Raw genomic sequence first — 121891 nt, 5'->3', positions numbered from 1 at the left:
ATACAAGTATGCGATGTTCCCAAATCAGTTTACAGTTTGCGTTGTAAAGGCATACAATCATGTTTTACTGTGATGGAGAGAGTATATGACAGAATCAAAATCTAATTAACCAAAATATGCACAAAATTAGTGATATTTGGATCTGGAAACAGAAAAGTAAGGGTAAAAGAAATAGCAGCCAAATTTTGACCCAAAAATGAACTTCGACGACAGATACAGAAGATCAAATTTGAATCAAACCTGGAAATGTTTTATTTGAATTCTGTTTTTGAGGATATATTAACTGCAGCAATGTAACGGTGAGATGCAAATTGTGTTTTGAGTGTTGGATTAGCCATGAGCCAATCTTCGACCTGAAAATGTTTTTCGAATCAAATCTGGAAATGTTTCATTTTTATTTTATTTTCTACCGAAATATTAACTGCAGCAGTGTAGTGTTCATGGTGCAAACTGTTTTCTGGGTGGAGGATTTAATATTAGAAGTACTTCTATCTGAAAATGAATTCTCCTCGAGGGAATAATTCTTCCGAAATTTTAATCAAATGTGAAATTTGGTCACTTGAATTCAAGTTTTGTGAAAATTAATTCTTTTAGTTATTTACATGTAAATTAAAAAGTATTTAATGTATTTGTTTTTGTTTCCCTCTTGAACACATTCCAAAGTTTACCTGTAACTCTCCATTCTGTTTGTTTTAACTGTCCATTCTTTTTGAAAAAAAACTGTCCATTCTTAAAAGAATGGACAATTTTCCAAAAAGAATGGACACTTACAGGTAACTTAAAGGATTGTTTGAGGATTTAGCTCAACATTAAGCTATAGAATGGACAACACAAACAAAATGTTTACGTCACAATCATGTTTTAAATGTGGTAAGATCGAATTATTGTTTGAAGTTAAAGGTACATGTATTAAATTTGGAATTTTCCCTAAATCCTGAGGACTGGAAATGAGAAGATTGTATGGATACAGATGATTCAGCTGGTTGTCAGGGGTGTGTGTCCCCATACCAAACCAGGTTATACAGAAATAATTTGTGTTCCTTTTTGGATTTTAACCAATCAGAGGCTAGAATACAAACAAAATTAAATTATATAAATATAACCTAGAAAGTAAAAAAAGCATAAAAAATATTAAATAATTGGAGGGAATTTACTTTGCGCGTAATAGTGTTCAAAGCAAGAGGAATTATTTTGCAAATAATAGTGATCGGTGTAAGAGGCATTACATTGCAGATAGTAGTGAAAAGAGTAAAAGGAATTACATTGCAAGTAAAAGTGACCAGAGAGAGAGAGAGGTATGACACTGCAAGTAATAGTGATCAAAGTAAGAGGAATTACATTGCAAATAAAAGTTACTAAAGTAAGAGGAAATCACTAGTATATTGCAAGTATTATAGTGATAGAAGAAAAATTACATTGCAAATAATGATAAAGATCAAAGTAAGAGGACTTACCACCATATTTGACATTGACCTTGGAGTTTGACCCAGTTTTGCAAACTTTTACCGAAATTAACATTGGCCATAACTTTTGAACAATTGGTGCTAGGGCTTTCATACTTCACAAGTGTAATCCTTGTGACAAGACCTTCCTTCGGATACCAACAGCTTTGACATTTTGAACTTGACCTAGGAGTTTGACCTACTTTTGAAAAACTTTAACCTTGGCCATAACTTTTGATTTGTTAGTGTTAGGGCTTTCAAACTTCACATGTGTAATCCTTGTGACAAGACCTTCCTTTAGACACAAACAACTTTGACCTTTGACCCTGACTTATAGTTTGACCTACTTTTGGAAAACATTAACCTTGGCCGTAACTTTTGAACGGTTGGTGCTAGGGCTTTCATTTTTCACATATGCAATTCTTAGGACAAGGCCTTCCTTTGGATACCAACAACTTTGACCCTATGACCTTGGCCTTGGAGTTTGATCTACTTTTGGAAAACTTTAACCTTGATCATAACTTTTGAATGGTTGGTGGTAGGGCTTTCATACTTCACATATGTAAACCTTGTGGCAAGACCTTCCTTTGGATACCAACAATTGTAATCCATTGACCTTGACCTTGGAGTTTGACCTACTTTTGAAAAACTTTAACCGTGGTCATAACTTTTGAACGATTGGTGCATCTGCTTTCATATTTCACCAGTGTATTTCTTGGGAGAAGGCCTTTCCTTGGGCACCATTAATTTTGACCAATTGACCTTGATGTTTGACATACTTTTGAATTTTTTTTTAACCTTTTCCATATCTATTCAATGGTTGCTGCTAGGGCTTTCATATTTCACGGTATATTTCTCGAGACAAAACCCTACTTTGGGTACTAATATATTTGATTTGCATTTGAGAAAGTTTAACCTTTGCTATAAGTTGCCATACGGGGGCATCAGTGTTTCACAAACACATCTTTTTTTTTTTTTTTTTTTTTTTTTTAAATGTTTAATAATGTAACTGTCAATACCTAATTAAATGTTAACGCACTGTCACACCAAGTTCTACGTTTTAGACACAAGAAAAAAGTATCAACAAAGCTGGCAAACGAAGAGGATTAAGGTAAAAAAAAATCAAAAAGACACAGCTTTAAACTAAGCTAATGCAACTCATTATAAATGCAGGAATAAATTTCCTCTGGCCTACACATTATCCTTCGGCTTTCATGACTGGTCGTATAAAACGTAGTTCTGACGTGTTTGACTTACTATATGCGTAACGCCTCAAGTTGAGAAAACGTTGCACATAATTTAAAACTACGGACATAAGTTATATGAAGTACACAGTTTCCCAGGGATGTACTTACTGTGACAACGTATGAGAAACTTACATACAAAGTACTTGAATTATACATTGCCTACCTGTTGTGTACGTCCAATTTATGACTAACTTATTTAACATGTGTAGAGAATTTTATCCTTAAACAGATGCACAAAATTTTGATGTGCATTCAGCGTACGCCAACTTTTACCACCATACTTCAGCGTGTTCGTATCGTGCGGAAATCATATCCCTAACGTACGCTTTCAACGCACGCTAGCGTGTTTGTCTTATTTTTCATACGTCGACATACGTTGATACTATACGTCGTAGTGGGACAGCCACTTTGAAACTTTCATGACCAAAGCGAGTTTTTTTTAATGACTGAGATGATTTAAATACCCTGCACGTTAAAGAAGAAAAGATCTTAGATAACATTCTATTCACAGGTTACTGCGTTCGTTGCAACCTACTCATTTATAGACGAGATGTTATTGATTCAGCTTGATATTTCTATGTGCATATGCACAAGAGTACATTAGACAGTGAAAAAATCGACATATACACCGAATGGAAAATCAGAATGAGGAAAAATCAAAACACTCGAAAACTGTGACAGAAAGTAACAAAATAAGTCAAACGAATTCCAAGAATGATTGTGAAAGTGGAAAATGCGAATTAAACAACGAGGATCTCGACAAAACGGATTTGCCACAAAAGGCATTGCGTCAATTGGTTAATCCACCTCCGCGTTTACGGCCACTCACAGATCTGCCAAAGAAAAGGGAAGAGGGGAGGTATTTCGAGAAATTAACTTCCGAAATAGTTGGAATAGGAAAAGATAATCCCTCAATAAGCACGACATTAGGGGATGGAACAATACAGAACCGAAATGAAAAGGATGTATCAAAGAAAGAGAATTCAACAAATACTTTCTTTTATTGTCGATTTATCGTAAAATTTCCTTTACTAGCTTTCTGTAAGTACAGTCTTCATTATATTATTTATTGAAAACAAATACCCTTTTTACAGGAACATAATTATTATTATTGGAAAGAAAAGAATCTAATCAGAACAAGTTGCAGAACACAAAGTTAAAAATGAGAATATTATGGTGCTACGTTTTGTCAGCTTTTAATTAAAGCGTAAATATCTCACTTCTTGAGAATAGATTTTTGTTAGTTTAACAACATCTATAACTTGTTAAACTGTCTTTTGAATTAAATGAGAAATCGTCTGATATAATTTTTAGAAAAATTATTCGTCTTAATTAAAAAAACTAACTTGAACATATAAATCGGAGAGAAATTCATGAGTATATTTTCATTTACTTTTGTATGAAATGTGGAGATAATGAACAGTGATCATGCCCAACGGTCCATTAAAAAAAAAAAAAACAATACAAATTGTGAACAAGGCCAACACAGACCTCTGAAAACAGAGGTAGGATCAGGTGCCATGTAAGAATAAACACCCCCATCGACTGGTCATACCTGCCGTTTACCCCTATCATAATCGGGTAAACGGCAAAATCCTTAAACAATTCAGTGTGAAAATAATGAGCTAACAATTGATATGAAAAACGTCAGTCAACATTCGATCTAACGATAGATTGTGTTTGCAAACAAGGTCTGTGTATCGACCATAGAATTTGCAAAATGTTGATTTTAAACGAGATTGTTGACATCCTTGTATCATCAATTTATATGACAATAACCTGCTCGTTTTAGAAATTGTTCGTACGTCGAACATGCTCTTGCGTATCGAATCAACTAAGAGACATAAACTTCATGTGTATTAAGTTATAATGGTATATATTGCAACACAAATAAGGGAAATTGATTATAAAAAAAAGTTGAAGTCATTACATTTATCATAAACTTAAGTTGTAAGTTTTCTATTAAAGTATTCCGCTAGTAAAGTATCCAAATATGAAACAGATGTGTCAGCCTCTTTGGAGTCTTTTTTTTTTCGAGTTCAATGGGATTATTTAAAATCAACGTAGGACTGAAAATGAATATTGGTAATTGATAATCTGAAATCTAAATGTTGAAGGCAATAGTCTTCTTCTTTTCATGCAAATTGTTAGAATAAATTCTGCTTCATATAAATACAAAAACAGGTCTGCGTATTTAGGTCTGCAATTAGGACCCATGGAAATTCCAAAAGATTGTTGGAAGACCTGGTCTCCAAAAAATACGTAGATAATGTCAAAGAGAAACTAAAGGATTTTTTTTAATTTCACCTCTGCGTACCTGGGTGCAGAATCAGAATATTTTTCACAAAATAAGTTTGCAGGTGACCATCGACAAGGTATGCAAATTTACTAGTTGAATTTTTATTGAAGACGCAGTTGTTTAAGATGTCAAAAGCACACAGCGGTGTGACCCTCGGCACGGAATGCTTACTTCTCCATTGCACCTGATCCCACCTCTGAAGTTCTTGAGGTCCGCGTTTGCTTTGCTCCCGATTTGTATTGTTTCAATGGACTTTTAAGCTTGAATACTGTTTGTTATCTCCATATTTCATTCTGTTGCAGTGTTGTCCTCTACAATACACATATTTGCAATAGTGACTACAGTAGCCCTGCTTGGCGCTGGGAAAAATGTGTTTCCCACGGATTTTAAAAGGTTACCCTTGGTCCTGTACGACGACAGCACTAGAAAGCAGGATCTGGCATGGCGCAGTAGAGACTCCTACTCCTTAAAGATAACGAGGCCTGCACTTGGGTTATACAATCACTATCCTACATGGGCGCGAGGACGGGTTGGGGATATCTTGGAGGTCATTTTACAAGTAGACAATGGCGATATTTTCAGCCAACCCAACCTCATACTTATCCAACAAATAGAAAATCTGATGTTCAATTTCAAGGATTATAAGTCCAGACATTGTCAAATTGACGAGTTTTATGAGTGTGTAAAACCTTGGTCGGTAATTCGCCTTTTTGATGGAACATACAACAGTAATAGTTCATACAACAGTAATACTTCAAAATTTAACAAATTAATCTTTAAAAACTCAAAAGACGTTTTGTGCAATGCAACGAAATCGGATGAAACAAAGGAGTTTGTTGAGTTCATTTTTCCCAAAGGATATAATCCATGTCGGCCCGGAAGTGCGTCATCTGTAACGAGAATACTTCTGCCAATGGGATATCCCCTTTGGGGCGAAAATAATAAGACTCGAATAGAAAATTTCTTAGTCAATGAAATGAAACCAAATATTGAGCATATTCGAGACAATATTCTTGGGGACAGAATGTATTTATACTACACAAGCGAATTAATTTTTGATAATGACGTCACACAGCAGGCCTTTGATGACATGTTATTCGCAATTGGGAGCTTTTTATTTATTTTTCTCGTTATGTGGATTCAAACTAAATCTTTCTTCATAACATTTTTTGGAATATTCAGCATTTTAACAAGCTTTTTACTGGCAAATTTAGTTTATCGATATGTGTTTAATTATGAATATTTTGGATTTTTTCACATCATTTCCATGTTTATCATTCTTGGAATCGGTGCAGACGATGTTTTTGTGTTTTACGATACCTGGCGCCTTACCGGTGATTGGGATTACCCGACAATGGCTCATCGCCTCACTGACTGCTACTACAGAGCCGCCAAGACCACATTTATAACATCTCTGACCACAATGGCAGCTTTCTTAGTTAGTGGTACCTCTCCGCTCCTTCCCGTGGCATCCTTTGGTCTTTTTACAGGTGTTTTAGTGGGTGTCAACTATATATGTGACTTGATATATTTCCCAACTGCTATTATTTTGTATTCAGAGAAAGTTAGACCTCGTAGTAACAGATTCTATTCATGGTTATTTGATACAAAATGTTTTAAATTTATAAAATGTAAAGTTTGTGAACATGAAACAGATATAAATGAAAACCAAGCAGAAACTGCAGGGTCTTCAACAACTTCTATATCTTTTGTGTGCTCCCCCCAACGGACAGTACAAGAGGATATATCGCATCTCTTTCCAGAAATAACCCCTAATCATAGTCAAACGCTTAATCATAGCCAAACAAATTTAAATAACCTACAGGAGTCAAAAAGACGTGAAATACATATAGCAAAAAACCTCAATGACCAAGGAAAAACAATGCAGAAAGAATTTGAAGACAGAATGTTAGTTGTTCGGTTTCTTCGTCATGGATTCTTGTCATTTATGTCTCTCAAAGTGGTCCGTTTTCTGATTCCAGTTATAGTCGTTGGAGTTTCGTCCTTTTTCATATACAGTGCTACTACCCTGGAACCCGACAGCAAACAGGTACGTTTTTTTTGGGGTGGGGGGTTAAAATTCATAAATTCATGCATTTAAAATTGTTTTCTTGCATGTAATATGCACAAATGTCCATATTTCAGGTAGAAATATTCCGATCCACACACAACCACGGAAAAGCTTGGTACCATCGTTACTACACGTTTCAGAGAAATTTTGAGGGAGAGTACACGAGTGTGTTCCTTGTATGGGGAATGCTGGGGAAGGATATGAGTACTTGTAATCGCAAAAAATCAGATTTCTGTGGGGGGACAATGGTGTGGGACGACACGTTTGACCCTTCGTCACCAGAGGCACAGAAGGCAATCTATGTAACTATAACCAATTCTAAGCAAGTACTCCCAATTTACTCATTTACACATTTGACAACAATTTTATATACATGTACTTTTATTTTGTTTGGGTTAGAATCTGTGTCAACGTTTGGAAAATGCAAGCGATTCAGAAATAAATCAACTGAAAATAAGAAGAAACGCCATTACTAACAAACCAGAAGTCAGTTGCTATCTGACAGCCATGGAAAGATTTCTTCGGGTATGAAAAACCAGTTTAAATATGAAAGTATATGAAAACTAGATATTGAAATGGTGACCATCTCAAAGGGTTTCGCTTTTAGGAGAAGGGCTTAGAATGAAAGGGAATTAGAAAGGACAATGTTTGTAGTTTATTGTTGACCTTTGACATAGATCTTTACCCATGGACACTTTTTGGGTGAGAATGAGCCAAATAGGAAAAATGTATGCTCATAAAAAGGATTTTATAAAGAAATCTGCTATGATTTTGACCTATGCTTTGGAAACTTGATTCAATGTCACTGCAAATCCATTCCTCACCAGAACTTCATGGGTGAAGGACGAGTTAGATTTGGCTAAAGAAAAGATAATGTTATATTGACAAGGATTTTTAAGGGATGTTTTTTAACCTTTGGGCAAAATTAGTTCACCATGCACATTCACCAACAAGTACGAAAAAGGTGAAGTATGAAGTATAGGGCAAAGGATTGATTGTTTGTCTGTTTATTGTTGTTTAACATCCCTCTCGAGAATTTTTCACTCATATGGAGACGCCACCACTTGCCGGTGGAGAGCTGCAAATTTTGACCTATACTTGGCATTTAGGGCCATTGAGAAGTGAGGGATCTTTTTCGTGCCAGCACCTACTGCGACACGGGACCTCGGTTTATACGATTTCATCCGAAGGATCGGTCTCCACGTCCCACAGTGGGAGTCGAACCCGCGACGTAAGGATCAACTCCTTACTTCGCGACTCAAGAGCAGACGCTCTAACCACTGCGTCACGCGGGCGACTATAGGACAAAGGAAAAATATGCTCACGACAAGGATTTCACAGCGAGAAATTTAACCCTTAAACTCTGACCAAGGAACTTGGTTCAGGTCATTGGATTTGTACACTCTCTACCCATGATAACTCAGTGGGCGAAGTATGAATCGGACTGGGTAAAAGAGAGTGAAAATAAGCTATGGACAAGAATTTTGCACAGAGATCTGCTCCGACCTTGATCTCTGACTAGAAACTTGATTCAAAGTCACTGCACATCCTTAACCCACAGGCCCTTTAGGAGAAATTTGAGCCTGCTTGGGTCAAGTGAAGAAAAAATGAACGCTGGACAAGGATTTTACATCTATAGATATCTGCTATGACCTTGTCCTTTGATCTAGAAAAATGACTCAAGGTCACTGCACAATTGCAACCTTTTACTTACAGGAACTATAGGTGAAGTTTGAGCAAGATTGGATCATGGAGAGAAAAATGATCCAGACAAGGATGTTAAACAGTGGTGTTTTTTTTAAATTTTTCTTTGATTTATATAATTGGTTCACGGCCACTGTACACCCTCTACCCATGCGTGAAGTATCAGCCAGATTGGGCCTGGGGGGAGAGAATACAGTCCTGGGACAAATGATATCGCATGGCCGTAGGAACCGGGGGGGGGGCGTGCCCCCCCCCCCCCAATAATTTTGCCGATATATAGAATACTACAGAAAACATAGCTCTTTTATATGCCTGTGCCCCCTCAGTAATAACGTCTGATGACCTTCTTTTTTTTTTTTTTTTTTTTTTTTGCTTGTCAAGGAATTTTGGTAGTTGATAGTCCCCCTCCAACTGAAAATGTATGGTTGTGTTCCCTCAAAGTGAAATTGCTTCCTACGGGCCTGTATCGGACGGACAGATGAATGGATAACAGGTTCCAAATTACTGTGTTTTGTGCTTATTTAATTTTGTGTACTTTTGTGTATTTCATTTATACAGGAAGATGTCCAAAAGTCGGAGAAGGCCTACCCTTCTGATCTGAATGTTGGTATTCCATTGGATGAGGTCAACATGACAAAATTCATGACTTCCAACCCTCGCATCTATGGTTCACAACTTACTCTCCCTAAAGACTATAACAGATGGCTGGAGGTAAACGCTCAAATTCACACAGTTTTCAAACAGACAAAAACACATATAGCTTATAGTTATTTACTTAATACTGTCGGAGTCATGCTCAAAGATCCGTGATCCGATCACCTGATTACGCAGTTTGCAAAGTCATCCAAATAGACGTGAATGGATCTATAGCTGGATACACCTTGTTATATTGTAGATTGGACTTGGTTATTGGCTAACCAATAAGTATACAGGCAGGGTGCATCCGGACTATTTTATGTATGATCACCTTATTGGAGAAGAATATGTTGTGGGAGAAACAAATATAGCAGAGAACACGTATTTCTATGGCATGTCAAATGTTGCAATATTCGATCTTTTCCATTTGTATTGTATAATTTTTATTTATTTATTCATTTATTTATAATTTTCCATTGGTTTTGAATAATTTTCCATTTGTATGATTTTTATTTGGATTTTATCATTTTCCATTTGTATTCTATAATTTTCCTTTACATGTATATACATGGCCGTAGGCTTGTCAAGGAATTTTGGTACTTGATAGTGCCCCCCCCCAACTAAAAATGCATGGTTGTGCCCCCTCAAAGTGAAATTGCTTCCTACGGGCCTGTATATACAATACAAATGGATATTTATTCATAAAAGACTGATACCAATAAATTTAGTGTTGCTTTATTCGTCATCTTAATAAAAAAGAAAAACATTTAAAGTACTTGTACCCGAAAAAAGAATCTTTTTTCTTATAATTTAGGACTATTTTACGGTTCAAAGCTTAGATATTTTGGAATTCAAGTCAATTTAACAGTAAGAGTTAACACCCTTGGGTACAGTGAAGGAGGACCGCTCTATCGTGCATGGGAACAGTTTATGAGCGATAAAGTAAGTACAATTAGGATCCGACGACACACTCCTTAAATATCTGTTTTATTTCTCCCTGTAATATATAAGAAATATTCATTATACATTGTATTAACATTATCTTGTGATTCCTAAAATGTTTTCAAAATGTCTTAGAAAATAAATACAACATGAATTGTGATATTGACAATTCAGGTGATTTCAAATAGGATTATATACTAGGAAACACCATCCTCTGGTCCCAAAACCATAAACTGAGAACGGACTTAGGTCAAAATTTCAAATCAGTATAATTTCTGAATGAATTTTGATGATGATTCATTTTATTTCATTATTAATGAAACAAAATTTACAACATGTTTATGAATTTATGTTTTAAACAAACCTGCAAATTTTTATGTACATATGTTAAATAAAACTTAGATATTAAAAGTGAAAATTTTGACTTAAGTCTGTTCTCAGTTTATGGTCTTGGGGCCTGGTATCTAGCACAAATGCTTAGTAAGGTATCTTAAATTTTTGTGAGGAAACTTGTTATTTAAAGTATCAGTGCTTCAATGACAAATTCTTGGGAAAAATTATACATTGTTGAGGAACGTGTCGCCTGACCTTAAAATTGAATAAAATTAAGTAAAAAAAAATTTCATCTTTAAATAATTACGTGAATTTTTATCTTGAACAAAATATTTTCGACTTTTTAGAAAGCAAAAATGCCACCATCTCTAAAGAATGGATTCCAGTGTACAAGAAATACATGGCACTCGATACGAGTTCAGGAGGTATGAAAGACTGAGTGGCTCAGGTGTTTTATACTTTTTAAATCATTTAATTATGACGTATTTGGAATTAAATCGTAAACAATTTTAATATGTAAAATATCTGCACGTCAGGTGATTAGAGGCACAGTGAAAAGTCATAAAGTCTTAAAATTTATCGCAATCCCTACTTGGCAAACAGCATCTGAAGTTAACTAACGATTATAATAAATGTCAGGGAAATGTAATGGAGCTAAACATGTATCCTCTTATTTACATTCAGAGGCAGATAAAAGGTTTTTAAATCACATGAGCAAAAGCTTCATTAGTGAGTTTTCTAATCGAAATTCGTTGTTGTCGTTGCTGTTATAAACTTTTAATTTTTCATATTCTTTTCCAGAACCAAAAGGTCAAATTTTGTTTAACTTGCCACAAAGGTTTCTTGGGTAAAGGAGAATCAAGTTTGTTTGTTTGTTTGATTGAAAGATTGATTGTATGTTGTTTAAAGTCTCATTCGAGAATTTTTCACTCATATAGAGATGTCACCGTATGCCGGTGAAGGGCATCAAGGAGGGTGTTGCAGTTCTTTTGTTATTTTCCCTTAAGCGGTAGCAGTTTAAAAGAAAAATTTTAAGTAACAGAAAACGGTCTTAATTTTCTCCAGATACAACGGTGTATACAGCACAATGTAGAACAATATTTAGAAACTGCATATCGACTTCTAATTTGCCATTGCATGAAGTGTAAATAAGTCACATAGCAAAATAAGTCAAGTTTTCTATTTTTCAAATAAGGAATCCCCATTGTTCTGAAAAACTGCCTCCTTGAAACAGAATGAATTTGATATACGCATAAAGAGACAGGATTTTTCTTCAAATCTGCCATTTCCGATTTTTGTTTCAAAGAGGCATATTTTTGAAAATCACAAAAACCGAAAAAAAAATTATTATCCATCCGAAATGCAAAATGTGCAAATTTAATACCACATCATACTTCACTGTCGTAGCTGGTCTAGTGGTAAAGCGTGTGGACTATATGCAAAGATTCTTTTACCAGAGAATGGGTTCGAATCCTGGAATGGCTGGAATATGTACATATTTTTTTTCTTATAGAATGGAAGTACAATGTAACACCTCTCTTGAGAGAGAGGGAGAGAATGTCAGATAGTTAATGGGTAATATTATATATTATATATATATTATATGTGGGTAATATTTAAATGCATCCAGAATTAAATTGTTTTCCTTGATATTGTGATCTAAAACTAATAAGACACATATTTAATGTTATTATTTAGTGGCGATGTCTTAAAAAATAAAGGTCTATCATTGGAAATGATTAAATTTTTTCATACGCATTTCGTTTCATTATTGTTCTGTTAATTAGTGGCTCAAATTTGACTTGAAACAACTAAATTGAAATGACTTAATGGAATTTCTTGGATATTGCATCAACAGCGTGATTATTGGATTCATTTTTATATATTGAAAAATATTAACGCACGCTGTCTACAGTACATCTTTCAAAATGATGTGCGAGGTGCACTTGCCACTAATTGTGCTTTTTATCGTTTTAACTTTTCTCGTGCAAAATGGCGACAGTGACCATAGATGTGAAAAAAAAAGTTTACTTACAGGTCGCCAGTCTATGTTAGGAAAAAACAATGCATGAGATAAACGTAAAATGTGAAATGTTTTGTTGTAACAAGCTGGACATACCCGTCATCTACGTAGCTCTATCTATATTTAGAGATAAATCTTTAAGCGCCGTGGGGTCGCCCGCGTGGCGAAGTGGTTAGAGCGTCTGCTCTAGAGTCGCGAAGTAAGGGGTTGATCCTTACGTCGCGGGTTCGAATCCCACTGTGGGACGTGGAGACCGGTCCTTCGGATGAGACCGTATAAACCTGTAGCAGTAGGTGCTGGCAAGAAAAAGATCCCTCACTGCTCAATGGCCGTAAGTGCCGAGTATAGGACAAAATTTGCAGCTCTCCACCGGCAAATGGTGGCGTCTCCATATGAGTGAAAAATTCTCGAGAGGGACGTTAAACAACATACAATCAATCAATCAATCATGCGCCGTGGGTATTTAAATGTCCTTTTCGATTTAGGGAATAATCACGAGTTTCTGCAACACCCTCTTTAGACCTATATTCGGCACTTGGCAGTGAGTGCCAACATATACCGTAACACGGGACCTCGGTTTTTAAGGTCTTATCCAAAAGACCCTTGACTTTCACTTCTAGTGCCGGGTGCTTGGCGAAGGAACAGTCACTACCTATGTTTACGCCTTGGTTTGACGCTGCGCGGCAAACGAGAATCGAACCCGGGCCTCCCGATCACGAAGCGAGCGCCCTCCCACTAGGCTACCGTGACCGGTAAAGTTTGTGTGAAAGAAGTGCCATGTCTCCTTTCCAAGGAATGATTATCAAGAAAAGGCAAAATAGTGTAGAATTATTTAAAAATCTTCTTCCAAACGCCGAATGCGTTTATGCATAAAATTATCACACAAGCCAATCGCTTGATCAACATCATAAAACCAAAAAGTCGAACAGTTATTCCTGATATTTACATGAATCCGTAAATTCAAGTGCTCGATCCAAGCCCCGCCCACTTCTCTTTCTCCCAATCCCTCTCAGCACTTTTTTTTAAACCATGCCTATCGATGAACTAAAAGCTTTATGAAGAAATCAAGGTTTTTTTATCATTTGTAGTTTTATCTCAGACAAAGATATATTAAATGTAGATATACAGGAATATAGAAAAAAAATTCTTTGAAATCTTCTCAAAAACAGCAAGGCTATGATTAGCCATTTCAATAAGCAAGTATCTTCAGTATACATGTAGTTTAAATTCAAAACTTTAAAACAATAGTCATAGCACCAGAAGAAGAAAGAGGCCACAGTTAGGGATCAAAGTTTTACACAGGAATACATGTATTTAGGGAACTTTATTCTAAGAACAGTGACCCCAGGGGTTAAGACTTGGCAAAAATTTGGGCTGAATTTTTTTAATAATGCGGAAAGAAACTTAAAAAATCTTAACAAAGGGAGACAGCAGGGTCATGTCGTATGAAGTTTTGTTAAATCGTAACCCCTTGAGGCTAATTTGCGGCCAAAATATGGGGTCATTTCTTTATTGGAATAAAACAAGGAAAACTGATGATGACGAACAACAGGGCCAAAGTGCCTCGGTTGAGCAATGTGGCATATGGGCCTCGTGTTTCTGTTTTTAAAAAGAAAACTTATTGGAATGTTGAGCAAATTGCTTAATATTTCAAGATAATACATCTAGATCACAGTAGATGCTATGTATGATATAGAAAATATTATCAAGAGTAGTGTCCTTTACAGAAAATTAAAATTTTTCCATTATTGTATATGACAATTGTCATATACCAATTTAAATAGAAAATTTCTAATTTTTTATAAGGGGCATTACTAATTATTAGTTTCTTATACCCTAAACCCCTCTTGTAGGTGCTCTCAGAGTCGGCATACTTTGGAATACTTATTGGTTTGTCTCTGGCTCTGCCAGTTCTAGTCCTCACCACCATGAACTTCATCATTGGGTTTTTAGCGTGGGTCATTATTGCACTGGTGACGGTGTGTGTCTTGGGGTCTATACCTCTGCTTGGCTGGAAATTAGGGGTATGTATAAAAGACGCTTCTGATATAAGTTAATCATCAGAATCTCTATTTGCGTCATTTCAAATCGTGAGCTATAGCTTCATATATGCAGACATAATGTCCTAATTTGTGTTCTGATAAGATGTTGAAGTATTTAGTTACCGGGTATTAACTCAGCATTTTCAACTTCAACTAAGTCTGAATGATATAATTCAAAAGTGGTTAGGTGGTTTTTATTTCAGTTATATAAATGAAATACTGACAAAACATTTAAATATAGCCAATACTCTTGAGAATTAGCAAGATTTAGCAAGATTTAAAAAAAATGTTTTGAATGAATTTATCTGTATACACATGTATATGTTACACGCCTTATTTGTATGTTGTAATTTACCAAGAAACTTTTGGTTAATGATGACAAGGTTTTATTATTTTTTGACTAGGTCCTCGAGTCCCTTAACCTGTGTATGGTGGTAGGCCTAGCTGTGGATTATGTTGTACACTTGGCAGAAGCTTACAATGTTTCACCAAATATCACGCGAAAGGACAAAACTCGGAACATGCTGGAAAAGATGGGACTTTCTGTCCTCTCAGGTGCCTTCACAACATTTGGGGCTTCTGTGTTTATGCTGGGTGCTCATATTAAGTTTGTTTATGAATTTGGAATATTTGTCATGATTACTGTATTTACATCCTTGTTTTTCTCTTTGTTTGGTTTCACTTCCTTCCTGTTGATCTTTGGACCTGAGGGAAATACAGGTTCTATAACGGCATTGTTTAAAAAAAAATTTTGTTGCAAACAAAATCGCCAATTTAAACCAAATGGGGGAAAACCCTTGTCCATGCCCTTTCCCCCAGAGCTTGATCCGCCCATGTTTCCTAATAGTCTCAAATCCAATGTGCCAAAATTAGTTCAGCTTGGAGTTCAGTCGTATTTGTAATATAATATATAACTGCATGTTTATTTAAGATATATTTACTTTTTATACTTCCTATATATTGATCTCGATGAAATATTTTTGTTGTTATTTTATTACAGCTTATTTTTATGGTTTTTAATTTATTCACCCTTGTTTACAGCTTGTTGCTGGAAGGTACATTTCATTCCAGGTATTTTTGAAAATCTACACGGCTCCTTTTTTTTAAAAAAAACATTTTATGTCTGGCATTTATTAAATAGTGCTTTTCTGGAAATTAAATTGAACTGACTTCAAATGCAAGTAAACAACTTGACTAGAAAATATCAGGTGTCTACGACAAAAATTGTACTTACTGAAATATAATACAGCATATATAGCCTTGTACAAAAAAAAAAATCTAGACTACAAAAGAGCCAGTGCTTCGGCCATTAATTTGAAATCATGAAAAAAAGTTATCAAGTGCTATGTAAGTTACAGTAATGTTTTGATTCAATTCTGATGAATTTCAAATTCTATAATGCTTCCCAGTACTCTCAGCACTTTGATTTTGTAATTCTTTCTATATCGGGTAAATTTTCCAGGATAACTTTTTGTGCGATATGCATTCATTTGATGTTATCACTACTCCAAGGGAATATTTAATCAACTACGCGTATGGTACTATGCATTCCACAACCTTTCCATGCAATGTAAGATCAAGATGCTTTGTTATAACTGAAGAATAATAAAACAGTCACACATAAATAGCTTTTGTCGTATGATTGAATTTCTAGCTCGAAATCCAACATTGTAGAAAAAATACTACATTATACTGACCTACACATGAACTTCTAGGTCAATATAAGGATTATTTTGTTCTACATTGGACCAAAAATAAATTGAGAACTTCTAAAATGATACAATTACTTCTGAGAGGTTAATTTACCTGCAACCGACTTCAACTTGGGGGGACATAACATCCGGCCATAGAAGTCTTTGTCCCCCCCCCCCAACCACCTCCCCCACGCACTCGAAATTAGAATAGGAGAATTTTGGCTTGTTGAAGTTTTTTTTTTTAAAGTAAGTTGTCATTTTCCCCCCGTAACACCCCCCCCCCCCCGCGTTCAAAATTGAAGTTACTCGTTGCATTTCACCAAAACAGATTAAGAAATTCAAAATTAATACAACGGTTATGTTTAGTTTAACCTCGCTTCTCTCAATGCTTTATACGAAAGACTTTGAGTCAAACTACGGTAAAAAAAATTTAAAAGGCGTAATAACGCTTTTTTAAAAGGAGTATAATAACGCTTTTTTAGAAAGGCGTAATAACGCCTTCTGAAAAGGCATAATAACGCATTTTTAGAAAGGCGTAATAACGCCTTTTGATAAATAGAGAATAATACATGGCAAAATCTGTATCACACCCCATATCAACCCGAGACTCCAATATCAGCCCGAGGGCCGAAGGACAGAGGGCTGATATTGGTCGAGGGTTGATATGGGGTGTGATACAGATTTTGCCATGTATTGTTGTTTTTATTATATATTTGAAAATAGTGTCTTAAAATCATTTATAAACTTGTAAATTAATTACTGAATTTTTAATAATTTGAATGTGTTCTGTTTTTGTTGAATTTCCATTTCTCATTTTTTTTTCCCAAAGGCATTATATTCAGTGATAAGAAATGAAATAATTACAAATTTAAAAAATAATTATTTTGAACAACATTAAATACCCGATGAAATAAGATTACAATTTAAATAAATTCATTAACAATTAAATTAATAGAAAAAGATCCGAGGTACTCCGAATGAAAAATACAGAGATGTTCCGGATATGTGTAATAAAGGGTGTGATAAAGGGTAAAATAAAGGGTGCCGATACAGGGTGTGTATTGCAGGGCGCGTGCCTGTGTTCATATCAGGGATGCAAAAACCCTGTATTATATTACAAATATATAATAAGGCATAATAATGCCTTTTAGAAAGGCGTAACGACGCCTTTTTGCGTTAAAACGCCTTTCGAAAAGGTGTAATAACGCCTTTATTTGCGTTATTAAGCGTTTTCCGCGATATAACCTCTATTGAAAAGGCGTTTTTACGCCTTTTTTCGCGCTATAACGCCTTTGAAAAGGCGCTATAAAACCTTTTAATTTCTTTTATCCTAATAGGCTTTCGTGCAGGGAAAATATATATATTAACTTTTTTCAGCAAGGATTGCAAACGTTACTGACAGTGTAACGTTGAATAATGACCCGGGGTTCTTTTTCAACGTAAAATATTTAACCGGGGGTGTTTTTCTCTCTGTTGAAAATTGAGACCAAAAGTCGTGATTTATACGGGAGTTCGCGTACCTATCAATTTTACCAAAATCTTCAGTAAATATAAAAAATACGTAATACCCATAATAATAACACGTATTTTTTATATTTACTGAAAATTTTGGTAAAAATGATAGGTACGCGAACTTCTGTGTATTTTTCCAGCTTGGTATTTTTTTTTCTCTCTAATCTCTCCTGACCTCAAAAAGTTGAAAATTGACCCTGTTGAGTATTGACTCCAACTATAGAGTTTTGAACTGTCTTTGAATTGGAAGTTGTTTTACGCAATTTATCTGCATCTTTTTATTAATAATTCAGTTTCAAAACGTTTATTTTTCCAGAATAATAAAAATAGGTCTGAGATCATCTCGAATATATAATTATGTGCGTTGTGAAACAGTACACGATTTAACTTATTTTCATCTTTGAGGGCACGGTTGTCCATGAAAACTTACGTAATCTTTGCCTTTAACATGTCGGATCTTTATGTCGACTTGTCCGATAAACATCCTCATGAACTCGACATCCTGTTTTCAAATTGTGTTAATACCACTAAGAGGATGACCATTTGATTCTGAATGGGGATGGGGGTGGGGGAATTTTTCGAGTCAGATTATTTATTTCAATATCCAGGCCTTCTTAGGACAGACTACTTATTTCTAAGGTGACCAGGGACAGATTTTTTTTTTAGTTTCTTCACTGGAAAGGTTCGCAAAAAAGAAAAAAAGGAACTACGAAAAAAGTTTATTGGGGATCGAGGGTTCCGCCCAGCCAATGGTTAACTACAAAACTATTTCACGAAGGGGGTAAGATCCAGTGAAGGTAAGATTTTCTTTCCATAGTAGAGGACATTTTATTTTAAATTTTCAAGGACGGATTCGCAGGGGGTCCAATGTCATATTTTACTACTTTATTATTACGCTGAAAATCAGGGTTGGGTGTTCAAGCCAGAATTTTTTTTAAACGGAAAAAAAAATTAAAAAAAAGGAACGAAGATGAACAAACTAAACACAAACAACAAACCAACAAATCAGAATCATAAACAAACAGAAACTTTTTAGGGGTTGGGTTAGGGGGTTAATGAACACTTCTGAAGCACTAGCTGATCTAATACATAATCTTAAACACTTACAAGGGATCCATGTTACCTTGGATGGTACTATTACATTTACTATAGATATTAAACTCTGAAAATCTCCAAAAGGGGGAGGGGGTGCCGACCCTGCCCCCGCTCGATCCTGTACTGAACAAAATAAGTAAGTATCACAGAGTTCGTTGTTTAACTATTTATTGAAATAAGGCAGTGAAAGTCCTATAGAAAGATCACTTTAAGTTTAAGCTGTTATAAAAAAATTCCGGTTTTCAAGATAAATATAGTTGCTTCTTAGTATGTGCATGAAAAAGTACAGGTATGCGTCATGCTTCAAACCTCCAACATTTCCCAAATGCTAAAATTACGAATTTTAGAAATATTTAGGAAGAATAGTGGTTGCAGTTAGCCTATTGTAAATGTAAACAAACGTATTTCTGAACTAAATAGTATGTTGTGTTAACCATGTATACTAATATTCTCTATTTAGATAATTTTTCCTTTATATAAATATTACCTCAAACATTGCGAGTATACGCGAAACATACACTACAAATAAATTACTAGCATATATATTTTAAGGGTTCTACGAAAAATTTGAGCCTTCCTCTTTAAAGTGTTTCAAGTTTTGAACAGACTGTCCATTTGAAATTGTCCTTTTAAAATTAAAGAAATTAACATGTTCATCTAAAGAATAAAAATGAATTAAGTGTATATTTTTTATTGATTAAATCATAGTTGTGAATATCAATTCATTAATCTATATTTTATGTCGTTGAATTAAGAACCGGTTTCATGATCTAAATTCCACGATGCGGTTCAATTTTCAGAAGACTAGGGTCTAAATTCAACACTTTTGGTTTCAATATTTAACGTTGAAAAATGACCCCCACCCCCTGGGGATCAAATTTCAACCCGGATCACAATTCGACGTTACCCCCGCATTAACAAAGAAATATATTTTATTGTTAAATATTTATTTAATATTTAATACCGTTATTATAGTAACGAAAGCGATATAGCACAGTTTTCTGTAACATGCAATTTGTAGGTACATGATTGTCACAAATCGAACGATTTATATATATATATATATATATATATATATATATATATATATATATATATATATATATATATATATATATATATATATATATATATATATATATATATATATATATAAACCGCAAGACGTTCCGACCGATTAATCGGTTAATCGTAATATTATACACATTTTTTGACATTATATTTTTTCAAGTAACTCTTTCATATACACAAGTAGACTGATATAAAGACGCTAGAAGTTAGGAATATTCTGTTTATTATCTCGATCAGGAAACTTAATATGTACCTATCTTTTATTTCAATTTCAATAGACAAGAAAAATTATAAGAAAAACATGAATTTTGCCTGAGAAAACAGACGCAGATAATTTTCCAGTGCACACACAAGTTCAATCTGCATTGACACCATAATCACAACTATGCCTGAACTTTCACTGTCCAATCTTTTTCTAATACTATAATTTAAAAGATAACGGCAAAAGAAAGGCAAACTAATTAGCTCTACGTTGTTTTATTTAATATCATTAAAGGATTACAGGATAGTCTGGTTAAACGATTTGATGTTTTTAAAATCAGTAATTAACTCACCACAAACTGACCAATTAGCCGCGAAGCCATAATTACGCCCTGACAACCTTAATTATTAGGTGTGTAAAAACCGTAAATGATCAACTCTTATGTGTTGAAGTTTCCTTTCTAAAAATGAATTTTAAGAAAATTGCGTTCAAATTTGAATATATTTTATTTTTTTCCGATTAACCGATTACGGATTTTCTAACTGATTACCATCGTTCCGACCGATTAATCGATTAACCGGTTACAAATTGCCATCCCTAATATATATATATATATATATATATATATATATATATATATATATATATATATATATATATATATATATATATATATATATATATATATATATAATTATTACGCCCTTTTAGAGTATTCAGTAGTTCAAATCATTATTCCAACGAGTTCTTTTTTTAATCCCTTTTAATTTTTAATCTTTTTTTAAAGCTGTAATTATCAATATTGCTTCTCTCTGTCAAATTTTAAAATTAGAGTCAAAAATATAGAACTGAGTTGGTTTGTTAGGCCGTGTCACTTAATTAATCGATTAATGCTCAATTAAGAACTATAATTAAATATTCTGTCTGTAGCACAATTAACTCCTCACGCCTGGTGCTCATATATCTGCATTAATTATAACTATAGGTCGGTGTTCCCAATACGCGTGCTTCCAGACCAGCTGAGAAATAAGAGACTTCAAAACTTCAAAGAAATTTATCATTAGTCTAAATCGTGTATTCCAATTTCAAAATAGGCATTTTTCTAATGTAAATACCACTGATATAATTATCTCTACTATCATCCTCCCAACGTCAGAGGTCCTGAGTCCGCACCTGGACGCTCCACGAGTGGACTCAGGGCCCCTGGCATTGGGAAGATACTATGATATAGCCAAAGAAACAATTAAATTCGTTAGTGATTTTTTTTTTTTTTTTTTTTTTTTTTTTTTTGGTAAATTGATGCTAAGTTTTATATCCTTCCATATCTGTGTTTGTATTTTCGAGATATTGGAGAGCAACGGCGAGGTATTACATGTAGTTATTTTTTTTTAAACAGAGGATACATTGCGGGAAAATAACATTATTTTAGTCATAAAAACAAAACGATTTGGACTAATAAACTCTCATGTTTTTAAATTAAAAGGGTAAATAATCATAAAACATATAAGGCCCCCATTTTTCTGTTGCATCATAACACTTACGTTAGAAATAAAGGAAAAAAAGAGTACATTTTATCAAAATAATAGCAATAAAATAAAAGATGTGTAACTATTTCACTGAAATTTCAGAGAGATAATAAATGAATCGAGGTGCGACGTTTTCTTAGGAAGAACAAAACAAAACTTCTTAATAATATAATTGCCAATACCCAATTAAATGTTACTTTCACGATCAAAGCGAGAGGCTTTAATTACTGTGACGATTTGAACATGTTTCAACGTGCAGCGAAGAGAAAAGAACTAAGCTAACTATACCACAAAACACTGTGTCTATTGAAACCAAGTCATTTAACTATTGATATCGGATTTAGCTTGATATTTCTATGTACAAGGATCGAGACATAGAAGACAGTGAAAAAAAAAAACTCTAATGGAAATTCAAAATGAAGGTACCTCAGAATATTCAGCATATGTGAAAGAAAATGACCAGCTGACAAATTCTAAAAATGATTACGACATTGGAAAATATTGTGAAATAAACGACAAAGACATTCTTGGCAAAACGGATTCATCAAGAACGGTCTTGGGGCAAAAAGTTAAACCTCCTCCGCGCTTAGAGCCCCTCACAAAAGTACCGAAGAAGAGGAAAAAGAGGAGGTATCTAAAGAAGTTATCCTCCCAAGTTGGAATAGGAACTGATCCCCCCTCAGTGGTAACAAGAAGCACTTCATCAGGGGAGGGAGCAATAAAGGACCAACATGAAAAAGACGTATCACAGACGGAAAATTCCTATAAAACATTCTTTTATTGTAGATTTATTGTGAAATTTCCTATACTAGCCTTCTGTAAGTTCAGTCCTTTTTCATTTATCGATAAATACAAAACAAATACCGTCTTTTAATTCAATAGACATGTCCATATTGAAAAGAACTCCGAACAGAACAATGGTACAGAACACGAAGTTTAAAATCATAGTGTAAATATTATCTGATTGCTACGGTTTAATACTTAAAATAGATCTCTCACTTCTACAGTATATCGATCATCAAAGACATTAGAAAAATTAAGATAAGTGTAAGTTTCGCAATGTTATAAAATTGTTTTATTCTTTTACGTGTGAAAGAACTAAAAAAAAAAAAAACAAACATATAAATTGATGACAATAACATTAAATAATAATAATAATAATAATTTTTACGTTTCTGACAATTCTATTTCTGTTGCAGTGTTGTCCTCTACGATACACATATGTGCAATAGTGACTACAGTATCCCTATTTGTTTCTGGGGATAATGTGTTCCCCACGGATTTTAAGAAGCTGCCCCTGGTCCTGTATGATGACAGTACTAGGAAGCAGGACCTGGCCTGGCGAAGTAGAGACTCCTACTCCTTAAGGATAACAAGGCCTGTGTACGGGATATACTATCCTACATGGGTTGGAGGACAAGTCGAGGATATTGTAGAGGTCATCCTACAAGTGGATAATGGAGATATATTCAGCCAATCCAACCTCGTACTTATCCAACAAACAGAAAATTTAATGTACAATTTCAGGGATTATAAGCACACTTACTGTCAAAGAGACGAGTTTTTTGAGTGTGTAAAACCTTGGTCGATAATTCGCCTTTTTGATGGTACATACAACAGTATTAATTCAAAATTAAACAATTTTACTTTTGAAAACTCAAAGGAAGTTTTGTGTAATGCAACGAAATTGGATGAAACAAAGGAGTTTGTTGAGTTCATATTTCCCAAAGGATATGATCCATGTCGGTCTGGAAGTGTGTCATCTGTTACCAGAATACTTCTGCCAATGGGATATCCTCTCTGGGGTGGAAATAGTAAGAGCCGAATAAAAAATTTCTTAGTCAATAAAATGAAACCAAATATTGAGCACATTCGCGACAATATTCTTGGGGACAGAATACATTTGTACTACACAAGCAAAATGATTTTTGATAATGACGTCACAAAACAGGCTTTTGATGACATGTTATTCGCAATCGGGAGTTTTCTATTTATTTTTCTCGTTATGTGGATTCAAACTAAATCTTTCTTCATAACATTTTTCGGAATATTCAGCATTTTAACAAGCTTTTTATTGGCAAATTTAGTGTATCGCTATGTGTTTAATTATGAATATTTTGGATTTTTTCACATAATTTCCATGTTTATTATTCTTGGAATCGGTGCAGACGATGTTTTTGTGTTTTACGATTCTTGGCGTCTTACTGGTGATGAGGAGTACCCGACACTGGCTCATCGCCTCACTGACTGCTACTTCAGAGCCGCCAAGACCACATTTATAACATCTCTGACTACAATGGCAGCTTTTTTAGTTAGTGGTACCTCTCCGCTCCTTCCCGTGGCATCCTTTGGCCTTTTTACAGGTGTTCTAGTGGGTGTCAACTATATATGTGACTTGATATATTTTCCAACCGCTATTATTTTGTATTCAGAGAAAATTAGACCACGAACTAACAAATTCTATTCATGGTTATCTGAAAGATGTTGTTTTAAAGCTTTGAAATGTAAGGTTTGTAAACACGAAACAGACTTGAATGAAAATCAATCAACCACCGGGTCTTCAACAACTTCCATATCATATTTGTGCTCCCCCCGACGAACAGCGAAAGAGGACATATCGCGTCTCTTCCCCCAAAAAACCCATATTCATAGCAGAAAAAAATTAAATAACTTGCAGGAGTCCGAAATACAGAAAAATTCCGAAGAAAAAGAGCCCACAGAACAACGGGAAAAGATTAGGAAAGAATTTGAGGAGCGGATGTTAGTTGTTCGGTTTCTCCGTCATGGATTCTTTTCATTCATGTCCCTCAGAGTGGTCCGTTTTGTCATTCCCATTATATTCCTCGGAGTTTCCTCCTTTTTCATATACAGTGCTACCACTTTAGAGCCCGACAGCAAACAGGTTTGTTATTTTTCAACAAAATTCATAATCCATATTCGAAGCCTTAATTGTTGTCATTGGCGTTCAATGCAAAAATATCCTTATTTCAGGTACAAATATTCCGATCCACACACAACCACGGAAGAGCTTCATACCACCATTATTACACGTTTCAGAGGAATTTTGAGGGAGAGTACACAAGTGTGTTCCTTGCATGGGGAATGTTGGAGAAGGACACGAGTACATGCAGTCGTAAAAAATCCGATTTCTGCAGCGGGACAGTGGTTTGGGACAACACATTTGACGCCTCGTCACCAGAGGCCCAGACGGCAGTCTATGTAACTATAACTATATTTGAATACTAATATCTTCCATTCCATAACTCATTTATTTCAACCATTTTTGGTTTTGTTTTTACATTTGGTCTAGAGATACATTCATTTTTTTTTAACTATAGAATTTGTGTCAACGTTTGGAAAATGCAAGCGATTCAGAAATAAATCAGCTGAAAATAAGAAGAAATGCCATTACTAGCAAACCAGAAGTCAGTTGCTATTTGACAGCCATGGAAACATTTCTTCAGGTATGACTTTAATTTAAGACCATTTAAAAATGTAACTTACTGTAAGATTAGTGATTTATTACTAAATATTAGGATCAGTATTAGTATATTTCAAGAGAAAAAAATGTCTGCTACACACAGGAAGACGTTCAAAAGTCTGGGAGTTTTTACCCTTCTGATCTCAATGTTGATGTCCCATTGGATGAAGTTAACATGACAAAATTCATGTCCTCCAACCCTCGTATCTATGGTAAACAGCTTGCTCTCCCTAAGGACTATAACAGATGGCTGGAGGTAAGCTCCAAATTCACCACGGTTTTCAAACATTCTTAATGTTTTGGACCTCTTATAATTAATACTTCGTCGAAGATTCTTTGATCGCTATTAAAGGTGTACCAATCTACGTGGGCGGATCTAATAAAATGCAAGCTTAAGGCTATACGTCTTGTGTTTTATAGATTGGACTTGGATATTGGATAACCAACAGATATACAGGCAGGCTACACGAAGACTATTTTCTGTATAATCATCTTATTGGAGAGGAATATGTCGCGGGAGAAACAACTATAGCACAGAACACTCATTTAGGTATATAGAATTTAGATGATTTAAGTAATTTATGTAAGAATTTCGTCACAAAACACAATTTACGGGAACTTCATCACAGAACACACATTATAAGTAAAGTTGTACACTATACCTTGTCAAAATTCTCCGCAAGTTCTTACATGTACCCATTTGTCTTTATTTGGTAAACCTGCGAGAAATATCCGCGAAATAGCTTTATATTAAATGGCATAATGGTATTGTGGAAATTTGATAAATACATGATTTTTACAAAGCTGCCCGGCATTTTGCATTTTATGTAACATTTAAAATTACTTTCCAGTAAATGTCTATTCCTGTGAAAGATTTCTTTTTTATTATTTGAATTCAGGACTATATTACGGTTCAAAGCTTAGATATTTTGGGATTCAAGTCAATTTAACAGTAAGTGTTTTCACCCTGGGCTACAGCGAGGGAGGACCACTCTATCGTGCATGGGAACAGCTAATGATCACTGAGGTAAGAGAATTATTTACTATTTACATATTTAAAAAGACATCCTTCTCTTTGCCTAATTACCGGAAGTGTTTTTGAAACAAAATATTGTAATTTTTTTTAGAAAGCAAAAATGCCACCATCTTTAAAGAATGGATTCCAGTGTACAAGAAATACGTGGCACTGGATACGTGTTCAGGAGGTAAGAAGGACCGATCGTTTTTAAGTTTTTGTGTGTGTGTGTTTTTTTTTTTTTTTTTTTTTTTTTTTTCAAGTTACGGTGCTATATTTTACAGAAAGAGTTGCACGCATTATACACTCATTCCTATAATCAATAGCGCCGTAGCATGAAGACAGTAGTCATCTTATACCTCACTGCTAATTAAATTTTAAATATCACCGCATTCCAAACTTTGCGCAAGAGTGCGTGTGTATTTGAACTTCATTGAAGTGTTGGTTTACAGATTTTTATCATTTTAAACATTAAGAGACAAAGAAAAATTTTGCAATGACAATGTCGGTTACAAGACAACTTCGCGGGATGCGTAAAATGGTTATTAATTAACATATTTCATGTAATGTAATGATAAAAGTATCACCGAGCAAATTTAACATTTTTAAATTAAAATAACTTTTTAATATTTTATACTAAATTTGGACGTTTATCTATGAAAATCTTTATCTGTTTTTACTATGTGCTAATATCGAATTAATTGTGTCTTTAACTCTTATTTATCTCATTTCCTTTGAAGCCGGATTAAGACAGTCCAATTGACACTCGGTGACTCTGTCAAAAGAATCTTCTCATTAGGTGTTAATGCCTCGGGATTTGTTAATTCTGTATCAATAACTTTATTTATACAATTACTTTATAACCTCTTTCATGTCCATTCTATTAAAGAAACACAACTGTCCATCAATCAACTCAACTAGTGTCATAAGTCAATCATTGTTTACTCTTAATCTTACAAAAAGCTATGTCCATTATTCCTTCTTCAGTTTGGAGGCCCGATGTTCTACCGGCCACATCCAACTCGGTTAAGACCTAGTTTTGACTCGTTAAACTATTGTTGAAATTCATGTTGATTGTTATTTACCATCGTGTTTAATAAATTTGGAAACCTGATTTTACCAGTTCTTGGACTGTATATTGGAAGACCATAAGGAATACGGCACCTTTCTCGTTTACATTGTATTACGGCCCCACAGCGCCGCTACTTTATTACCCGCCAACATTCCTTCTTCCCCGTTTACGCTAGAACAACGGATATAGACCGAGACTCAGTTTTATAACTTATAACCAAAATCTAACTGGTTATATAAAAGAATGTAAGAATGATAAATTTATAGTAGACAGACTTATATCAGCAAAATAATCATTAATCTAACCCTTTTGTAGGTACTGTCAGATTCAGCATATCTGGGGATAATTATTGGTTTGTCTGTGGCTCTGCCAGTTCTCATCATCACCACCATGAACTTCATCATTGGATTCCTAGCGTGGGTCGTTATTGCGCTGGTGACGGTGTGTGTCTTAGGGTCTATACCTCTGCTAGGCTGGAAATTAGGGGTATGTTTTAATTTTGTTAACATTGAGGATAGTTATGTTTTCAAGAGTCTTCTCAAAACGGTGTGGTTTTACCTCTAAATGAGAAAAAAATGTCCTAATATGGGTGTACAGCAATTAGATATATTCATCATCTAGAATAGTATCTCCTCATTTTCAAAAAATTCTTCTATTTTTAGATGCTTTTTTCAGTATGGAAAAAAATGAAGCGCTAAAAATAATTTTCTTTTAAATGGTGCCATTACTCCTGAATTATTATCATGCTTTTTTATTTAATTTTTGAAAAAGATCCATCTGTTAGGCTTCCTGATGATGTAATGATTTCATATTTTTTGGTCTAGGTCCTTGAGTCCCTTAACCTGTGTATGGTAGTAGGCTTAGCCGTGGATTATGTTGTTCATCTGGCAGAAGCTTACAACATGTCACCAAGTATCAATCGAAAGGACAAAACTCGGAACATGCTGGAAAAGATGGGACTCTCTGTCCTCTCTGGTGCCTTCACAACATTTGGGGCCTCCGTTTTTATGCTGGGTGCTCAAATTCAATTTATCTATCAATTTGGAATATTTGTCATGATAACAGTATTTACATCCTTGTTTTTCTCATTGTTTGGTTTCACTTCCTTTCTGCTGATCCTAGGACCTGAGGGAAATTCAGGTTCTATCACAGCATTGGTCAAAAAAATTTGTTGCTGCATACACAAATTTCAATCGATGCCAAAGGATGGAAAACCCTCTTCAACACCCTTTCCCTCAGATGTCAATCCCATCACAATTCCTAATGATCTCAAAGACAAAGTGCCAAAATAGTTCACCTTGAAGTTCAGCAACATTTGTAAAATAATTTTTTTGGAGGGAGGGAGGAGGATGAGACCCCTTCCTCTTCCTTATTAGCTCACCTGAGCTGAAAGCTCAAGTGAGCTTTTCTGATCACCCGTTGTCCGTCCGTCTGCCCATCCGTATGTAAACTTTTCACATTTTCAACTTCTTCTCAAGAACCACTGGGCCAATTTTAACCAAACTTGGTACAAAGTATCCTTGGGTAAAGGGGAGTGTAAATTATCAAAATAAAGGGCCATATCCCCTTACAAGGGGAGATAATCAAGAAAAGACAAAAATAGGGTGGGGTCATTAAAAAATCTTCTTCTCAAGAATCACTGGGCCAGAAAAGCTGAAACTTATGTGGAAGCATCCTGGGATAGTGTAGATTCTAAATTATTAAAATCATGACCCCCGGGGGTAGGGCGGGGCCACAATAGGGAATCCAAGTTTTACATTGAAATACATAAGAAAAATCTTTAAAAATCTTCTTCTCAAGAACCACTGGGCCAGAAAAGCTGAAACTTATATGGAAGCATCCTGGGGTAGTGTAGATTATAAATTGTTCAAATCATGACCCCCGGGGGTAGGGCGGGGCCACAGTAGGGAGTCCAAGTTTTACATAGAAATATATAGGAAAAATCTTAAAAAATCTTCTTCTCAAGAACCACTGGGCCAGAAATACTGAAACTTATATGGAAGCATCCTGGGATAGTGTAGATTCTAAATTTTTAAAATCATGACCCCCGGGGGTAGGGCGGGGCCACAATAGGGAATCCAAGTTTTACATTGAAATGCATAAGAAAAATCTTTAAAAATCTTCTTCTCAAGAACCACTGGGCCAGAAAAGCTGAAAGTTATATTGAAGCATCCTGGGGTAGTGTAGATTCTAAATTGTTTAAATCATGACCCCCAGGGGTAGGGCGGGGCGACAATAGGGAATCCAAGTTTTACATTGAAATATATAGGAAAAATCTTTAAAAATCTTCTTCTCAAGAACCACTGGGCCAGAAATACTGAAACTTATATGGAAGCATCCTGGGGGTAGAGTAGATTCTAAATTGTTCAAATCTTGACCCCCAGGGGTAGGGCGGGGCCACAATAGGGAATCCAAGTTTTACATTGAAATATATAAGAAAAATCTTTAAAAATCTTCTTTTCAAGAACCACTGGACCAATAAAGCTGAGACATATTTGGAAGCATTCTGAGGTAGTGTAGATTCTAAATTGTTAAAATCATGACCCCCAGGGGTAGGGCGGGGCCACAATAGGTATATTAAAAGGGGGGAAATCTGATAAAGAACAGCATGACCAAAGTTACTCAGGTGAGCAATGTGGCCCATGGGCCTCTTGTTTTTATATTTTCTGTTGATCTTGAAGATGTATTTTTGTTGTTATTTTTTTACTTGATTTTTTTTTTTTTTAGTTTTTATGTATTCATCCTTTTTTACAATTTGCTGTTGGTATGAAAAAGAAATCTTGCTCAACATCATGTCCATTTGTCTTTCAAACTACCAGGTAATAAATCCTAATAATATACGACTCTTTGGAATTCTTTTAATGTAAACTTTCTATACTGGGTAAAAATATGGTGATCTTGCACACAGCTTGATGCAATGTGCACATGTATGCACTTGGCATTCTTGCTATTCTCAAGTCCTAGGGAATATTTGGTTAACTACATGTGCATGCATTTCAAGAATATGCTTCCACAACCTTTCCAAAGTACTGTAAGATATACTTCCTTGTTACTGAAGAAAAAAACCAAAACACACAAAAAATAGCTTTTATTGACATCTCATACAGAAAGCAGGAAACTGTCCATCAATTATTTTATATTTTGGAGAAGAAAAGAAAAACGAATACGAAAATAATACATCAGATCTGATTTAGTAAATCTAGTTTTGATTCTAATCACATTTTCCAAAAAACTTAAAATTTATATCTTAAATAAACTGTAAAAATATGAGAAAAAAATTATATTATTCTCTTCATAATTTAAGATTTTGATATTTTGAATTAAAGAATTGATTTGGCATATGAAATTCTTAATATTCAAAATAACAAAAGAAAAAAAGAAGAAGCTATTTTTGTGACACTTTTCCATCATATTTTCTGAAAGCATTAAAAATTCTTGAATTCTGAAATTAAAAGGAAACCTCCCACATATAATCCATTTCATTTCGCTTCTGAACAAATTAAAAAAAAAAATGTTTGATTAAATGTGAACATCAATTTAAAATTTCTCAAGTCAGAAATGTTCAAATGTGAAAATTTTAATTGAAAGAAAAATAAAGAGCTTCAAATTAAGAAATCCAACACAAACATGATTGACATAAACAATGAAAGCTTGTAGAGAAGCACACATACATGATAGTAGCAACAATATGGCTAGCAGTTCAACATCTACTCAACCTAATTTGTGACAAAACTACAAATATATTTGATTATCGAATGCCATGTTCTGGTAAACATTAGCTGATCAAAAAAAGAGAATGAGTTGTCATGAGAATTTGAAAACTCCGAGACTATATTATTGGCAAGTTTGAGAAAAACTTTCTGTAACTCATCACAAGGACGAGTATATGACCATACGACTGGGTAAAGCAACAAATTTAACAGGTTTGACTTTATGATTCCTTCTGTGTTCTTCTTATTTTTTTTTGTTGAAACTTTAGGTTGAATAGAAGAAGCATTGCACAACCATACAATTATAATATAATCCTATTATTTACAAAATGCAATTGAAACATCTCCATATGAAAAAAAATATATATGGTATTTGCACAATAGCTATGGGCAATGGAATGTCTTTTAATCACTATATTTTACTAAGTTTCTATTAGAGACAAAAGAGGAATGCTATAAAAATATCTACTCAGTAGAAATTGCTAAAATTATGAATGAACAGTTATTTCCTAAGTCAGAATAACAATGAAACTGACAAAGCATTATGGGTCATTTATATTGACCTTAAATTCTAGACTTTTCTTCCTTTTACATATATCCTTTATTTACGAAGTAAGAAATGTAGGGTCTGTTTACCTAAAACAGAATGATTGAATATCCATCATAAAGATGTTCTGACAGACAGATGGACAATTAAGGCACTTTTCTTAAACAGGGCCCCTATGAACAACACAAATTGATAATTTATCAGAGTGTGTTTTGCAATGTTCATTCATATGGAATGTCACTTTATATCATTTTCTATAATTATGATAACTATAGAGAAAATGTTTGATAAACACAACACTAACATGAATTATGCTCTTCTACCCACAGGGGCCAGTAACATACTTTGCTTGATTTTACGTCATCACTATATATACCAAAAGGAATTCCTTTCTGTATAATTATATACTGATGATGTAAAATCAAGCAAAGTATGTTACTGTCCCCTGTGCTTCTACCTTTTTCAATAGAGAGCTTGCAAAAAACATCAACAATGTTCGAACAATCAAGGACATGATTTACATATGGAATTCTAGCTGCACAGAAGCTGTATGAAAAGTTCTGATCAACAGTAGCTGTGCCACTTGCTCCATTCAGAATCCACATCAATTTGTAAAATTTTGTCAAAATTTGTCAAAATTTCATGCATGTTTAAAGATATCTTAATAACTTATATTAAACTTTCATGATTACACATACAATTATGTACAAAAGATGTTGCCCACTGACCAAAAATTTACTTTATAAAACCTTCCCCCATAAGAAAATCACAAGTAAAATAATTTGAAATCTTTCAATTTGATGTAGATTTAAAAAGACAAAATATGAAATATTTCAATGACAAACATTTTTTAAGTAATTTTAGCCTAAAAAAAACACAATAATGAAAACTTCAAATATGAAAAAAAATTATATGCATATGAACTATCAATTTAATCTCCCAAAACATTGATTAAATCTTTTTAAAAAATCAGAAAGATTTTTCTTAAATATTCTGCAATATTATATTAATTATATATCTATATTTTTGAATTTGCAATAAACAATTGAACTTTGGTATCTTGAACGTAGATACACTGAATACCAAGGATGTGTTGAAATGATTTGAATGTCCCTGCTACCACTTTTTTTTAATATGTATTTTAACCACAATATCTCAAACCTTAGGATATATCTCAAAGTTTTTTTTTTTGGTTTCTTGAGTTTGAGATAATGAGATTTGACTATTGAACTTAAATATTAAAAATGAAAATGTAAACTGTAAGCACATTTTGAAGGTGTTGATAACATACCTTATTAAAATATTTCGTAAAAAAAAATATTTTCAAATTGAGATACAAGCAAAAATTTAGAGGAAGTGCACTTTATTCAAGTACACCAAACAGACCATATTCATAGAGGTCTGGAATTATTTCATATCAACTTGTTTTATCATTCAAATTAAACAGGTATAATCGTTAATATATAAAGGGCTTATTAATCTAGTTGTAGTGCTAATTGTTTTCTTGTTTTTTTCCATTTCCTTTGTTTTTATGACTTTCTAATCTTTTCTTTGTCCTGAAAAAGAAACGGGTGTACCAAAATTTGACAGTTTTTATTGTTCGTGTCATTGGTCATTTTAAGTAATATGTGTATGTGTGTGTGTGTGTGTATAGAGAGAGAGAGGGAGAGAAAAAGACATAACCCAAATCCTCATTCATGCACACAACAATATGCCAATTGATGTACTGGGCCAAGTACAGTTGCAATTTACAGACTGTAATTTGTGATACATCAAAGAGCAATTTGTATACAAATATACTTCACAATTCAACTGTGTTGGTCCACAGACATCAATTTTGTAATGTAATTCAAGTTTTGTCTAAAATTAATTCAGCATACATCAACAAAATCACATATATAATAAATTAAAAATAATAATAATAACGTTTGTATATATATTTAAAAAAAAAAAAAAATAAAAAAAAAAAAAAACTTGGTTTAATTTACATGTTTGCACTTGCAACCTACAGGGAATCTAAAATATGTGTTTAACAAAAATAGACTTCTTGGCATTTTCCAAAAAGAAAATGTTTCCATTAAAATTAAAAAAAAAAAAAAAATGTAAAATTAGTAAATCGTGTATTTCTTTCACCTCCCATCTGGGTGATGAGTCTAATTGCACAGTGACTGTTAGTAATTTCAAAAAAGTTCACTTCAATTATATCTCAATTTTGGCAAACAATGAAACATCATATTATGCAAAACCTTTCGAAAAAAAAAATCTTCAAAAACATATAAATCAACCCCCTTTCAGAATTGAATCATGGGATTGAGAATTTCAACTGTTTTCAACACATAAATTTTTACACTAAAATAAAGCTAACTTAAAATTAAAAGCATAAAAAATGATATAATATGGCTTATCAGTTCCAAAGGAACCTTGTCAAAAATGAAGTGATTTTTATGCTAACTATATTCCTCTCTGACCCACACAACATGTCACTCCATTGACAGCTTGTTCATATATTACTTTCTAAAATATATTCATGTCCAAAGTTTGGACAATTGTCGAGTTTCATATGTTAAGCTGTGAATAGAGTAATATGTTAAATGTATTTCAACAAAATCACCAGGATTTTAAGTCATACATGTACAGAAGAACAAAAACAAGTCATTAATGTTTGGAATGGTGAAGGCACATGTCTAATGAATTTCCAGGTCCAATTTGTCAAAGAGCTGGTGAACCTCCTGAATCTCCATGTTGATCTTCATCTTCCTCATGAGCTGTTTGTGCCACATGGAACAATGGCGGCATTCTGGCATGACACTGAACAGTTCCTGGATACGCTTAATGGGGTCCACTCCTTGTGCTAAAATATGCAAACACACTTTCAATTTAGGTATCAATGGAAATACAATGTACAGTCAAACCTAATTATTTCAAACTTGATTGGGCCATTAAAAAGCTTTGAGACAGATATATCAAGGTTAAAATACATGAAGGAAAAGTGGTTAATTAGTGCTTCCTTCTCATTTCAACATATAAATGGTATTTGAGATACCAAAGTTTGAGATACTGAAGTTCAACTGTAGGCTGTGTTAAATCAGAGGTTAAATTCCGCTCTTTTCTCATCATTGAATCATAGTACAAAAAACAAGATGTCCAAGGGCTTATGCTATATTCAAAAATGGAGTAAAGGAATGGCTGACTTTCCTAACAAAAGCTGAAAATTTTTTTTTGCCTGATGGTCCAAAGAAACTTCACTGTTCACTTATGATAGATATATCACTTTAATAACTGGTTTTCCTGTGACTGAAAACTGTGTCATTTGGTGTTCCAGGGACAGTTTTCCCTATACAGTTCAATATGGTAGAGAACACTTCCCATACTTATTCATTTGTATTTATTCTATTTATTTCTATTCTTATTCATATGTATTTACTGTAGTACTGAACATTAATGCAAAAAAAGTGGATACTTTGTTGAACAATTAGAATTTACAGTACCTAATATGTTGAGAAGGACATTTATGTCATAAGCCATGGTTAGGTTCATATGCAATCGCAAAGCCTCAACAGTGTTTTTGAAACAATATACAGTAAAACTCTCTTTTAACAAAGTGCTAGCGACTAAAAATTTGATTAAAAATTATAACTAAAACTAACAAGAGGCTCATGGGCCACATCACTCACCTGAGCAATTTGGCTAGGAAAAAGCAGAAATCAGTATTGAAAAGCTTAAATATAAATGTGGTTCCCACATTTCTTCTATTGAGGCCTTGCCCTACTTCTAGGGACATGATTGGAACACATTTCAAACTACTCTATCTGAGGATGCTTCTGAATTAATGAAATTGGATTTGATGTTCTTGAGAAGAAAATTTTTATTGATATATCCCTTAAATTCTTAATTATAACTTTGATATCCCCTGCTGTGGCCCCACCCAACCCCCAGGGGTCATGATTTGAACAAACCTGAAGGATGCTTCCATAATACATGTATGACTAATCATAACTTTGCTGTTCTTGAGAAGAAGATTTTTTGAGACTTTTTCTATATAATTCCTATGTAAAACTTTGATCCCCAATTGTGGCCCATCCCTACCCCTGGGGGTCATGATTTGAACAAACCTAAATCTACAATACCTGAGGATGCTTCCATATTAATATGACATAACAAAACTCTGCTAGTCTTGAGAGGAAGAATTTTCATGATTTTTCCCTATATATTCCTTTGTAAAACTTTGATCCCCCATTGTGGCCCTACCCTACCCATGGGGGTCATGATTTGAACAAACTTGAATCTACTCTTCCATATAAATATGACTAAACATGGCTTTGGTGTTCTTGAGAAGATTTTCAAAGATTTTTCCTGTCTTCTTACAAAAAACTTTGATCCCCAATTGTGGACCCATTCTACCCCAGGGGTCATGATTTGAAAAAAAAAATTTGAATTTACTCTATGTAAAAAAGGTCTCACATAAGTTAAAACTTTTTTGGCCCAGTGGTTCTTGAGAAGAAGATTTTTAAAAGATATATTGTACCACCAAATTTTCTCTATTTCTTAATTGTCTCCCCTTGGAACAGGAAGTTCCCTTCACTTGAACAAATTTGAATTTTATTTACCCAAGGATACTCTGTGCCAAGTTTGGTTGAAATTGACCTAGTGGTTCTGGAGAAGAAGATGAAAATGTGAAAAGTTTATGACAATGACGACGATGACAGACAACGGACTTTCAATTAGAAAAGCTCACTTGAGCCTTTGGCTCAGGGGAGCGAAAAATTATAATCATAATGCGTTACATCTCTACAGTATTTCAAATGGTTTAGGAAAACAAGGAATGAAAATCACTTTGCTGTAAGCCTGAATTCTTTAGAAGTATGTTCACTATAACCATGTTGTACAGTACTACCTCCTCAAAGAGTTACTGTTTCTGTCCCTGTGGCTTATATAATTACACAGACAGTATACTTACCAAGCAACTGTGCCTGGAAAATGTGAATCATATTTTGCCTCAGTGACTCCAGAGTGGCTGGATCTCTTAAGTTTAACAAATCTAGAAAAAAAAAAATTACAACATTCTACAATGCAGCAATGGATGCATTAAAAGAATGGTAAGAATTTTAGCCTAAATGAATGTCTTGATTACATGTTCTATGTAGGAAGAAAGGACTGTAAACACTAAATGACAAATTTGCTCCAGTAATTTATCACTTTTACTCCTTTACAAAGTGGATATCCGTCATATGATACTGTTTTCATATCACAATTGTGATGTATGTGAAAGTTATGAAGTCAAATAAAGTGGATTCATATATAAAAAACAGTGTAAAACATGCGATAACTATGTGCAAAACAGTGATAAAAAGAATCTCCCATGATTTGTGCTTGGATACGATTCCAAGAGAAAACTTCCAGATATCTGAGGATTCGAGATATCAAGGGTAAAATACTTAAAGAATAAGGGGTTGGGACTTCCAAATCACTTTGACATATCTATGTTATTCGAGATATCAGTATTCAAGATACCAAAGTTCAACTGTAAATTATATTAAAGTAACTGGTGTTTAGCTTCCACAACTTAGTTGCAGAACTCTAGCTCTCTGGGACAGAAAATTCAGCCAGACATACTAGAGTAGAGAACAGATAGAGAACTAGGAGCTAAAATATATTAAAAGAAATAAACTTAGATAATTCTACGTTAAAGAATTGGTGTACGGCATGTTCCTTAGATAATAGTGGGTTTTGTATGTTGGGGGTGCCACATTCCTTATATCTTAAACCTACACAAAAACTTTTATAAAAACACTTAAAGGAAAGTAAATTATTTTTCTTACATAAAACTTTATCTAAAAGCTGTTGAGTTACCTGTGCTCAAGAACAAGATAATGGAGAGAAATGTTTCTTCCATCAGAGTCATGTTCAGTTGGCTTAGCTGTTCTCCGCACTGGAGCAGACGCAGCTTGAAGAAGTACATCGGGTTGTTTGGAGAGAGCGTCCAGTTCCAGAAATATTTGAATCTTTTGGACTCTTTATCATAATAATTGTTGGCAGCCACAATGAGGCCAATATGGAAGCAGTTCAACATACAGAGCTCAGCAGCATCCTCAGTATTGATGTTCTCAAATCCTACACAAAAAAAAAATGACACCATCTTAACTCAGCTTCCACATGCATTTTAAATACTTGTTTACGCATGTGAGTTAAGGTTAGGTATAGGCGTTTCTATGCAAATGAGGTAATAAAATGCATAAAAGGTATATTTTTTACTCAGAGAAAGTTTTGATTTATTTTCTTATACATACTTAGTACCCATGAGATATTATAACCATGTACACATTATGACATCATATTATGATGTCATTGTTCTTATCTACTGGAGGGAATAAAACACATCAACAAAACAGTTTCGGCGCAAGGGATTATCCTATTTAATTTTACATAAAAATTGTTCATGTATAATGCTAAGGAGAATATTCTATAGATTAATAAAACTGCTGGACAAATCTTAGTCATTTTCTCATTTGATCAGAATTTTAGGAAACTTATACCAAACTGTACATTTTTACCTTGTTTCAACTTAAATCTTTACAAAAAGTAATTAAACAACTGAGCTGTTGATATATGTGCATCAATACCATCAATTCTTGAAATATTTTACTTCTAAATATACCTTGGTTCAGTCACATAAAATAGAGCATGCCCTTGTGCCGAAGTTTTTTTGTTGATGCCCATTGTAATCTTGTGTAGTAAAGAACAATGACATCATAATATGATGTCATAATGAGTACTGGCTATATCATGTTGTGGGTACCAAGTAAGTATTAGACATTAAGTTTAAACTTACTCTATATAATAGGTATAGTCCTTAGGCACATTAAATTAGTGTATTTGCATAGAAATGCCTATACCTAGCCTTAACTCACTTGTGTAATTAACAGAACTCAACACTGCATCAAATTAAAGAGTTCTCAGAGAAAAATACAAGAGGCCATTATTTGTATACCTGGAACAGTTCTAATGAAGTTCATGAAGGAGACGATATTTCTGATCACTCTTCTCTGCACATGATTCCAGTGACTTTCTTCTTTTCCAAAAGCAGGCCACTGACTCTGAAATTAATATCAGGTATATTACTTTCCATTAAATTGATCATTGACTCGTAAAAAACTTTCCAGTCACACTGGAATTGTTTATAATTCTTACCTTCAGTATGTCATCATATGAATGCTTTTTGCTTTCATCACAGGAAGCCACAAATTTGGAGTACCCTGCCACAATGTGGTTGGTAAAGGCTATCATGTCTTCTGATGGTGGACCTTGAGCTGACAGTCTTAGTGGCTCGTTCCAATATGCTTGAGATTTCATCATGCTGTAGTTCTCACACTGAAAGTCTTTCTCATTTTCAGCATAAAACCCATTATTTGCCATGCTTCCATAGTGTAGCCCCATAGGACTGCAGGCTTTACGCTTCTGGCCACAGCTGTTTGTGTAAAAGGCTTCGTTTGAGTCATCACTGTTGTCATGGTAACTGTGAGGAGAGGATTCTGGGCTTGAGCAATACTCAGGTCCAGTTCCTCTGTAGTTCTGCAATGTCTTCAAAATGAGATGTCTATCGAAATCAGTTCTAGAAAAAAACCCACTAGCAGATTCTTCTGGGTAGTTCTGTACATTATCATCACAATTCATAAACATTTGATTGATTTTCATCTGAGCTTTCATGTCAGCATAGGGAAGTTCTTTGCTGTGGTTATCTCCCATCATGCCTCCTGCTGGAGGCCCCTGAGCATATGTGTTTTGGGGGTAGGGCATCATAGGGCTGAACCTATTGTTGGACGGAGAAGAGGGATAGCCAGGACTGGCCACCGGGGGTGAGTTAGCATGGTAGTGGTTGGCTTCGGATGGAGAGTTCTGGTATTGGCATGGAGAGTATGGAGATGATTGCTGTTGATACTGAGGAGAGGGAGGCATGCAAGGAGGGGAGTGGGGTCCATAGGAGTGTTCAGGGGATGTCTGGCCACTGTAGTGGTGTGGGGATCCATTCCCATACTGATAGGTTGGACTTGGATAGCTGACAGTGTTAGAACAGCTGGAATGGGCTGGTGAAGTATCCACATTCAACTGACCATACCCATCATTCTGAAGCATTTGGTTGTTAAAATCATTTATCTGTTGTTTAAACTGCTTTGGTGAAGGGATGGGAAAGTTGGGCACAGAAGACTGGGTATTCATCATGCACGCCTGATGTTGCATCCCACTCTCTGAAGAGAAATTCTGATTGGGCACTTGTTCTGGAATGCCCTGCATGCAACTTTTCTTTGGCCCCATTGGATTCTGCTCTTGAGAGAGGTATGCCAAAATATCATCCATGTCATCCTCTTCATATACTACATTATTGCTTTGAATAGCAGAATTTTGGACAGGCATGGTGTTGCTAACAGACATGGCAGCGGTCTGGGAAGTTGTTACACTGGATACCATTTGCTGTTGAGCAACAGAGTGGGCAATTTCCTGATGCCAGTTAATGTTGGGGGTCCTCTGATTCTGAGACCAGTGCATGTCATGTTGAGCTGAAGTTGACCAGCTCTCTGTGTAAGGGATGGAGAATGACTGAGCTGGGCTGCTGTATGTTGCCTTTGGCAAGTTTACCTCTGCAGTGGAGTTGTTAAGAGATGTAGCGGATAGGTTTGTAAGGTCACAGTTGGAAGGTTCAGCCTTGACCTTGGAGAGATCGAACATGTTGTCGTTGACCTGGTGTCTGGAGGGAGAGGATCCTGGTGAGAAGTTGAGGGTGGGGGATGGAATAGGGGAAATGGAGGGAGATTCTGTAGCATCTGCAACATTTGCAGAATTGTTAGTTTCTGTGGTTTCTGCTTTCTTGGGACGACCCATCTTTATAGCTAAAATAAAACGAACAGAAGTACTTAATGAATTAAAACATAAACTTTAAAAACAGTTTATAAAAATGAGATCAAACTTTCATTATGCACATAAATTCTGGTTCAGGCAAATCAATACAATATCTTATAAACTATTGCCCTGTTCACACAGAGAGTTTAATTTGAATTAAATGTAAGTAACTTCATCCGCGTTCACACTGAGAATTTAATGCGAATTAGTTTAATTCAAATTAGTTCACTGTGCATTAAATTACTTTGCATTAGCTCTGTGTGAACGCTAAGCGAAGCTAATTCGAATTAAATTTCGACGCATGCGTAAGGGCAGAATTAAGTCACAGGCCACATGTCGAAGGTCAAATATAGGTACTTGTGCTATTTTTGCGTGGAAAACAAAGGAAAATTATGTTAATCACTAAAATGTGTACAGACACTATGACATTATATGTCAAATGTATATCAACTCTGCACAACATGACGTGATTTGAAAATGACGTCATAATAGCCTCACCGTAGGCCTTGTAGAAATAAAATTACACTTCGCATAAATTAACTTCGCATTAGTTGTCATGTGAATGCAATTTAATTCGCATTAGTTTAATCCGCATCATTTTACTTCACATTAATTTACTGCGAATTAAACTCTCCGTGTGAACAGGGCATATGTCAAAGCATCAAAATGGTTTGATCTTAACTCTAAAATCAATAAAGTCACGTACATGGAATCTTACACTGGATTACTTTTTTAAAAGAGATACACTGAAATGAATCTGGAAAAACAAAAGTCTACTGCCCTACCTTCTCTGGACATGCCAACACTGATGCATTTTTGGTAACGGCAGTATCGGCAATTGTTGCGATTTCGTGGGTTGATTGTACATTTCTTCTCACTTTTGCACAGGTAACTTTGGTTTTCCACTAACCCACGGCGAAAAAATTTCTGCAAATTTATCAATAGAATTGATTTTGAAAATGAACCCTTAATACTGTAATACACAATGTTGTAAAAACAATGATTAATTCTGAAACATATTTACCACTTTTAGGTAAAATTTTATAATGAATACATTCTACTAAATTTAAAAATGTCAACTTATTTCTTCAAAATTATAGAAATGCTTACCATCAAAAAATAAAAATTTGTAGCAATTAATTTACCGTATATACTCGCCTATAAGTCGGTTTTTTGGGAGTTAAACTTTGATCCAAAACTCTTTATCCGAATTATATACGAGTTACAAGAAGACTGATATTTTAGTGGGTCAATCCCTCTAATTTAAGCTTAAAAATACAACCGACTTATAGGCGGACCGACTTATAGGCGAGTATATATGGTAGTACAATTGCAGCAGCAGATGATCATTAAACTGAAACTGTTTTTTAGGCTTTTATGAAAATTTCACTTTGATTAGAATATTTGTTACATGAATACAGTCAAAATGATCTGGGTAGTTTTCTTAAGGGGTGAGATAAAAGGTTCAATGGCTGATGAAAATCTAAATACAAAAATTTAGAGGGAGGCAGTAAAAAAAAAAAAAAAAAAAAAACACCTAAGTTTCTGTTGTCAGACATTGAAATTAAACAGAAACTGCATACTGTACATGGGACTTCATGCAATTCATATTTGAAATGCTTCTTCTTCTTATGCTTTCAAAGTAATAGATTACTAGTACAGCTTCATTATTGCATTTTGATCAACATTCATTTCATTTTGATTAAAGGGGGGAGGGGGGTCTTGATAAAAACTATAGTCTGTATGTGAATTTAATTTTTTTGGCAGACACTGAACTTTTGATCTTACCCCTTACTATACAAGCAAACTCCAGTGGGTATTGCTTTCTTTAGAGCACTATAAGTATTAACAGGATCATTACCTTACACCCTTCACATGTATTCACTCCAAAATGAATTCCATTGGCTATGTCCCCGCATACTTTACACAAAACTTGGCCATCTGCTGGCTGGACTGTTTCAGGTTTTTCTACAAATATAGAAGTTTTATTTCCACTGTCTGACATCAAAATTCAATCACCAACTTCTACCATTGTATACAATGTATTACTAGACAACAATATCGAATCTTATAGTCTCCTTTGAGGATAAAGACTAACTTCAAGATTAAAACACAATTTAACACAAAGGGTGAGGTTTTTAGTTTCCAAACAAAATTTTGTAACAGATGGATATAATCAAAACAATCAAAAAAGTTTTTTAGTTTGAACTTCTTGGCAAATGTTTACCTCTGTAGAAGGACAATTAGGTTGAAGTATTTACATGTAGTAGGAATATGTATTGTAATGCTACAGGTATAGTATTATAGTAGCACAACGTTATGATGAGCTTGGATAAAACTATTGATTCTGGAAACATCAACGTCATAATAAAATTTATATGGAAGACCCCTTATGCCTTTTTTCTCTAATTAAAAATAACTACCAAATCTGGCAATTTTCAAAAACTTGAAAATGAATCACCTTTTCTGCACATGCCCGCCATAAGACAGCGCTGGTAACGACAATATTGGCAGCGAATACGGCCTTGTTTGGCGATGTCGCAGTTGCCATTACATTGACAGGTGAAAGTGGGCTCACCATCTTTTGTGCATCTTATGTAAAAACTCTGAAAATAAAGCAGAAAAAAATTAAACAAGAGGTCTTTTGACAACGTAATGCATATGAAATAGCATATAATACAATTAATTATAATACTTTTATACATGTACTCCTTAAGTTATGCTCATGGCCATAATGTATGATTACATCTATTTTTTTTTTTTTTAAATTAAAGTTATGTCTTGTAAATCACAATATTTTCATGAGACTTTAGTGGGACAGCAACATTATATTTGTCATACTCATACATGATATCATTTAAGTCAAAGTGAATTTTTCAAATGATGAATTACTGGAGTTTTCTCATTAATACTGGCAGGAGCTTAAGTTTTGCATATAAAGTAAAACCTACAAAATTTAAGAATTTTTTTGAGGAAAAAAAATTAAGATTTCCTAATAGTATTTTAGAAACATGGCTTACAATTTTTACAAATGAGTGAAATGAATACTTTGATGACTCATGCATTGTTTTTTTTTATATGAGATGACAAAAAGCTTAACTGGCATAAGAGTAACATTTATCTTTTTTTTTAATTTCACTGCAGTCTTCAGTTGAAGAATATATGTCAAAAGACCAATTTTCACTTTACCCAGGATTCTCAATTTATAATTCTCTTAGTTCATGTTTAATATAAAGTTTACACTGACAGCAGCCATTTTGAACGGTGACAAAATAACCCCTAGATGCTATTATCAATTGTTTTCTATAAAATATGGAGGGGGTGCATTGAAACAAAGAAAAATATGAGAGATAAAAGTTACTACTTCATATGAAAAAAATATTCCAGAAAGGCAGTGAAATGAGCTCTTTGAATGTCAATTTTCTTTAAATATTCCATGTTCAAGTTTTGTGAATATTAAATTTAATGCTTTTCATTAAAAATACTGGATAAAAGATTCCTATGAAGATTTAATAATGCTAAATAATTGCATTATGTATAATAGGGAAAAAATGTAATTGGCCAGACAAGGATTCAAACCCTTAACACTGGTCAGGTGCTCTACCAACTGAGCTATCTGGCCACCATTAATTGACTACCACAATCCTCCCTCCAAAAAAATCTTCACCCCCAAAACACTAACCCAGGTTCATCTCTAGCAGGTCTTTCACCTGTCACTTCCTGGGTATAGCACAGTACGAAATGTAACAAGAAGGGAGAAAATGTGTCCTACCATGAACTAGGCCACCTTTCAAATCCTAGCCCCCTGAACTTTATAGACAGATACTTTATCAACTGAGTTATCTCGCCCGGGGCAATCAAGCCTACCTGCATCTTTAAAACTATCAACATTTTGTTACTACTTATAGAAGCAAGATTGTTCAGAATGTTAAGCCCTTTCATATCAAGAAAAATGGACTTTCTTAGCTGACCTCACAATATCAATAAATGCTGTTCAAGTTTTTTTTTTTTTTTAATTGATCCACCAGTTTTATAATGCATGTTTATATACAATGCACTAAAACCTGCCTCTTTGGGTCATACCCCCAGGACACAAATGATAAAAGCAGAGGGCGTAGCTAGAAAATTTTTCCAGACACCATTTTCCCCAGAAAATTGAACAAAATGGAAATATACTAGAAAATTTTTCAGACACCATTTTCCCAGAAATTTGAACAAAAAAGAAATGTTCTAAATTTTCTCTAAAAAACCAATCCTTATTGTGGTACTCCACCAGAGAAGAATGATTGACCTTGATCTGGGTACAGAAGTTATTCAGGATAACATTAGTAAACTTATAGATACAAATATTTTGACCTTTTATCACTTTCTTTGAATACCAATGAAAGAGGCATTTAATAGGTTCTCTGAACCACAGTGCAATGAGCTAAAAACAGCTACTTCTTGTTTGGTTATTTTATCCATTTAAATTACCTGCTCTTTAATGAGAACAGTTAGGGATTTTAAAAAAAGTTTGAAGGATAAATACTAGTACATGTATGTCTTTTTAAAGCCAAAGAAATCGGTCAAATTTAAATGAAGAAATATAAGCATGTGAAGACATGTAGGCTACTTGTTTATCTGACAGCTATGGAGAATTTCTGTGTTGATGTGAATTTTTTTGTTCCGTTCTTTGAATATTGATGTTTGCAGACTCACTGATGCATGGCATTAGAATCTATAGTTACCACACTCCTAATGTGTGCAAGCCAACAAAGTAATTGTCATAATGGCTATATAATCAGTGAATACTGCAGCTTCAAATGGAAACCCTCATAATGCAAAAAACAACATTTATCGATTTTTTCAAAGCAAAAGCTACTTTTTTTCAGCGTTGTTAATTGTTGGAATAGTTAAAGACAAACATTTGCATTGGTACTGAGAAGTCAGGAACAGTGCAGCTAGTGTACCTGTAATTCAACTCGATGTTAAATTACGAAATCCTCAAAAGAGCTAGAATTTTAAATATTCCCTATTTAATCTAATAATTGCAATCTAAAAGAAATAAGTCTCCATCTAAACCCTTTAAGTAACTGTTGTCATAAGACAAGAGTCAACTACCAGGAAAAGCTCATCTTTCAGCAAGGAAAGTTCAAGATTTATCACGTAAAGACATCAAAACCGAATTCAATTTAAAAGTCTTGAATTATTTCTGAATGTCTGCTATCTTCTTGATCCTTGATTAAGTGAGCTAGATAGGAAGGTGTGCCAGTTAAAAAAAATGAATTAAAGTTTTCACTTAAAAAAACATGAAAGTTCTAAAAAAAAAATTTTAATTTAATGTTGAAACTGTACTGGTATAAACTTTATGGTAACTTAAGGTCAAGCTCCTCTGAAGGGGTACGGAATCTAGTACAAAAGTTAATCAAAAGTTCAAAGGCTTTATGAGGAGATCTTTTAAGCAAAATTTTAATTAAGCTAACATGCTCTCAATACAAGTAGCTAAACTACCTCCTTAGATAATTTTCTAAGATACAAATTGAATAAATTTTTATGAATATATTGTTTTGTTATTGCATGAATGCATCAGATTATAATCAATATATTATAGGGATGGCAATCAAATACAGAATTGCTAATCGGTTTACCGAAAGACGTTCCAACCGATTAATGGTTAATCGTATCAAAATACACATTTTCTTAGTTTTTTAATTCCCCGGTAGCTCTAGGAAAAAAAAAAACAAAAAAAAAATAAATATATATAATTTTCATATAAACATAAGAAGACTAAAAAAAGATTTTAGAAGTTAGAAACATTCTTTTTACTTTGATGAGGAAACTACAGTTGACAAGAAAAAATTAAGAAGACCCATGAAACATGCCTGAGAAACAGATATCACACAAATTCCTTCTGCATCGTACATCGTTACCATGTTTAAACTGTAATTAACACTTCACAAACTGACCAAATCTCCCCCCCCCCCCCCCAATCTCGATCCAAAGAGCTATCGTTACCACCAAATCAGCTTAAATAGATACCAAATCAAAAAACACTAAATTATCAACGTTTATACAAAAATTTCTTTTCTAAAGATAAATTTAAAGAAAATTGCGTACAAATTTACAAATATTTTAATTTTTCCAACTAACCAATAACAGATTTTCTGACTGATTACCATCGTTTCGACAGAGTATTCAGTTAACCAGTTACAAATTCCCATCCTTAATATACAATCATTCTTTTTCAATAGTATTAGCAGTAAAACAATTTTACATTGTATACTAGCTGGTACCTCATAATATTATCTTATTTTCTTTAGCATAAAAAAAGTTATTCTATATTCTTACTTTAACTTTTCATCAATTGCTATTCATAAACCTAACAAGGAACTAACGTTTTAGTGGCAAATTATTTTCCATGCTTGCTTCGTTTAGTTTGAAGTTTTTTTTTTTAAAAAGGAAGTCTTATTTACCTCCTAAATTGGAGAGTCTCATTGTATTGCGGTATTGGAATACATGAAAGCTTGTACTATATGTAAATCACCATATTTTTGTGACACCTTATTTTCACAAGATGGTAATACACGAATTGCATTTATAACCGAGACAAAATTTTCATGAATTCGTGTTATTGTTCTACATATTGTGATTAAAACAATTATACGTGAGAATGAAATTTTCGCAGCAGACTTCCTAGAATAATTAAGCAAAAATAAAGTTCTTATGATTTAAAAGTGATTAACAGTATACACTGCCTTAAACAATAAGCGCAGCAAATACTAGCTTGCATTACTATAAGTGAAAAAACTGGTATACAGTTGAACTTTGATATCTTGATCAAACACCGATATCTAGAATACCAGGGATAAGTGAGTTTGCAGTCCCAACTATTTTTTCTTTATGCTTTTTACCCTCAATATCTTGAATCCTTGGATATCTTGAAGTTTAATCTTAGTCCAGTTAAGGTAATGAGATAACGAGGTTTGACTGTTACATATTTTAATTCATTTTGGGCACCTATCTAGTGCAGGGATTCCAGGTTCGAACCTTGGTCCAGCCATACATTTTCTTCCTTCCTGTTCCAACGATTTAACCCATTTACTATAAAATATTAAATTAAATATTTATCACCTAAAACTTATTCATGATAATCATATTTTTGGAAGAAATTTTTCTTAAATTATATCACTGCATGAGCTGAGCTCTTGTGATCTCCCTAAAAAGGTACATCCATCACATCTGAATTTCGTCTTTTCAGACAAATTTTCACGCCAAGTTGCAGTTAAATAATTAATTGTCATAAATGTCATTGCAAGAATACAGCTGCACCATTCAAAGAGAACATTTTGACATATTTTAAAGGTCAGTGTGATTAATGACTGGAAAATAGCCAAGCACCCCTGCCTGGAATTATTTATGGATTTGATAATCTTGCATGAAAAAAATATTGAAGAAAAAACCCAACAAGCCATGAAGAAAAAGCTCATAAAATTCTATCTATCTTTCAAAAGAAATGAATATGAAGTAAAATAGTTTCTTAAAATAAATTACGCTGATCGAATATTTAAGAGCTGATGACCTCAAGTTCATTGCAATAAAAAATAGGAAATGAGTGATTTTTGTTGTTGAATAACAGGGTAATATTGACACAGAAAAAGGACATTTTTCCATTGCCTGGGTGTTGAAAATATACAAACACACAAAAATGAAATATGCTGTAAGACTGATCCCCGATTAAATATCGCAAGAGTAAAATCAACATCTGATTAAAAAATCCTGCTAAAACACATAGAAACAGAGAAATCTGTTTAGTCAAGAACACATGTGACACAATGTCTTGTAGAATACAGACTGTATTATAGATACATTACCTTGCAAGGTAGACAGACAAGAGCTCCGAAGTAGTAGCCACTAGCCCGCTCCCCGCACACCACGCAGATTTTGAAATCCTTGTCATCCTCAGGGGTACAGTCGTCTGGTCTCTCTAATTTAATATCAGTGGGAAAAGCCACATCGTCATCTAATCTAGAGGGCAGACCATAAGGACCTGTAGAAAATACAAGAGGCCCTTAGAACGTGGTGCACATTTTTTACACTTTCATAAATATGTACAATGTCATGAAAGTTTATTAGTGACCATAAAACAATGATTTTTGTTCACTTAGTAATTAGAGCTGAAGAGCAAAATGCCTAAAATGTACACAAAAAATGATGGACTACATAAAAATCTGTTCTAAACTTGTCAGTTTGCAATCTCTGTTGCTTACACTTTTATAAAAGACTGTTCTCTGAATCAACTGTAACTACATGCACCTCACACATTGGATACATATCTAATGAAAAGTCTGTGAAAGTCTTATAAAAGAAAAGAATGCACATAATTTACTGTAAACCAACTTTTATTCGCATGCGAAAAATATTCGCAAGTTTCGCGACCTACTTTAACTCATAAATATTAATAGCCGCGAACATTTTATTTTGCTTTGTATTTGCAGAGAATGTTTCCTCAGTCACAAAACTTAATCGCCACGAATTGATTTCAAACTGACGAATTGTGAAATAAAAGATGACGCGAAAAATAGTTGGTTTACGGTATTATTTAAATATCCTTTCAATATCAGTCTTGGTAGCCTAGTGTAGAAAGTACCTGACTTACATCATGCGAGGGTACCAGGTTTGATACCTAGAAATGCCACACTTTTTTCCTCTTAAAATATAACTTAATAACATTTTCTAAGTCATGCACCAAGAGGAATGGGAGGGAGATCTTGTACATAAAATAAAAACTTGAATTCTCAAAGTGATTTGAAACTTTTCATTCCCGAAAAATAATGGTGCACTCAAACAAAAGAATGATGTCACAAGTCGATTTTAAGAGGCTGCATGCACATGCAATTTCTTTGCTTTCAGATGTGATAAAACTGAGCATTGCTGCACAATCGATAAGGGCTGATTACAATAAAACCAAATCCAAATTGAACAAATGCAAGGCAAGACTGCAGATTTGATTTCTTGGATGAGAATCATTTTGGTATCTTTAATTTGAAAAAAAAAATGTTTTCACTCAAAATCGAAGTGAAACCTCCTTTTTGATTTTTTTCCCCCTCCATTTTATACAATCAAATTCTGTACTTTGAACACGAAGGTAAAACAATTTTGATCTCATATTAAATGGTATGTTTATATTGGTAATTGCCATCTTAGAATAATACTCAATTCATAATTTATTAATATATGAGTCATTCCAAAAATATACAATGTATAGAGACGTTTGTCATAACTCTTTTATTAAGGTATATCATAACCAAATTGGTAGACATATTTTAACAATAAATTCAAATTTAGTGTTATTTTTATTATTTCAGATGCCAAATTGTTTTGTATTGACAGGCGCAGATCATCAGATCAAACTCCACGCTTCGCATCTCGTTTGATCCAATGATCCGCACCTGTCAACTTGACGTGATCCAGCTCTTCGCATCGTTACTGTTATAATAATGTATGTATTGCACTCAGGAAAACTCTAAAACAAACAACAGTATGAGTAAGCCGTGCATTTGTGTATAAATGGCAAAGACAGTTTCTTAGTGGTAAAGACTTTGAATCTGGTGATGGGCAGCCTGAGAGGAAATAGATTATGGGTATAAATCTTATCAAAAGTTAGTTACATCAAGGAAAGTGATGGCACAGTGAAAATACTGACAAACTAACTTATGCTATTTGAACATTTGTTAGCAAACTAAGTGTCAAATGTTACAGAGATGTTTTTAATGAGCGGGTAAGGCGCTATAGACTGGATGAGAAACGTAGATGGAAAGTATTTTGGAAAAATTTTCATGACATTTTTTGACATTAAAATGTTGTTAAGAGTGCTCCATGGTGATAAAGAAATGTTCATTTTAAATTGAGTAACTTGAGTTCCATTTATTCAAATGGAATGAAACTTCACACATCAACAAAATAAAATTAAATAACAAAATTATGAAAATAATTATGTAGATCTTAAATTTTGTGAAAAGAATATGGTGAAGAGTCGCATCGTCTAGGTATTTTTTTGAATGACCCTCATACAATATTTTTATTCTTTTCTGGTGAGAAAAAAACCTCTAATACATTGTATATATATATATATATGCATCTACAATGATCTTTTCTGTCCACATATTCATCTTTAACTATAAAATGTTCCAAATTAGAGCATTATGTTTGGAACTGCAAATCATTAAAAAATTGCCATAGTTTAATTGAACTCCATGAATTTCTCATGTCATAGTTAAATGACGTTTAATAATTTTGGTCCTCTATTATAGAGGTCCCCTGGCACGTGACATCATGTACACAAAAATATAATCAGCTTTAAAATTTAAAAATTTGACACTTCCACACTCATTGTATACATTTGTGTAATTTTGATCGACTTAAAAAAAAAACAACTAGTGAGGCAGACAAACTCATTACTGCATTTAGTCCTTTTAAATAAAAATTTTTTTTTTCTCTAATTCGCTTGTTTGTAAGCGACATTGTATACTCCTACAACTTACTTATTATGTATTTACTTGAAGGTGTGTAAAATTTCCTCTGACTCACTATTTATTATTCGTTTGTGTCATTTTTTTTTATCCGCGGCATATTTCAAGGCTGTGGTCTAGCTGCCTCACTTTATTTTTTTGTCAATAGTTTAATTCATATTCAAGATAAATATTATTATCATGTATTTTTTTCTGCTATTCTAATTTTATTTCATTGAGCAGTAGGACTTATGATATACATACATTGTGAACAGATTTTGAACTCAGACTGGAATTTCCAGCAGACTATTGAAATGTAAGCGTTAGTTTTCATGATAAGAATCTGGCTATCCTGCCTCAAAATAGAAACTTCCAATGACAACATACAAGGAATATTGTATGGGGTCGTTCCTCTGTTAGACACACAAATTAAAAACCCCCAGTCTCAACATGAATACAAACCCTGAGCATTACACCCTTAACATGATATTCTATACCAAACTTCAATTTACTTTGACCCTGCCATTTAATCAAATACGGAAAATCCTATCACCAAAGCATTAATCAATAAAATTCATGAAACTATTGATACTTTATCTAGCAGTTGTATGAGAGAGTTTTACACTCGCTGTTCCACCATATTGATTCATATCTTATCTATTGCTAATAAATTTAATTATTTTAATGGTTACCTGTGAAATTTTTTTTTCTAGTTTTGAAACCTGAAGAAACTTGCCATTGAAATAATCTATAACCTGAAGTTCTTTCCATTTCCCATTCCCCATCAATCTCTACATATTCATACACATAAGGCATAATTTAAAATATATAGCACATCAAAAATTTATGAAGAATTTCACTTTCCCACCTTTGCTTTATTTGTGCTTTCCTCTAGCTTAATTTATCTATGAGAAATGTTTTATTTTTCAAATTTTCTGTATAACAGGAAAGGGGAAAATTTATGGCTGGCCCAGGAATTGAACCATTGACCCCTGCATCAATAGTCCAACCACTGAGCTACCCAGGCCAATATCCACAGTCCATAGAGCCAAATCACCACATTCCTCCCTCCTTAAATCACACATTCAATGATCTTTAGTGCCTTGCAAAACTTTCACCTGCGAGTCAATGGTACCAAATGTAACCAGAAAGAAATTTTTTGGGGGCTGGCCTAGGAATCGAACCCGTGAGCCATTCATTACTAGTCAGGTGGTCTAACCACTGAGCTATCTAAACCACTAACCATCTGCAATCTCTACATTTTGAAGTTGTAGTCTGAAAATGAATTTACTGCTTTAGTCCATGTGACTTTTAACCAAATAACCACGGTTCAATTTAAGGCCACATACCTTATCATCTGGATATTAACAATTTCTTCTCAAGTACATGTATATATTAATGCTTTATAGCACCAAATATATTATGAACAAGTGATCAAGAAGTTCTTTAAGAGTTTATCTGTATTCCAAACGATATGATGTGAACCCAAAGCATTGATGTTTTCTGCATTTATTATCATATTTTATGAATAAGGACAGAATCTAATTATTCAATTTAAACACATAGTGGACAAGAGCCTCTAGAGTTAAATAACTTTCCACAACTTCAGAAACCTATCATAAAACCTATATATATTTTAAAAATAACATGGTTGAAATATTTTAAAGAGTGTTTTTAAGTTTTTTTCTTCTATTGATGATAGAGAGACTTTGGATTTATATATATTTATAAATAAATTTTCTTCAACTGTTTAAAGAAATTAAATCTCAACATTTCATTGGCAATTACATTGACCAGTGATCAAAAAAACCTTCAGCTCAAGGAAGACAATGTTATCAAGGTCTGATGAGGGATTTAGGGAGAGGGCTACAATAGACTGAACCTGCTGCCCGATCCCATTCACTTATGTGAATTTTTTTTGTTTAAATTAAGGTCTGATGAAATGTTCCTCATCCCTAAGAATTTGTGACTGAAGTATTCCTAATTCAACAAGAATTTCTCACAAACAATTAGGGGTACATTACCAGACATTTCTGAAAGATTCCAGAAAATAGTACTTCCTAAAATATAGGCAGATTAGAAATCACTTGGATGGCTGAAATCACAATTTCTCATGTTTATTCTTTGGTCACCATGACCAAAAAAGATGTGAAAGTAACATGTCATCAGACCTTACATTATTTCATTCCACTGAGAAGTTTCTGAATTTATTTTTAGCATTTGATTGCTGATTGACCTTGACCTTTCACAGATGTCCTTGAGAGAATCAGTTTTATTAAAATTAGATCTTCCATCCACTCCCCATTTTTTTTTATACGTCGCAACATATAAAAAAAACCAGGGAGGGGATAGAAGATCTAATTTTAATTAGATTGTGAGAGAATATGATGAGATACATTTGAGGTCTTGGAAAACAATGTTTTGAGATATATACGCATTGTATTACAAACGTGTTTGCACCAGGGTTTGGAAAGTCATGACCAACATATTTTATTGAGATGTTCTGTTGTGTAATATTGTGCTCTATTTGGCACTTCCATTGAGTAGGCGGGTAGACCACAACTAATGAACCTGTAGCTATTTACGGCCCAAATGGCAGGAAATATATGCTTTGATGTCAGATCAATATAAAGAAAATTACGACTGTTTCAGATCTGTTCAACTTAAAATTAAAGTAATCTGCGTATCAATGTTGAACTTCTACTAAAACTTGCAATTACGTAAAACTTTTAAAGATACATAATTTTAAATAAAAAATTGATCAAAACTGAATGCTTACGTTGAATTTAGACACTGTAAAATTTATTAATCACAGGATGTTGATTATTGTTTTTACACTTAAAACACTGAAAAATTACTGTAGCTAGATCCCGAAATTTTTGAGACACCTTTTTTTTTTGCAAAATAGTTAATTGGTATTAAGCAAGAAAAATTTTATCATTAATTTTGGTTTTTATTACATATATTCATAAATGAGAATGAAATTTTCCAGAGCTGATAGTCTCCTGACTAATAACGCAAATATTAAGTTAATTCTCACAAATAAAAAGTGATTTACGTTATGTAGATGAAGTCTTTGACAACAGTGTAGCTCATTATACTGACCTACATTAGATATACTGTGAGAAATAAACCGATGCTTGGGTTAAAATATTTTAATGAAACTTAAAATTACATTTTATTTAAGAACTTCGTTATATTGTTATACAGTTAAACTTTGTTATTTTGAACTTCGATATCTTGAATACCATGGATATGCCAAAGTGAGTTTATATAAAGTCCCAATCACATTCTCTTTATGTATATTTTAACCTTGATATCTGCATGGAATCATCAGATATCTCACATTTTTTTTCTTGGTCCCATTGGGTTCGAGATATAGAGGTTTTGACTGTACATATAGTAGAATTATCAATAAAATGACACATAAAAACATTTTTCTTTTTCACTAGCAAATCTTAATAACTTATCACATATGTAGCTCACAAAAATAATTTACAGATCCACTGATTATTGTGATCTTTTATATTACAGTCAAACCTCAGTAGCTCAAACTTAATGGGACTGAGAAAAAGCTTCAAGATATCAAAGGATTTGAGATAGTGAGGGTAAAATACTTGAGGAATAAATGGTTGGGCCTTCCAAATCAATTTGACATATCCATGGTTACCGTTTTGGTGTTCAAGATACCAAAGTTAAACTGTAGTTCATTTTGAAACTACATGTCTCATATAGGTAAAAAAAATGTTTGCTACATGTACATGTAATTAATTAATTAATAAATAACATATATATTTTGTAAAGTGCATACATACTAAGTTTTTAGAACTTTTGCCCAATGCAATTTATAAAAATTCATAGACAATAAAATATAATATTCAAACTTTGAATGAAAGAATTATGAATCACGGCTTGTTTCATCAGCCACTTGCCAATATTGATTAAGGTAATTTAATACATCCATTACACAACAACACAACAATTCATAATTGTAGATCATTATTCTTTGTAATTGATCCTCATTTGATAAAGAAAGAAGTTTATATTTTGTGTGACAATTTCATTGCTATTTTATAATTATAAGCACCTATGTTACAATTTTATCAGAAATCTGAATTAATTGTGACAAAACCTAGCTCTGTTGTGTAAAAACTGTAAAGCCAGAAACTAAGGGGAAAAAACTAATACCGGTATATGAGAAATTTTATTTTTGAACACTAGGTCAATGTATTACAGAGGTCATGTTGGCACATAATGCATTCTGATAAAGTGCTTAAAATACAGTTCAACTTTCGTATCTTGAACATTGATATCTTAAATACCATGGATATATCGAAGAAATTTGGAAGCCCCAACCACTTTTTGTCTATGTATTTTACCCTCATTATCTCAAACCCATGGATATTTTGGAGTTTTTCCTCCATCCCATCAAGTTCAAGATAACAAAGTTTGACTGTAGAATAAAGATTCAATGAGAAAAAAGTTCTAGCCCAGACTATAGTGTCCCTGCCAAGAAAGCAAATAATTTGGCTTAGAAGTCAACAGTCAAATTAATATATGGATACATGTGTATGCAAAGGTTAAAAGAAAAAAAATCTATACCCAAGACAGACTTATTTGCGTAAAATACAGTATTTTGATACCAAGAGCAATGTAATTTGTGGGTCATGATGAGACCTAATTAGCAAATTGTCATAAGATGATGTACCACCATACAAAACATCAAAAACTATAAAGGTATAATGAAGTTATAAACAGGACTGCATAAAATTAAAAACAAGATTGAGAACTTAAGATTCCAGAGTACAATACGTTTTCCTAATTGTAAAAGGGTTTAGATTAAGAAACCTTCATTGTTTATCCCAATTTAGTATACATTTGTACAATTTTTTTTTTGGTGTCTTTCTGTTTTGTGTTCTTTTTTTAAATTTTTATTTTGGTTTTAATTTTTATAAAGATGGCCACTTCTTCAAGTGTGAAAGCATCGAGTATTTTTTCTTTTTAGATTTTTTTTTTTCAATATGGATGAAATCGGAATTATTTAAAAAAAAAAATGAACAAAGCTAGAAAGATAGAATGAATGAATGTTCTTGAATACTCAACATTATAAGTACTAAATAAACCTGAGCAACGAGTTCTCCTGATGATGACATAACTCAGTTGGGTTATTTAGGTACTCTTGACTGAAATATGTTTCTCCTTCATTTTGTATATAAATTTTTTTTAGAGAATCCTGCCTAATTTATCAAAAAATTATCTTTGTTGCATTTCAGTTTTATATATATTTAAAAAAATACGAAAGGAGATGTGACATTATCTAATAAAATGTCATGTGTCATTGATATTCAAAATACCGGTCTATAACATTTACATTTAGACAAAAAAGTCTAAACAGACACATAGAAAATATTCAGTAAAATATCTAATAAGAAATAGAAGTTTTTTTTGTGCTGAACAAATTCTGAAAAAAGCTTGAGTCATGTAAAAATATCTACTAGGCGAAATCAGATATCATTAAATTAATTAAAATTATATATATCTTATCTAACTTAGGTTAACACATACTGTCACAAACCAAAAATATAATGAAACAACCTTTTTCACAGTTTAGACATGTTTTTTCTAGCAATTGATTACCCTGCCCTTCCTTTTGATATTGACTGAATGGTGAATATCCAATAAACAAACACTAATCAAACAACGAAAATACCTGAGAAGTAGGAACAGGAGAAGGAACTGCGTTTCCTGGGGAAGTAGTACGGAGCGAAGTAATGAGAGTGAAGAGAGGCAAGGCCACCATGATGGTAGCCTCCTGTCCAAATAGGTTGCTGTACTAAACAGTCCATTGTCATGATTTCAGTTTTTGTCCAGCCAGCTAAAATACTTAATGTTGCATGGCCGTCGTCCCGCGTTTAACTCTTTCAACTACAACGTCAATATTAAATGGCTCTACCTGGCTACCTATACATTCTATCTACCCGAGTTCTCAGTGTGAGGGGCCCAAAGAGGGGGGAATTTTACTGATTATATTTAAATGTTTAATATTTAAAACTTGTTCAAATCTGTTGTGTTGTTAGCATAGCTTCACACCAATTACAGTTTTATTCTGAAATTCTTGATTTATTTTCTTTTCTACAACACCATAACTTATTGATGGAAAATAATTTTTTTTACCCCTTTTCAGTGTATTGTGTATAGAATGAAGTCATTACATTGGGTTTAGGTTGTAAAGGGTCACGTGATCAAAATTAAAAATGTAGATTACAGTACACAATGAAGGCATTTAGCCACCACAGTGTGTCCCCTCTAACGGCAGTGTATTGGACGAAACAATAGACTCTATGTCCTCTCCATACCCAGGCAAAAAGATCAGCTATATGATAATGATTTAGAACTGGCACCCAGTCAAGTCTTTTAAAATTCTGTCTTATATGAAGCAGAAAAAAAATCTATTATGACTGAGAACAAACACAGTGGATATTATTAGTTCTAATACGGAAATATTATGAATAGAAGGCATTGCTTTGACTATGAGCAACAGAAAAACATTTATCTTTGCGGATTAGTTGTACATCAGGATTTTAAAGCATGTCACACCCATTATAACTACATGCAGTTTCATGTTGACTTTCCAAGACTTAAATTAGAAGCAAAATTTTGTGATTAAAGGCATAAATTTAACACTCTGCATATATAACAATATATCTATAGAAATGTTGCTTTCATTCCTTCATTTAGAACATCTTCACTCTAGTTGTATAGGCCTATAATCCCAAATCCAGAAAATCATAATTTTGTAAGGAAAGTCTTTTTAATATTTCATTAAATTTATATTCAGTTAATCCCTAATAGATGAGCTAGACCTCAAACAAACTTGGAATCTTGAAAAATTTTGATTTTTTTTTTCAATCAAAACTGAAATAAAGTGAATGTTTTGATGGTTAATCATAGAAGTTATCAATGTTCTAATAGATTTAATAAGCTCTGACAAAGAAGGCATCGATATACATGTACAGCAGAACTTTGGAATCTTGAACATGGATATCTCGAATACCATGCATGGATAAGTTGAAGTGATTGGGAAGTCCTTACCATATATCTTTTAGTATTTTACCCTTGATATCTCAAACCCTTGGATATCTCAAAGTTTTTTCTCGATCCCATTGAGTTCATGAAAATGAGGTTTGACTGTACTTTGAAATACAGCATATTTATACAAAGCATCCATATATGTACTATAAAAAACTTTGTCGTACCATTTTGCAAAGAATCTGCGATAACAGGAAATAAAACAACATTTCCTATTTCTTAATATACATAACTTTGACCCTCTATTGCAACACCATTATCGCCGGAGGGTGGGTAAAAATCTGAACAAACTTAAATCTTACAAACTGATTTGATCTACACAATATGGAGATGTTTGAAAAATAACAAATGACTTAAATTGAAACCCCACTGTTCTTGAGAAAAAAATTTTAAAATCTTTTTTAAGTATGTTACTATCTAAATCTGACTCTCTATTGGTCCAGTAGTTCTTGAGAAGAATATTTTTAAATAACCCCAAACTATTTTATGTATTTCGATCTTTATCATTTCCATTAAAAAGGGCAGGGTCCTTAAACTAACCAAAAATACTTTGTGCTAATGGTTGAAATTGGCCTAGTGGTTCTGGAGAAGTTGACCATGTGAAAAATGACAAATGACAGACAGGCACCAGACACTTTTTGACCAGAAAAGTTCACTTTCAACAACCTTTGGGTCAGGCCATCCTTAAAAATTTGTTTGTTTGCCCTCTCCCGACCAACTGACTAAAAATGGCATGACTCAAAACTTTTTTAGCCTCCAGGAACATTTTTTTTTTTTTATGCATTCCAAAGGTTTCTCATCCCATTATTAACTATTTCAACTGCATATTCACAAGTGTTCTTTAGAAACAAAAAATTTTCCCCCTACCTACCTACCCAATTTTTACCCTGAGTCGGAAGAGGGCAAGCAAACATTGTTTTAAAGATGGCTTCATTGCTAAGCTAAAGATAATGTATGCTCTGAGTAACCAAGTAAACATACTAGGTCAGTTGCAACATCTATACAAGGGGCATAAGCTTACAGAATATATAAAAATAGTAGCGATACAAGTGATACAGCAGACTTTCAAAATTGGCAGTTAATGTAGTCCATCTTATTAATGATATATATACAGTTGAACTTCAGTAACTCGAACACTGATATCTCGAATACCATGGATATGTCAAAATGATCTGGAAGTCCCAACCACATATTCTTTAGGTATTTTACCCTCGATATCTCAAATTCTTAGATATCTCGAAGTTTTTTCTCTGTCCCATCGAGTTCAAGATAATGAGGTTTGACTGTATACATATATACATTAGTTCTCTGATACTGTAAACCAACTTTTATTCGCGACGACTTTATTTTGCGATTTACCATGGATAAACTAGTTTGTGGCAATTAATTTTCGCGATCAAGCCTTTTTTTGATCTGTTGTTAATAGAAAGAGAGACTTTAAGAACCGGTTCGCGGCGAGAAATATTTGCGATGACGAGGCTCTTGCGAACCTCACGAAAATTTCTTGCACGCGAATAAAAGTTGGTCTACAGTACATGTACTTCTTGTGACTAGAAAGAAATAGGCCTAAAAATGATGTCTTGAACCTTAAATTTAAAGATATACAGGTGGTCGAATCATGGACAGGTTGATACCAGTATATGTTGAACTGCTGTTAAGTCATATATAGTCTTTTTTTTCTTTGTTATTTTACTGTGTTTATACCATGCAATAAACTTTCCTCTGCAGAAAATCTGTTTTCAAAAGTTGAGTATTTCCAAGAGCCCAGGCCAATTTCTTTAAATCAAATAAACTCAGATAATTTTCAAAGTTTCATCAAAATACATTATAATTGTTTCAGTTCATAATTCTGATTTTTTTTTTCAAGTTGATGCAATTTAATTCTCTTGATTAATGATCACACACATTCTTCCATTCTGTATCATAACTGTTCACATCAAAATATGATCAAGCTATCTATAGAATATCAAAAGAATTTAAATCCTGGTCCTTCTGATAACTGGCACCTGCTGTATTTAAGGCATCATACTTGTGCCAAATACTGTCTTTGTCCGCTGTCATAAACCTCTGAGAATTCTGATATACATTCACTTAACATGTGCCACTACAATCATGTGCAAAAGAAGTACTGTAATAGGAGTTTTAGTAACTGGGATCTAGTCAACACTAAGTAAACTAAAAAAAATGAAATGAAAGATAAATTAACAAACAATCATTTACCTTCAGTAGATGAAGATGTGGGTTGTTCCTCTTTTCCTCCCATGCCTGGACTATCATCGGGGAGTACTATTGGCTTTTCTTTACTGGTACCATCAGCTTCTACAACACACAACAAATAATGCTACATTAATAATGAGAAAGAAGCACTTGAAAACACATTAATCAATTTTAGTGTCTGCAAGTTCTAATTCTAATATCATAAATCACTTTTTCAGTTTTCAATAAGGCTAAGTTTGTCAATGGAAAATTAAATACTCTCTATAAAAGTCATCTAGCTGATCAGTGCAAATTGGTTTATTATTATATCAAGATTCTTCGCTATTATGCTTGGACTGCTTAATCTCAAATATGATCACAACAAGGGAATGAAGCTTATGAGCTAGTTTTAGAAAGAATTGTAGACAAATTGTACATTTTGCTATATGTAATACAAGACGTGTTTGTGAAACAGTGATGTCCCAAATAGCAGCTCATGGCAAAGGTTAAAGTTTCTTCAATGCAAGTCAAACTCCAAGGTCAAGAGATTAAAAATGTTGGTACCCAAAGGAAGGTCTCTATCACAAGGAATACACCTGTAAAATATGAAAGCCCTAGCACCAACCATTCAAAAGTTATGGTCAAGGTTAAAGTTTTTCATAAGTAGGTCAAACATCAAGGTCAAACGATCAAAATTTTGGTACCCAAGAGAAGGCCTTGTCAAAAGAAATACATCTGTGAAATATGAAATCCCTACCACCAAGTGTTGAAAAGTTATGGCCAAGGTTAAAGTTTTTCAAATGTGATTTTTCAAAATGGGTCAAACTCTAAGGTCAAGGACAAAGGATCAAAATTGTTGGTATATCTAAAGGAAGGCCTTGTTATATCACTAGAACCAACCATTAGAAAGTTATGGGCAACGTTAGAGTTTGCTAAAATTTTGCCAAAGTGGATCAAATTCCAAGGTCAAATATGGTGGTACCCAAAGAAACGTCTTGTCACAAGGAATACACCTGTGAACTATGAAAGTCCTAGCTCTAACCAATCAAAATTTATGGGTAATGTTAAATTAAAGTTTCTGCAGACAAACAGACAAAAAAATGGATGGACAGAGTAAAAAAATACTTTAAATGTCTTTAATTCTATGTGTTCAGTATTTCACGATTTCCTTTACTTGTACATTTCACGGTGGTTTTAATTTCATGGACATTAAAATTTTCTTTTTAAGATATTTGTAATTTTGAAAAAAAAAATTCTGGAAAACAAAGAAAGTTTTGTGGACTACATATAATACTTTAAGTAGGTTACTGTAAACAACCAATAATTTGTCATTATAAACTCGCAATTCCAAACTATTAGCAAATGGTTTACGCTTTTATTAATAGGGAAACTTGGTTTAGGTAGAGTATTTGTATTTAATAAATGAATACCAAATTGATATGTTAGACAATATTCACAATGGCTTAATATGTTCACGGAAAATTGTTTGATCACAAAAAATGGTGATATTAAAACCGTCGCAATGTATTCCACTTTTACAGAATGCCCCCAAATCTTTGTTTACAGGACCAAGTCACTAGAAACACTTGATCTTTATGAATCCCTCTCATAGACATTCTATAACACTATCTGCCATAAAATATCTAAAATTTTGTTGAAATATCTAAAATATTGAGACTGAGAAAGAACAAGTCCTCATCTATAGGAATTTTCAGAAGTAAAAATTCTCTTCCCAACCGTATTAAATTCTGAAAATTACTTAATAAGCCAAAAAAAAAAAAAAAAAGCAAATTCCACTTCCAAAATGTGAAAAAAACATCTTTTTCGTGGTGGTGAAGGGGTGGGGTCCACATTTTTTAGGGGGGGGGGGTCCATAGTCATTTCTTATTTGCTTCAGTATATACTTTTTATAACTCTACAAATTCCCAAGGGGGGGGGGGGGTGGACCCCCCACCCCACCCCCTCTAGAAACGTGCATGGTATACACAACTCTATATGGTTCAGTTAATAGATAAGAGTTTTAAAGGTAGAATAAATATGACCAATTTTCCCTACCCTTGAGCCTGAATCCTGAACCTACAGAATATGAATTTTACAAACTTGCTAAAGAGCTAAATGCTCATGAATAACAATAATTTTAACAATTTGCTGCTAGAAGTCCATGAGTCAAGAAGTTGTGAAATTGTGAAATGCATATTACATCCTCTGAGGCCAGGGTTCAGATCCAAGGATGGGGCTGAGTTGATCATAAACATGTACTGAAGAGATGTAATGTATTTTCAATATATTATGATCAACTTTAAAGCCTCATCCTTGGACCTGACCCCTGGAATCAGATAGGGGATATGATTTTAACAATTTTGGTAAAGAACAAAACAATGGAAAACTGGAGGCCAACACCATAAGGTTGAAAATGCAGAAGATTCCCATGTGTGGATACTGAACGTTATTCAATAGGATCTGTACCTGGTGTTGCATATTCTAAAAATGAATGACCAACTTAGATTGAACTGATGACAGACAAAAACAGGAAGGTACATGTACTTAAATCATAACCTCAGTAGAAACTAGTGAAAAACAAGTGACTCAGGGTGAGACACAAGCAAAACCAATGGTATACCTTAATTTGGTTTATAAAAGCTATACACTTATGATTTTAAGTCAATATAAGTCAAATAGATGGTCTACCTCTAAAAAGAAAATAAATTTGATTGACAGAATTACAAATGTTACATCACTTATACTGAATAATAGTATGTATCATGGACATTCACGAAATACAACTAGCCATCAATGTTTGCTTGCTTGTACTAAGAAAGATAATCCAAAAAAAAAAAAAATTAAAATTACTGGCTAGATGAATTTAGGGTACAATGTTTTGTAATACACCTGCTTATATATATATATATATATATATATATATATATATATATATATATATATATATATATATATATATATATATATATATATATATATATATATACATATATATATATATATATATAAATGACAGACAACAGAAAAAAAGAATATAATTTTAACATAATTACATGCAGTTCAATTTTACACAATTCCTCATAGTCCCTGGATTTGTTTTCTCTGCAGCATTTATCTAAGTAAATACATAAACGTTTTGTAGTACTATATTCACATGGGTTAACAATTTCTTTAATGGGATCAGTACCTCAGTATAATTTATCCTCAAAAATACTACAATATAGAAATCAAAGATTGTCATACACAGGACAGTAAAGTACAAAATGTTTTTCATTTTCAACCAATAATTTACAAGCATCGCATAAACGTTTTTCCTTAGGGATTATTGGTTTATAGTATCTACCTGTTCAATGAATAGTGAATGTGTACTGATTCTTAATTTTGTTAGCTGTGATCTTTCATGCTTTTTCAAGGGAAACTTTAAGTAAATCCTGCAATTTATTATCAGTACAGTTTCAGATTTTACTATAGAAATAAAGTTTTCCTGAGTTAATAAGAAGATGAGATTTTGCTCAATTGTTCAAACGTCACATCAACAAAAGTTTCAGTTAACTTAAAACCTCAAATCCTTATGGGAAATATTTAAAGAGGTCAAGTTCAGTTTTTGTTGAAGATTGAAAATCTTGCTTTGCCATGAAGTATGACCCTTTATCAGAGCTAACTCTTTGTCCTCTTTGAAAGCTGATACTAAAACTGCATTATTATATGTGGTTTTTGATTTTATATTTTTTAATCTGATATAATATTTAAACATGTTTTCATAACAAAAATAGGAAAGTGGATAAGAACCTAGTTCAGCATTGACTGCTAAATTTGATGCTTTTCTATGTACACCTACAATATCTTTGAGAATATGATATTGATTTTTTTTTTCAAATGGAAAACTTTCTGAAGATTTAATTATCTCAAGTAAAACTTGAACTGAAGGATTGTTATTTCCAGGTATACCGGGTACTTGATTTCGGTGCATATTAAATATGCCTTTTCAGCACGTTCTGAAAGTTGCTCAGAAGCAAACTTTAGTTTTCCATTTGATGTAAACATAAGTCCTAAATATTAATATTGATCTGTTGTAGGTACAATATGTTATGCTTACCCAAAATAAAATCAATACATATCATTCACTGATGCTTTTCTAGAGAAAATCATTGCATTGGTTTTTTCCATATTAACTTGTAACTACCAATCTGTACAATATTTTTCCATAGCATTCAGACAATGATGAAGCCCAGATGGAGATTCAGAAATTAATACATGTACTAAGATAATAATATTTTACACAAGTCTATTAATTAATCTCCTCTCTCTTAGAGACCCAACTTTCTTACCATATTACCTGAGGTGTGCGGAGTAGTCCACATTAATTTTTATTTGTAGTATTTGAAGTTTAAGAAATTTCTTATTGCTAAACATTGACGCATACAAATTCATTCAATAATAGCAGAAAAAAAATTGAAGATTTTTTTAAAAAGTACATTAATTACAATTATAGAAATTGCAAAAAATGTTGTCAAACAACGGCATCTTAGCATCCAAGCATGCTTTATTAATATATAAATAAAAATGCAAAAAGTGAAGTTATGTTTTCACACTATATTTGTTAGAAAAGTCATAGAAATTAATTTAAAATCATAGTAAAAATATGTGTAAAAATATTATGATATTATCGTGATATTTTTTGGAAAAATTGTGATATATCGTGATACAAAATATTTGGCGATACCCATCCCTAATATAAATGTTACAATTTTTTAATGGTAACCCATAATTTCAGTTGTATCTACATGCCACAGATTCAAGAAATCCTCCACAAGTGTTCACAAAACCATGCTTGTTTTACATGTATAATTCTTTACTCACAGTAGAAGAGTTTTGTCCTCATTGCAGAAACAAAGACCATTTTTCTCTGCTTGGTTATGGCTACAGAGGTCCATTATAGCTAATGGAAAAACTACAGTTTTTGTTTTTTTGTAATCTTCTGTATATTTTCTTGTCTTACATCCTATAAATAGTATTTAATGTACTGATACAGCTTAATATACTGCATAGGATTGATCAACATAAACAAGAGGCCCATGGGCCACAACGCTCACGTGATTAACTTTGGTCTTGCTGTTTTTCACCTGATTTCCCCCCTTGTAATACCTATTGTGCCCCCCCCTACCCCCAGGGATCATGATTTGAACAATTTAGAATCTACACTACCCCAGGATGCTTCCACATAAGTTTCAGCTTTTCTGGACCAGTGGTTCTTGAGAAGAAGGTTTTTAAAGATTTTATCTACATATTTCAATGTCAAACTAGGATTCCCCAGGGATCATGATTTGAACAATTTAGAATCTATACTACCCCAGGATGCTTCCACATAAGTTTCAGCTTTTCTTGCCCAGTAGTTCTTGACAAGAAGATTTTTAAAGATTTTTTCTACATAATTCAATGATAAACTTGGATTCCCTATTGTGGCCCTGCCCTACCCTCAAGGGTCATGATTTGAACAATTTAGAATCTACACTACCCCAGGATGCTTTTATAATTAATTAAAAGCTTTAATTTCAGCAGGAAAAAAATCAAATAAATACTACCATGAAATTTTACCTGGTTTCTGTAAATTGCCCTGCAAAGTCATATCAGTCAGGCATTTTTCTACAGTAGTTGTATCAACTGCTTGGTCTTTGTCCATGGTAGATAATGGCCAATATTTTCTCCACTGTTCACTGCCTTCTGAAACAACAATGACAAGATTGTTTGTGTACATAACCGAGTGTTCACTGAAGACTCACTCCTGTCCACTAAAAATAAAAGTTGTAGGCATGGATTGAACTTGCAGATCCCCCCTCTCTCTCTCTCTGTCTGTCTGTCTGTCTCTCTCTCTCTATATATACACATACACATATATATATATATATATAGAGAGAGAGAGAGAGAGAGAGAGAGAGATAAAATATATATATATATATATGTATCAATCAAAAAGATAAACAATTGTACTGCAGTATTTCCAACATTGATAACCCGAAAACCATGGATATGTCGAACTGAGTTTGAAGTCCCTACCACCTTTTCTTTAGATATTTTAACCTCAACATCCTCGAAATCCTGTGATGTCTCTAAGTTTCTTTGCTTGGTTCCATCGAGTTTGAGTTTTAAACAAAGTTTGACTGTATACAACTTTTGGTTGATTGAATATATTAATTCAATTTATAAATTAAGACAAAGGGATGGGCACAACTTTTAACATCTTATTAATCCCTCTCTCCAATGATGTTTGGTAAAGATCAAAAACAGACATTATAGTTAAGTGCTTCAAAAATTATAACTTTTTGATGATGGACTTTGAATCTTTCCATTACTTTCAGTACTTTGATTAGTGCATGCAGAATGATTTCATAACACGCATAGTAGTGAGAAAATTGAACTGTCTAGTGTATGTCATTGCACCTATTTTCAGGGTAGACAACTCTGTCTGTGTCCCTAATTGATTTCTTTTTCGGCTCTGGAAAAGCAAATACAGCAGACTAGTGTTTTGTTCACTTAGCTCCACTGAATAGCAATTATCGATTTCCAAAGATTGGTGTATTCTTTATGCTCTTTAGAATTTTTTTTTAAAAACATCTCAACATTTTCCCAAGATTTAACATTTCTTTTAAACACAACCTTGACTGTAATGATATATATGGCTATGACTTGGCTGTGTGTTAAAAGGGTGATTTTATGCTTGAATATATCAATGCAGACATGATATTAAAAAAAAAATTCTTGCGGGGCTGTAATTTAATTTCATGCTTTCTGTTCAAAAAGAGCACATTTGACCAAAATTTTACTGTATTTGTCCTGGTATAGTAAAAATGTACCTCAGTCAAAAGCAATTAAATTTCTGTAACCAGTGAATAAATTCCACTGACAACATGGACAATGGTATATCATTTTGGATATTGAAAACTGTCTTAAATATTAGGAGAATATGTTTCTTTTGCATTTTTAATTTTTGACAAGAAGTTGTACATTATGTCTAGTACATGGTCAAATAAAAAAACCCAGAAGTGTCTGATGAGCTCTACTGGTTTTTACTTAATTAACAAATGTATAGAAAGGTAGAACTTAGACTTGAAACTATGGCAACAGCAGAAAATAAAACATAGGTAATCAAAGATTAAAAAGCTCACCTCGACAAATGTTATTTATAAGTAAGGCAAATCTCGCATCATATTTTTTTTCTAGTTAGTGTATATCCCAAGATCAATATCCATGCAAGTTTGGTTTAAGTAGGACTTATAGTTACTTGTAAATAGACCTGGTCAAAAAACTTTTAACCTGTTTACTAATCAAGAAAATTTTGGTCAGTTCCAACATCCACAGCAAGTCTGGAAGTTTTCACCCTTAGATGCACATCTATGCAAGTTTAATAACAGATATATATCATAAGCTCATCTTGACTTCGTCAAGGTGAGCTAATAAAATATGATCCTTGGTTTAATCGAGTCAATTTTAATTGCAATTGGGCAAAAACTATTAACAGTAGGAGTAGCATTTTGAAAAAATTTCACTTTTCAATTTCACTTTACAACTTCACAATTTTAATTTTTAGTAAACATGGCAACACCGTTGATTAAAATAAAAAAAAACAACTGATAAAATGAATTATGTATCTTAGTGTAATCTACTTTTTACCAATTAAGTTATATAGAAATCAGACTGAAATCATGGGAGGAGTAGCATTTTGAAAGAATTTCACAGAAATTTCTATTTTTAGTGACAAAGGCAACACTGTTCATTGAAATCAAAAACAGATAGACAGAATTATGTTATTAAGTGTAGTCTACTTATGTACCAAGTTAATACATGTATACTGAAATTGGACCAAAATGCAGGAGGAGTAGCATTTTGAAAATTGTTTGCAGACAAACAGACAGCTAGACAGCTAGACTGACAGAAGACGGACACCTTACTAATCACTTAAGCTCTTCTGGTCTCTGACCAGTAGAGCTAAAAATAACCCATCCACCAATAATTTTAATTTTTTTTATGTATCAAAATAAAAAATATATATTTCTAATGCAGATATGTGTTTTCACTAATTCAAATAAATATATGTAAAATTAATAATCTACATAAAAATATAATTTAATAAATTTGATAAATATATAATTCTATACATTGCTGAAAATTGGTATGCATGTCCTTTATATCAGCTGATTATTTCGTGAAATGTTTCCTCCAATATCTGTGTTTTATAGATAAATGATGACAATGACCTCTTTGCACTAAGCTAGTTAAACAGCTGTTGAAATGTACACACAGTCATTTACTGAGGAGTAACTTATTATCAGAATAACATCACAAATGCAGAATTAAAGATAATATCATATTAAGTATTTCTTTAAGTACATGTACTTCTATCTGAGTGACTCAGTGGTGTCTTCATTCAATAACTCTAATTTGTAGGTTGATTACACTGGCAGAATGTTTAAATCTATTTCATGATTTAAACATAAATATCTTTTTTTTTCACCTATACATTTTATTTTAAAATTTATATTATTAAGATATATCTGATACTTTCCAGAGAAATTTGTGTGTGTGTGTGTTACATCTCTTCAAGTGAATAATTTAATAAAATTAATTTAAAAGTTAATTATCATTAACAAATATTTAAGATAAAAGCATGCAGAGAGTTTGGGGAATCAGACAGTTTTACCTAGAAATATATTTCTTTCCATGCTGATATTAATATAATTTTTATTGAATTTTTTCACATAAAATTAAAATTCATTGCTGTTGTAATAATTAAAGCATTTAATATTAACCCAAGGCTAAATCGATACCTTATCATTATTACGTTTATGATTGTATAATTTATGTTCATGTTATGCGCATATATATTCTAAATTTTATTTATATACAAGTATGTACATGTATTATATTGGTTCATTGGGCTAGGTGTTTTTATAATTAATCACATCAGTATAATAAATGATTTACATGCACTTAACTTACTAAATGATTAATTTTTAAATAATTTTTGTTCTTGTTTTTATTTTTTTTAATTTTTAAATACATGTATTTTATTTCTTGTTATTTTAAGTGCTTTTAATCAGAATTCTTTGATATTTGTCATGAAAATTTGAAGTTGCCACTAAAAGTTGTTATAATATATAAATTATTAATTCACTTCTTAATCCAGCTGGATCCAAAATATCTAATAAAACCCCAGATATCAGAGACTTGCATTATCAGCCTGAGCAACACTACATCTTGTGAGCATGGCTGTGATGCACCATCCAGTGTTAATTTCCAGTTCATTTTTGCAAATCTCTTCTGATTCTTAATGTCAAAGAAAAAAGGGCTTTCTTAATTATTTAAATTGTAAGTGTTTTCAGGACTCAAGATCTTGGTTGTAAAGAAAATATTCTCTTTTCTCTTAATTAAGAAGGACACATTAAAGTAATGTGCAACTTATTTCATGCTAAAAAATTGAAATAGTTAAGAAATACAGTAACTTCCTTGATTAGGTTCATGTTCACTGTTTGATTAGTAAAATTCTCTGATATTGTTACATAGTGCTTATAAATTACACAGATTCTTAAAGAAAAAATAATCAATCAAAAAAGGTCTCCTGTCATGAATATGTAATAGTGACTTTATGTTGAAATTGTCTGCAGTATCAAGATTTAAATGAATTTATCAATTAATTATACAAATTTTACACTAAGGTAATGATGCTCCAGTTTCAAGCATAGGTCCTGATATGTGTAAAAAAAAAAATATTACTATGACATTTTGTAAAAATGTATAATATTATTTGTAAATTACATCTCATTAAAAAACAACGAATACTTCAAGTTCTTGAACACATTATTTCCGAAGTATCTGATTACCACTACAAATACATACATATATATTATATCTACATTTCACTTTTTTCAAGTTATGGTTTCACTTGACAACTACGGCATGGTAAAGAAAATGAGCGAGCGGTTATGGTTCTGAACAACTGAAAAAAAGAGGCCATAGAACTTACCTCCGTGTTCTCCGGTCTACTTTTCATATGACAAGGCAACAGAACACGGCAATATCTCGCATCGTCAATAACGTGACCCATTTCCCCTTCTTTTCCATATATAAATAAAGCGGGCTTTTTAAAAAGATTGAATAATAAATACTGTACACATGATGCAACGATTTTACCAGTTCAAACAGACAATTACTAGATTTAAATATATTTGACCAGGGCTACATTCAACCCATTTAAAAAACGTGTTTTACCCACATTTGTTGAGTCAGTGACTCATTAATCTTTTGACGTTGTATATAAGATATTGATGTTATACTAGTGTTTTTATTTCGTTTTGTTTCAGACTGGGAAATGAACATGAACATCAATTTTCGAAAAATGAAATATCAGATATCCCCACGGGCTTACTTTAAAAGAAAGTTCCATGTAAACGTCGCGCGGCGAGCCTGAGGGTTGATTTCACCTAAATTGCAACAGAGTTGGTTCTCTCTGAGAAATATTTTAATCGATATCACTTGTCTACATACTAGAAAGTTGATAAAATGAAAGCGACAAGCAATAAATTTGTTTAGAACATGATTTTGCTATGAAGTTACAAAGTGAAAGTAGCATTCATGCAGACACGAGACTATTCGGGGTTTCCTCGAAAGACAGAAATCCAATTTTCCAATCACAGTTAATCGATTTGAAATTATATCTAGGGCCTAATGATAAACGAAATTTAATATTTCGATTGTAATCAAACACTTGAAACAGTTATATTCATAATCAAAAGAAAGAATATACGTATACAGCATTGTCAAAAAAATTCTACTTTCATTTTCATTTCAACTTTAAACATGCGACCAGATGAACATAAAAAGAAGAAAAATGCACAGTACAAAAAGAAACATGGGATAAAAGAAGAAAGAAAAGGGGAAACTAGCAAAGATAAAAAAGGTTCTTCTGAAGAAATATTGGTGAACACAGTGAAAAGTGATATTAGCGACAGCTCGGTAAGATTTAAAGCTGTTAACATAATTAGGCCCTACATGTACAAAACTTGCGTTTATTAAAATAAATAGAGGATATTCAATGTTTTGTAGATGAATATGGAATTTATTTCACGAGTGGGACAGGATTTTTTGATATTTTCACGAGTGCGAAGCACGAGTGAAAATATCAAAAAATCCTGTCTCATCGACGGGTGGATGATTTAACCTTGTTGTAGATGGAGATTGATCCTAATTTATTTCAGGGGTCTTAAAATCTCAGTTAAACTAGATACACATTCAGGCGATACAGACAGTTTTTCGATGGACTTTGATGTTATGGATTTTTATTTTTTATTGAAATGCGACATAAAAAACGAAGTGAAAGAGATGTGCGGCAGTCGTCAGCGATAAGGATTTAAGATGAGATTAAAAAATACCCCTGAAAAATGGGCTTGAGTTTGCACGAGAAGAGTGGAAAATGAGGGGAGGGGGAGTGCGAATTTCACGTAATGTATGCTGCATCCGCGAACCCATTGGCTTTACTATTTTGAAGAGGACACAAAAAGCAGGGAAAGCAAACAGGTTTTCAGGAATTTATCCAACATAGGATGTTTTCCATAATTGCGAATTTTCCTTTTCGTTTGGATCGAAATAACATGTAGATTCTGTGTGGAATAATTTTTTAAAAGTGATTGAGAAATTTTGACATTTTACATTCCTAAGGAAATACTTCTTCAAAATTTATAAAAGGAAAAAAAATCAGCATTTACTATTTGTACGTGCTTTTGATAAATTGAATCAGATTTATTTTTAGACCGTGCTGTATTTTAGATACAGAACAGTTGGCTAATACAAGACAGTTATACAGGGCTAATACAGAATGGAAAGTAGCTCCGCCCACTGTTGTCTCATTCTGTATTGCTAATACAGAACAGCAAACTTCAAAGAAAAACACCGCTATCGTGTCACAATTATATTATATTAATATTATTATTATTGTTGATTTATCACGATATATTGTGATACATATTTATCTCAAATATAGTGATCCATTAATATTTAATATGATATCGTGATACAATTTTCACTTATAATACACAACTGTTTCCGTACTAATTGCTTGCTCCTAGTTTTGAGAGCTATTCTCAAATGTCTGACATTTTGATTAACAAGGGAATCTAAAATCTAAATCCTCTTCTTGATCAAAGCTATTAATTAAGCTAAAAGCAATGATGGCAAATTTCAAATAAAGTATATAATGATTGTTGTATATTGATTGGCTAATTTTATAGTCTTGTTGAGAAAGGTTATTTCATTAAACAGTTGACAAATTTTGGAACCCTTAAATGGCTTTTGTGGCATCACCCTTACCTTGGGGGAACAATTTAAAGTTGCAAACCAATTAACCTTAGCATTAATTCCTGTTGCTTGATTTATCATTCTACATTTAAACCACAAAATGAGTTTACGGGCAAATAAACTACACGAAGGCAATTCTGACCAAAACTTATCTATATCCTTAAGTTTCCTCTCTTGAACTGTTAGTAGTCCCATACCAGTGAAACTGGAGGGGGTAACAGGATTCCTCCTCGTCTGTCTGTCAGTCTGTCCCACATGGTTTTCCAATTACTTTTTCACTACACACAGATATTTAGCTCATTTTTGATGTAAGTCTTGATGAGTTACAGAGTTTGCATTTTATTTTGTTTTGATTAATTTTGACAAGAATTACAGGCTTTAAATTTTAAAGGGAACCAGATTACACTTAAGAGACTAGTATTGTTTATGCAAAACTCTATGAATGCTTGTTAAACAAGGTGCAAAAAAGGTATTTTAAAGATGCTATTTCTGTTCCAAAGTATTAAAACCAACTTCTCCTGAACTTTTAGATATTCTGGTATGGTAGATATCATTAAGTAGTAATTGAAAGGGAAAAAAATTGTATTTTAATGAAAATTGAAACAATTAAGATTGGTTATGTATCGTCAGTCCTGAAATAAAGTGCTAACTGATGGAGTTGTCACTAAGAAATGAGACATAAATGAGCTTTCATGATAAGTATAGAGTTTTCTGAAATACAATCTACAATTTTAGGATAGCAGCCATAACTCAAATGTAGCCAGATTTTCTCGACGGATAGTGAAAAGTAACTGGGAAAAATATGAATTACCCCCTGAGGAAGATCCTTACATCGGACCTACGCAAAAAGGAGAAAGCTTTGAAAAACTTTTGAGATCTGAAGGTAATTAGACTCATATTTGCAGCAGGTAGATCATTATTGACTGTTTATTCCAGAATACTTGAGAGTAAACCAACAGGAGAATAATCAAGAAAAGGTTTTCTGCCTGTTAGTTGTTAATAAAAAATGTCACAGAAACTGAAGCAGTACTTTTTTCTGTGTGGTATTAATTTACGCTATGTGTGGAGTCAAAATTTTCCGCAGAAATTTGTCCTAGCATACTTAAAGTACATTTAAGGCATACAGTGGATCTAAGAAGTCCATGTAATTTTCTATCTGTGGATTAAATAGATATTGTGATTCCATGGAATTGTGATCCTATGGAAAAATGTATGTTTACAGTTATTTATTACATTTTCAACACTGAAATACTGTAATTTATTTACTGAATAAAAGTGATAATCTGACACAGTATGAAAGGATATCAAAATGGTATTCTCACAGTGTGAGAATATCAAAAGTGTGGCAAAACTCTCGATTTTCCTTCCCACCACGAAGAGTGTTAAAAAAAACACTGTTATTAGATTGAGGAAGTAAAAGAACCATTCTGACAGAGACTAAAACTGCCAAAGTTTCTCCAAATATGTTGTTAAAAATCCATGTTTACGATGTTTTTTCAATCTCGCAATTGCTTAGCTATGGTGTCTCAACGCTCAACTATGACGTCACAGCCTATGACACCCTGTTACGTAAAAACAGAGTCAAAGGGAAAATCAAAGAAAATGTAATAAACAGAAAATTCAATGTTTTGTAGATGAATATGGAATTTATTTCATTCGTGAGACAGGATTTTTTTATATTTTCACGAGTGCAAAGCACTCGTGAAAATGTAAAAAAAATCATGTCCCACTCGTGAAATAAATTCCATATTCATCTACAAAACATTGAATATCCTCTATTTATATGCGGTTTGTATTATCCATTGGCAAATACACGTCCAGTCAAATCTCAGTAATCCAGAGACATTTATCTGGACTCTTCACCTTCCAGATGAAAAAGAAGATACATTTACATCTGCCAGTTATCAAAAGAACTTTTCAGTAATTTGGATAAATTAGGCTGTACTGTTGTTGCTTTAAATGAGAAGTTTGGGGGAAAAAATGGTTGATTTTTGTCTCCACAGGGGCATCAGCTGCTCAGTTCCGATTTAAGGATGAGGCATTCTGGGAGGAGGAGGCTGCGGGTCCACACTACGATCAGATGTCTATAGATCTCATGACTCTGGCTGACAGTCTGCAGTCTCTACCCCTGTATCAAAAGCTGGGTATCAGCAAAGAACATTTTACAGTAAGGACATTAAAATATCCACTTTAATATATTCAATAAGGTTAACCAACCTGCAGATCTGTAGCTCACTGGTCTGGAAAAAAATTATCTGTGGTTGTCCATACCAATTTTTATCAGAGCAATGAGCTAGAGATCCTTAGCTCAAGGTTATAACCATGAAACAACTGATGGGAGTAAGTGAACATAGATTTGGACCTGCTCATTAGGATGCTGATTGAGTCACTGTTGTTTTGCAACTCATGGTTCTATAATTCAGTTGAACTGAGTGATGAGTAATACTGTGCATCATGAAAATCTATACATATAGTCTTTAATTGTGTTAGTTATACAGCATAACTGGGAAATAATAATCATATTTAAAATTCTTTTTCCATTTAGTTCTTTAAATGTTAATTGCAAAATATTGCAGTTTGGGGAAAGAGTGTGGAAGTTATATATTATAAGTGGGTTTCCAAGAATTTTTAGAGTTTTGTACACCTTAATATTGGTTTGATGTGTCCATACCAAAATTTTTTCTATATGAGGCATCCATGCCCACCTAAATTGGGTTTGGATACCCCAAGCTTAAAAAGAACAAACATATTCAGAAGAAAAATAAATGAACTTCTATTTTGTTTATGGCAATTTGAACTTCATAGTTAATTTCCATATCTCTCCAAAATTGAATTCAGTAATTTTTGCAGAAGGAACAACTACAAGTAATGGAGACCCAGTCAATGCAAAACTCGTTTGTAAAAGACAATATTCCTAAAGAAAATAACCAACACTGTCCACCTCAAAGAAACCTCACTAATGACACAAAAGAGAACCCCAATTCTCAAAAGGACTTGTGCAAAAATGGCAAGACTCAACCAAAAACTGACTTTGCTTGTGTGGAAACTGACCGAGGGAATTCTATTGTTCAAAATTCAGAAACAGAAATGAAATACAAACCTTCCACTATTGAGGACCAGGAACTTGATGCACTGTTGTCCATGGAAACAACTGAAAAAACACAAAATCCAAAGAATGTACACACTACAGGTGACACAGGTAATGTATTTGGATGTTTTGTAACTTTCTCAGATTTAATTAGTTTGATTTAATCTTGTAATGAATGTACTCCTTCTTTTTCCTATCAGCTGATGATCTGGAGGACTGGCTAGACAGTATTTTAGATTAAGAGGAGAAATTTCAGTGTTGAAATTCTACACAGCTTTAAGTTGTCATCAGGTGTGCAAGCTCCATAATGCACTAATTAAAGATATTTAATTAAAAGTGTTAACTTGTAATGTTATTGCAATTTTAAAAATGTTGTACAATATAGCAACATCTCCCTTGTCTGAGTGGTCAGGGGATTTGATTTGTAAATTTAGTGACCATTTTCTGTATACTTTCCTGTATTTCAAGTTTGTGAGTTTCTTTTATCTGAAATACCATGATGAAAAAATCTGTGCTTTCATGTTTCTTATCTATGGGATACAATATTAAAAATGACTTGCAAATTTCATATTCATCCATTTTATGCCCCCTCCATTGATGACCACAGCGCTGATTGTGATAAATTCCATTCTGACATTTTAGCAACTTTCAGACTACATCACTTGTCAGGTTTATCTTAAATTTATGTGTAAATGAAGGTAATGTTTGAGGTTTGGAGACAATTTTTTTTTTCAATTTAGGTTTATAATGTATGTAGTCTTTTTCTTGAAGAAATCTAAATTTTAATTGAAATGCGAACAATTTTAGCAATTAATAATTACATGTATAGTCATTAATGAAAGTTATCTTTCTTATCAGAGGGTTGTTGAACCTTAAAACTCTTTATTTTCTTGAGGCAAAATCTGACACACTACATCAAAATGTATTTAATAAGAAAAATATTCTTTGACTTGATTAATTTTTATGTATAGTATAACAGCTTTTGAATATAATTTTTTTCATTAATTAGCTGGATCTGTGTGTCATACCATCTGCTTTGAGCACTGGCGGATTTAAGGGGGGGCGTGGGGGCGCACGCCCCCCCTAAAATTTTCAAAGTATGATATGACTAATATCAATAATGCCATACTTTGGTATATAACAAACCAATACCGCTATTTTTGTGCCTGGTTTTACTCTTAAAATACACGAAAACCCAGGAGCTTCTGGGGGCTTCGCCCCCTGGGCCCCCTCTATTCAAAGTATGATATGACTAGTATTAATAATGCCAAACTTTGGTACATATAAACTAACCAATACCCCTATTATTGTGCCTGGTTTTACTCTTAAAATACACGAAAACCCAGGAGCTTCCGGGGGCTTCGCCCACTGGGCCCCTACCGGGGCTTCGCCCTGGACCCACTGGGGGCCTTAAGGCGGCCCCCAGACCCCCTGCCTGAACAAAGTTATCCACGCCCCCCCTAATCACAAATCCTGTATCCGCCCATGTTGAGGACAGAAATTTGTCTCTTGATATTTGACATCATTTTCCTGCTTTCAGTACCTTGAATTTAAAAAAAAAATGCACGAAATTACTGCCTAAAATTAATCATGAAATTTGAATTATGCCATAATTGAATCATTAAATAACAGATAAGTGAATAAATCAATACTTAATGACACTTTGTATAGTCCTTTGGCGAACTATCATAAAATATTTCATTAAATGTTGTGAATCTGACTTTGTAGCATCTGAGATTCTGAGTCCACTCATGGACTTTGGACCCCACGTCCACCAATGACTTAGGACCCTTGACATTATGAGGATGAATTTGTATTACTAGTAATGTTGTAATATCACAAGTTTTTGTGATTCTTTAATCATTTATTGTGAATCAACGTTGAATTGTAGAACTGAACACAGAAAAATAAATTAATATCTAAGCAATTGTATTTGTTATCTTATTAAAAAATCACATTTTATGCATTAAAGTAACCTTGTTAGGTTGGAAAGGTGAAATGGGCAAAGAGAGATAACTCCTACCAAAAATAAAATTAAGCAATCTAAACATTGAAGAAAGAGGGTGTACAAAGCAAGGACAGTCCCCCGCTCTGGGACAATATATTTCTCAATTTTCAAAACTCACGGAAAAGTTAAATTTTTCTAAAATAATGTTTTCAGTAATGTCATCTTCAACACATTTAATTCAATTATTCTATTGAATGACTTTTTGAATGATAATTTGTTTTTAAAATTGACAGTAAAGGGTATTTAATGGAAAATGGGTTTATTAGAGCCATAAAAAATGATTTTTGAATATGGATGGGTCAAGTTTCTATTATTCATTAACATTTAAATGATGGAAAAATAAATGAACAAGATGTGTTTGTGAAACACTGATGAATAGATATGGAAAAGGTTAAAGTTCTTCAAAAGTAAGTCAAACATCAAGGTCAAGTGGTCAAAATTAATGGTGCCCAAGGAAAGGCCTTCTTACAAGAAATACACTTGTGAAATATGAAAGGTTAAAGTTTTTCAAAAGGAGGTCAAACCCCAAGGTCAAGGTCAATGCATTACAATTGTTGGTATCCAAAGGAAGGTCTTGTCACAAGGAATGGGCATGTTAAATTTGAAAGCCCTAGCACCATCTGTTCAAAAGTAATGGCCAAGGTTAAAGTTTTCCAAAAGTAGGTCAAACTCCAATTTCAAAGGGTCAAAGTTGTTGGTATCCAAAGGAAGGTCTTGTCACAACCACTACGTAAGTAAAGTATGAAAGCTCTAGCACCAACCGTTCAAAAGTTAAGGCCAGTGTTAAAGTTTTTGCAAAACTGGGTCAAACTCCAAGGTCAAAGGGTCAAAGTTGTTGGTATTCAAAGGAAGGCCTTATCACAAGGAATAGACATGTTAAATTTGAAAGCCTTAGCACCAACTGTTCAAAAGTTACCGCCAATGTTAAAGTTTTTGCAAAACTGGGTCAAACTCCAAGGTCAAGGTCAAAGGGTCAAAATTGTTGGTATCCAAAGGAAGGTCTTGTCAGAAGGATTACATATGTAAAGTATGAAAGCCCTAGCACCAACCGTTCAAAAGTTATGGCCAAGGTCAATGTTCGGTAAAATTTTGCAAAACTGGGTCAAACTCCAAGGTCAAGGTCAAATATGATGGTACCCAAAGAAAGGTCTTGTCACAAGGAATACACATATGAAATATGAAAGCCATAGCTTCAACCAATCAAAAGTTATGGGCAATGTTAAAGTTTTTGCGGACAAACTGACAGACATAGTCGCAAACCACGGCTAAATTATACGATCCTCTCCCATCCTGTAGGAAAGAGCTATATGCGGACTCCGGACCGTGGCTTGAGACGATGACAGACAGACGGACAGGGCAAAAACTATATACCCCCGAATCTTCGATACGGGGCATAAAAATCTATTTCATGTTATTTGTCAATAATTGATTCAACAAAATGTAGGAAGCAAATGTGTAAAAGATTATATTGACAATATAATTTTTGAAAAAAATATAATTTTTCTTGAACGTTTATATTTGAAAAATGTCTTTTCTCAGAGCGGGGGATCGTCCGCGCCTTGCACGCCTTGATTCTTTTTTCGTTTTTATTTTTCAAACAAAATCTTTTTAATTCTAGTGAATGAGAAAGTCTATCAGGATCCTTGGTTTGTAAAGATGTCAATCTGTATCCAATTCATAGTAAGCAATGAGCATCAAAGTCCCCCAACTGTATATCCAATGTTAATGAACATTTAGCAGCGATATAAATGCTAAAGTCCAGCTCCCCATCTAGATCTACATATTCAAAACAGTAAATACTGACATCATGGCAATGAACATAGAAATTATTCTATCATGATCTGTATCCAGTAAGGTTAATAGACACATAACAGTAATCAGCACCAAGCATGGCCATAGGAACCGGGGGGGGGGATACTATATGCGCGTGCTCCCTCAGTAAAAACGTCTAATGCCCCCCCCCTTTTTTTTTGCTTGTCAAGGAATTTTTGGAAGTTGATAGTGCTCCCTCAACTGAAAATGTATGGCTGTGCCCCCCCCCCCCCCAACTGAAATTGCTTCCTACGGGCCTGCCAAGTAAACGGGTAAAGGACTTTTAAATGTAGAAGTGGGAGTTATTTAACTACACTTAATATCTTTTAATGTATCTTAATAAAAATAAATTTATGGGGAAAATTCTTTCTTTAAAGGGGTCCATAGTAATTTTAACAATAGAACAATCTTTAATGGGTTTCCGTCAGCTATTTATTTGATACTTGACGGAGGCGAGCATTGTAGTCTGTGGGCCTCTTGTTTACAATGCACCGGAAGTTGCACGTGAAGAAGCAGTCGAAGGCTGACGAAGAATCAGAGGTATATTTTGTCCAAAAAAACACAAGTAAGCTTTAGAAAACAGCTTTGATCCATAGGCACTCCCCAGCTTAATTGTTAAAAAATATATATCTACTATACTATAGGTATGTTTATAGTATAGTAGATATATATTTTTTAACAATTAAGCTGGGGAGTGCCTATGGTTACTTTTTTCTCCTACGTTTGAGCTAGTATCTTTTTACTTGGGACTAGTGATTTTATTGCTGCCTATAGTCCGTGGGCTAGTGCTTGATTGTTTAAATTGCATACCCCTAAAAAAGAAAAAAAACAAGGTGTGTTTGTGAAACACTGATGCCCCCGTACCCATTCAGATTTTGAAGCTTACGCTAATTTCGTCATGTGCAAAACCTCTTTCATAAAACGACCTGAATGCTCTCAAGGTGTATATTAGTTTTGTATGAAATTATTCAAATAATTTCTATGTTAATTACTTTGAGAAGAAAAAATGCTAGTGAAAGGCCAATATTGCTTAAGTAAAAAAAAGGGAAGGTATAATGTCCTGATAGTATAATGCCCTGATTGACCTGATCACATTTAATTCTAAAATATGAAGTAGTAAAGTGCCAAAACAAGTTTCTTTTAACTGATTAAAATTAGGATACTAAATGTCAATAAGATTCATGAAAGAAAAAATTAAAAAATATATTTTTTATTTTGTTTATTTGACAGATAAAATTGACAGGGGTATAACGCCCTGATTTTGGGGTATAATGACCTGATGACATGATAATATGAAAACCTATAAAAAAAGCAAGTTTTCATTATATTTGTTTCACTTTTCAGTCTGATTTATTTTCATTAGGATAAATAAAAGTTTTACAAAAAAGATTTTGGGAAAATATCTATTTTCTATTGCTCAAAAGCCGCTCTGGAAGTTAGCAGGGGTATAATGTCCTGATTTTTGAATGCCCTGATTTTCAATAATGACCTGATTTAAATACTTATGTATATACTCATTCATTGAAACTAATGAAAATGTGAATAATTCCTTTATACTTTGATTTTCATTCTAATTTAATTCTTTTATTTTTTTAAATTCTGTATATTAACATTTTTTAAGTTTATACAATATGCATAATATACATGCATTTTATTGTAGAATTCTTAGCCATTCATTTTATTATATTGTGCTATATGATTTATCAAAACAATCCAAAATCTTAGTAGTAAACTTTGATAGTTTTAGAGAGATTGATTAGAAATGTTTTTAAATGAACAAAATATTGATACACAGGCTGTGGTAGCCAAAACATTTAAAAAAAAAAAGTCTAAAAATAATGCAGATATTTTAAATATGGCCTGAGGTAACTTAACATTTTAAAACTGTGGGAAAAGATATAATTTATAATTTTTTTTGTTTATTTTCATTTGTTTTTTGTTTTAAAAGTTACGAGCACTTATGTGATGATGGAAAATTTACTAAGTAAAAATATATATCTTCAGTTTTTTTGATCAGATGTGATTCTATTAAAAATGTAAAATGAATGAAGTCTCTTGTGGAAATGATTTTAAGTAAGGATTAAAAAAAATGAACATGTATATATATATATATATATATGCCAATATTTAACTTTAATTCTTACTGCAAGGTACAGACAGTACAACAAAATAAATGGATCAATTGAAAAACAAACAAACAATATACTGTTTGGATAATCATACACTGCTTGTTTATTATGTCTGATAGTGTCAAAGGGACATAGACCATACGTATCCTGTGTACTATATCCCGTACATGGCTTCTGTAATTATCACCTGTGTAACCCCAGTCAACCATGCTCTGCTGACCGCATATTTCATAAACAAACCTGATAGAATCTAATTTTTCTGATTTAATTATTGCACATTATATAAAAAGACAAAATTATTTATTAATTATATTTATATACATTTGAATTTATATACTTTATATAATGAAGTTTTTAAATCTGTCTTAAAACTATTAGGTGCTAAACAGCCTAATAAACTTTTTGAAAATGTTTCTCTAATTTAAGGCATATTTAAATATTGTTTTAACTTGTTTGTGAAAAAAGGAAAATATTTGAGGTAAATCTGTAAGTGAGCAGGTGTAATCATGCATTTACAAATATCAGTTCTTATTTAAACAATATGACGTTTCCTATGTTGAATGCTATATATATCACATAAAAATTTATTTCTGTAAAATATGTTGTTAAACTATAATCTTATTATTTATGAGAAAATTTCTCAGACACATTAACTTTTGTTTCATTCATGTAAAACAAAGTATAAAAATATATACCGGGTCATTTGAAAGACCCGGCCGTTAAAAAAAGTCAAATTCTTTTACAATATCAGATCCTCAATAATAAACAAGCTACATTGTATCAGGCCAATTCTAAATGACTGCATGTCATATAATATTCAAATTTGTTTTATAGCAGTAAATTTTTTTTAAATATCTCAGGTCACTTAAAATCATCAGATCGACCGAATATAAAGTATGGTAAAACTTTAATTAGTCGAAATATCAGGTCATTTCAAAATAAATTTCTTCTTGGATTGTTGCAAATTTTTATGGGTATTAAATTGCATGCAATTGTTAAGGTTGTGTTATGGGGGGAAATAGAAATAATGTTGTGAAAACATATGAGATCATTTGAAAACATTTTTTTTGAAATATCAGGTTTTTGGATGTGTGGAAAATGAGATCAGGTTATTTTAAAATGCATTTTTTCTTTAATTGTTGCCAATAATGATTTTTAGATATTCAGATATGCTTTATTTATATAAATATGAACTTAAATTGTTTTAAAAGATATTAAACAATCAAGTCAATCCAAAATATCAAGTCATCAGATTAGGTATCTGGTCATTTCAAAATATCAGCTAGGTCATCAATTTTTTTATTATTATAATAAAAATTCTAAGAAATCATATCCTCTAAAAGCTAAAAGTTTACATGTATGTAAGTACTAGTATAGAATCATCAAAATTAATATACATTATCAATAATTCCCCAAATAAAATATACTGCTTAAGTTATAATATGTGATTTTTATCATCATGTTTTTAAAGATTGTTCTGTATATTTAATTTATTATCATATGCATGCATTGTTTTACTTGATATCAATATGCTTCTTTGTATAGGTCAACATTTTCTCAGAAATATATTGTTTTTAATAATATCTACAGTAAGGTTATATAACTTGAGCTTTTCATTGAAGCAAGTAATTCAATCATGCATTCGCACACATTTACACGTAAATCAGGTCAATCAGGGCATTCATAAATCAGGACATTATACCCTTTGTAAACTTCAGAAGTGATTTTGAACAAAATATGATAGATATTTTCTCCCACACTTAATTAAACTACTTTCATATATAATCCTTAAAAAATATTTAATCAAATTGTAATATGAAAATTATGCTGAATTGGGTTTATTAGCAGTTTTTATACAATCAGGTCATCAGGTCATTATACCCCAAAATCAGGACATTATACCCCTGTCAATTTTCTCTATCAAATAAAACATAATAAAAGTACTTTTATTTTGCATTTTCTTCATGATTCTTATAGAAAATGATAATATTCATCGTTTCCAATAAAAATAATATTGTTTATGCACATAAAAACTCTTTATTTCATTATTTATATGTAATCAGGTCAATCAGGGCATTATACTATCAGGGCTTTATACCTTCCCTAAAAAAAATTCCACTAGCTAAAATTTGCTAGTGGTCAAAAAAGTTAATTTCGATCCCTGCTTGTGAGACAGAATTTTTGAAAAAAAAATCAATCGAAAATATATTTATAATCTGTCCCACTCGTAAATTCTATATTCAACTACAAAACATTGAATATTCTCTAGGCCTATATATTATACGCCTGTAGGAAGCAAATTCATTTGGGTGGAGGGGAGTTCTACCAACCAAACAAAAAATCCTTGACATTTGGGAGTAAAAAGTCTTCAGACATAGTTATTGAGCTCCCCTTCCATCGGTTCGTACAGGGCCTGTACTTACTATTGTACCAGGAAAGAAGAAAAATGTGATGTACCTGACCACGATTCAATCTCCGGTGGTCTGATTCAGGAGGCCTGGGTTTGAATCCTGGTCTAGTCCATTGCATTTTTTCTCCTTTCTTGTTACATGCTGTGTCTTGCTCTGAAAGTGACAGGTGAAAGACCTGCCAGGGAAGAACATGGGATGGTGTCTTTTGGGGTGAAGACCTTTTATTAAGGAAGGAGGAATGTGGCGGTCAGATGGGTGGAAAGATAGCTCAGTTGGTAGAGCACCTGACTGCATGGAGATTCAGGGGGACCTGGTTCAAATTCTGGTCTGGTCACTGTTCGTCACATTTTTTTCCTTTCCTGTACATTATTATGTATTAACAGTGGGAAAAGTTATATATATGCATGGAAAAAACAATCATGATTTTCTCAGTGAATTTAAATATTTAAATATTTCGTTTCAGATTACAAGATGGACTGGCTTTCTGTAATTTTTATAATCTTTGTGATGGGTGTGATCATTCAGTGTGTGCGATTATTTCTCTCAGACTGTGACTTGGAACTCCAATGGGCAGAGAAGTTTGGATACGCGACAGGTATAAGGAATTATTTTCAAAATATATACGAGGAACAAAAGTGCTTAGCTTGGCTTGTAGATTTTCACTGACAGGCATGGGCTACATGTACATGTACTAAATTTACTATTATGTTTACAAGAATCAAACTTGTTAAGTACAAATCATATTCAAGGGGCATATTATCTATCATTCTATCGAAGAAGGGAGGGCAGATTGTTTTGCTGCTGTCGAGCAATTTTGACAGAGTTATGCCCCTTGGAAAAATTCCAATTATTTGCAGTTTCCGTTCATTTTCTTCGCAGAGGTTGCACATACTGAAGGGGCATATTATCTATCATTCTATCTAAGAAGGGAGGGCATATTGCTTTGCTGCTGTCTGTCAGTTGGTCCACCAACAGTTTCCATTCGTTTTCTTCACAGAGGTTGCACATACTGAAATAAAATTTGGTATACAGATTTATCATAAGAATATTTAGGTGGTCAAGTTCTGTTTTGGGTACAGTCGAGCAATTATTGACAGAGTTATGCCCCTCGGACTTAGAAAAATTCCAATTATTTGCAGTTTCTGTTCATTTTCTTTGCAGAAGTTGCACATACTGAAAAGAAATTAGGTATACAGATTTATCATAAGAATATCTAGGTTAATTTCTGTTTTGGGTACGATTGAGCAATTTTTGACAGAGTTATGCCCCTTGGACTTAGAAAAATTCCAATTATTTGCAGTTTCTGTTCATTTTCTTTGCAGAGGTTGCACATACTGAAATGAAATTTTGTATACAGATTTATCATAAGAATATCTATGTCAAGTTTTGTTTTGGGCACGATCGAGCAATTTTGGACAGAGTTATGCCCCTCGGACTTTGGAAAATTCCAATTATTTGCAGTTTCCGTTCATTTTCTTCCCAGAGGTTGCACATACTGAAATGAAATTTGGTATACAGATTTATCATAAAAATATCTAGGTCAAGTTCTGTTTTGGGTACAATCAACTTTGAATCAAGCAATTTTTGACAGAGTTATGCCCCTTGGACTTAGAAAAATTCCAATTATTGAGTGGTGGGGGAGCAATCAGTGTTTCACAAACATCTCTTGTTAAATTATAATATATCTCCAGTATATGCAACGTACAATAACATTGCAATGAAAGTGAAATAATCCTGTGTCAAAAATGATTGACATTCAGGGGCATACATACTGTTTTTTTCTTTTTTAAGTAAACCTTTTCAGTTACTTTTTTACCCTAGTTATTAAACATCAACAAATGCTCAATGATCTGTGCAGTATTAAAGTATAACTTCATTTGCTGTTTAATCCCAGGAGAGTTGCCTCAGACTTCATACTTTGTCTTTATTACGTAATAATGGATTGGAAGTTGCCTAAGAATTCATACTCCATCTTGATTAAATAATGCACTGGAGCTTCAAAAATGATGAGAAGTTTAGTAAAAGAAAATAGCTTTCCTTGGATTTCTTTTCTTAATACATTGCAGTCCTTTATAGTTATTTCACATACAATCATATTTTTCTGCTAAAAATTAGTTAATCTTTGAATCCAATTAAATTATAATCCAAGAGGAGAACACATTTATGAAATGGCCATGGCTTGCAAGATTTTAAGAAAAATTAGTTTGAATTGGTTATTTTTCGTAAAATAAAAACAAAAATAAATGAATATTGTTATCTTTTTCAATGGTTAAGTGACACAGTCCAATAAACTGAATTTAATTTCAGAATAATAACTGGATTTAGTTATGTCCCTAACTGATTGATTGAATAGTGGATTTTGAATTCTATTGTGATGAATCAGAGACACATTATATTTTCAATAGTGAAATAACGTAATTTTTGGACTATACGTCGATGGGGTGTATAGGTTGAAAGGCTCATTTTTAGCCTTAATTTTTAAAAAATCCTTAGATAGGGCAAATTCGGAACATGGGACGAGGCGTTTTTTATCAATTTTCTAGAAAACCTTACGTAGATACTACATATCAGAACATGTAAATTTCTTGTAAACCGTGATATTATCATATTGAGAAAATAAAGTGATATTTTTATGTACAGTAAAACAATATATAGGTACCGTGATATTATTGTATTGAGAAAATAAAGTGATATTTTTATTACAGTAAAACAATATGTACGTACTAGAATTTTTTTATTGAATAAAAGTGATGTTTTGTCATGCAAGTGTGAAAGGATATCAAAGTGATATTCTGTCACAGTGTGAGAAAATATCAGAAATGTGGCAAAACTCTTGATTTTCCTCCCCCTCACAAAGAATGTTGTAAAATAATATGCCCTGACCTGTTATAAGATAGTGAGAGTCAGTAAACCATCCTGCCAGAAACTAAAACTGCCAAAGTTTCTCCAAATATGTTGGATATCCATGTTTACAATGTATTCAATCTCACAATTACTAAGCTATGACGTTTCAACCGCTCAACTATGATGTCACAGCCTATGCCTGTGTTACGAAAAGATGGAGACAAAGGGAAAAACAAAGAAATTGTAATAAACAGAAAATTCAATGTTTTGTAGTTGGATATGGAATTTATTTCACTCTTGAGACAGGATTTTTGATATTTTCACTCATGCTTCACATTCTTGAAAATATGAAAAAAATCCTGTCCCACTCGTGAAATAAATTTCAAATCCAGTTATTAAACATTGAATACCTCAATAAATATACCACTGATATAAATTCTCATTTAATTTTTTTTTTTATAATTCTTAAGGTACATTGAAAGATAAAGTAGTTTGGATTACTGGAGCCTCTAGTGGTATAGGGGAATCTCTGGCTTACAAACTAGCTACTGATGGCTGCACTCTGGTGCTGTCTGCCAGGAGAGAAGAAAGGTTACAGCAAGTCAAGCAGAACATCGTAGGTAATTAAAACAGGTCAAGCAGAACATCATAGGTAACTGAAACAAGTCATGCAGAACATTGTAGGTACATGTAACTTAAACAGGTCAATCAGAACATCATAGGTAACTAAAACAGATCAATCAGAACATCATAGGTACATGTAACTTAAACAGGTCAAGCAGAACATCATAGGTAACTTAAACAGGTCAAGCAGAACATTGTAGGTAACTAAAACAAGTCACACAAAACATCATAGGTAACTATAACAAGTCATAGGTACTATACAGCAAGTCAAACAGAACATCAAAGGTTATTAAAGCAAATAAAACTGAACATCAAAAGTAACTAAAACAAGTCAAACAGAACACCTAAGGCTACTAAAGCATGTCAAAAAGAACATCAAAGGTAACTAAAACAAATCATACATGTAGGTACTACAGCAAGTCAAACAGAACTTCAAAGGTATCAAAAACAAGTCAAACAGAACATCATAAATAACTAAAACAAGTCAAACAGAACATCATAGGTAACTAAAACAAGTCAAACAGAACATCATAAGAAACTAAAACAAGTCACACAGAACATCATAAATAACTAAAACAAGTTACACAGAACATCAGAGGTAACTAAAACAAGCCACACAGAACATCAGAGGTAACTATACAAGTTCAAACAAATAATCAGAGGAAACTAAAAAAAATATCAAACAAACATCATAGGTAACTATAACAAGTCAAACAGAACATCATAGGTAACTATAACAAGTCAAACAGAACATTATAGGTAACTATACAAGTTCAAACAAATAATCAGAGGAAACTAAAAAAAATATCAAACAAACATCATAGGTAACTATAACAAGTCACACAGAACATTATAGGTAACTATAACAAGTCACACAGAACATCATAGGTAATTAAAACAAGTCACACAGAACTTCAAAGGTAACTATAACAAGTTACACAGAACATCATAGGTAACTAAAACAAGTCACACAGAACTTCATAGGTAACTACAACAAGTCACACAGAACATCATAGGTAACTAAAACAAGTCACACAGAACATCATAGGTAACTATAACAAGTCACACAGAACATCATAGGTAACTATAACAAGTCACACAGAACTTCATAGGTAACTATAACAAGTCACACAGAACATCATAGGTAACTAAAACAAGTCACACAGAACATCATAGGTAACTAAAAGCAAGTCACACAGAACATCATAGGTAACTAAAACAAGTCACACAGAACATCATAGGTAACTAAAACAAGTCACACAGAACATCATAGGTAACTATAACAAGTTACACAGAACATTATAGGTAACTAAAACAAGTCACACAGAACTTCATAGGTAACTAAAACAAGTCACACAGAACTTCATAGGTAACTAAAAAAAGTCACACAGAACATCATAGATAACTAAAACAAGTCACACAGAACATCATAGGTAATTAAAACAAGCCAAGCAGAACATCATAGGTAACTAAAACAAATCACACAGAATATCATTGGTAACTAAAACAAGTCACACAGAACTTCATAGGTAACTACAACAAGTCACACAGAACATCATAGGTAACTAAAACAAGTCACACAGAACATCATAGGTAATTAAAACAAGCCAAGCAGAACATCATAGGTAACTATAACAAGTCACACAGAACATCATAGGTAATTAAAACAAGTCACACAGAACTTCATAGGTAACTATAACAAGTCACACAGAACATCATAGGTAACTAAAAGCAAGTCACACAGAACATCATAGGTAACTAAAACAAGTCATACAGAACATCATAGGTAACTAAAACAAGTCACACAGAACATCATAGGTAACTTAAAGCAAGTCACACAGAACATCATAGGTAACTAAAACAAGTCACACAGAACATCATAGGAAAGTAAAAAAAATCAAACAGAACATCATAGGTAACTATAACAAGTTACACAGAACATTATAGGTAACTATAACAAGTTACACAGAACATTATAGGTAACTATAACAAGTCACACAGAACATCATAGGTAACTATAACAAGTCACACAGAACATCATAGGTAACTAAAACAAGTCACACAGAACATCATAGGTAATTAAAACAAGTCACACAGAACATCATAGGTAACTAAAACAAATCACACAGAATATCATTGGTAACTAAAACATGTCACACAGAATGTCAAAAAAGAGACAAGCAAATTCATTATATTAGAATTTGTAAGTTTTAAAACTTTTTAACCATTATAAACACACCTATGTTATTTTTAGTAACTCAAGTCAATATTGTAAAATATAATTTTGCATGTGTTTATGAAACAACCCAATCAGATTTATTGAATAACACAGTAAAAACAATATTATTATATATCATCAGATTTTTTTTTTGATGTACAGAACGTGGATATTTGAAAAAAGAAAATATACTGATAGTCCCACTGGATTTGCTCGATTTAAAGTCTCATTCAGATGCAGTGGAAACAGTGCTGAAGTACTTTAAAAAGGTAAACATCACTTGATATCAATATCCGATTATGTCTCAAACTTGTCAGCTATATTATGAGTGTCAGTCATAAATATCTGATGGTGAAAGTTAACAGGTCAAAATAGGTTTAGCAATTCAATTGAACTGTTGAATCTAGGGATGTGTGTGTCACAACTCAGAAGTAGGTTGCAGAGACCTAATTTCGGAATTATATAGCTATACATAGTCAAATCTTGTCTGATGTATCTTAAATCTTATTTAGTCATCAAACTTTGTTAGTTGATGCATTTTGGGGTAAAGGTAGGTCACAACCCCAAAATAGGTCATTCTGACTTCACTTTGGAATTTTATGGTTATACATAGTCAAATCATGTCATACTTAAGTAACTTCTTTCCTGATGGGTAAATCATGTGGCCTCTTGGTGCACTTGATTCAATATTTTGTGGTAGATTGACATATTGGTTAACAATGCTGGCCGGTCACAGAGGTCCCTGATTGAGAGATGCCCAATCGAAGTGGACAGACAAGTTTTGGAGATTAATACACTCAGTCCTATATCACTGACAAAAGCTGTCCTTCCACACTTCATGGAGAGAAAAGCTGGACATGTTGTTTTTACAAGTAGCATAGCAGGAAAAATTGGTAAAATTGAATTTCTTTAGTATTGTACTTTTACATGTATTTTGTAATGACAGAAAGAGGAGAACTTGAAAATTGAAATACTCAGGCCTCCTATAAAAATCTATGCATTAAATGATTCTTTGATGATAGTATAGCAAAACTCCAATATACATTGTGTACTGATTTTTAAAATTGAACTATATCAATTTATTTGTTCAACACACAACCCTAAATATGAATCATACATAAGTATTTGACTAATTTATAAAATTGCTTGATACATACAGGGTCACCTGGATTGGGATCATATGCCTGTTCTAAACATGCACTTCAGGTAAAGTAATTTGTCTCGGTAAAATTTCACAACCTCCAATTTCCCATCTCATATGCAGTTTCAGAGTCCATGATCTATCTCATACAGTTTGTTTTGTAGGGTTGGCTGGATGCCCTGAGGACTGAGATGTACCCCTACAATATACACGTGACCTCAGTGTGCCCAGGTCCCGTGTTCTCAGAAGCCCTGATTCATGCATTTACAGATAAAATAGATACAGTAAATATACCTTATACTCTTATCCTAGTGCAATACACTTCAAAAAATTGTTCATTAAATATACTTTATTATACTGTTCATTGAGAATTTATTATTTTTATGCAAAAATTAAAGGTTATATGATCACATTATGAGATTCTTATAATTATTCTTTCTCCTAATTGGAACCTTAGGAATCTATCTTCAAACAAGAGGCCCAAGGGCCTTAACGGTCACCTGAGTACAATACAACAATTTAGAGGATCCATAGAGTATTAAAATGAAATGAAAGGTGAAGCTTTGTTGCCCAAAAGCAAGAAAAATAGGGTGACCAGGATCAACAAAATAATTAGTCTACTATTCATTAACAGTTCATAAATTAGGTTCTAATCTGTTCCCCATTTATCACTATCACCATACAGTATATTACCAAACTATCAGTGCTTTTGTACTATTTTAATTCCTTGTTGTAATCTCTTACATTGGCCTCTCTTGGTCTTTGATGAACATTTAATAAGACAAGTTATTTTTGTCTCATTTTTATTTATCTATTACTTAAAACTCCACATGATCATTAAAACTATGAAAATACTTTTTGTATTATACAATAAAAATTCTTGCATAATTCTCTTATTCTATTAATTTTTCATGAACATTATTTACAATGATTAATTATCAAAAGTAAATGGCAAAGGGGAATAACTCCTCTCAGTAGAATGCAAATTAATTGAGCCCTGGCTAGGACCAGAACACTTGACCAAATGGTCCAGGTGTTCAAAAATCTGGTAAAAATACCCTTCCTTATTACAACTTTTACACTTTTTGCCTCTGATATGCCCAAGTGCAGAGAAGATTTTTAAAGAAATAATGCATTTTCACTACAGATTCACTGTATTATCAATAGAGCCCCTCCCCCCCCCCCCCCCCTCCCCTTCACCACCGAGAAACACCAGAACCTCTCACCCTGGGACCAGAAGTTTCAAGTTTGCTCATCATAAGTAATCACTTTGTTTAACTGCTTAACATTAAGGAGCAGACAGGATCATTTAATAGAATTAATGCATTTTCACTACATTATCAACAGCCCCACCCTTATACCAGCACATCTGACCCAGGGGTCATGCAATTCACTACTCTGGAAGAAGCACTCTTGCTCATCATAACTATATACTTAGCTTCTTTGCTTTTTAACCAGAAGCAGAAAAGAATATTTTCAAAGAAATTTTGATTTTTCACTATATAATCAATAGAGCCCCCCCCCCCTTTTGACCAGGACCCTTGACCCTGGGGCCATGAAATTCACAATTTTAGAAGAGGCATTCTTGCATATCATAACAATGTACTTAGTTTGTTTAAATAGTACCCAGGGGCAGAGAAGAAGATTTTCAAAGAAATAATTCACCTTCACTGTAGGAGCTATATAGCCCCACCCTAGCACAAGAACCCCTGTCCCTGGGGCCATGAATTTCACAATTTTGGAAGAGGTGTCCTTGCTTATCATAATAATGTACTTAGTTTGTTTAAATAATACCCAGAAGCAGAGAAGAAGATTTTTAAAGCATTAATGCATTTTCACTATATAATAAATAGAGCCCCGCCCTAACATCAGAACCCCTGACCCAGGGGCCATGAAATTCACAATTTTAGTAGAGTTACTCTTGCTTATCATAACTATGTATTTAATTTGTTTAAATAATACCCAGGAGTAGAGAAGAAGATTTTCAAAGAAATAATGCACTTTCACTATATGATCTATATACCCCCCCCCCCCCAGCACCAGAACCCCTTACCCTGGGGCTATGAATTTCACAATTTTGGTAGAGTCACTCTTGCTTATCATAACTATGTATTTAATTTGTTTCAACAATACCAAGGAGTAGAGAAGAAGATTTTCAAAGAAATAATGCACTTTCACTATACGATCTATATAGCCCCACCCTAGCACCAGAACCCCTGACCCTGGGGCCATGAATTTCACAATTTTGGTAGAGTCACCCTTGCTTATCATAACTATGTATTCAATTTGTTTTAATAATCCCCAGGAGTAGAGAAGAAGATTTTCAAAGAAATAATGCACTTTCACTATATGATCTATATAGCCCCGCCCTAGCACCAGAACCCCTGACCCTGGGGCCATGAATTTCACAATTTTGGTAGAGGGCTCAATGCTTATTACAATCATGTCAACAGTTTGACTGCTTGATGTCCAGGAGTAAAGAAGAAGATTTTTAAAGATTGCATTAATTTTGATGGTTTTAGCCCCACCCCTCAGGCCCCAGAGGGGCAGGGACCATGAAATTCACAAATTTTGTTCCCCTTCACACATAGATGCCATATGCAAAAATTGGCTGAAATTGGTTCAGCGGTTTCAGAGAAGAAGCTGAAAATGTTCAAATGTTAACACACGACGCACGACGGACGACGACGGACGAAAACAGATAGCAATAGGTCACCTGAGTGACTCAGGTGACCTAAAAAGGTACAAATTTAATTTGATGACACAAAGGACTTTCACTCTGTAAGTATAGTCAGGTTGGGTTGTAACTTATTGACTACTATAGACTCCATATACATGTATATATGGTGGGGGCAGCCTTTTAAGATCCTAATTGTAATCGACACTTGTGTTATTTCCTCCTTTTCCAGTCGCTGGGAGTCACCATGGATCCCCGGGAGAGGAGAATGAGTACCGAGAGGTGTGCCACATTGATGGCCATCGCCATGGCAAACAGGCTAGATGAAGTGTGGATTTCACCTCACCCAGAGCTATTTTATGTGTATCTCTTTCAGTTCCTTCCATCAATAGCCAAAAGGTTAGTAAGATGCAATGCTGATCTCATGTACAGAGGTATTATTCATCATGTAGCCATTATATATCAGCCCAAACTGCCCAGTTACATATACAGTAAAACTTGGTTATGAGGAAGTCACTAGGATTTTGAATTTTACTTCTTTTTTAGCCGAAATTTTCATACAAGGAACATATTGCAAAGTCACTCAGGGGATTGATAAATATTCATTATAACTGAGATTTCCTAATAAGCGAGTTCTTGAGAACCAAGTTTTACTGTATATATAAGTTGTACAGTATCAATTGCAGTGAAAAGTGAATTTTTCCCCATTTAGGTCACCCATCACTGTTAAACTTTTTTTCAGTGTTTTCTGTGAAATGTGAATCGGTTGTAATGAATTTTGACACATAACATCTCCGTGCCAAGGTGAATTTAATTTTCTTTCTTCCTCTGGAACCATATGTTTGGGATCAATACCTCCAAGACCCAAAGTTGTGGAAGTCAATCATATGAAAATGAATGAAATCTTTAAAAGTCATTATGTCCAGACATTTAGCAAATGGACTGCTACATGATTATGTATGTGTTTTTCCCTAAAAAGTTTGTTCAATGGATGAGGGGTTTAAGTCCCAATTTGAGGCTAAGTTGGCCGTAATGAAAAAGTGTTTTAAAATGTTCTTATTCGTGTTTAGAGAAATAAGAGAAAAACTGTATAATTGGTTAAACAAAAGAGTTATGTTAACTGAATTGGAAAATTCATGTCCTTGGGATCCAGGGATGGGGCCAGGAGCAGGCTAACTTGATTATCATTGATGAAAATGCTCAAACTCCTCAAAAATCTTTTAATAGCTTCTAATTTAAGACCTGAAGAACTTATGCATTGGTTATGTGTCTATGGTCTGTATGTTATCAGTTTTTCATTAAATTTTTCTTGCAATATTTTTTGCCCAATTTCAGTATTAACACAAATAAAACTTTATTTACTAGGTAGAAAAAAATTTCGTTAATTTGAATTTTTTTTAATTAAAACTGTGGTGGCTGTGACTTTTAATTATGCCATCTACTCAGTTGGCAAAAATGCAAAAAGATTTAAGTTTGCTGATGGGAATGAAAAACAACCTATTGTATATTTTAGACTTATGATTGTGGTGCCAATTTTTACACACTTATTGTTGCATTTTTTTTTTCAAATGGTAAAATATTAAATTTTGATATTTATATTCAATTATATTTTATATTCAATTATTGTATGATTATTTTTTCAGTTTAGAAGAACAATTTTTTTATTTTTAAGATTTGTACTTTATAGCAAACCATACCCTGAGTAAACATCATCCTTAAGTAAAAAGAATCTGAAATATTTCAAACTACTCTCAAGCTACTTCTGTCTGCTCAATTTGAAGGCAAAAAAAAAAAAAATTAAAAAAAAAAAAATTAAATATCAAAGATGAAAGGCTTGAAGTTCTAGTGCATGACGAGTGTCTCTAAAAATATTGTCACATCAAACTCAGGTGACCATTACAGCCCACTGGCCTCGTGTATGGAGTGTAAATATTGCAGTCTTTTAATTTTAATCTTCAAGTCAAGTAGAATGGTAAAGTGAATATACCTTACAATTATATTTCCATTTGATTGAGCAAAAAGGTTACAAAAAGAACAACTATCTGTTTGATAAACTCTGTCATATTCACAAGCTGGAGACTTTGGGTGTTTGTTTTTAACTTATTTTGTTGTTTTCTTTTTCTTTATAGAATTGCTAAAGTGTTTGGACAGGATAGAGTTAACAAAATAAAAAGTGGCAGTGCCTCTCTACATAAAACACAGTAACCAGATTTTGATAGAAAGTGCATTTTATAATAAATTTAATTTTTTTTTTACTTATGAATTGTGTGGTGTATTTATTCTGCATCATGTCCCTTTAAAAATAAAATTGTTTATATTGTTTCTCAGAAAAAAATAAATTAGGATCTACAGTATGATACATTCATTTATTTGTATATATTTGTTCTTGCTCTTGTTCATTCAATTGACCTATTTTCACACCCATCTTGAGGTCTACTGGCCAGAGACTAGAAGACTTACCAATACTAAGGTAACATGTCAGTCTGACTGTTTGTCAGTATACAGTTGTACCCCTGTTTTCTGATTTCAAGAAAACCCAGTACACAAGATAGCTACATGTATTTACATTATTCTACATATCAATTTTTGATTATGATAAATGACATTGCTATAGTTACTAAAAATAGAATAAGTTGGGAAATTCTTTCAAAATGGTGCTTTTAACACCTTTAGTCCTATCTGAATAAAATGTGGTACAAAGTAATTCACACTAAGAGACATAATTCTGTCTTAGTTTTCTAAAGCCAGAAGAGCTTATGCATTAGTAAGGTGTTTGTCTGTAAATGCTGTTCCTCCAACAATTTTGGTCAAATTTCCATAAGACTTCAATAAGATGCAGGTAGACTCTCCTAAGATACATATTTCTATATATTGGTTTTTGATTTCAATAAATACTGTTGTCATGTTACAAAAATAAAAATTTCTGTGAAATTCTTTCAAAAAGTTACTCCTACAGTTTCAATAAGAAATAGTACACTAGTAGAGAATACAGAATTTTTTATAGGAGTTTTTGATTGTGATGAATGATTTTGCCAAGGTAACTGGAATAAAAAAATATCTGTAAAATTCTTTCAAAAAGTTACTCCTCATACAGTTTTAGTCCAATTTCAATAAGATTTGGTACATACGTAGACTATACTTAGATACATATTTCAATTTATTGGTTTTTGATTTCAAGAAACTATATTTCCATGGTAACTGGTCTGATTTTAATAAGGCTTGGAACACAAGTAAACTAAATCAAGGATCAAAATGCCAGAGCTACGAAGTTTCAAGTTCAGCTGTTGCTTTTTCTCTTTAGTAGAAGCAAAAACCAACAGAGCTACAGTCTCTTCAGAGACTTCTAGTTTATGTCATTGAGTGGTGTTGCCATAGTTACTTAAAATAAAATAATCTATAAATTCTTTCAAAGTGCTTCTTCAGTGATCTCGGTCAGATGTTTATAAACTTTATTAAGATACACAAACCTTCGCATTCGTTAAGGAATCATATTGATATCAATGGTGTGGATATGGTTACGAAAATGGAATACCCTGTTAATTTTTTTAAATGCTAATCCATGTACACTTGAATAAAACTTGCTAAAATTTTGGAAGATAATATTATTTTGTAAATGTAAAAATCGAAATAACACAGGCCCATTTGAAACTTTTGGACTCGTATGACTTCGAAACAGTAGAGCTACACGAATATCAGAGACTTCTGGTTAAAATTAGTTTCGTTTATTTTCGATATTACTTCTAGTATTTTACATGAATTTCCAGACGCGTGTCTTTTGAAAGCGTTAGCCACTCGCTTTGAGAGTCCCTTTGGTCAGTTGAGACTGTTTGTTATTTGTAGAAACCTTTCCATATAAAAAAAAATGTTTCGTATTACCCATTGTTTTCAGCGTTGAGTGAAGCTTTGAATACCAGACTTCCTTTCTTGTCTCTGTAACAACACAATTTCCCTGCATCAGCGTTTGGAGGAATTTTGAATTCTCGATGGAACGATCGCGAGACCTTAATTCCGTCCTCATCCTGGCAGTGGTCAGCTCTGATAATGACGTCATTTCCTCGACGTTGTACGCTGATGTGATCAGGTTTAAAGACGGACAGATCTATGTCTTGTCTGAAACACGAGGTTTCGTTATTCTCATCGGGAATCTCATCTGTATCCTCTACCTTAATTTGATCCCCTTCCTCTTCATTTTTATTTATTAAAGGGGCTTCAACAATCACCTGGTGACCATGGCTATAACAATGGAGTTGACTTCGGTTGACGTCACTAGGGACAACAACACAACGCTTTGATTCTCGAATGTCACAGTTTTCGTCATCGTCTCCTCTTACGTGTTTCGCATGAACTCGTAAGATACCATCCTTAACAAAGACTTTAACCTCACCTGGGTGGAAGTGATGATGGAGTTGGAAGGATTTAGTCCATTTTGATGGCTCCTGTTTAACTTTCTGATGGCTTTCCAGCTCTTCATGTAGCAATGATTTTAATAAATCCCTGATTGGCGTGGGATTGTGAGGGGTCGTCTCAGGTCCAGGGGGATTGTAGCTTATTGGCAAATATTCCATCCTTTCAGACATAACAGCTTGTTATTACAAGTAATGGTTATCTTTGGGTGGTTTTTCTCCAATGTCACGTGATGGGTAACTCAGTGTATTATAGAGATAAAAGTATTTCAAACTGCGTTGTACTTTTATTTAACTTTTTAAAAAAAATATGTGTATGTTAAAGTTCACAAACAAGTAAAACATGGAAAAATTATTAATGATATCTTTTATCGGAACCATTTGTTCAGTCCTAGTAAACAAACTGTGTCGTCTGTGTATTAAACGTTATCAGACGAGCACCTTGCATAACTTAAATAACCCTGTTGTTAACCTTGTAAGAGAATTCAATATGAATCCCCCATTTTATCACTGCTCCAAATCACAGGATTACGTTTAAATGCAAATGCAAGAAAGATGTGCAATATTTGTGTCATGGGCGGATCTATGAATTTCGCGGAGGGGTTCCATTTCCAGTCCATTTTTCCCATAAGCAAGGAGGAATCTCATTGTTTATCACAGAATTATTTTTCTTCGGTTTTTTTCCCTCATTGAGGCACATTTTGCCTAAGGAGGTAAAATAATTACTGAAAATCCAATGGGGGAGGGGTAGGTTGACCTCGTGGTAATATTTCTTTTTCACTTTATATCGAGTTTGAACAAATATTGTTTGTATGAAAAGCGCTATAATTTTAGCTTCTGGTCGTCATCTAAATCCAACAGACTATGGATTTCAGAAATCTCCTTGCCAGGGTTCTGCATCATTTCTCGCCAATGTTTGATTTCGGAGTCTTGAGTTGCCACAAACCCGAGTCCGACCTGTCCGATAATCTCGTCACTCTTAATTCGTTCGTGACTGTAGACGGTCAGAGTTACGTATGTGTAACTGATGTCGTCCATTTTAAAAGACACCGGGAAATTGTAACTTTCGTTGAACACTGGGTCTGTGGTGCTCTTTTTTGTCTTGGTAACCCTTTTCAAGGCCGATTTTCCTGGCTGGATGACTTCTACTTTGACATACGGGTCTAGGCAAAGAAAAAATGAAAAAGAAAACAAATGTCAAATGACCTTTCTTATGAGTTAAATTTTGTGACTTGACTCAATTGCATGTTGTGTAGTATATGTTCTTTGAATATAGTAAAAGTTTCAGTACTTAAAATACAAGCAACGAGTATTTTTTCTTCAATAACTTTTTAAAACCGATAACTAAACCACAGAACCCTCCTTTCACACAAACCTTAATGATGAAAGTGTTAATTCTTTTTTAAGGGGAACCCTAAGAAGTACTGTTACTTTTTTGTTTTTCATAGTAATATAATTTTCCTTCTTGTTTTTTTTTAAATCTTATTTCACGAAGGCACGCCAGAAAATTTTCGTCATATCCCATTTGCAAATTGCAGAAAACCTTTGGTTCTCTCTCTCTCTCCATTATTGCAGGCCAACAAGAGGTCATCCATTCATAGCAAATACATCGTTAACCCCCCCCCCTCCTCACATACACACACTCTCACTAACGAAACTGTGGACCCTCAATACCTTATAAAGTGACAAAAAATTACACATTTTTCTTTGAAATGACTCGTAAGAATGATTTTGGAAAATACATGTAACTTTTTGCCTTTCTTGGCCCCATACTTCAGGTGTAAAATCAACATAGCCATCAATGGATAGTCTACTGGGAGAGGGTGCTGCATACCCACATTCTCCCCACTTACTTGTATGTTTCATGTATTTTCTTTTTAGAAGTACGAAAGCCTCTTGCAGGCGGACAGAGAAAAATTTAAAAAAACATACTTTTTTGCAGATAATAAAACTAGGTTGCGGTATATGTTAATTTCAATATTAGTATGACGTTGTATAGTAACCCTCCCTCCCCCTGCTTCGAGTTCTCCTCACCTGGGGGACCTTTGATTTGATGTTCTGGCAGTCCTATCCCCCTACGCACTCCTATAACGAGACAGCCATCTCTTGGTTCGAACCGCATACTGACTTCAAGGGCACCCAGGTCCTGCAGGAGAGATATACTTCAATATGACATAGATATTCAGTAAACAGCACCAGGGACGAACAATTTTCATTCGTCAGGAAACATGAATAAAAGAGCCAATTATGCATTTTCTAGCGGTACATGTATATTTTAAGAAAAAAAAAAGATAACTACATGTATAGCTATCCAGGCATTTGGAAAAAAATTGCACGTTTGCGGTATTTTAGTTTTAGTTATTTTAGTGGTGTAAAAAGCATGTGATATCATTGCAAGATATCACTTCCAATTTCATTTCTTACTAATTAAGGTAAAATTAAAGGAAATTCGATTTCTTTAAAAATGTCATTTTTTGGTACTTTATTGGGGTGCAAAATTTCTACGTTTTTACTAAACCGTTTTTAAGACTTCAATTTGAATCATATTAAATTTCTGCAAAAAAAAAATTCAATCTTATTTTAAGACATTCAGTTAAATATCAATTTTATGAACTGCAAGTAGGGGCTATGTACGAAAGCCTATTAGGATCAAACTACGGTAAAAAAAAATTTAAAAATTTTCAAAAGGCGTTATAACGCGAAAAAAGGCGTAATAACGCCTTTTGAAAAGGCGTTATAACGCGGAAAAAGGCGTAATAACGCGAAAAAAGGCGTAATAACGCCTTTCCAAAAGGCGTTATTACGCCTTTCCAAAAGGCGTTATTACGCCTTTCTAAAAGGCGTTATTACGCCTTTTTAAAAGGCATTAATACGCCTTTCAAAAAGGCGTTATTTTGCCTTTTTAAGGGCCATTATTATGTCTTTGACAGGCCCGTGCTTTTAAAGTGGGGGGGGGGGGGGATTCCATAAAATTGACAAGCAAACAAAAAAACAAGACCCCCCCCCCCCCCGAAAAAAAATAAACTGCCTTAATTTGAGGGGAAACTTTTTCTAATTTTTCGGTAAAACTTTTTTTAAATGCAATGACTTGCCCGAGTTTAACCATACTGCAACAAAATGTTAAGGGACCAAGGAATCAATCAACGATTTTTTATATTTAAACTATAGCAAGACTATTCTCCCAAAAAGTGGGGTGGGGGATCCCCCACCCCCACCCCACCCCCCTCACATTCGTACTACCGGCCTGTTTGAAAAGGAGTTGTATCCAAGAATGGAAAGGCGTTATTTTAAAATAGTAAATATATGAAAGATTGAACCAAAGCCATCTTTATTTATGCAATATTTAGATTATAGTCTTAATATTTAAAATTATATTATAAATTATAGTATTTTCTATATTCCTGCACATCTCGCAGACAGTTGTTTGCATTTTGCATGCATATTAAGAGAAGTCAACACTCTACTTTTGAAAATCCAGGATATAGGCAGAACCAGCTTTGGGCTTTGCTAGCCACGTATTAAAAATTCATGTCAAATTTGAAATATTTTTCTCTCCTCTTGGTAAAAAACAGGCAAAGTATTTGCATAGGTATAATGAGCAATTAGCCTTCAACAAAATTTCTGAAATCCATACACCTTGGTAGAAGCGTCTGGCATCAGAGAAGGACTAAGTTGGTTTAACACTGAAAATATTTTACACATTTAAAAATCTTTTTTCCTAGAAATCTAATTATAATCAGCCCCCAGGGTGGGCTAAGTAAGTCATGTATTGAAAAAAAAGAGGCGTAATAACGCCATTTTAAAAGGCGTAATAACGCCTTTTGGAAAGGCGTAATAAAATCTTTTGGAAAGGCGTAATAACACCTTTAGGAAAGGCGTAATAACAGCTTTTAGAAAGGCGTAATAACGCCTTTTGGAAAGGCGTAATAACGCCTTTTTAAAAGGCGTAATAACGCCTTTTGGAAAGGCGTAATAACGCCTTTTAGAAAGGCGTAATAACGCCTTTTGGAAAGGCGTAATAACGCCTTTTTTCGCGTTATAACGCCTTTTGAAAAGGCGTAATTACGCCTTTATTTGCGTTATTACGCCTTTTTCCGCGTTATAACGCCTTTTCAAAAGGCGTTATTACGCCTTTTTTCGCGTTATAACGCCTTTTGAAAAGGCGTTATAACGCCTTTTAATTTTTTTTTACCGTAGTTTGATCCTAATAGGCTTTCGTAGCTATGTTAACAGCTTAGATATATAATTTTTGTGTGAAGGGCATAATTCCTATTTCTCGGGGATTTTGTAATTAATTACTTAATAACCCGTGTATGATAGATATGTGACTCCCCGGCCGGAAAATGGTGAAATTTTATCCTTCCTATGGAATACTGATCGGCAAGATTGTCATTTGACATTTTTCATCACTGCAAATTATCTCCACGGCGATCAAGATCAAGTTAATTACTTTTAGATTTGATACTTCAAGAATAAAGTAACAACAACAACAAAAAAATGTTCGTGTGCTTCTATTTGTTATGGTTTGTTTTTAGTTACCTTATTCTTGGAACGGACAAAAAGACGAGCACCAATAACAAGTTTGACATTTTGCAGATGCCTACTATTAGTTATTGAGCAGGTCCTCGGAATTAACACCCCCCCCCCCCCCCCCCAAGGCGAACGTATCACAACATGGTCAAGATTACAGAAAAAAAATATAATTCGTGTTTGGGCCTTTGTAATGGAAATACATTGGGAGTTAATACCTAGCACATGTACAAGCTTGCTTACTTCTTAATCCCTGAAGTATAGCAGAGTATTGATAATTTTGTTAGCTCGCACATCAGTATCGCTAGTTTCTTTTTTTTTATTCTAGATTAAGGACTATTTGGGCCACCTTGCTTCAACAACTGACGGAGCTAAATTCATTTTCTTTCCTCTTTATTATCCCTTGTCACAAAATTCACCCCAGTCAATGCTTTAAACAGCCCCAATAAGACAACACTCTTTTGGAAATCTGCTGCATTGTTGCTGTAGTAATAGTATACTGAATGATTAATTAAGTGTCTTTCTGAACACAATCGTATTTTCAGTTTGGGGAGTTCATTAAACTAAATCCTTACATATAACAATACTAGCTATTGGGAAAATTCACCTGCTCTAAGCGAGCCAAAGCGCCTAAATTGGAACCTGTTTCTGTATCATGCAAGAAGCTTGGTGATTCCAGATTATAATGACACTTTTCAGAGTGGACTGCACGCTAACTATTAATTTTAATTCAATCTTTCTAATAACACCAGGCCCGTAGGAAGCAATTTCAGTTGGGGGAACTATCAACTACCAAAAATTCCTTGACAAGCAAAGAAAAAAAAAAAAGGTCATCAGACGTTTTTATTGAGGGGGCACAAGCTAGAAGTAGCTAAATTTTCTATAGTCATCTATATATCGGCAAAATTATTGGGGGGGGGGGGCACGCCCCCCCCCCCCCCGGTTCCTACGGCCATGAACACAATATTTAGCAATGTACATGTAGCTGCAACAAGGGAATGTCGACTTTTTCTCCTTCTAGTTTATTACGTAAAAATAAATCTGTTTCTTATAATAATTGATTTTGCTTAGTCGCTGTATGACAAGTGCTCCTTATAAATACCGGTAAAAATCAATGAAATCAAAGCTTCAAATTGATGCTGAACACGAAAATGACATTTCGTAAGGATAAAGACCAACCATGGCTACAGGTAATGAGATTGTCCCACATAACCAATTTTTTGTTGCATGCAGTGCGAATGTCCCAGGTAAACTCAAAAAGATTGAAATTAATTTACATGATGAAATATTTTTGATTGATTAGCCAACTGAAATGAAATATTTCCCTCTTTAAACATTCCTAGAATTTGGTCTCCGATTCTTGCCAAATTTTGGCCTCTGGTGTCATTATTTTAAAGTCATATATGGCGTATTTTTGATAAGTTCAGACTAACTAAAATTAAAAAGATCTTTCTATTTGTTTTATTACTTTATACAAAGATAGGACTTTCCTGTAAATTACACAATTTGAATCAATCGCTTTTCATAGATATTAGAAATTTAAAACAATAACCGATTTATTTACCGACTCCGCATTTAAATATCAGACACAGTTTAAAGACAATTTAATTAACATAAATAACAAATATCATGTTCATTTACACTCAATCTCGTATTTTTATTTTTTAGCTTAGATACGCCATATATAGCTTTAACCACCTTGAATACTGTCATTTAAGTTAATATCCTGATTGAATAGCAATTGTTTCAATTTCAATTATCCAATTTATCCAAAATATAAAATCAATTGATGAAACTGCCCAAAATCATCAAAATGAAAAGCGCCCATGAAGTTTGTAAACAGAGGACACTCAACTGCGCATTTTAAAATTTCTAAATATTTCAACAATTCTCAAAGAAGTTTAAACTTGAGGGTTTAATTTATCTATTAGAACCATATATGAATATGGTTTAACGACGAAAAATCCAAAATAAGGAAAAAAAAGAAGAATGTAATAAAAACAAAATTCACTCATTCATCTTTCAATGAAAAGATGGGCCCATTCATTTGCTCGATCACTTACATTAGAAATGTTGAAACCAAACCACTGATCATGAAGAAGATAAAAAGCTACGACCAGAAAAGGGCTTAATGTAACCAAATTTTTTCTTCGAAGTTTAAAATGAAAAGTTTTACTGAATGATATTTAAGGTCTTTCTAATGTCTTCAGAGTAGAGAAAATGTTTCATCATCAACACTGACAGATTGCTAATTATAAGTTCTAGTCTCAGAGTTCCAGCGACCTGAATGCCCTTTCACCATCCGAAGGCCACAGCCTTTGGGGGGAAAATCAATTTCCCGTAATATTTGAATTATTTGACATTTAAATTGGAAGACATTGTCTTCTATTTAAAAAAAATGTAATTGGAACAGAATTCAGCTTGCCCTTTTACACGTAGCGATTTTCAGCTTAAAATTTCCTTATAACCTTTCCTTCATCATTAATTTTTTTTTTCATTACCAGTTTATGTTGACTTGATTTGTGTTTTGAGACAACAGTGAAAGCTCTTATAACAAATTTGCTTTCCTTTTAAACATAATCTTAGACACTGCATCGTAGGCAACGACATGGGAATTGATGGAATTTTTTTCTTAATGGAAATGGAGAGTTATTTAAATGTAGACCGAATTGTTAATGACGAGTTTACCAGCCAAATTACATCAATACTCTATATAAGTTTATGCTGCATGTTAGGAAGTGACTTTCGGTTTACTTCGGGTGACAATCCTGATATAACATCCTTAATGCACCGAGTGATTTGTGCACATCTATACACATTAAGATATACTAAATAACGACCTTGCGTATCATGCTTATCTCGATTTTCCTGGGTTTTTAAGAGAGGTCTATAGTGAAAAAGGTTTAGTGACACACAGACGGACGGTCGGCAACTTAGCTAAATTCAACGTCTTCTCCCATTGTAGGCGACATCGGTAAAACGTATCTTGTCTCTGTTTATTTCAGCTCATGATCCATGTCGAAATCTCTTAGCAATGAGATGTTGAAATTGTGTCCAGGACTTAAAAAGTAGAACCTTTAGCTAAAATACTAGTAAATTCAAATGCTAGTATGCTACACCCATTCAACCAAGAAGAGTTGAAATTGTGTCTTGGCTATAAATTTAAAACCATTAGCTTATTGAAGTTCAGACATACTTAACTTTGCAAGGAATTTAAAATTGAGTGTATGACGCTGCCTTTGAACTGAGAGTCACTCAAGGTCATATTCCAAAGTTGAGGTCACTGGACACTGAAACATTGAAATCTTGCACAAGGTATTGCTTTGGAACTTTCGGTTGGAATACGTTAAATATTCACCAATTTAAATATTCATTTATAGATTTATAGATAGACAGTCGGGTACTTTACCAATAACAAAACTTAATGCCAATATTACTTCTCACCTGTTAAGCTAAAAATCTATGAAACGTGTCCTTTTCATTGCCGTCATGGACAAATATGACTGCTCACACTTGTTTGTGAAGTAGTATTGTATTTGCTTTAATATGATATGTCTATGTACAACTTCTTTTATACAAAAATATAAGCCTTTGCTATATACATGTGCATCTGGTGGATGTTATTGATGGGGTAATCGAGTAATAATAAAAGGCTACCACCGATTGATGTTTTACTGTATATTAGTGGTTAATCACTGTCATTGCCCTGGATTTCTTCCGTTTGCAAAGACCATAATCTAATACATTGATTCCCTAAGGTTACAATAGAGTCATTACCTAGATCTAAGGTCACGTCTGCAATTTCTGACAAGACAGGTTCTAGCCATAATGAAACTCTTAACATTTTTTCTAGGATCTTGTAAGCTCTATAACCTTGATATTTGGAAAAGGTCAAAGGAGACATGTACAAGATTTCGATATTTCACTGCAACTGTGGGAGACATTTATTTCTCATATCAGAATTGCGGTGATATATCGGGTAAATCAGGTTCTTCTATGTGATCTTGACCTTAGCCATTAAGAAAGAAGGAGTGAAGAGTGAAAACATTTATCAGTAGGTATGGAATGAAAAGTCCTTCGAACACAGTTTTAGATTTCAATTTTCTTTTCGTCTACGTTAATGTCTAAAAAATCAGATTACCTCGCTTTCACAAACAGTATCCAGATCCTTCCACATCCGGTTTTCTGTTATGAGGTCGTAGTTTTCTAACTCCAGGTCGGTTCTTCCGACCAACTCTGGCGGTCGTAAGTTATGGGATTTATGAAAGATTTTAATTCTCAGTGTCATAGCATGCAGCTGTTTCAATGACAATCCTTGAAAAAAGAAACTTCGGTCAAAAATTGGTTTGCGTGTATGTTTAAACAATTCAGAAACCTGTTTTTGAAGTTTTCCAGGCATAAGATAAACTTTTGCGTAAGGGTTCAAATTTGAGTCCGTTTTATCGGAACCACCAAGACATTCCGCTTTGATCAATGTTAACTTAAGTTGTTTAGTTGTGGCTAGGTACTGGAAGGCAAACTTTAGTTCTCCATGTTTGGTTGCATGTTTTGAAGGGGAACTATTTATTACAGCGCATGACTTTGACCTATGTGGCTCACATGCTTCGATGAGTCCTGACTCCCGTAGTTGCGGAGAGGAGTGTCGTTTTAATGCAATCACATCCTTTTCGTTTCTTTTACTTGACTTTTTTGGTTGACTGTCTTCGACAAGAGAATCTTGAGAAGAGGTATTTGATTCGTCTGTATCGAGACCTAATAAGGAGGATCGGCGCCTATAGTATACATTACCTTTCTTCAAGTTTCTGTTGGCCACATTTCCATTTTTTATAAACAAGCGCGAGGCCGCGAGGAGGTGGTTTGGCTGGCGTTCTGGGGATAACATCTCTGAAGAACCCATCTGCGAGGCAGAGGGGGTAACAATGACGGAAGGAGTGTGCTTCCTCGTGGAAATATCTGGGTCGGAAAACCTGATGACGTCATCCATCATGTCTGGGCGGCCTCTGATCGACAGAGCCTCAAGTGACCTAAGACGCTGAGAATCCTGTGATGACAGTCCGTTTCCTTGGATGTGAAACAAGGACTCTTTTCTTCTAGTGTGTGGAGTTTGTGATAAAGTGCTAAATCCAAATGTTGTTTTTGAACGGAAGTGATGAAGTGACATGGCCGCCACTGACAATGGATCGGAATTGGTATCCCCAATGCAGTTCATAGACTTGGAGGTTTTGTGTCTTGCAACCATATCTTTTATTTCATGTCTCGGAGATCCAGGAGCTGAAGAGGCATATCGGGTCTCCAAAACGACCGCCGAGGCGCTGGGAGAAATTCCGGGACTTGTTTTATTGGAACAAATACTGCTTCTGCGTGAGACAGAAAAAAGGTGCTCGCTATCTAAGTTATCAATGTCATAACTTCCTCTTCTAGAGCCTCCATTGGCTTTTGGAATCACAAACTCTGGAATTGTTTCTGGTGTGATGGCACCACCGATGTTGCTGCTGCAATCTCTAGAGTTTTTATTGGACGTTGTTGAGTTTGCTTTGCATTTGGTCAACAACCAGTCTTTGATATCTATTACGGATTCCATCGTTAGATTACATGATAAGGTGTCTTTATTAAGATGATCTACAAAAGACAGAAGTAAATGTTCAAGTTTTTATTTTATATAACGGTGAATCTTATTAGCAGTAAATCACTGTAAAAAATAACCCATACCCTTGGCAGATGACAGCGTAGCTATTACAGTCGATCAATACATGTATTTATCAAAAAAGAAAAGAACTACGAATTAATGGAGGAAAAGGATTTGAAAAGTGTAGATCATGACTTTTGTATGAAATTATACCCACGCAAAGTGAGAAAGTAATAGCTTAAGTAGGAGTGTTGGGTTGTTATACGGAGTGTAGATATCATGAAACACAGAGATAAAGTTAAAAAATGTACAGAGATATACCAAAAACAAGTAGAAAACTGACACAGTCAGAAGGGCCCTGCTTAGGGCTTTCGTAGGAAAGTGACAACTGTGCTTAATACATTAATGTTTATTACAAATATATCACATAAGGATGGTGACAGAGAAACATCACCAAGATACATGTATATCTCAGAACTGTTTTCTGGGCTATTGTGTCACAACAGAAGTGTTGACAGACAAACAGACGGACCACAATAAATAGGTGTCTTTCTCTTATCGATTTAAAACTCCTTCTGTATGAAATTATATAAAAAAATATGTTGAAAACTATTTACTGTGGAACAGAATTTGTCTCTGGACATGTACAAGGATAGTCTTTCAGTACTTGTGCACAGGGTTAGGTCTATAGATGAGTTATTGCGTCACAACCAGTATGCATTCAGACATGCATACAGATAAACAGACAAAGGAATATGAACCAAAAATGCATAGGTATCTTCCTCTTACCGTAAAGTACTTCTGTACAAAATAAAACGTTACGTTGAAAACTCTTAAGTTATTGCTTCACAAAGAAAGTGTTCATGGATGTACATTCGGACTTGCAGAGAGATAGGAAGACATTTAGCGATGTGACCCCGAATTGTATAGCTGTCTTCCTCGCATAGTAAAGTACCTCTCCACAAAATTTGAAAACGTTATCTTGAAAACTTAGTTAACTAATGATTCACAAAAAAAGTGTTGACGGACATTTGGACAGACGGACAATGTTATTCCTATAGGGCTCCCACATTTCATGTGGGACCCTTATTATGTATTGATTGGTTATACACCTTATTGAAATGCGGGAGCCCTATAGGAATCGCGTCCGTCAACACTTGTTATGACGCGATAACTCAAAAGGTTTTTTTCCGTAATGTTTTCAACATGAATACTTTACAATGACATTTAACAAAGACATCTATAATTTTTGGGTCATAATACTTTGCCTGTCTGCATGTATGTATATCTTTCGTCACACGATAACTCGAAGATTTCTTCATGACAATTTTAAAATTTTATTCAGAAGGAGTTGACCATTACGAAAAAAAAAACTAGCTATAGTTTTATGGTTCGTCCATCCGCCTGTCCGTCAACATTCTTGTTGTGGCACTATAACTCAATCGGTTTTCATCGTAATTTATACAGAAATACTTTATAATAAGAAAAAGACATAAATTTTTGGTCATGTCGCTTTGAATCGTCCATAGGTATGTCTCAAATATTGGTCATTCTTACAAATAGTTTGGTGGGTTTTTTTTCCATGTCACCTTTCTTATCTGCAGTTTTTTTCTCGTCCTGAACATAATTGTATCGGTTTTCTAGTTTTTTTTTTAAATGTTGATTCCTTTCTTTAAAACAACACATTAATCATAGAACGGCACTCATTTTATCGTTTCTACTGGGAAAAAAATTATTATACGGACATGTATGTTATTGCTTAGTTATACTTTAGAGATATAAAGTGTAATATTGTTTTTAAAAAGTGATATTGATTCAGTCCCCAGTCACAGTGATTAAAAAAGAAAGACGATATATTTAAAAAAAAAAACAACAACAAATATCTAAACACAACTGTTACCTTAAATTGGAAGATCATTAATTTTGTTCTAAACGACATTGCATGTAAATTTTTGCATGCACAACTTTTCAAAATTTAAGAAACGAACGAGAGATTGTTTCTCGGTCTTTCAGTTGGTGACCGCATTTTTTAAGTGTTTGATATCCCAACCATCTCGATTCAGACAGATACTTTTTTGAGGTTAGATACTGTTCCCTTCTTTATGACTCATGTGAGAAGTAAAAGTCACAAATCTTTTTGATCGGTTAGAAAATGCAGTCAAAGCACGTTAGGCGTATTCATGATAAAGAATACTTAGTTACCACGCTAGTCTCGCCCAATATCGGAGGCGACACTTTCGTTTCTATAAATATGGCTCATGTCTTCTATGGGACATATAAATTCGTAAATATCACATAAAAAGAAAAGCAATTAACGCAAAGTTTCTAGAATATCAAACGGAATCCATATGACTTCGCACTCTTGGTCAAATACGATATATTTATGTTAGTGGGTCTCGATAATGCATTGTTTCCAAATTTGAATTGTTTTCAAAGAAAAAAGACACAATTTTGTCACCATCAGAGAATTAATTGCATGCAATAAACAGAGATTTCAACTCGGCATCAAGACGGTCAACAAAGCTTTAGATTTCCATTGTTGTTAATAAAATTTTAATGTCTGTATCAATCTTGTCGTCAGCTAGCATTCAGTGATGAAACTGATATAGTGTCAATTTCATAAAATCAAATTAACATTTGGTGGCATTTTGTATTTATGAGTTGTATTGAAACGTGACATTTTTAGTGTGTATAGAAGTAAGTCGAATGAAGCCTTAAAATGGGTTTACAACTCGAGAACATTTATTCAGTCTTAGCAACTTAACAAATGTAACCATTAATATTTTTTCCCATGAGAAAAAATTAAAAGGAAATTGAAATTCGTTTAAACTAATTTTATGTTTGCCTTCGGAAGTATTTTGATAATTAAAAAATAATACTTTGTTAAAAAGGAAAAGATTACAGAAAGAGATAACAATGTTTTTAAAAAAAAACAATGTTTATAGAATTTATCTACTTTTAAATTAAATTGAACGACATGTATGACAGAACTAAAGCTTTGTCCTAAAAACTGTCGGCCCTGTCCATTAATTTGAATCCCAATTTCGACCCCTAACCTGTATCTGGAATCGTTCTTCAACAAAATTAAACGTTTGTAAGCGCGTTATGAAATCTGTTTGCAAATATCTTTTAAAATAGTTGAAAGTAAATGATAGTCATTTAATCAATATATTAATAATTTTGTTACCTTTTGATCCCTCCCCCTATTTTTTTTTCTGAAACGGTTTATAACTGTGACGCCACGTTTCAATCCTTTGATACAAAGCGTACAAATCTTTATATTGAGGAGTTTTACAATGAAAAAGACTTGGAATTGAAATGTAACTAAACATAGAACTTCCTGTTCGTTAGCAAATCTTTGGCGGGATTGATTTGTCGTTTTATAGCGAGTTTGATAATGGTTTTATGGCAAGACATTGGTTATTCGTGAAATCACCAAAAATAATCATTTTACAAGTTCCTGTCATATATTCTTACAAAATAAGTTCAAATGTATCTGTTTATGTCAAACATTACATTTGACTCTTTGTGCAGCATTATTGATTAAATTGTAGTTTGTCTGAGGAAAAATACGTTGATACATGAATCTTATGTGGCTTGTCTTTGCCCCCCCCCCCCCCCCCATTTCCAGAAAAAAAGGTTGCAATGTTATATTATAATTCTTGCATTTTATTTTGCCACAATTACATTGCCCAACCTGGTTGTAGAATATTTTATCATCAAAACTGGATTTTGCAAATATGGACCAATTCGTCTCTTCAAATGGAGATTTCAAAATTATTTTCGCCAAATCTTTATGACGATAACGAAGTTCATAATATGGGATTATTATTATGTTAAACAATGTTCTCTATACATTACATACATAATACAAACCAGTTCGACAGTAAACAAATTTGATCAGAGAAGTTCATTATAAGACGTACAATCGGTCAAGATGATAAGACAACCCCGGAAGAATACATAATATAGAAATTGCCATGTACTCACCTTCCAAGAAAAGTAAATAAATAAAATAACTGCGTACAAGCCTCAACGTAAATGCAAAAAAATTAATTCAAAGTTCTGCCATTAAATCCACTTTGTAGCTCCCTAATACTGTAAAACATTGGTTTTGGTTTGCACTAATTGACAATTTTCGTATTTTGTAATGAAATAACATCCACTAAATTTGACAGGAATAGAAGATCAAAGTAATTAGACGACAAGATGACGACACAATAGTAGGTCCTCTTCTCCCAACAGCTTCCGAAATAATTTGATTTAAAACATTAAATTCTTTACGATCTTTTTAAGCTTCGAATCATTAGACACCAAAAGCTGAAAAGAATTTCTAGAGTGACTTAAAAAAAATAAATGTTTTGAGTTTCAAAGGCTTTAACACGAGATGTTGCTGCATTATGCATGTCATCTATCACCACACTGATATTTAAACTCTGGGGAGGTTTTTCTTGACATAGAAAATTAAAGTCGTATATCAAGTGTCACACTTCATCTGCAACATACCAGACTAACTTTCGCCATTTAATTTCAAATAACCTCTTCATGAAGGCAAATATATAACAGATGCTTTTCTATGTGATAAATCATAATATTTTTTTTCATAAGTATGTGTAGAAAGCGGAAATCCTTTTTTGCATTAATGGCCTTGGAGATTTAAAGGGGTGGGGTAGGGCGGGGGACTCCCATTTTGTCATCAGATGCAAGTGCAAGTATGGATTTTTATGGAACAGTTAACTTATATCTAAATTATACCCCAGAACAATTTTTTGATCAATTTGGTAAATGTTTCACTTAAGTTGCAGCAAAATAAGGTGACATTATGTTGACAGTCATATACGATGATTTTACTTTCATATGTACGTGTAACCCAGAATGAGAGGCAGGTTTCGTGCCACTGGAACTTATTTTTGCTTCCCCTCTTTGAAAAAAATGGATCCACCCAAAAGTATCCCCATTTTGAATTAACATACATTTGTTTAGTATGCGACTTTAGAGTTTGGGGTGGACCTCCTTTTGATCTTGATCTTTCTCTACAACAAGTGGCCCAGGAACTACACCGCTCACCTGAGCACTCTGGCCAGGAAAAAGCAGAAATCAGTTCAGTCTTGAAAAGTTTAAATATATAAGTGGTTCGGGTTTTGAATTATTATGACAAATAATGGCTTCGCTGTTCTTAAGAAGAAATTTTTTATTGATATATTCTTTTTGTATTCCTTTGTATAACATTGATCCCCTGTTATGGCCCCTCTATTCTCCCGGGGTGTCATGATTTGAACAAAATTGAATCTATATTACTTAAGGATGCTCATGACTTTGATGTTCTTGAGAAGAAGATTTTTAAAGATTTTTCCTATGTATTCCTTTGTAAAATTTTGCGTCCATTGTAGCCGCACCCTACCCCTAAAAGTTTACGACGACGACAAAGACGACAGACAACGGACAAATTTCGATCAGAAAATCTCACTTGAGCCTTCGGCTCAGGTGAGCTAATAACACCAGTGGCAGATTCAAAAGTTGGACGCCCCTCCCTTTAATTGTCATCTGATACATGTGCAATTTTTATTTTAAGTAAATATATTTGATACTCAGAAGCGATTTTATGATCGTTTGGTTATTAGTTTCATTACGTTAGGTTGCAGCAAGATAAGGTGTCATAGAGGCATTATTAAATTATGAAGATTTTTAATCTCAGAAGATACCTAGAACGGGGTTGGGGGATCATACATTTGGCACCCACTATTACCCCCCCCCCCCCCATAAAGCTGTATCAGCCTCTATTGAATGTTTAACATCCATTTTCTTTAGAATAGTCTCCAATAGAAAGACTTTGATTTTTGCAGATACGTTATTTATCTTCACAAAGCATGTTTTTCTATTGCACTTAGGTAGAATTCTTGCCAAATTTCACACGTGCGAGGGGGGGGGGGGGGAGAGAGAGAGAAAGGAAGCATATCCCCTCGCTTTTTTTAATTAAAAAAAGTAAGATTCAGCTATTTTGTAGTACAGAGCAGGGAGACGTTAATTGTACCAATTATACTTCGTTAATCTTTTTAATCTTTAATTTTTAATGTTCCTTATCCTTTGATTCAATTTACCAATTTGATATTAAAGAACTTATGTTTTAAAAAAAATGTCAAGCATTGAGAGAGTTCCTATTGGATTGTGCCTCTCCCACTCAACTACTAACAAAAAATAATAAAATTGTACGTTATCATTTTGAATTACTAGTCAACATTACGAAACTTTGTTTTACTTTATAATAATAATGTTTGAACTTTGTTTCGAAAACTGCAGGCTAAATAGCATTTGCCTTTCTTCTCGGGTTAAATATGTAATAACTAGGACATAAAACACATGAGATTATTTTTATGACAAACTAACGATCTGGTTTAGTATTATAGTTTATGCATGCCCACATAACATTCACCGTAATTTACTGTTCTAAGTGGAATCAGATGCCCTCATTCAAAGCTGGACTTTAATAGACAGAAGACCGTTAAAGCATTATTATCTATACTCAAATTTTCCAATTCTTTTCTCAATCCGATTCTTGGTTTAGATGATTTTTTAATACGAAGTTAGTCATTAAATGTATACTCCTACCAGGATGAAAAGGTATATCTACAAAATGACTTGCAAGTACACTACATCATATGTTATGATATTACATTTAAATATGCCACTGTTTTTTTTAATTCATTTTGTATATATGTCTGCTTGCATATTAATTATCAAAGATGAGCTTTGTAACTGTTGGTGAATGGGTAATTTCTATATCCGATCTAAGGTGAAAAGATTAAAAAAAAAGTAAATCGCAAAAGTGAAACAGAAAAGGTGAATTTTGACCCAAATTCTGTAAAATCTGCTTCTTTTAAAAAAAGAAAGAAAAAAATAATCCGTAAGGATTTTATCTGAACATTCTTTGAAAAATTCTTTAGCCAAAAATGAATTTACAAGAATGATTCCTTAATGCAAAATGCGTAGGTCGAAAGAGTGGAAAGGTATGCAAAAGACGGTCATTAGGCCTACGAGATCAGCGCATTTATCTCCCCCACGTAATATTATTACTTCATCATGCTAATAGAGTGTCAGAATGGAGTTCAGCAATGGTGTATCTGATCATCATTTTTCGAGGTGACGTAAGTCAGTGTCAAGGAAAAATTGTATCTTCCTTCAATCCGACTTTCATTTCTAATTTCTTTGTTTACTTAACATATATAATATCTATACCGCCGGTTGAGTTGACTAGCTGGTACATGAGAAATGAAAATTTATACATGTATATACATGTATTACACATGTGGTAACTTTAGAAACTACTCTCTTTTCAGCAACAGATAATGCGTCAATAAATATATTAAAAGGGGGTATGTCCCCATTCCTATAACCATGAAATCACCCTCAGTTTTGCTTGTCGTTGGTGAAGGTGGACATTTTTTATTTACACACTGAATTGTCGACGGATTTTCCCGTTATTTCCCGATCATGATAAGGAGCACACGGCGGGTGTGACCGGTCGGCAGGGGATGCACACTCCTCCATGGCACCTGATCCCACCTATGATGTCTTAGAGGTCCGTGTTTGCTCTGCTCCTATTTTGTAATGTTTAATGGACCTTTGAGCTCGAATACTGCTCGTTATCTCCACATATTTCATTCTATATAATTGATGTCGACCTTATTATATAGAATAGTGTCGACCGAATTCGCGTATATTGGCTGAAATCCAACATCCTTAAAACAAACCAAAAAATATATATATATATATTTACCTGCATACAACCTTCTTGATGAATATAACATTTGATTTTTTCTACACTGGAACAAAGATAGATCAGGAACTTGCAAGTTGATGCGATTGGTTAAGTTTATTTGTGGTGTCCAATGAAATTCTGTGTCTCTCACTGCGTTCGACTAGGACTACAATAAGTGTAATCAACCATAAGAGATGGTGATGTTTGCTAAACGAGATAACATTATTTAAAGGTTGAACCATATAATAAAGTAACTATTTGCTGGTTTTCAGAAGTCAATATAAAGATTGAGCAATGTTAAAAGTTAAAGATTTTCAGTGTGTGGAAATCATAACACTTCCAAGTATTATTGCTTTATTCACATATATGGTCTTGATGTCTGGAATTATTGATCAGTTAATGCATTTTGATATGAAATATGGTGTGGTGCATAAAATGCTAGTTACACGGCCCTTTAATTTGACACCTGGATTTCGATTTAACAGTCAACAAACTAGTATACTAGCATAGACTTGACTTGTTTTAAACTTCTTACAAAAAGGCAAATTTCTTATTATGTTATATTTAATTTTATTTTAATGAAAAAGGTGTTTAATTTTCATTTCTCAATTTATTTTGGGATGGAGATCCCATCAATTGAAGACGTCACTTGGACTCAGTACTTTCAGTACTTTGATTCCTTTTAGCATCTGTGCATGCTAGATAGATCAAGAAGTGTTTTAAGCATCGTTTTCGCAGACAGTATAACCGCCAATAGAGAGAGAGAGAGGGGGGGGGGAGAATACATGTACTCCAATAAAATCAACAGCTAAGGATAAGAAACTATTAACAAAACAAACAATTCGAAAAGACTAATCACAAGACGTTTACACACCATCATCTTATTTAATCCAACTGAACGAAAACCTTTAATCAAAAATGTAAACATGATTCTTTGTTCATGTTTTTTGTTTTGTTTTGTTTGTTTGTTTTTTAACAAAACAAAAACAAAACACAGCTGTCTCACCCTACCCAGAACATATAGGAATTCATTGTCATTTCCTCAAATAGGGATTATGACCTATTCATTGTTCAACAAGAATACTTAAATTAACGATTACAACTTCATCCAAATTTTAAACCTGATTTTATTAAACATTTTGATCTTGCCAAGATCAAGACACTTAAAATTCATAAGCGATTTAAAATCGAATAAAATTCAAATTAAATGTATTCCAATCAAGGCCTGCAGAGGTAAAGCCTATACACAATTTGAACATCGCTCTGTCCTATGATTTTAACCTCTGAGATACTTAATATTTTCACCTAATGGTCAAAGAAAAACATTGAAGTTCAAATTATTCTAATCAAGGATGTGACTGACTGACTGATAGACAGACAGACAGACGAACATCCATGGCAATATTAAATGTCTTTTTATCCTGCCGGAGGAAACACCACTAGAAACCTCAAATATTTTATCAAATGTGTTTCCAGTTACGACGTGAATGGTTTCTTGACTTTCGAAAGTCTTACATTGGACTAAACAACACATCTTAAAGAGCGAGGAAATGCCACACTCCTGCTTATATTCTTGAAGAGAACTCAATAACAAAAGCAGAAAGTGATAATTCCCACGACATTTCCGCTTACTGCAGTGTCCACGAATAAAATTTGCATCTGATCGAATATGGTAATGCAAAGGGATTAAAAAAAGAATAACGAATCAAACTATATAACTAAATAGGAATACATGTACATGTATACACATGTAATCATTTTGTACGATGGTACATTCATTGTATTACTAATACAGTAAATAATTTATAGAGGGCATTCAATGTTTTGTAGTTGGTTTGGAATTGTTTCACAAGTGGAACAGGATTTTTTTAAATATTTTTCAATAAATGTGAAGCACGAGTGAAATAAATTCCATATCCAACTACAAAACATTGAATTTTCTATTTATTACATTGGGGGTGGGAGTCCTTTTTGCCCCTGTCTCTTCGTAAAACAGTGTGGTAGGTGTAACGTCATACATGTAGTTGAGCGGCTGGGAAACGTCATGAGGCTAGAGATTAATTAAAATTGTAAATACTGATTTTAACAACAATTTAGGGAAACTTTGTCTATTGCAGTCCTTGTCAGGATGGTTAATATACCCTCGCTATCTTATGAAAGGAGTATTTTTAATATACTTTCATGTAAATTTAGAATCTAAATTGTCGAGAAGCATTTCTTATAAAACACTAATACCCTCTGAATGATGAAAGCTCGCCCTCGAGCGTGATAGTTCGCAGCAACAGTCAATATTGTTTGAAGCAATTCCAAAAAATATTGACTGCACACGGTTCCCTCTCATATGTATTTGTGTAAAACATTCCGTATAATATATAAATATTGCATGTAGTTGAGGGTAACATTGAAAATTTACACCTTTCAAAAACCATTGACAACCTCGGCTACGCCTCGGTTGATATGGTTTTCGTCGGGTGAAATTTTCAATGTTACCCTCAACTACGTGCAGTGTTTATATAATAACACTTTCGTGAAGGAAAGGAAATCGAGTTTTGACTTTTGATATATTTTCACAGTAAAAAATATCACTTTGATATTTTTTCACTGTGAAAAATATCACTTAAAAATGTCACTTTATTCAAAAGGTAAATTACAATATTTCACTCTTGAAAATGTAATAAAGTTTCGTATACAATGACTTTAGATAAAGATCCTCTATGTACTGTGACGGAAAATCAATATCTTGATTTATTTATGGATATCTTGTGAATATTAACCGTATGACCTACCTACTGAACTTAATCAAGAATTGAAATTTAAATACTAATACATGTACATTGAGATATCTTTAGAAACGTCTGACTGATATTTCAATGTCGAGAGATATTTTTTTCTGGAAAAGAATTCATTTCATTTCAGTATAAGAGAGATATACCCTTTGATAAAAAAAATCTTTAAGAAAGTGTATCTCTTTATAAAATAGAATCATCCTTGTCACTGACAAGATATTTTGTTCAATATTTAATATCTCTCTCCAAAAAAGAGAAATCTTTGATACAAAAACAAGTAACTCATTAAGATTTGTTGTAAGAAATATCCTTTTTGACATAATAGCTATTTCCATTTAAATCAAAAAACAGTTTTATGAGATTATATCTCTTTTAGCAAAATAGATATCTCTTTTGTGAAAAAAAATAAATATTCGCTTCCGAATAAAGCGCACATGCCATAAGGTATTAACTACATTACTTTACTTTAAATACAGAAATTACTTTCATTTTCGTTTTTACTTAAAATTTTGAATACATTCCTGTATTTGTAAAATAAATGGATAAAAGCATAGAACAATCCATTCTAGATGAATATTGTCTTGGTTAAACACAAACTAGGAATTAACTTTGCTTCTCTTCTTGCACTCTTAATCAGGAAAATTGATTCCTCCTTTGAAGCGACTCCATGTTTAAGGAAATACAAGTCACTGCAGATTAAATTAACATATTTTTTCCGTGTATTCTTTATTGCATTTATCTTTATTGTCACACTGTACCCAGATAAACCTCTATCGTTATTTGCACTTAAATACTGATAAAAAACATGGATCCATGCAATAAAAGAGATCACCACATTCTCCATTTCAGAACGAGTGAGTTATAATTCACTTCGTACATAATACTGCTCGTTAAAAACTGAGCTGCTCATGGTATAATAGACCCATATATTGTTACAGCATCATTGGCTTATGATTTAGCCCCTTTCATTAAAAGCGATAGCTTATTTGGTTTATGTCAAAGAATATATCTTAAGCAGATTGCTTTTTGATGTGGTATTGTCATGCATTATAACCTCGTTTTCATTTTTGATGGAAACGAGTGAAGCGTCAGAAAGAGATAGAAAGAAACAGAGATGATAAGATTTCGACACGATATCTCTTTTTGGAAGAGAGATATCTTTTTTTGCAAAAGATTTTTTTCCCTAAAATTCATGTAAAGATACGTAAATGTAGTTTACGAAAAAGATCTTCCTTGTTAAGTGATGGGTAATCATGGCCATTTTTAGACTATTGAAAATATCGGAAATTGCTTCGAATATTATAGCTTTGTCATGTTGTAAATTTTTACTGTCACCCGCTAAATTAAAAATTTACCACACGACAGCTTGAATATGAGGGGTTTTTTTTATTTACCATATAATAATTTATGGTTATAAATATCATATTTCTTATTTTTAAGTGGATCTAAATTTGTTGACCACTCAGCCTCTTTATAAGAACGAAAAGAGATATCTCCATAAAATTTCCATTCTTTTTGTTAGATATATATATATATATATATATATATATATATATATATATATATATATATATATATATATATATATATATATATATATATATAGAAAGACACTGCTTTCTCTTTTATACAAAAAGATATGTCTGGAAAACAACAGACAGTGTTTTAATTAGAGAGGTATTTTGTGAATGAATGGTAAAACGGCATACCATAGATCACGTATATTAAATATGTTATCCTCTAGAAAGCTTAGCTTTCCTGCATTCTTTGTCCGATACCGATTCGGGATTCTCTACAGTAAGAAGATTAGCTTTACATATGGAAGTTTTTGTCAGAATTTGTAGAGAGGAGACATTAACCTCTTTATGACACAAAATCGTGTCCATATTATAATACTTAGTGTCCTTGACTGGACAGACTCAAACTTTAGCATGATGGTGTTCATGACCCTGAAGTGTGTCATGATCCTGTTTCAACATCATTTCTTAAAGGTCAAGGTCAATATGATGTTGAAATCGTTTGTGACTGTAGTTCTGGAACCCCCATAAATTGCATTTTTTTTTGGCGTTGTGTTACTTGTGTGTGACCTTAGGAGTGTCATTTTCTCGAAATTATTATAAACGTTACTGGTCAATCGTGACGTCCACTCATTGCTGCAGAATTCTTGACCAGAATTGATTCAAACTTTACGTTTTTCTATGACGAAAGTCCTTGACAAAGAAAAAAGATGGAATCTTAATTCAATGTTACCAGTCAAAGTACTGAGCGAGGAAATGTTATGATTTTCTTACAAATCTTGCCAAGCAATGGTTTTGTCACTGTTAATTCATTTATTTTCAATCCCGTGTACCTTTTCAGATTCACAGTAAACACACACATGTATATTTCATAACTGTGTACATGTAGCGATGATGGGAGGTAAAGCTACTTTTTTGCCCCACCCCCCCACCCCCCACCCCCACCCCGCCAAAAAAAAAAATCAACTTGACTCAAATTTCTGACATTTCAAGTTTGAGAGATTCAATTTATTGAAACTTAGGTAATTTTATTTAGATTTGGGATTTTTCAGAAAAAAAAGCTCTGTATTGCACGCATTGACTACAATTTAAATGTTAAGTTGGCAGAAGTATATATTGGGGAAACATGTAACTTGCGTCTACTGTTTTTCTCAGAATTGTCATTATTGGACTCATTTCAACGAATGGTAATGTCAGAACAACACGAGCTTGAAAAATTACAAAATACTTAAAAATTTTCTACTGTTAATGTTTGTTATCATAGATAATCATGATTCAGTGCCCTGGCACATCCCTGCACATTTAATTTAACTTTAGGCCATCATTAAAAATATCTTTGTTTCCCCTAACCCGACCCTAAAATCTCAAGTTGAGTAGGTAGGTAGGTAAATTATTTTTTTTTTCTGACAGCAGTTTTGAAAACACCTATCTTTATAAATAAGAAAGAACAAAAGAAATGAATTTTTAAACCGAATATCATACAAATGAAGCAACATGTATGGTACATTAATTCACAAATATTATTCATTTAAACTTGTGAAATATCTCAGGCCAGCGTAAATTTACTGTAATCGAATATTTACAAAAAGACAAGAATCGCAAATACTAAACCATCGGACATCCGAGTATATTTTTCAAACCTACTATC

The 121891-nt window shown here is 33.4% G+C and overlaps 7 protein-coding genes across 8 annotated transcripts; 4 read left to right on the top strand and 3 right to left on the bottom strand.

The window, feature by feature from the left end:
• The first annotated feature begins 3321 nt into the window (after positions 1-3321).
• LOC133204259 (uncharacterized) lies at positions 3322-15641 on the top strand. The gene is made up of 10 exons (XM_061340004.1): positions 3322-3730; positions 5291-7042; positions 7138-7361; positions 7459-7584; positions 9322-9474; positions 9659-9782; positions 10208-10341; positions 11022-11099; positions 14551-14721; positions 15144-15641. Exons 1-10 carry the CDS (start codon positions 3322-3324, stop codon positions 15639-15641), a joined length of 3669 nt encoding a protein of 1222 aa, XP_061195988.1.
• Positions 15642-22242: 6601 nt separating this feature from the next.
• On the top strand, positions 22243-28699 carry LOC133204249 (protein dispatched homolog 1-like). Its single transcript, XM_061339993.1, has 10 exons — positions 22243-22657; positions 23039-24741; positions 24831-25058; positions 25178-25303; positions 25424-25576; positions 25741-25870; positions 26220-26347; positions 26448-26525; positions 27723-27893; positions 28232-28699. The coding sequence occupies exons 1-10, from the start codon at positions 22243-22245 to the stop codon at positions 28697-28699; spliced, it is 3600 nt and encodes a 1199-aa protein (XP_061195977.1).
• A 4921-nt stretch (positions 28700-33620) lies between these two features.
• On the bottom strand, positions 33621-66011 carry LOC133172341 (uncharacterized). 2 transcript variants are annotated; one of them, XM_061307209.1, is made up of 11 exons: positions 65924-66011; positions 60353-60451; positions 48407-48582; positions 43018-43162; positions 42418-42524; positions 41342-41483; positions 38853-40546; positions 38653-38758; positions 37515-37775; positions 36622-36702; positions 33621-34515 (listed from the first exon to the last, which is right to left on the bottom strand). In XM_061307209.1, exons 1-11 carry the CDS (start codon positions 66006-66008, stop codon positions 34349-34351), a joined length of 3063 nt encoding a protein of 1020 aa, XP_061163193.1. In that variant the 5' UTR covers positions 66009-66011; the 3' UTR covers positions 33621-34348. The 2 variants fall into 2 exon arrangements, with proteins under 2 accessions (XP_061163193.1, XP_061163201.1); XM_061307217.1 differs by lacking the exons at positions 60353-60451; positions 65924-66011 and adding an exon at positions 56754-57023.
• A 5161-nt stretch (positions 66012-71172) lies between these two features.
• Positions 71173-76564, top strand: LOC133200253 (cell death regulator Aven-like). Its single transcript, XM_061336070.1, has 5 exons — positions 71173-71335; positions 73409-73556; positions 74677-74840; positions 75524-75872; positions 75962-76564. The coding sequence occupies exons 1-5, from the start codon at positions 71180-71182 to the stop codon at positions 76000-76002; spliced, it is 858 nt and encodes a 285-aa protein (XP_061192054.1). The 5' UTR covers positions 71173-71179; the 3' UTR covers positions 76003-76564.
• Positions 76565-84591: 8027 nt separating this feature from the next.
• On the top strand, positions 84592-95892 carry LOC133200243 (dehydrogenase/reductase SDR family member 7-like). The gene is made up of 8 exons (XM_061336062.1): positions 84592-84716; positions 87436-87585; positions 89970-90076; positions 90508-90700; positions 90967-91013; positions 91113-91232; positions 93858-94024; positions 95755-95892. Exons 1-8 carry the CDS (start codon positions 84593-84595, stop codon positions 95828-95830), a joined length of 984 nt encoding a protein of 327 aa, XP_061192046.1. The 5' UTR covers position 84592; the 3' UTR covers positions 95831-95892.
• Positions 95893-97331: 1439 nt separating this feature from the next.
• Positions 97332-98226, bottom strand: LOC133172332 (uncharacterized). Its single transcript, XM_061307197.1, has one exon. The coding sequence runs from the start codon at positions 98200-98202 to the stop codon at positions 97498-97500; it is 705 nt and encodes a 234-aa protein (XP_061163181.1). The 5' UTR covers positions 98203-98226; the 3' UTR covers positions 97332-97497.
• A 27-nt stretch (positions 98227-98253) lies between these two features.
• Positions 98254-108176, bottom strand: LOC133172322 (synaptotagmin-1-like). The gene is made up of 3 exons (XM_061307185.1): positions 106700-108176; positions 100063-100174; positions 98254-99191 (listed from the first exon to the last, which is right to left on the bottom strand). Exons 1-3 carry the CDS (start codon positions 108137-108139, stop codon positions 98851-98853), a joined length of 1893 nt encoding a protein of 630 aa, XP_061163169.1. The 5' UTR covers positions 108140-108176; the 3' UTR covers positions 98254-98850.
• Between the last annotated feature and the right edge of the window lie 13715 nt (positions 108177-121891).

This window comes from Saccostrea echinata, unplaced genomic scaffold, assembly GCF_033153115.1.
Source record: "Saccostrea echinata isolate AGI-Se365-2 ecotype Australia unplaced genomic scaffold, CSIRO_AGI_Sech_v1 ptg000002l, whole genome shotgun sequence".
In the NCBI taxonomy this organism is placed as follows: Eukaryota; Metazoa; Mollusca; class Bivalvia; order Ostreida; family Ostreidae; genus Saccostrea; species Saccostrea echinata.
The sequence above is the reverse complement of the archived record's forward strand: the minus strand, read 5'-3'. Positions and strand labels throughout refer to the sequence as shown.

Coding starts and splice junctions, on each gene's coding strand:
- LOC133204259 (XM_061340004.1), top strand. CDS start 3,322: ATGGAAAATCAGAATGAGGAAAAATCAAAACACTCGAAAACTGTGACA. Junction 7,043..7,137: donor ACCCGACAGCAAACAGGTAC/GTTTTTTTTGGG, acceptor TATTTCAGGTAG/AAATATTCCGATCCACACAC. Junction 9,783..10,207: donor AAATATAGCAGAGAACACGT/ATTTCTATGGCA, acceptor TTTTTTCTTATA/ATTTAGGACTATTTTACGGT.
- LOC133204249 (XM_061339993.1), top strand. CDS start 22,243: ATGGAAATTCAAAATGAAGGTACCTCAGAATATTCAGCATATGTGAAA. Junction 25,304..25,423: donor CCATGGAAACATTTCTTCAG/GTATGACTTTAA, acceptor TGCTACACACAG/GAAGACGTTCAAAAGTCTGG. Junction 25,577..25,740: donor ACTATAACAGATGGCTGGAG/GTAAGCTCCAAA, acceptor TGTGTTTTATAG/ATTGGACTTGGATATTGGAT.
- LOC133172341 (XM_061307209.1), bottom strand. CDS start 66,008: ATGGACAAAGACCAAGCAGTTGATACAACTACTGTAGAAAAATGCCTG. Junction 38,759..38,852: donor CATATGATGACATACTGAAG/GTAAGAATTATA, acceptor TATTAATTTCAG/AGTCAGTGGCCTGCTTTTGG. Junction 37,776..38,652: donor CTTCATTAGAACTGTTCCAG/GTATACAAATAA, acceptor TTTTTTGTGTAG/GATTTGAGAACATCAATACT.
- LOC133200253 (XM_061336070.1), top strand. CDS start 71,180: ATGCGACCAGATGAACATAAAAAGAAGAAAAATGCACAGTACAAAAAG. Junction 74,841..75,523: donor TCAGCAAAGAACATTTTACA/GTAAGGACATTA, acceptor TAATTTTTGCAG/AAGGAACAACTACAAGTAAT. Junction 75,873..75,961: donor ACACACTACAGGTGACACAG/GTAATGTATTTG, acceptor TTTTCCTATCAG/CTGATGATCTGGAGGACTGG.
- LOC133200243 (XM_061336062.1), top strand. CDS start 84,593: ATGGACTGGCTTTCTGTAATTTTTATAATCTTTGTGATGGGTGTGATC. Junction 84,717..87,435: donor GAAGTTTGGATACGCGACAG/GTATAAGGAATT, acceptor ATAATTCTTAAG/GTACATTGAAAGATAAAGTA. Junction 90,077..90,507: donor TGCTGAAGTACTTTAAAAAG/GTAAACATCACT, acceptor ATTTTGTGGTAG/ATTGACATATTGGTTAACAA.
- LOC133172332 (XM_061307197.1), bottom strand. CDS start 98,202: ATGTCTGAAAGGATGGAATATTTGCCAATAAGCTACAATCCCCCTGGA.
- LOC133172322 (XM_061307185.1), bottom strand. CDS start 108,139: ATGGAATCCGTAATAGATATCAAAGACTGGTTGTTGACCAAATGCAAA. Junction 100,175..106,699: donor ATACTGTTTGTGAAAGCGAG/GTAATCTGATTT, acceptor TCTCTCCTGCAG/GACCTGGGTGCCCTTGAAGT. Junction 99,192..100,062: donor TCAAATCAAAGGTCCCCCAG/GTGAGGAGAACT, acceptor TTCTTTGCCTAG/ACCCGTATGTCAAAGTAGAA.